Source organism: Athene cunicularia (assembly GCF_003259725.1).
Source record: "Athene cunicularia isolate RWA chromosome 5 unlocalized genomic scaffold, athCun1 chr5_part1, whole genome shotgun sequence".
Lineage (NCBI taxonomy): Eukaryota > Metazoa > Chordata > Aves > Strigiformes > Strigidae > Athene > Athene cunicularia.
The window spans coordinates 5,538,127-5,643,638 of record NW_020799101.1 but is presented as its reverse complement, the minus strand read 5'-3'; the positions used below and the strand labels follow the sequence as shown (position 1 = coordinate 5,643,638).

Sequence of the window (105,512 nt, the reverse complement as noted above, 5' to 3'; positions counted from 1 at the left end):
AAGAGACAGCCCCTGGGGTGGGGGGAGTGTGTGTGTGTGTAGGGGGACGACCGGCCCTCCCCGAGCCGAATTTCCGCTGTGTTTATTCATTCCTATTTAATTTTTTTGGTGGTTGTTGGTAAGGATGCTCGGCTGCCCGCGGGGCAGCGCATCCTCGGCGCGGCTCTTTGTTCCCGGCGAGGGGGTTGGTCCCTGCAGCCCCGGGGGGATGGGGAGGGACGGGTGGGGGTCCCGGTGGACCCTCTCAGAAAATCCTTGCGGGGGTGTGTATGTGTGTGTTGGTTTCTTCTCCCGGCGGGGGGTGTGTGTGTGTGACCACCGCTGTCCCTCTGTCCTGCTGCGGGCCCGGGCTGGAGAGATCCCCGGGAGGTTGGTTACACTTGATCCGTTGGCGTGGTGGGCGGCTGCGGGGGAAGGATGCACTTCTGGGGTTTTAAGCTCACCTGTAAATACGACTAAGGAGGACAGGAGGATGGATCTGTGCCCCGCAAGCGGGCGTGCTGCGTGTAATCAAGGCTTGAGCCATCCCCAGTCCCATCCCCTTACCAGCAAGCAGATTCTACCCAAGCTGAAAGGGCCTGTCCAGGTGTTTTTAGTCCGATCTTAAATCTTCACCTGCAGGGACTTATGATCCTCCAGGAGATCTACTGTGTGCTGTTGCTGTCTGTGTTAGGCGAGGCGGTGAAATTTCCGAGTGTTTCTTATTGATTGGAATCTGAATGCTACCCCTCTGCTCCCAGTCAGGCTGGAGAGCAGCATTTCCACCCTTCTGGTGTTTGAAAACTGCACACTTTGGCCTTATTCTTACACCCCCACCCAATCCTTTTAATCCCTCAGGAATTTGGTAGACCTCCAATTTCTGTGGTGCTGTGGACCTGGCATGGGTCAGAAGCCACAAAAAAACCTGTGCAGCTCTTACTTGAAAATCTGGGTAGGGATTTCCATAGGTGGTCTGTGCTGTTCTGAACAAAGCAAGCGATCACTTAATGGTTGGGGGAATAATGCCTAAAACATGTCATGTCTCTGGCTTCTCAAAGAACTACTGCTGGAACACCAGTGCTGGAAGTGGAGGTGATGTATTATGTATTAAGGTGCCTCACTAGGACTGGTAGGAAACTGTCCTTACGGAATATTAATAATCTCATTTGTTTGCTTGTAAGGATCAGTCCTCAAAGGTAGAGGAGGATGTGCCCCTCTGATGTGCTGTTGTGTCTACATAATTTTGCTCATCCGACTTGGGCTGTCTTGGTGGCTGGTGTAGAGTTGTGTCACCGTTGGGATTTCGCTGAGAGCTGTTGGAGATAAACAGACCTCAACCAGTTAAGCTCTCTGAAGTCTGTGCTATAAGAACATCAGCTCTACAGTTCACTTGATTGAACTGTGCAAGGACACAATGTAAGATGAAATGAAGGCATTTCTCAGCCTGTGTGCGAAAGTAGGAGTTGGAGCTCTGCAGTGTATTATCTGCTGGCTTTTGTATTCAGCACGAGTAATAAGGCTTGGATAGCATACATTAGCACTCTGGTAACATAGCATTTGATTGCTGGCAGTTGCTTGACTTGTATGTTTTGGCTAAATCTTCACATAAAAAGATTTGCAGCGTTTTTGTCCTTTTCCCTTATCAATCAGCAGATGAATTGCGGAGCCAAGCACATCCAGGACTGTTCATCCAGTCAAAGCTGGCATAATCAAGGTTGTACTTGGAGGTGCGAAAAGCTGTGTTCTGCAAAGGCTAGACAGTGATTTGTCTGAAGCTGACCTGTTAATCTGTGTTCTCTGCTATATGATGCATGCAGCTACTTCAGTTTTGGAGTATAAGTGTCTGCTCTGTGTGGGAGAGGGATTGTTAGAACAGGGTTATTAATTCAAGTAAGTTAAACTTGATGTTTTTTTCTGTTTCAGCAATTTGGGAAAAACACAGCCAGAACTTGCTAAAGTTCTGCCAAAGGTGGAAAATAACACCAAAGGGTTTTCCTGGGAGTTTTCTGTAAATAAATTGGCAGAGTGAACCTTATAAAAGCCATCCTGGGGAGTAGCTGCATACAACTGGGGCAGAGTTTCATCCCTTGCAGCATGCGTCCACAGATGGCTGGTCCATGTAAGGAACAGATATTGAACGAGAGAAATCTGGTCTGCTCTGTGTTTGTCCCCTTCAAGCCTGCCCTGTTGAAGTGACCAAAACCGGCTGGGGTTCCTTCTGAGCTGGCTTTTGTCAGACTTTCCAGGAGATGACACTTCAGGTCTCAAATTTGCGGAGGGGTTTAATGGTTTAATAACTTGTGCTAATGGTATGGAGCAAGGAAAGAGCCTAGTTTGGAAAGATCCAGCTGAGTCTGAGAGACTGCTTCAGGTGGTGACCAATTTGTCTTTATTGCCCCTCAGCCTGGAGACTTGTCCACAGTAGTAGATGGTTCTTATTCTGATGGGCATCTTCTGGAGATGCCTGGTTTTGGCACTTGCTTTTTGCCTAGTGGTCTTTTGTGCTTCTTTCCAGCCTACCAGGTGTTAAAAGAGAACTTATGGGGTTTTTTCCATGCTAAAGATAAAGCTCCTTGGTTGTCTGTGGTTGTGCTGCCTTTGTAGCTTCGAGAACTGCATCTCTTGGGGTTTGTTGTTATTAAGTGCAGGGGAAGGAGCTGGTGTTGTCTCTCGCCCTCTGTGTGTGCTTCCTATTTGAAGCAAGGATTAATTATCCACTGAGAGCTTGGCCAGTGCTCCGCAGCTGTCCTCCAGGGCTTCAGCTTGGAGAATGCCAGGTGGAATCTGGGGACAAGGAGCTTCTGTGGCATGAAATGCTGAGTCTACAGCTCCAAGCTACTAACGAAAGAGTTTAAGCTCACTACAGAGGAGGTGCTTGGTCAGAGCAGCATGTTCCAGTGTGCTTTTATCACTTGGCTAAGGCTGTAGAGCAGACTGACTGTAAAAATAACCAGATGGGAGGATAAATGTATAGCCCAATGCAGCTTGAGTAACAAACTGCTCTGCAGCCAGCTACCTGCTAAAACCTGTATCACTTTTGCATTAAGTGGAAGTGCTACAGCAAGGTGTTAAACTCTGTTTTAAGAAGGTAGCCAGGTCACTGCTGTTCATACACTGTCTAATCCAGCTTCTTCCTAAAGCTAAGTAGATCTTAAGCTCTGACTAATCTTCTTTGAAGCATGAGCTGGTACCATTATCCTGCAGCAAGCTCCATGCCACTATCTCCAGCTTTCACTGAATGTAGAGGTCTAGGTTAGCTTAGATCTAGTTGTTGTGGATTTCCTGAGCAAATAACTCCAACATTTTCACACTTTATGAATGTAGGACTGTGGCCAACAGTGCTTCTCAGACTGGAGGACACAGTATGAGGCTGCCTGAAGTACCCTGGGAACTCCTGTATTGGGCTAGTACTGACTGCCCATGTTATCTACTAGCCAGAAGGAGGAAATAATTTTTTTAATGTTTTAATTAAGGGATATCTGAAAGCCAGAATTGCAGGGAGCAGCTTTGCCTCTTATTCACTGTCATTCCTGATCCTAGTAAAAACTGAATAAGCTTGTTGGGAAGGAAGAGATTAATGTTTTGGTACTTCTTCTAACCACCTCTTGAATGTCTTAGGCTCTTTTGAGAACCTAGAGCTAGAAACCTATGAATGTACATACATATGTGCAGATACATATGCATAATGTATATGACTGCAAGAGAAATTCTATGGCTGTCTTTCAAGTGCAGCTGGAGTTCTGTTTAGGTTTAACCACTGCTAAAGCTACTTGCAGAGCCTAAAAAGACTCCTGACTTACAGAGAAACTGTATTTGGATCCAAACTGTTCTTTAGTTAAAAAAAAAAACCAAAAACAAACCCTTGATGTTTCAGTATGTCTGATCTTAAGTGGCACTGCTAAAGGGGTTTGAGGTGACCATAATTTATATTCATCAGCATGGCAAGGCAGCTGTGTGTCATTGGGCACTAACAATTAACTTGCATAATATACTCTTAGTGTTTAATTACAAAAGTGCATAAAAGATTAGCCTGGAAAATTAGCTGAATACTGTCAGTTTTCAACTGTTTCTTTGGCAGAGAAGGTAGATGAGTGGCCACCCATCCTGCAGAGGAAGAAGATGCTTAAAAAATAAAGTGGAAGGTATCTCTGCTGTTGCTAGCGAACAGCTTCTTGGTGGCTTCTGTTTGTCCCTGAGCACCTGGTACATGTGTGTGGCCTGTGATGGGGATTTATTCCAGCAGCTCAAGTGGCTGAGGGCCAGGACTGCAGGGAGAGCGGAAAAAGTGACTTGGTGTGTCCTGAAGGCTCAGCCAGATAATGGAGCATGTGGTAGTTGCCTCTGAGCTGTGTGTCTCTAAGCTGGTAATGCTGAGGTGGTCTTCTATGCTACAGCCAGCCCTGCAGATCATAAAGGTCTTCAACAAGAGAAGTTTTTTTCTGTGTAGCTTAAGAGGTATGGTTTTTTTCAATGGAAATAAACATAGCTCTGTGTGACCAGACCAGATACAATGAACCTTTCTGTCTTGGTTGTGTTTAGCTGACTGGACACATACAATAATGATTTTTCAAAAGGAGACAAGCATACATAATCAGCAGGACACAGAGGGCCTTTGAGTTAGACGGACAAGTACAAATGTGGTCTTACCAAAATCCCTCTCTCCATAGCAGCAGTTACCTCTTGCTCAGCATCACCTGGGCGCATGAGAAGGGATGAAGGAGTGATACACCCTTGTGTAACAAAGCAGTGCCAGGCAGCTTGCTGCTGCACTGTGTGTGTATAAATCAAGTAATATTTATCTACATACTGTTTGGATGGGGAAATGAGTCTAGCAAGCTGGTGATGACTCCTAATGCTCAGGAGCAAGGCTGCACAGGGTGATCTTTGCTCTTCTTTGGAAGACTGAGGGGTGGTTCTCATAACCCCAACCTCTTTCCTTACATTCATTAGTCCTGTGCCTTGGAGGTAAGAGCAGCCCACTTGTGAAACTGGGAACATTCCAGTGAAAGCATGTGAAGCTGTTGATGGTTGGAGGCTTCTTGCAGTAGGGTTTGACACTGTCAGTGACAAGCTGCCTCCTGTAACTTGGGGGAGGACCTTGCCAGAGCTGTGTGATGAAGAGCTGTTGGCTGTGTGCATGGGACTTGTGTGACCAGCTGTCCTGCATGTGATGAGTGGGGCCTTGGATGGGATAGTCTGCTGTGGAGTGATGGTGCAGCGAGCCCAGGACTGGGAGACACCTGCCTGGAGGGAGGTGGCTGGGAGCAGGCTGCTCTGAGGTCCTCCATCTGTCCAGCAGCCTGGGCTGTGTTACTGGAGGCAGCGGAGCCTGCCAAGAGCAGGCTGTCAGCATCACTGACGGGCTCCTGGTTCAGCGCTCTCTTGGAAACTCGAAGTACACAGTGATTATACACATGAAACTTTCTGGAAGTGCCTCCATGGTGCAGCAGCATAAACACCATGCTGATGCAGCAGTGCTGCTGTCTGTCCCCCCAGAAAGGCCACAGCCCAAGGAGCTCGGAGGACATGACACTAGTGCAGCCCTAAAGCCTGCTGTGTTGCACTCTGCAGACCCACCTGGTTCTCTGTGCAAGTTCTTTGGTTTCCTTTTCTGTCAGTGCACAGAACAGGGCTTGCCATAACAGGCCTGAGCCTTCAGACTGGCCCTGACAAGCATCAGTCCTGGGCTTGGTAAAGGGCAAACAGGTTGATCCTCACCATATGCTTGCAAGTCTGATGCCTGCTAGGGAGAGCATATCACTCTACCAGTGGAGTGAGAGCTGGGTAAGGTTTGTCTTGGGCTTCAGATCAAGGTTTGGTTTTGTCTGGTGTTAGACTTCAGATTGAGTAGGCTAGGAACAGTAAAGTAGGTGAAGGGATACACCCCAAGCAGTGTAAGGGAGGGATCTGCTCAGAACTGGCTGTAGGTTAGCATCCCTGGAACTTGTCACCCACTTATCTATTGACCCAAGGCCTTAAATGTGTATGGGTATGTGTAATCTTGGTTCCCTTTTTCCCTTTCTAGGTTTTGCACTCTGGACTTGTCAGCCTTGCAGGCTTCTGGGCACATCAAATCTCAGCTATGAGTAGATCAGTGAGATTTAACATCTGTGTGGTCACTTGCAGCATCCTGCTCTTGTCCTCCAATCTACCATGCCTTGCATCTCAGCCACAGGAGGAGAGTGACATGACAAAGGTCCAGCATGGCACCTGGGCAGGGAATGATGTGGAAGATGAAAGGACAAGCATGATGAACTTAAATAACCTGGGCCCTTCTGAGCAGATGGTCTCTGAAGAGCCATGTGGAGTGTCAGCCAAGCCATCTGAGATGTCCTTAAATGAAGCTTTCACTGCAGAAGGAGAAACGCTGCCTGTGAGCCCAAGCCATGTCATCCCAGACAGCCAGGGCCTGGGTGCTCACACCTCTGCTGTGGCAGTGGCTGCTGGAGAGGAGGATGAGCTTGGTCCCAGGCCGTCGGAGCTGGATGAGGAGGATGAGTTCAAGGCCATGCTGACCACAGCTGTGACCACGCTGAACCCTGCTGTCCAGGAGGAGTCTGTTGGTGGCCCCGTTGGTGAGACCACCACAGAGGGTGGTGTTGAAGTAGAGCACAGCTCTTCCAGCCTGTCAACAAGCCCCCTTTTTGGGACAACTGAGGAGGAGGAGGAGGCAGGGAGCAACCCGCACCCCTCAGCTGCACCCCAGCTCACACTGTACCCCAGCTCTCCCAGCTGGGAAACAGCAAGTGACCATCTTGTCATCCCAACTCCCCAGGCTCTTGGCATGACCTCTGAGGTGGGAACACCAAGAGCCCGCACAGGGAGCCCTCTGAAGCTCCTGGCTGTGCGAGCATCTGTGGCTCCAAAACATCCCCCCGTAGTGACCGAGGCCTCCCCCCACCTAGAAGCAGGGACGAGTGTTGGGCAAGGAGAGCTGCCTGCCACAGCTGGCACTGTCACCATCCACCCTGTGGACACTGTGCCACCTGACTGGGATGACACAAAACAGGGGGACATGAGTCAAGGGGGAAGCACATCTCATGAGGAGGTAACAGAGGACCTGAGGGCAACAGAACCATCCCAGACCCCACCGGGAGGTATGGGGGAGGAGGATGTAACAAGAGTGCCACCATCCCCAGTGTCCCCTCCACCAACTCCTGAGCTTGCCAAGGAGACCAACTGCACAGCACCAGTGCAAGAGGAGGAGTTGCCAGCAGCTTCCACAGGCAGCAGTGATGCTCCCCACACTGCGAACCTGATGGATGTAGACATGGCTGATCTCAACTCGCTGGAAAATGTAAATGCAGTCACAGCAGAGGAGGGGAAAAGCATCCTGCTGTCACAGCCAGAGGCTGCTGTGGTGACAGATACACAGTCTGATCTCTCTCCTACTTTGGAAAGCTCATGGAAAGGTAAAACTTGCCTGTTACAGACACTTGCCTCTAAGTGTAGGTTTAAGGGGGATGCTCTTGAGAATCTGTGCTTCCTGTCAGGGAGATAAAGTGGAGAAAGGTGTGATCTTGATACCTGCAATAGAGGTAGGACACCTTTTCACAGCCTGCCCACCCTCCTGGAAATGCTTTAGACCTCGGGGGGGGCAAGAGCCAAAGCAGGTAATTCTCATCTGTAGAGTACTGCTTGGCCTTGGCTGTCCTGGACACAATGTTCCTGCATACAGGCAGGCACAGCCTGGAGTGTGGTACCCTGTCCTGACTGTAGGTGAAACAGCTGTATTGAGCTGCCTCTTCTGTTCCTCAGGCTGAGAAAGGGTGACTGTAATAGCCAACAGGAAAGCTGAGACTGGGAAAACTATGGCAGCTGAGCCTGGGATTGGTGGGTGTACTTGAGGATGGAGATCTCTGTAGAGGATTGAGTCTCAGCAGCAGAGACTTGCTGCTGCACTGTGTGTGTACAAATGCAAGTAATATTTGTCTACATACTGTTTGGATGGGGAAATGAGGAGTCTAGCAAGCTAGGATGATTCCTGATGCCCAGAAACAAGGCTGCACAGGGTGATCTTTGCTCTTTGCAAGACTGTTAAAAAAAAAAACCAAAAACAACCCAACCTTCTTTTGTTAATGTTCTGTGTGGTGTACTACCAAAGCAGGGGCTTCAGTTTTGGCACTCACATATGCAGTTGTGGGCAACAGCTGTAGTCTGGTTGTAGGCATCTTGCCTTGAGACCTGTGTAAATCTGCTTTGAATAACTCTGTCCTGTGTCTCTCCTGGGACTAGGGAAGGAGTCCAGCCTCTGACCCACTGGATAAACACTTTCCCCCAAGTGTCCCTTTGATATGGAGCACCTTTGGGTCCTTGCACTAGCTTGCTCTGAAGCCCTGCAAAATGGGGTAATAATTCCAGGGGGGTTTAATTAGCATCTAGAATCACTTGGCTCTCAGCTGCTGGCTGTGGACACTTGTAGTCAGTGCAGAAGATGCAGAGGCAGTGAGTGCCTGAATGCTTCTTAAATCTAGGAATAGGTGAGCTGTACTGGTAGCTTGTGAGTAATAACATTTGTGACTCTGAGGATGTTCAGATTAAAATTTCTGTCCAGAGCTCTGTGCTGTCCTTGAACAAAAGCTCCTGGTGCTGTCTCCCCCCCCCTAGAATGAAGCTGTGGCCAGGCTCTGCCCAGTGTTTGTGTTAACTCTGTTACCAGCAGGTGCAAATCTTCCTCCCAGACAGCCTGCCACAGGCTGGTGGTGTCACCCTGTACTGTACTTACCTGCAGAGATGTCACCTTCAGCCTAGTGACAGTGTTTCTGCTCAGTGTTTAAAATGCAGGGAGAATGCTAAAAAAGTTTGGTCAGGTATTGGGCAATGACATGTTCCTAGGCTGATGAGGAACAGGAGCAGGGGTTTAGGACTCTGGTTTAATTGCTGGGCATCTTTGATCTTCCTTCTTAGGCTACAGAGGCAAAAGGACAACTTTCCTTCGCTGCATCCAAAAGATGCAGCTTTTGCTGTAAAAGAAAAGCTAATTGCATGCTGGTGCTGAAACCTGATTAATTTCTACATGAATTTATAAGCACTTGACTTGTCAGCAGGTTCCCTTTCTGCTGCTTCCCGGATGTTGGGGAAACACTATCAGTAAAACTTGTGCAACAAAAATAAACCCTTCCCTAAAGCTCAAGTCTTGTAGCCATGAGAGCTGGCTACTAACAGCACTGCTCTAGCAGCCTCACTTGTTTTGAATGGTATTTCCCACTGTGGGCCTGCAGTGCTGTGTTCCCATGGCATTGCTCCCCAGTGGGCCCTTGTGTCCCTGAAGGGGCAATTAGGGAGATGAGGACTGATCCTGCTGCTTTCATTCCTGTTATGCATGCTCTTACATCTGCACTGCCCTGATGATACTTGGCTGGCCTTGCGCTGTGGCTCTGAAGGAAATGCATGGAGCTGTATTTCTTCAAATATCTGCTCTGTTGCTGTCAGCTGTCCCGTGAGTTGGTACTGACACATGTTCTTGCTGTAGGTGTTATTCAGGAGGTGACTACAGTTGTCCAGGAGGCTGATGCTGCTCTGACAGTTGTGACACCGGTGCCTGGTGCTACCCAGGGAACAGGAGCTGTGAGCCTTCCGCAGGAAAACAGTGGGGAGGACACCCGGATGCCAACTGCTCCTAGTGCCACGCAGATGCTGGTGGCAGCTGGTGCTTCCTCTATGGCGAGTGCTCCAGATGTAGAAGGTAGGGTTCTGCTTCAAGGACTGGGTTCTGCTCTGCATGAGATGGTGCATCTGAAACCAGTACCAGTGCTTGGACACCCAAGTCTTAGTGCACAGCATCCATATTCTAACTGACCTTTCTTCTAGCCTTCTGCAGGCTGCCCCTAGCCCGGGGCTGCCACTGCTTTCTGCCCATGTTACCAGACCCACAATGTTGAAATATGGCAGAATATGTTTTTGCCTCAAATAACAGTGGAGTAGAGACTTTAAAAAACATCACCCCCAAACAAACAATCCTCATGTCTGTCCTTGCTAGCAAGCTGACTTTTAATCTTAGACATTTAAGCCAGTTTTCACTTGTGGAGGGAGAGCTCTTCTGGAGCCCAAGGCAGTGGCAGATTGCTGATGCTCAGTCTGAAGGCTGAAAATGTTTTATCAGGCTAACATGGGAGCAGTTAGCAGGAGGGTAGACACCCTCTTGCAAGAGTCTGGGGAGCCCTTGTGTGGAAGCCTGCATTGATAGTTACTTCCATGGAGGAATGGTGGATTCTTAGGTTGATGTGGCTCACATGGAAATGCTGTACAGCTGCTGGCTTGCTGTCACTGTAGCAGGGATGTGTAGGAGCCTGTTTTCTTGACAGGAGTGTAGCAAGGTTTCCCTTAGCAGAACACTGGCTTTTAGCTTGAGTATGTTTGTAGTAGTAGGTAGCACTGTAATGAAACTGCTGCTGGGCAGCTTTTCTGGTAATTCTTGTATTGCCAGGCATCAAAAGGAAAAACCTATTTGTACCTCTTAGATTAAGGTCCCTTTGTAGGGGAGGGAAGGCTCTTTGGGCAGTTTCCACTAATTTGCTTCTGGGATTTAATTATAAATTCAACTAGTTTTTAACTTTGCAATAAACAATTAGATCTGTCACTTGGTTCAGATCTAAACCAGTGTCTCGGTGCTCTGATCTTGCCATGGGGTGGTGACTAGCAGTTCTCAAAGCAGTGGAAGTAAAACCTAGCTGAGTTCTTATGAAGAGGAACTTCTGTGCTGGCTGTCCTGGAGGAGAAGCTTTCATTACAGCAGGCCCACATCTTGAAAGAGACAAGAGTTTAACTATTTCCACTCAGTGAAGTTTTCATTAAGGAGTTTGTTCTTAAAGGGTGGATTTTTTAAAATATTATTGTGCCAATCTACTGCTGCTTCTTGTTTTCTGTAGATCTCTCAGATGTGGTCCTGGTCACCAGTGAGAAGGCTGTTCCAGCTCCTGGTGGGATGTCTGCTACCCAGTCTGGACAGACAGAGGAACCATCCAGCAGAACTGTGGTTCTAGTAACTCCAGCATCAGTGGCATCTTCTGTCAGGAGGACAGCTCTTCCATCTGTGAGGAGGATCAGTACAGCTGTGACCTACGGGCTGGACCGCCTGGAGTCAGAAGGTACTGCTGATACCAAGGATAAGAGGCGGGCAGTTCCATGTGGAGTGGCATGCTTGCCTTGATGCTGAGTTTGGCACACAGTTATGTGCATATGTTATTGTTCCTAATAAAGTTGTTGAACAACCTGTCCCCCCCTGGGAGGTACAGGCAGCAAGCAGTGAGCAGTGTTGTGGAGGATGCTTGAAATTCAAGTGGCTGTGGTGGAAGGGATAGGGTTTTCCCTTGGAGAGGGAGCAGCAGTGGTATTGCTGTTGCAGTGGAGTCTGGCACTGCACACCTGTAACTGCTGGTGTGGGCATCCACTGCAGAGCCTCTGTACCAGGTAACACTTGTGAGAACATGCTCAGACGGCTGGAGAGCCTTTGGCACCCTACTGCTGAAATCCTCACCACGTGCAGAGCTCAGCATGGGATGGGCACCTCAATGCCCAGCTGGCTGAAACCTCGCCAGCACAAGGGATGCTCTATTTACACTCCCTGTGTGACACTTCTGGGAGAAGTGAAGGCTGCATCCCCTGTGAGATGCTCTTCCAACACAAAGCTACCTGCTAAGCTGCCATTCCATTGTGTTTTTTCCTCCAGTCTTCTCTTAAACGGCTTTTGCCCACTGCTAGGCCTGGGGTCTCTGCGACCTGACTGTCTTCAGACAGTTGGAACCCAGTGATGCAAATTCTGCCTGGTCAAGCAGCCATCGAGAGGGGGGATGTAGGTGAAGATCCTGCTCTGGAGTTGGTCTGCACCTCAGATGTGTTATCTTCAGCTCATCTGTGGTTTTTCCTGCAGTGAACTGTTTCACTTCTGCTTCTTACTCTTCCCTGCTTGCTCATCTATCCAGTTTTGTACTCCAGTGTCTGGACTGACACCACCTGGCAGGGATTAATCTTTCTGCCTGTTTTGCTCCCCTTCCTTTATACTGACCTTCTCTTGCATTTGTATTTTACTGCAAAGGTTGGCAGCCCTCCAGGGGTGGTATGCCAGATGGTATTTTTCTTCTGATTAGAGGTGGGGAGCCATAGACAACAGCTAATCAGCATCTTTTCTCTGCATGAAGCAATAACTCTCACTCCTATTTAGAGGGCAGCAGAAGCTTGGGAGCCCTTCCCACTGCATGTGTGAGGTGCTGCAGTTCCTGCCCTGTCAGACTTGCTGCTTGCTTTGAAGCCTTCCATCAGCTCTCTGGGCCTCCAGCTACAGCGCTTGCCCCTTGCCATCATGAGTCTTGCATGTATCTGGCAAGGATGTGGTGCTGATGATGGCAGAGTGGCAACGGGGGGAAGAAGGGCATGTGTGGAGAGAGAACCTGATCCTTCAGGCTGGGAAATAAGGTCTCTGCTTAGCAAGAGCAGTGTGATTCAGGAGGCTAAACTGTTTCTGAGCCCTCTGGGATCTCCTTTAGAAGCCTGGCTTTCTGCACAGGAAGATAAGAGGGATTTCTGTTTCAGCTGAGCATTGATCTCTCCCTATTTAATTGAGACTTTCTACATAGGCATTTAAAAAAAATCTTTCTGCTCTGACACAGGACTGCAGCAACTTTCCTGGGTTCCTACTGAGCTCTTATGCAACCACAGAACTGTTTTCTGTGCTCTTGAATATGCTCTGAGCTCCTCTAAGGGCAAATGTGGCCTGTAGCTAGGGCCAGCTTTACTAAATGATGACAACTCAACTAGAAGGCTGTGGGTTTCTTGGCTCGAGTATGGCAGTGCAGGTACCTGTCATCCAAGGGACATGGTGCTCTGTGCCGTGTGGTTTTGACAACTGTCACAGCTTTTGTGGTCTAAATTTCTTCTGATCAACCTAAACCTTAATGCAGTGAGCCAGATGTTTTCCTGAGGTTAGGGATCACCAATCCACATTTTGTAAAATGGGACAAATACCACTTGGGGATAGGCTTTCTGCCTGGGGATGTCACTGTCCCAGTTAAGCACAAAGAAAACTTTTGAGCTGTGACTCTTTTCTAGTATCTTTTTTTGTGTAATGGCAATTAGGGGGTACCACATCCTCATGGTGGAGTGGCATTTGGAAGCTTGGTTTCTGTTCCCCCCCTTAAAACTACAGTTCCTAGTGCTTACTCTCAGGCTGTACAGATGGTGCCAGATACAGGAGATTTGGGAGTGCTTTCCTGTGAAGCTACACCGAGCTCCAGCCCAGGGTGCTCAGGCTCTTGGGGGAGGCAAGGTCAGACATCACTGCTGTTGCAGGCACATGCTGGAGTCCCTCAGGAAGGATCCTGGCCCTTTGCAGGGAGACTGTATCTTGCTCACCAGTGGAAAGAGCTGAGGGAGCTTGGCTTGTCTCCGCTGCCTTCAGTGGGGTCTTGCTGACTTGCCTCACTGAGGGCATGGCTCATTAAATACAAACCCCTGCTGTTCAGCTAGCTCTGTTTCTTGGGGACCATATGTGCCAAACTGCTTTCAGTTAATTGCATCAGTATATTCACCTACCTGGCTTGGATGCAGAACTGTTTTTTTCTTTAAAAAAAAAAAATCAAATTGCACAGACAAACATGAGGTGCTTTGAATATGTCTCTAGATGAGTTTATCCTCCTCTGTAGTGGACTCTGGAGAGATTAGCTGGGTAACAAATATCCTCCTACCTTGACTCTGGTGATAGTGATTCTTCTTGCCCTTCCTAGCTGGAGAAATCCTGTAAAGGGATTATAGGATATGGGGACAGGACACAGCAGAGGATGAGCCTTACTTGTCTGGGAGACTTAATTATAGATTTTTGTCCCTGTGCCCAGAATTTGGCTAGCTCTATAGCAAGCTAAACCCTGCAGCTTTCTCTGTGGGGCTTCTAGGGTCCAAAGAGATAATCTAGTTCAGCTTGCCTGCTCAGCACCACTGTGTAAGGCTCCCAACACATTTTTAAAAGTAGCTCATCTTTTAAAAGAAACCATGTTCCTTTTTAGACTAGATTCCTTTGCTATAACATCTGCCCTGGTAGGTATGGGCAGGGATGGCTGCACTCCTTCAGCATGGCAGCATTTGGCAGGTAGAACTTGCCAAAGTGTCAGGTAGCCTGCCACATTCCCTCCTCTGCAAGATCCTTGCAGTGTTTAATTGAAACCTGGTGGACAGAGCACAACAGCAGCTGGTTCCTCTTGGCTGTTCCTTAAGCAGCTCCTGCCACTGCTCCATATGGGATGTGATCCAGGGATGCACTGAGACTAGGCAGGAGGTGGCTTAATGCACTTCCTATGAGGATCTTGAAGGTCATGTCATCTTTACGTGATAATCCTAAACCAGCAGTTAGTACAGAACTAGCCTGCTGCTAAGAGCAATGCCTCGCCCATCACTACCTGGGTCAGAAGCCGGTTTGGTGGGAGCAGCTTACAGCACCATTGCTGTGGCTGTTGGTGAGGGTGGGTCTGTGCCTGTCACTGCAGGCTCAAGATTTAGTTTTCTTGTGTGCCCCCCACCCTGCCTGCACAGCAAAAATACAGCTGGAATAGCTGGAGAGTAGTGATTGTGGAGCAAGGCACATGGGACAGAATGGGAAGATGTCTCAGCACTCATCAAACCATGCAAAGATTAATCTTTTCTGACAGGTAGGGCAGATGTCACTGTGTTACCTTCCAAGGCTGCCCAGATGCAGTGGGAACAGCTGCCTCTTGATGGACTGGTGTGGCCCTCACTGCATCCAAGCTCATCAGGAAAACAGTTTAAGCTCACTGTTGCCTGCTCCCTGCAGCTCAGTAAGCTCTAGCTTGGCCCACTTCAGCATTGACTCGGGATTTAGAGATTGTTTACCTGTGATTTTTGAGGTGAAAGGAAGAACAAATAACCTGGCTCTTGCTACTCTCCAGTAGGTGATTTGAAGAGAACTAAACCCAGTGCTGTACATTGGGGTTTCTGATGTATCTATCCTATTTTTTGCATACCCCTTGCCCCCTCCCCAAATCCAAAACTACTCTGCAACAGTGTGTAAACCCTAAGGCTGGTTCCTGTTCAGTTGTCTAGGCTTGCTTCAAGCTGTTGTTGCTGGGGGTGAGCTGCTTAAACAGTTGAGCTGTTGCGTAGGCTGCTGGATGTGGAGAGTGCTTAGAGCTTTTATAAAAGCAGGAGATGCTCTACCTGTTGTACAGTGTCAGGGACAGTCGATAGCTCTGTGAAAATGGGCAACTTAATCTCAGTTGCTCTAGAGGGAGTTCTTAACCATGTAGCTCTTGAATTTGAAGTGTTCCTGATTAATCAGCCTCTCAACATGCAGCTGGCAGAATCCTGGTCATTAGGGTGGAGGAGTAATCCAGGGCTGAGAGGTGTCTGCCTAGGAGAGCATGGTGCTTTTTCCAGTACTCCGCCTGGTTAACTGGTGTGTCCCCACCTAATGCAGCATTTGGCTGTGGAGGAGCCCCGGGATGGACAAACACAGCTGGCACTGTCCTTGGGATCAGCAAACCCAGGGTCCTGCAGTCATGGGGGACCTCCTCTCTGAGCCTTGGCTGTGGGGTTTACCGTGTTTGCTTTGTCTGCTGTGTTAAAGGCTGTTCCAGAACAGTGCCTCTATGAAGCCTTGGACTTTCTGACCTAAACATGAAGGATATTTCAATAATATCCACTTGTCTTTGGATTGAAATGGTTCCTATTCCTCTGTCCTCTGTGCTCAAGTTTACCCTTCCAAGGAAACCGCAGCTTAACTACTTTCAGTAAGAAGAGCTCCCTTAGTCCTCTGTTCTCTGCTTCTTTCCCCTGCATCTTGTTCTTGTACAGAGTCACCTAAGCTGCATGTCATACTTCAGAACTGAAGGCAGTAGTTGCCTTTTTTCAGAAAATACTTCAGAACTTGTAACCGTTTACATAACTTTATAAAAGACCCTTCAAATTCTCCTGACCCTTTTCTTCTGAGCTGTGTCACAGTACAAAGAGTCATCTTTTTGATGCAGGGAGTATTTTTTCTGAAAATCAAGGATCTGTCTGGGATTGCTATTTGTACCCTGACTGTATGGATTAAGGCCTGCCTCATTAAATCTCTGCAACCCCATTAAAAATTTAAATGAGGTTGCAGGGGTGTAAATAAGACCAGCACTTATCCCAGCATGGTTAACTAGCCTGATACTGTAATTCCTCACCAGCTCTTTGGATATCAGCTAAATTGACAGGGAACAGAAGATTTAAAACAAAGCACATGCACAATGAATTATTAAATGTTCTTGGTACACACTTTTGTCTTGTTTCTAGCTTATTGCTGCCACTGAAAGAGAACTGCCATCCCTCTGGTACAGGTTGACCTCCCTGTTCTTCACAGTAGATGGTAGTTCATCCCTCATTCTCCTCCTTTGTAACAGAAAGCTGTAAAAAGGAGGAAAAAAAAGTGTGACAATTTTGCCACAAAATCAAGCTTTTTTTTCTTTATTTTTCCTGCAAGTTTTTGACCAAAAACAAGGTGTCTGGTGCTAAATCTGGTGGTGACTTGTTTTGTTTCATTAAATCCCTCTGAGTTGAGGAAGGAGGGGTGTGGAGGGTGATCAAGCCCTTAATGAGTTGGGAGCTCATGGGCGAACAGCTAAGGGGGTGTCAGGCTAGTTAAAGGCTCACTGAGAAGAGGGGTGCTGAGCTCAGCTTTGTCAGCACCTCCCTGTGAAGGGGGGGCATGTTGCGGTCCAGGATGGGTGCCCTGACACCTCTAACAAAACTAGAACCACACCATCTCTCAAGGGGCTGACTATGCTAAACGAGGGGGTTTTCTCTCTCAAATACCATACCTGTTGTGCTTTATGGTCCCCAACAGCAATTCCTCCAAGAATCTCAAGGAATGGTTTAAAGCATCCTTGCATTGTCTTTCCCAGATGTCTGGGAAGGGGCTTGTACCTGCCTGGCTGCTCTCCAGGTGGAGATAAGCTGCACAGCAGTTTTACTCTTGCTTTGTAAAAGAGGAATGAAACTTCTCTAAGTAACTTTATTCTAGCCCTGTTTTGCCTCCAGCAGGTTAGATAACATTTCTTAGTCTGACCTAGCATTGTTGCTGTTCTGGCCAGGCTGTGCTTGAATTTTTAACTGTATCCAACTTCTCATTCGACCTAAAAATTAAGAGTTCACTTAAATATCACTTTAATGTTGCAGCTTTCCCATGCTTATCTTAAGTCTTAAACAAAACCAACAGAAACCCCCTACAGTTGCTATTGAAATGTAACTGGACTGGAAGGAGGAAAGTTTTTAATGAGTTTTTCTTTGTTTTAATCTGGGGTTTAAGCAGTTCACCCTTGCAGCTCTAGGGAGGTGGATCCAGATCAGCAGGTGTGTGGCAGTTTCTTCTGAAGTCTCTGCAAGGAGCGTTTTCCTCTGGAGCTGATGGCTGAGGTCCTTTAGTGTGTGTGGGATAGTGTTGCCTTCTCTGGGGAGCTTTGAGCATTGGGATGAGGGCAAACCACCCTGCAAATTGGTTTAGCTCTTTCATTTCTGCTTCCCGCCCTGTGCAGGTGGGGTGCTGTCCCTCTTGTTGATCTGAAACGGGATGCAGTGATGAAAGCACTGGCTTACCTTGTCTTCTGGGAAGAGTCATAGGCTCTCTTTTTTTTTTTTTAAAAAAAAAATGTTAACTAGCTGTCTTTAAAAAGCAGGGGGAGATCTCATGGTATGTTTCCTCCTGTCTGACATCAACACTTCAGGCCACATGGGTGCAAGGACTGGTCAGCAGTGTTATTCTGAACCCCTTCACGAAAATACCCTGAGGAGAAGCACTGCCCTTGACAAAGACCAGTGAAGGCAGCAGGGGGATGGTCAAGGACTTAAAAGCATGAGCTCTGACTAGAAGTGAGCTGAGCGGGCTCCAGTCATCTTCCCTTCTGATAGAACTTGAGCTAAAACCTTGATACCCTGGAGACAGTTGCCCGTAATAACAGATCCACCCCCTAATCTACATCATCTGTGATGGGTTTATCTAGAAAATGAAGCTTAAATGTTTTCTTGGGCTGTTGGTTGTTCCTTTCCCAGGCAGTGTGGTTGGATTGGATACTTCTGAAGAGACAGCATCAAACAGCCTTTTGCAAGAGAAAATGGAATTAACATTTCTGCTGGGGCTTATATTTTTGTGATTGGAAAAAGTACCACGCCCACATTCCTTTTCCATGTGAAGGCATTTTGTTGAGAGAAGTAAACTCTGTATCTGCCGTCATCTGTCTTGGTCTGCCCTGTCCAATTACAGGTCACGGTCATTAAATCTGGACTGATTTGAATGCCCTCAATAAATCACCTTTCTTGTCTTGATTTTTGTACTGGTTAGTTCAAAACCTGCATACCTTGGGTTAGAAGAGCTGTTCTGCAGCAAACTAGGAGGTGAACTTGTTACAGTCTGTAATGTGTATTCTGCAGCGTTCTGTTTTTTTTCCCTTTAAAATAGCCTCGTGTTGCTAAATCAACTCTCTAGCCTGGCTCAGTGTGAAAGCAATTTTGTGATGAATGCTGCTGCAAATGCAGCTCTTAGGAGTGATTGTTTCTGATCTTAATACAGAAGCAGACCCGTGGTCCCTGTTGGAATATCTTTTGCCTTTTTTTTTTCCTTTTTTTTTTCCCCCTTTTTTTTTTTTGTTTTTTAAATTCCAAAGCTCTTCAGTGCCCTGGATCCCCTGTGAGGAGCAATGAGCCAGGACTGGAAAAGCAACTGCGAATCCCCTCAGATTTGGGGGGTGAGGGGGAAGTAGGTTAGGATCAGAATCCAAATCTCTCCTTGTGCTGTCTTTGCAATGTCAAAGAGCCCTCTGCTGGGAAGTGGCTTCTGCAGTGTTTGGGCTTTGGCAAGAAGAGGCTCCTCAAGAAGCACCAGCTCAGCTCTGCTGCCAGGGTTATGTTCCCTCTCCAAGATTTAGCAAGGATTTTCTGCCATTACAGAAAAGCTTTGGATGTGTAATTTCCTCTTCTCTTGAAACTTATGTGGTCAGGTGATCCTGCTCTGTGTGGTAGGGTCCCACCCAACGGATACGTTCTTCCCGACGGTCCCTTTCCTTGGCTCTGTGCAACGGGCCCGATGCTGATGCTTCCCATGAGAGGCCATGCTTGATTTGGGTCCCCTTCCAGAGCAAAGCATTTAAGACTGCGTCCATGCAACACGGTCTGCAGATACCCCAGGTAGCTTTGCAGTGAACGTGGCTGGGTTTAACTGAACCCATCAGTATGGGGGGTTTTACCCTGATGAATTTGCATAGCTTCTGTGCTCACTGCTTGCTTGAGTATCTCGACCCTGGTAAAGTACTCTGCCCAGAGAGCTGTCTGCACATGATGAGAGCCCATCTACGTTCCTACCAGCCACCTCCTTCCAGGCTGTCACAAGTGATTGTTCTTGGCAGCATTTTGAAGACATCCGATGGTGACATTATTACTGATCACATGAAAGCAGCAGATTAATAATAAATGAGAGTTGTCCTAGAAAGGCTTTCTTGCCTTGATGGTCAGCTGTGACCGTAAAAGCAGTGCAGAAAATGAATGTCACTGGAAGAAAGCATTTGGCACAGACGCCTTTTCTTTCTGTTCTGGCAAGAGAAGGTATTCACAGACCCCCATCCCTAATCTTCTTGTTGTTTACACTCCTCTGCTTCCTGTCCTTGTGTGTGCATGTGGGCTGCTGTGCAGCTGTGAAGTGGATGGGAGTAGAAGCAATGGGGTGTGTGTTGGGTGAGACACTTCACTCTGTCCCTGCTGTTCCCCTGTGAGCTGCTCTAGTACACACAGGAGGGGAAAAAATTTCTTGGAAGACTAGAATTTTGCTCAAGGGTATGTGTCACAGCGCAGGTGGGAGTCACTGTGCTCCGTAGCTTGCTCTCCTTTCCTTCAGGGGCATGTTATGCCGGTGGGTGCTAGATCTGTGCTCTCTGCAGCCATCGCTCAGCTCGCAGGAGAGGTCTTGGCATGCTCTACCTCCCTGAAGGCATACGAAGCCACTCTTCATATGACTTGCCACTGGAAACCAATTAGCGTCAGCTGCTGGTTAATCAACTTACTTGGCACTCATCGGGTGCTCCTAGGCATTCAGACACTACAGTGCTGGGTACCGTATAAAACGACAGCTTAGATATCATAAAGCGTAACAGTGCTCTGTGTTACTGCCTAGACATCATTGTCTTCTGAGTTTGGTGTGAGCGAGGCTGAGACAGGAAAGGACAGAGAAAATGAGACCTCCAGGTTTTGTCCTGCAAACCTCCTTTTTATTTCTTTTATTTTTTTCCCCCCACTTTGAATTCAGTTTGTGACTTTGAGTGAATCTGTCACCTTCTAATGAGAGACCCTTGCAGCTCAGGGCACAGCAAGCTATTTCTCTTGTGTGCTAAACCTGACAAATGATGGTTTCTTGAATCTTCTGAGGAGTACAAGCGTTTGCAAACATTAATGGAAAATATCTAAAGATAGAAACATCTCACTTCAGGGAAGGTTTCTTCAGCTGAAAACAGAGGCCCTTGATCTAACTTGGTTGCCATCAGCAAGGTTATAACCACAGTGGTTTCAGCTCCGGCTTGTTACATGCCATTGTACCAAACCCACTTCGCTGCTGTCTCAGCCCGTCTGGAGCACGTTCGTGATGGTGGTGTTAGCACCCAGCGCTGCACTGAGTGCCTGGCTGGTGCCGCTTCCCCGCGGCATGGGCTTACAGCTGCTGCCCTGTGCTGATATAGCAGCACTGCAAGTAATTTGGGTTTCCTCCTGCTCAGGAGGAACGTGGCTCTCTGCAGCTGTGTGGCTCCTATAGAGAGGCGTGACGCCTCACTGAAGCCATCTTTGAGGAATGGGTTGTTGGCACTTGAGTTGCCAGGAGGAGGAGCTGGTCCTGTTGTCTTCATCTGTGCAGCATGGGATGGTTTGGAGGGGCCAAGGTCCCTCTTTGTAGCTGATTTGTGAGGGCCCTCCTGCCATCGTGGGCTGAGGCTTTCTGTTTAACTGCTTCAGACTCTGTGGGTTCCTGCTGGGGCAGGCAAATGATGCGTGAGGTGGTCTCATCTCTCTGCTGAGTCAGATAAGTACAGCTTTGTAGTGAAAAACCTTTTTTTGAAGCAAGCATAGGGAGCTTTTGCCACCCTGAAATAGCAACTCCCACCCTGTGGATTATCACCAACATTGCTAATGGATCAGTATGGAGTCCTGTGATAAAGCTCAACCATTGCCACTTCTGGTGATGACTATTAATAAAGCTGGGAACCCCCAAAAACTCTGCTAAAAATTTGTTATTTTGTCTCAGACTTGTTTTCTTGGTGGTCTCCTATAGCTCCTGCAAACCTGAAAATTTGAATGCCTCTTACAAGGTTGTCAAGTCCTTCAAATCTAAAATCTTTGACGTGTGAAGTGGGAATCTCATTTTCCTGAAGATTCCTGCTGCTTGCATCTTTCTTAGATTGTACTGTTGTCACAGCAGGGAAGTGTTATGTTTCTTGGGTTTTTTGCTTTCCAGTTTCAATGAAGGCAAAGCAGAGCCTACTTTACAGAATACAGTGCTTATTTAGTCCGTCAAAGAGTGACGGATTTTGGATTTCTTCACTCTTGGAGATGAGACTTTACCTGCCCTAGATTACTCTTGCGTTACCTGAACTGTACAGAAAATACAAACGTCTGCTTGGACTATTAAGTATTTCAGTGCTGAAGTCTCAGTGCTACCAGGAGAGGAGACAGGATACCGCCCCTCCCCGATAGGTCTGTGTGGCACACCACAAACAACAGCGAGGATTCCGTGGGTGCAAACAGAATGACAGGATCGGCTTATCTGTAACAAACATAGGAAGATCTGTAGAACAAGGATGGCTCACAGCAGAAGCTCCTATAGGTGCTGTGTACCCGTCTGCTTCAGCGAGCAAGGGGCACTTCTGGCCACTGTCAGACGTTCAGAAGTGTTCCTACAGCTGGGCTCTAGGTGAATGCCTGATTTGGATTCTGTGGCTAAGAAAACTTTATACTTGCTTTTTTTTTTTTTTTTTTTTTTGGTTGGAGACTAGTGCCTTGACCATAAGGCACTAGCATTTCATCATATGTTTTTCTCTTTTTTTTGTAAGATGAACCTTAGCCCAGACTGAAGGAGTATGCAGTTTGAGGGAACTGGGGTTGTTTATTATCCTGGAGAAAAGGATGCTCAAGGGAAACCTTATCACTCTCTACAGCTACCTGAAAGGAGGTTGTGGTGAGGTGGGGGTCAGTCTCTTCTCCTAAGTAACGACATAGGATGGGGGGAAAACAGCCTTAAGTTGCACTAGGGGAGGTTTAGGTTGGATATGAGGAAAAATTTGTCTAGCATTGTAACAGGCTGCCAAGGGAAGTGGTGGAGTCCCTGTCCCTGGAGGTATTTAAAAGATGCATAGATGTGGTGCTTAGGGACATGGTTTAGTGGTGGAGTTGGTAGTGCGAGGTTAACGGTTGGACCTTAAATCTCTTTTCCAACCTAAATGATTCAATGATACCTAAAGTAGTTCTCAGTGGTCTGCAAATGCACGTGAAAATCTGAATGCCTTCCGAATCTGCTGGCCTTTCTGCTTTCAGTTTCTTCTGTTTCTTTTCTTTCAAGCTGCTGCTAAGGCCTCTGAAAGGCCAAAAAGTGCCTTTTTAGGAGGGAAAAAGTGATTTTTATAGAAGGTTCTTGTGTGAAGCACAGATCTCCAGCTTGAGCTGTGTGATGCTGGCTTCCATTTTCCCTCTTATGCGACTATCAGGCATTACTCACAGCCTGCTCACAGCTGCCAGGCTCCTGGTGCTCCTCTGCTTCTGTAATCCACTATTTATGAAGTCTGTGATTTTTTTTTTTTTTTTTTAGAAGTGTAGCTTCCTCCTTGTGACCACGAAGTGGTGCTCTGCGCTGCATCTTGCAGCAAGGCAAGCTGTTGGCATTTTGGGATGGGGGGTTAAAAAGCTTTTCTCAGAAGTAGGAATGTGCTAGAGGAGGAGGGAAACAAGTTAAGAGCCTTTTCTTTTCCCCTTGCAGCGGTTTTGCTACAAGGGCTACATTATTCACATCCTTATGCTGTGGCTGTGTGATGATTGATGTAGCTTGGTGATGATCAGATGTGATAAGTAGTCTTGGCACTTTCAATTTGGGTGTTCAGCTTGGCTGCCTGCTAGACTTTGAAGGTACAGAGATGGCTATCTGCTGCTTCAAAACTAGGTCCTGGCAGGTGTCTTTGATTTGGCTTGCTCAAATCACAAGAAGCTTCTAAAAACCTTGTCCCCTACTAGTTTTTCAGAGATAAAAATCTGATCCCTGTTTCCTCTCGGCTGCTTTTTCACCCAGTCCATCTAGGAAAAAACCCTCTGTTGTTCATGTTTCTCTTCTCTGGTGTGCTAGCTCTTTAGTGGCTTTTCTGTTAAAATTTGGAAATGTTTATAGCTGTGTTGCTCTCAGCAGAGGCAAAAGACCTACATTAACTTGTCTTTGCAGGTTTCCTGCAAGCACTCTCCAGGTGCCACTCTCAGGTTTACAGAAGCTCCGTATTTTGTATGAAAACATGCAGTTTGATAGAGAAAATTCTTATGTTGATTTGAAACGACGGGCACATTATAAGACAGAAACCGCCTGTAAAATGTAATGGGAATTTAAGGGGCTAACTACATCCCTGTAAGCTCCATTAGATGCTCTGCATGGTCTAGCTGCAGGAGTGATCGTTCCTTTCCAGGTACTGAAAGCCATGCTAGAGTAGGATGATGCAGCTAAATTCAAACAGCAGCTCATTTGTATGAAACACAGGGCTAGAATTGAAAGGTGGCAAGCGGGATTGTCTTGTCTGGTGAGCTGGAAAAAAAACCATGCAGTGTTTTAAAGTAAATCCTTGAATTAGAAGGAAAGGATATGTCATGTAACAGCGCAGTGAATGCCATGGTTTTGTAATGTACACTGATTCCTCTAGGTATTCCAGTCTGTGAAGTAGAAGCCAGAGGAAGGAGGCCAGCTCCCCCCAGTTAATTCAGGTGGGATAGACACTAACTAAAGAGCTTCCCCAAAGTTCCCCAGTTTGTTTCTTGGGTGTTTTGTGGACCAGCTTTGCTGGAGTGCCATTGCATCCCACAGCAGAAAGGAGAAGCGTGAAGCATCACCTGCTTTATTTATAGCAGGTGTGACATGTGCAGCCCCTCAGGTGTCCTACCTTAGCTGTTCCATGTTATTGCAATGCCTGTAACCTGTGTGAGGTACAACTCCGAGGGAAATAAAGGGATATCTCGATAACAAATGTTAATTTTGCTGGATCATTGGTTTTTAACATGGTCTTAGACCCCCGGCTAAACCAGCTGTTCAGATGCAGGGTGATGGGTTCTCCTAGTCTGAGTACATCAGGAGGGAGATTTTCTACAGGGCTGAGCAGAGTATCATGTAAATTAGATAAAGTGCATAAATACTGTGGTTTAGTTTTCAGCTTTGAAAAACTAACCATGAGAAATGCAAAGCATGTCATTATTCCAGATACTATCTTTTTATGGTGGGTAGCTCAGTTAGTAACTATTAAATAGCTTGGATGCAAATTCTGGCTCAGGAAGTTCTTGAGTCTTTGATAACTAAAATCTGGGAAGAGAGACTGTGGGAAGACTGGCTCTGGGTGTGCCCTGCTTTAGTCTTCCTTCGGCATCTGGGGCTAGATGTGGTCAGAAATAGGATGTGGGCAGAAAGGGCCTTTGGTGTGATCCAGTGTGGTCATTCTTGTGTTGCCATTTTAGATTCTAGCAATGAAATATACCTTAAATATTTATTTCTCCATATGTCAACAGTACAGTCAGCTTTGGAGTAAGACGGGTATCTGTTCTAGTAGAGAAGCCACAGGGATTTTCTTGGTGTCACATTTTTCTGCTCTCACACGAAGTGCTGGCTGTGCTGCCTTCTTTCTGATTCTGAATTAAGTCTTCCTTGGTCATACCGCTGTCTGGTGTAAATCCATTGTGACAGGAGTGCCGGTATAAAACTGCTGAGGATCCTGCTGAGGTTCATTACCATCACCCCTGTTCTCCTGCACCCAAGAGCTGATCTGCCAGCGCTCATCAAAGCGAGATGCTTTTTCTGGAGGAGGGGCCGTATCGGTCTAATTGGGCTGGAAAGTGGTGTCCTTTGCAGAGCTGTGAAAGGCTTAGTAAAAGTTAAAAATAGAATCAACTTATTTCTGCCTCCGAGATTGGAAATCAGGGAAATGGTTCTCACTTGAGCTGAAATTAGTTGAGCGGAGAGCACCATAGTTATATGTACTCAGGTATTTGTACACTTGCACGTGTGTGTTTGTACTCTCCTATTAGGAAGCCAAATAACAGTATTTCCCACTAATGCCTTTGACAGTCTAAGACAACATCTCATTGTTACTTAGCAACTTCAGACGGTGCTGAGCTCTGCCAAATTAACCCCTTTGGGTGTGTTTCCTGTTAGAAAACAGGCACAAGTTCATTCAGCTGATCTTCCTTTGGAGAACTGGTATCAGCTGGCTGTCCTGGTGCTCACCTGTAGAGATGTATGAACCTTCCTTAGGGATCTGGTGTAGCTGGGAACTGTCAATGTGAGGTTAATGGTTGGACTGGATGATCTTCAAGGTCTTTTCCAACTTAGACGATTCTGTGATTCTGTCTTGTGGGATCTTCCTGATTGTTGCTTTTGTGTCTCCTTGGCCAGAGGGTGAGGAGGAGGAAGAGGATGAAGAGGAGGAGGAAGAAGAAGAGGAGGAAGAGGAAGATGAGGAGGACAAAGACATAGATTTGATGGATGAAAGCATGGAGGGTGACACGGAGCTGCCAGGTTTCACGCTTCCAGGCGATACCTCCCAGGAGCCCATAGCTGGCCTGGAAAACCCTGTGGCCCAGCTGGCCGGGGTGTCCTACCAGGTTCCTGACACCATCGAGTGGGAGCAGCAGAATCAGGGTCTGGGTAAGAGAAAAAGCCCTTTCTTCCTTTACCCTTGCAGAGGACATGTCTCCTCCTTTTCACTTTGCATGGGACAGTCCCTTGTGCTAGAAAGTCTCACAGGTTGGCTCTCAAGCTAAACACAGAGCAGTCTCATTTCTGAGGAAACTCCGTCCACCAGTGACAACTGGTTGAACTGGGATGGGTCCCAGGCAGCGTGACCTGAGTTTTCATTTTGGGGAGAGCTGCTCTGAATGCTCCACATCTGCTCCTTCATTCCCAGAGCTTAGTGTTGTCATGCTCCAAGGGTGGACAAATAAATAACTTCTCAAGTGAGATTCCTGGGGAAATTTCAGTTCCCTTTGCCCAAGATGGGTTGGTGTGAGGATATATTTGCTGTGAGGACAAAGCAAATAGGGTAGCTGGGTAAGTGTTCATCAGCCTATTTGCTACTTCAGCATCATTTTTGTGAGTGCCACTTTTCTGGCATTTTTAAGGGCTGTATGGTCCAGCCGTGGGGCCCTGTACTGGCAGTGTTAAGCCAGAGAAACCTGTAGAGACTCTATAAAGCTTTATAAAGTTTATTCCCATTGTGCATATAGGCCCTGTGTTTAATCACTGGACTAATATATTCCACCTGCAAATAGCTTATCAGTGTTTATATGTGTCCATCTGATGCGAGTCAAAGCTGGTGTGGGACAAGGACAAGTTTAGGAGGGAACCTGCCCAGCTTGCCTAAGGGCACTGGTATCATTTCCCAGCATACTCAGTTTCCAAGCCAAGCTCCAATCAAAACCAGTGGGAACCATTCAGGTGAATTGGTGGGAGATAAACCACATCTATACAGAAGGTCTATTAGAGAAGTAGCTGTTTTGAGAAGCTCATCAAATAAAGGAACCCCCCAACTCTTTTGTACCTTGTTTTATAACAGCTATCACTTCCCCTGGATGTTTAATTCTGATTTAAGCTGGCAGTATTTCCTCTGTAATGCTGTCTCTAGCCTGCTTTAGCATTGTTAGCGTCCTCTGAACTCAGTCAAAGAGCATATGTCAAGAACTATGTGGGAGGGTTGCTCTTTGAGGGCATATTGAGTTTGCATTAGGTCTGATATCTCCCCGTCCCACTAACTCCTGCTTGAAAAACATGGGGTTGGATGGATGCCATGTCAGATCTGTTTCATGTGCCCTGTTATCCCATCAGGCTGGACAGGAGCTGTGGCGGGGGGAATAATTCTAAAGTTTTTAAGGCTTACTGGTTGGCTTTGGCAAGCTGGATTAAAGAGGTGGCGGTGCTCAGAGGAAGTTTAAGAAACACGGGGTTATGATGGGAGTCGCATCAGCAGCTTTGTGTCCTTATCTTACTCATTTCCTTGGGGCAGGATCTTTGTGGTGCCTTGAGAGAAAATGTGAGAGGAGGAGGATATTTTCTGCACTCAGGGGTGCAGTGGGCTGCCTTGGTGAGCTCTGTATGACTGCTAGCAATAGCGAGAAGGTGGCATTAGGCTGTTATCTAAAGCTGTTTGCCTCCTTCAGGATCGTAAGTAGCAGGATGGATGGCTTGGCAGAGCTTTGCCTCTGCGTCAGTCAGTCCTGGCTGAGGGTGCCAGTGCTTTGTAATGTGAGAGAGGCAGCGTTTTGCGAACCCTCAGGTGTATCCCCACACACCAGACATCACATTGTGCAGCGTGGAGGAAGATGGCACTGATAACTCCTCAGGGATCTTAGTACATTTAACCACCCCAGCTAGGGTGGCTGATGCAGTGTCCTCTGGTTTTGGTCCCTGGAGGGATCTGACAGGAGTCCTGTTCCCAGGGGAGTGTGCAGGGCAATGGTTAGTTTGTCCGGAAGGATGTCTAGAGACTGCTCAAGATGCTGTTGTATATGACATAGGCTGTTGCCATGAACTTTGGGCCTACAGAGGAGGTTGTTCTGCACAAGTTATCAGGCACAGCTCTGTTCGTAGCTGATGCAGACTGAACTGGAGTCATGGCTGCGTTTCCACCCCGTCACCTTTGCTACTGAAGGAAGAGGCTCCGGGTAGGAGATGCCTATCAGATGTATTGGTAAATGAGGCAGATGAGAAAGCAGTGACCAGAGGGTGAAGTGATCCTTGGCGTGTAGTAAACCCCTCTGACTGGAGAGGCTGCAATACTCATGCACAAAAACCAAGCAGGCCTGGACTGTGAAACAATACATAGCCTTAACATTCCTTGTGTAATAGCATCTGTTGTGAGGGGGCCTTGCCCTAGCACAGAGCCGTTCTGGAGAATGCAATCTGCAATATCTCTTCAGGAGATCTGCCTCAGAACATACGGGTCCTGTTCAGTTTCTGATGTTTAATATTGTGTCATCCTGCAGCCTTCATTCTCTCTTTCTTAGACCTTGGAAAGGCTATCTTTCAAAAACATTTCAGACATGGAATAAATTGACTGTGCGGCAAAAGGTAGGATTTTTCTCCCTAACTTATGTTTTATTGACTCTGATGAAAATTGGAGAAGCTCCCTGCGAAGTCTGTCAGGTTGGGTCAGCTGCAGAGCAGACACCTGAAGGACTGGGTAGATGTTGAATTTCTGCATTCTCTGGAAGTGCCTGGCTGGGTTATGTGTCACCAGATCCGACTGGTTTGGATTGCCTTTTATTTTTAAGCTGTTGGAGTCTGCACAGACAGCCATGAGGGGCAGGATGAAGCTGTGGCTGAGCTGAGTTCATCTTTAGGAGTTAGATGGGACTTGCGTGCAGTGGTGTTTTAGGTGAGAAAAGAGAGGATGCGGTGGGATCGGTCTCTCTATTTGTGACTCACCACTCTTATTCCACCAGGCAAACACTTACATAAAGAGCCATTTATTCTTTTTCTGTCTAGATGACCTTAATGGCTCTTTGACATTGCTTCCTTCCCCATCTACAGTGTGCTGATGATGCCCACAGTGCTCCTAAGAGGAAGGGAAATTATTTATGTTTTAGAGGCATAAAAGAAACCAGGGACTTGCATGACCTCACACTGAAAATCTGGGGCCAAGCAAGGACCTGAACCCAGGTGTTTGAAGGGCTCATTTGCTGGGAGTGCCTGCGGAATGGGAGATGCTATTGCATCTCCATGGTGGTGCTGGGCTCCTTTTCCCTGAGATGCTGCTGCAGTAGTGTAGCCCTTCCCCTCTTCCCAGTTTGTGCCAGGTGGGAGTTTCTGCCCTGGTTCCCTGGCCCTGGGTGTGTGGGCACACGCTGGGCTACTGCTGTGTCCAGACCCATGTCTGTACCTGGTCCTGGTTACGTGTTTGTTTATGGGGTGTATTAAGGAGAAAAGGAAGGGTGGGAAAAGTCTCTAGCTTGTGTCAGCAGGAATGGGATTGTTAAGAACAGGAGAAATCCCCCAAACCTGGCAGGAGGCCAGAAGAACTGCCCCCATTGTTCTGCTGGAGTGCCTGGAGAAACCAGACTCACTGTGAAGGGCTTGTAAAGCTTTAGATCTGCTGGACATGTGCATGGACTATTTATCTTTGAAACTCTTTTTTTCCAAGTGCCTTTCATCTAAAGCTACCTCTTTGAAATCCATTTCCTTTAAGTGATTTTCTTCTAAAGCTAAAATTAACTTGACTTTAATTTTAAGACAGCTTTGTAACCTCTGGGCGTCCCCAGACACAGCCCCTTGGAGCAGGGAGCTGCAGTTCTTCTGAATGCACCTGGGGCAGGGGCACTGTGCTCCTGCCTGCCCCAGCCCACAGCGTGCATCTCTCTGCATCCTGGGGAAGATCTCAGCCAAATAGTGCTGAGACATGAAGAATTTTCCAGAAATATGATTTAGAAGGGGAAGTTGTTCTGCTTGACCTGCGATACGGCGTAGCAAAGGAAGACCTGAAGAAAGATAATGGTGCCCAGCAGAGTATGAGATGAGGGTACACCATCTAAGCACCAAACATTTACAGTTGGCATTTTCCATTTCCTTCTCCTGAGGATGCATCTGTCCTCTGGCCTTCAGAATTTTGACATTTAACGCTAGACTCTATAGTACAGAAGAGCCCAGAAGTATTGGAGGAGCTATTCTCAGGTCAGTTATTATTGAGTTTGCTTGGCCTGATGGCTCACACACTGCAGATCCCTAGAGAACAAGTCAGTTGATCTGCAAACAGTTTGGCAGAGCAAGAGATAGTGTGGACTTCTGTAGTGGTCAGTGAGAAAGTGCTGGAGAAACAGAATCATTAAAAATGTCAATTCTGGGAAGTCAGATGGTCCTACATTAACTCCAGCTGAGCAAAAGCAATTTATAAATGCTGGTAATGAGGCCGTCAGTTTTACAGTCCATCAGCTGACTCTTTAACCAGCAATATTTAGGCAGAAAAGTAAAGCAGAAAGTGATATCATCTGTGTCTTTATAAAATAGAATTTGATTCCCCAAAAGCTGTTCCGATGGCCTGCAGCTCTGGAGAAGGAAGATCTGAATATGCTTTGGGATCTGTTTTGGTGTCCTGTTCGGATGCTTTGTCTTCAGAGGTTGCCAGTGAAGGACGTGGCAGTACTTTGGGACCTCTCTGCGTTGTGTGTGAGATAACTTTGAGCCTTCTCTACTTTTTTCTTGCGTTGTATGTAGGTGGTGGTGTATGTAGGTGGTAGGCGAACACTGTTCAGAGAGCATGAGAGGAGCAGGAAACTTGGGCTTTCTGGGAATGAGTAAAAACACATCATTTTTTCTCTACTACCTCTTTTGTGATTAAGCATTACAAGAACTGCAGTTGGTTTAGATGGGTTCAAACCTAGTGAACAGTTTCTGGGTTCTTTATTGTACACTTCCATGGATAACAAGGCCCTCTGCTTCTCTGTTGGTGGTGGCTACTGTGACTGTGCTCTTCTCCCACTTCTGAAGAGTATTTATTCTCGCAGTGTTTCTGAGAATCCTTGTTTTACAAACCATGAGCCAGTACACAGTAACTTAGCTCAAACTGGTCTGGGAACTTTGTGATAGAGCATGAAAACATCCCCAATCTCCCAATCTATTTGTTAATGCCATAGTACTTGCCTGTATTTCATGTATTTTTGTGCGTAGGATCTTAGTTCTTATACTAATGGAAGGTCATATAACTCTCTCACTTAGGTAATGACATGGGAATTGCATAATAAAAACACACTTTTGGAATGTGAGGTTTTTTTGATGGGTAAAAAATATTTGCAGCTCTGAGTAGTTACTTACAGAGAAAATAGCTCTCACTGTATTGCAGATCTATGGTCACAAATTATACTGCATAAACCATGTAACGGATGCCACTGGTTAATGACAGTGAGGCAGAGTAGTGGAAGATGATGAATATTTGAAATGCCGTTTTTACAGGAAGATAGGATGAATGCTTTTATGGGCAAAAATAACCAGCATTAGGAAGGCAGGAGCTAAGACTCAGGAGTTAGTAGTATGTTCTTTAATTGCTGCCCAAAATGGATCTATTTTAAGTACTTTTACAGCAGGCGTTATTGGAACACCAGAGTGCCTTTTAATCCTTAATGCATTTATCTTCTTAATTACCCTGGAAAGGGTATCCATGTTTTACAGGTGGTAAGCAAAACCACCGAGAGGCCAAGTGACCCCACTGGTTTCATGAGGGAGCCTTTAGCAGAGTAGGGATTTTAACGAGGGGAATTAAATTAGTGCTTGAGCATTTGCTTTCTCTTGCTGGAGGAAGGACATGTGCACTTCTCCCTGGCAAGGGAGCAAAGGATCACACAAGAAGTCACCATCACAACAGAAAGGACTGAGTCTGTAGAAATCCCAGGTGAGAGAGCCAGGATCAGGAGCAGGGCAAATTTTTCTTCCCGATGTGTTCGAAGTGCAGCTGCCTGCAAGCAGTTCTGCCCTCTGTGACTTTGCCCTGTACATGCTTATGGGAGTTTTGTTGCGCAAAGCATTGACCACACGAGATCTGTGTTCCAGACGGCTGCACACTGAAATGAGCAGTCTCAGAAATATAGATTACTATTTTTCCTGTCTTCCTGGGTGCTCCAAATAATTTATACAGTTCCATATGTTCCTTGCTAGCTCCCTTTCCCTCTCCCAAGCAATAATGAAGCTCCCATCATCAATCTGTGCATAAGTCAAGTTTCTGTTCCTTGTGAGGGATGTGTACTCCGTTTGGAATGACTTTTTTTTTAAACTGTTTTAAGAGATTGTTCGTAGCTGCGTCTTAATCCTGGAGCAGACTCATATTTAATCAGGTTTGCCTTGTCAAAGGAAATTTTGCATCCACGTACCTGTAAACAGCAACGATCCTCTCTGCCAGCTCGGTGTGATGTATGCTCTTGTAATGACAGAGCAGTTCCCAGGAGGGAACAGTTCACATCGGAGATAGCTTTTTCTTTTCATCAAATTTTATCTCAAGGTGGTTTGGGGACTGTCTCTTTTTTTTCCCTTTTAAATTGCTTCTTTCTTTGACCTGTATTGCTCCTACTTCTGCTCTGAAGCCAGCTGAGATAATGAGCCTTGCAGACCAGCCCTGCGCACGCGCTGCAGGGTGGTGCGGTGAGAACCAGCCCTGCGCCTCGCACCGGGACCTTCCAGGAGACACTAAACTTGGGCAAGTCTGAGCCCTGCGGTCCTGACCTACCACCCTGCTCTTCCCTTTTTCCATCCAGCACAAGACCGCTGTGCCCTCGCGAATGAGGCCTGTGCATTTGAAATGGAAGAAGCTGACAGTGTGTCTGTTGTGCTGTGAATTGGGATGAGGAGTTTCCAGCCACAGAGCATGAACCATTAGTGGGTTGGAGCCACGTCCTTCCTCTTGAAACACCTCAGCTCTTATCCTTGAAGCAGAAATCAAGACAAAGAGAAGGGAATAGAGATGAGTAAAACAGAAGATTGGAGGGTGTTTTGGTGATTTCCAGTTCTGAAGGCAAGCAGCTATCAGAAATAGGTGAAATAAAACTGTTGCCGGCAATAAAAAAAGGTGTGTGCTTCAAATTCATCATAAGGATGGGGAAGACAGCAGGAGCCTTTCTACGTGGAAACCTCCGGCAGGAAACTTAGGCTAGTATTTTAACCTGATGGTTTTTGTGGACTGTATAGAGGAACAGCAGCACTATAACATCCTCAGATACATTGCTTTGAAATATTAGCCCTTCCGCAAGGTTTATGCATCTACTTAAACCTGTGTCAGAGGAAGACTGGCTAAGCCCAGTTGTTACCAGCCCCTAAGTGCTGCCTCCAGGAGCTGGGGGTGGATTTAGAGGTGTTTGCTCAGGTTTGGCTCTGCCTTCCCTCTCCCTGCCCACAAAGAAGGTGGTGTCACATCAGACAAGACGTTACGCCGGGGTTACTGGCTGTTGCTGGTGGGAATGAAGAGGTCCTGTCCATCTGCTGCATTTCTGCCTCTTTTTCTGCAGTTTGGAGTGAGGTGGTGTGAAGCCATAGAGAAATCACCTGCTGGTTTGTAGGAGGAGAGAGAGGACGTTGGTCACCATGGCTGATGCGGTTGGTATGAGAGGTCCCAGCTGAGGTCTGGCTGAGTGGGGGATGTTTCTAGTGGATGGTGGGAAACGTGGATTAACCCGAGCCTGAGGGCTGCTGTTGCTCCTGTATGCCCCAGTCCTCGCTACCCTGACATGCAAAAATCTCCTGAAATACCCACAAGGAGGGAGCGATGGCTTCTGTAGTGAAAATGCCTGCCTCCCCACATTGGGAAGCCTTGGATGATGTCTATGTGTGGAGAGCATTAGGGAAGCTTTGCTGAAGGGAACTGAAGTCTGGGCTACTGGTTGCCTACAATTTGCCTGACAGACCAAAGCTGAGCAAATTCACCCTTCTTGGCTTGCCAGGGAGCATGGAAAGGCAGCCTGCAGCAGCACCAAGCTCCTGGGCTTTTCCAGCAGAAGAGGACTCCTAACAGGCTTTCTGCCTCCTGTTGGGCCAAGAAAGCAAAGTTGGAAAACTTAAGCATGTGGCTGAGCGCTTTTGATCTTCTCTGGCTGTCTGGCTCTCCCCATCCATTTGCCACAGCCTTTAGAGTTAGGATGTGTCTACCTTGGAGCACGGCTTGGCATTTGCTGCTCCAAGTAATATATCTTTTTATTTTTGCCTGGATTAAAGGATAGGGTCCATTAGCCTGCGCAGAGCTCCGTGCTGTGAAGGCTGGACTGCATCTGCTAACCAAGCACCATCTGGGTTTCTGCACGGCGTGGCGAGGCAGGCATCCTTCTAGACTGTCAGCTGGCTTATCACTGTCTGTCTGTCCCCTTGTCTGTCAGCCCCACCGTAATGTAAATCATAGTGTCTTTGCTGTCTTTTTAATCTGCAGTAAATCTTTTTTCCCTCATGTCTGCAATTTCAGCGTATGCTTGTATCGCATCTCAGTGTGGTTTGCATCTTCTATCCTTCAGTTTATATGTGTCGGAAAATAGCTCCATTTAGACAGAGGAGATGGTTTTCAGCCCTCTCTCCCTTTGGATTTCAGTAATCACTTAGCTTGATTGAAGAACACAGACAGGGCACTAGCTTTCCCTGGGTGAGAGTTATTAATTTTTCCTTTATGTGCTAGTCTGGGTGGCCTTTGCCTTGTGAAAGAGACTTGTCCTTGTGTTGGAGAAATCGCATTTATTTTCTAATAGTGATCTGTACTACAGTGCAAAAGACCTGTCTATTTTCACGGCATTTCAGCCCTCAAAAAAAAAAAAAAGAAAGGGGAAATGCGAAGGTTCATCAGCCTGGAATTGCCTCTTTCCTTCTGGGGATTTGCGTCAGAGGCTGAACTTTTGGCTTAAAATGTTGGCTCCATTGCAGAGCAGATAAGGGAAAATTAGAGGAAAAGAGCTCATTGCAACGAGTAGCAAGGAGAGAGAGGGTAATTTATCAAGAAGATAGTTTTAAAATATTCCTTTCTAATGAGAATGTAAATATGCTTTCTCTCTGCTTGGGCAGTGCAAACCACAAATGACTGATGCTCAACCTACCTCCCCTCTGGTGTTTGCTCAAATTAAGACCACTTGAGCATCAAAGGAGATCCAGGTTCTTCCTGGAAGGATGCTCTCTTGATATATATACAAGTCTTGCTCTGCCTGAGAGTGAGTTAGGAACATATATTGGAAATAAGTAAATTGCTCAGATTTTGACTGACAATAAAATAATTACCTCAAACCTCCAGCAATTGTTGTTTTGCAAAAATGCTGAGTATCGGCATTAATCACAGAGAGGGGTCGATATAGTGAGAATTACTAAAGACTTTTTGCCTTTTTTTTTTTTTTTCCTTGTTTTTGAATAACTCTAATCACAGCCTCATCCAAGCCTGGGATGTAATAAAGGGTTTCGGCAAGGCTGTTCCCTGCTAGCCTATCATTTATTTTAATATACCGTCAACACCATCTGTGCTTGAGGCTTTATTAATATGAAGTGAGGCCAAGAGTTTCTTCAGTTTTATTCCTTTTCTAGCTTGCTTTCCCCTCATCCTCCCTGTTCCCCTCTGACTGCTCAGGCTGACTTTCTCACTGATACTTTTACAGAATCACAGAATCATCTCAGTTGGAAAAGACCTTGAAGGTCATCCAGTCCAACCATTAACCCAGCACTGACAGTTCCCAACTACACCATGTCCCTCAGCACTAAATCACCCGACTCTTCAACCCCTCCAGGGATGGGGACTCCACCACCTCTCTGGGCAGCCCATTCCAACGCCCAACAGCCCCTTCTGTAAGGAAATACTTTCTGGTATCCAGTCTAAACCTTCCCTGGCGAAACTTGAGGCCATTCCCTCTTGTCCAATCGCTTGTTACTTGGTTAAAGAGACTCATCCCCCCTCTCTGCACCCTCCTTTCAGGGAGCTGTAGAGGGTGATGAGGTCTCTGTGTTTTTGCACAGCCCGGTTTTGCAGGAGTGGATGCTCAGCCTCCTGCTTGTTTTTAGCAAGGGGCTCGATGCAGTCACTGGGACTGAACTCTGTCCCATCCGTTCTGCAGCCACAGCGAGTGGTTTTGCTTGGCAGTGTCATGTGCTGTGCTCCTGTCTCTGTCCCCATAAGCTGGACATGCTGTTGGTTCCATCATACCTGCTGTGGATGCCCACGCTGAGGGGATCCATGTGCTCCTCTGAGGTCCCCGTGAGGAGCCCAGCCGTGGCACACAAGGCATTGTGATGGCCTTTCTGTGCTTTTGCCATGTGTGCGAGTTACGTTGGCACTCTTGAGGACAGGTCTGACGTCAGTGGAGGATTTCACAGGCCCCTTGATGGCTTCTCCATACCACCCTGTTGACCTGGCATGGGACTTCCCCCACCTTGAGTCGCCCTGGTTTTGTTCCCTTTCAACACAACTGTCCCAAAACCCAGACTGGAGTGCATGCTTTGGTTTAGGATTGAGGAGAGATTTTGGCGCTTGCCCTTCCAGTCCAGGCAGTTGTTTCTTCCTGTGAGTAAAGGGGGTTGCTTTGCCCTGCTCAGTTCTGGCTTTCCTTGCAACTGTCCACAAGCAAGTTCTGGAAATTGATAAGGTAGGATTCAGTATAAATATCTCACTGGGTTTTATTGTCTTCTCGTATCTCTAAGAACTGGTTAAATACAGTCTCCTTCTATTTTTTGGTTGTAGGGAGTGTTGGGTAGAGGGTCGAATATAACATTAGACCAAATGAATAGCCTCAGTGAAGTAATGCTTTCTGGTTATATGTGCTCTCCTGGAGTCAGAACGTTCCTGTGAGTACTGTTTATGAAGGCTAGATTTTACTGAGTGCAGATAATATGCTGTTGATTTAGAAGATGTTTGGGGTTTAGCAGGCAAGGATATAGCCCTCCAGTAGATATCTGCTGCCTGTGAGTGTGTATCATGGTGTAATACCTAGGCTGGAGGTGGGTTTCTTTGCCAGACAAAATGTAGCTGCATACTTCTCCACCCTTTGCTGTCTTTATTGTAGCCAGCAAATGCATTTGTGATGCAGCCTTCCCGGGAGAGTCGTGTGGTCTTGTGCTGCAGGCTTATGTCAAGTTACGGAGTGTCAGCCAAAGCTCAGTAGCTGCTTGTGCACGTGGGCACAGTCTGCAGCGACCTCAAGGTGATGTGCCATCGCCTGGCCGTAGGGAGATGAGCTGAGCCGGGTCAGAGCACCTTACGTTACCTGTCAGTTGGGAATGCACCTGTGGCTGCTCTGTGTGGCTCAGGTGTTTTGTGATGGCCGAGTCACAGTTTGCAGTGACTCTGTGGTGAGTCAACCCTGTTCAGCCACACGTTGCATGCTCCGGTAAAACTTCAGGCATGGAGCTGCAGAGGCAGAGTTAAACTTCTACTAGACCAGGGGCAAGCCAGGAGCATTTTTTCGCTAAGGTGCATGTCTTAATGGAGCAGATAAAGTCAGAATCTCAGCTAGCAAAACTGAGCATCCTTCTGGTGACTGATCTGGTGGAGGCTCTGGTCTGTCACGTCCCGCTCAGATGGGGGAGACAAGTGACTCAGTTTTGTAAGTCCCCAGCGGAGTGGACAACAGTGAGACAAGTCTCAAAGTGCAAACATTTATTAACTTCCCACAGTGTACTCATTGGACACATGATAACTGCCTAAGTATATAATGAGTTGTGGCAGGCAATACAGTATAATTTGCGTTTCTTAATGGTAGTGAAGGAAAAATGGGAAAAAGGAAAGGAGTGAGACAGAGGGAATAGAGATCACTGGTCTGCATTTCTGCGTTGATCCTGCCAACGAGGGTTCCAGGAGGCATCTATCTGCTTTGCTTTCTTCACTCTCGAGGGCCCCCCCCCCCCTTATTTTATACCCATTTTCCTTGGGTCTGTCCCCTAGATCAACCCACATACCTTAGCTTGGAGGGCCTCAGCTTTTATCTCTTTCTCAGGCTGTTTTTCTCAGTCTATGTTTCTCACAGGCCTGTTCTTACAAGTCGTCTCTCGCAGGTCCCGTAGCCTTGGAGCTGCTCTGAGGTCTGTGAAGACCCTTCTCCGGGGCTGTGTACTATTTTGCTTCATGTGTAGCAGGGCTGTGTCACTGGCCCCTCATGTTTGAATTCAAACTCTGCATCCTGACAAGCTCAGAGCAAAAGCCGTGGTGGTTAAGTTAAACCCAGGTTTAATGTCTCTAACCGTGCTAGATCACCTCTGTCCAAGAGGAGGCACTGGCCAGGCTGCAGGTGGGCTCTGACAGCACCGAGCACAGAGAAATGCCTTCAGGAGCAGCACAGGGCTTGGGGTGCAGCTGAGTGGCTCCTTCCTAGGATGCTGCAGGGGAGCCTGTCCTGGGGGATGTCTCCGGGAGCCGTCACTGCAGCCGTTAGGAGCTCCTGGGACTGTGCATGAACATGGACCAGCACAGGTGCTGCAACACCATCCCCGTGAACCAGAGCTGGCGTCCCTGAATCGGAGTCATCTGCTGTAGGGAAAGCACTCTTCAACAGTACTAATTGACAGCAGCAATGATTAGTTATTAAGGTTGCATTAGTCACTACTGTGTGGGCTCTGAACCATACATCTGAAGATGAATATGAGGGTTTAAAAGACACTGTGACTCTTAATGCTTAATATATTCTGAATCTGCTTCAAGTTCCTGCCAACTGTGACTCTGGATATGCTACACAGCATGAGTGGACACGAGAGTCCCCTTGTCCTCATCTCCCTGGGATGAACCCGGAGAGGTCTGCAGCTGCCCAGCGTGCTGCTGAGGGTGCTGGAGTCCCCTCCTCATCGCCTGCCAGCTCAGTTGCTTCTTTCCTCTGCTCTGCACTGCATAAAACCAGACTTTATTAATAGGGTTCCCAGATGATGAGTACTGGACCCATCCTGCCTTGCCCCAGGTAGTGATGCAGAGATTTTTCCCACAGTCACTCTAAGCTCAGGATGGGTGGGTGTTAATGCTCAGAGTAAATATCCCTGCTGAGTCATGGAAGAAAATAGGATTTATTTATGCCTGGGTGAATAGGAAAGCGTAGATAAAGTTTCTGAAAGAGATCCTGGAGAGAATTCTAGGAACAGTCAAGTTCTAGAGGGAAATTTAGGCTGAGAGTTATTTTTATTGTTGTTCATATCACCACAAGAGACTGAGGTTGGATGGTCAACTGGGGACTCCTGGTGAAGAGTGGAAATTAAAGCAAATCCTCTGCTTCAGATCCTGATGAGAGAAAGGGGAGGATGATACAGTAGGAACACTGACCTGGTGGGACATGGGGGAAGAGAGAGAAAATGAACAGCAGTATCAAATTGCCACAAGATAGAGAGTGAGGCAAGAAACTATGAACTATGTGTTTGCCCTGCATTTAGGCTTTTCTGTAAGCATCTGCTTTTACAGGTGCGATGCGGAGCTAAGCTGATTCAGTACAGCCACTCTTTCATTCTCTTCCATTGGTACAAGCTTCCCCCCTGTTGCATTTAGGGTGAGAATAAATTTGGTAAGAGATGAATCCCCTTGTGTTCTAGCCAGTCTTCAGAGATCAGAGGGGCTAGGGGTGGCTGGATTTATCCCTTAATAGAGATGTCAGTTGAGACCATGACTATAGGTCTGACCCAGCCCAAACAGCCCATACACTGTAAGTCTGGTTGCGTTCAGGAGAAACCGTCAGATTCATGAATAGGACGGTTTATTTTCATTCAACATCTACAGATTCTTTAAGATTGCCTGTGATAAATGCACAAACTGCAGGTTAGCTATAAAGCACTATATAAAACCGAAGCAAAAACGATTGCAATCACACACACAGAGTTCCTGGGGATACACTTGGCGTAGATGAGGGAATCTTACCAAAAGGCATCCCTTCTGGGGGGGGGACAAGAGCACAAACCCATCGATCTGTCCCTCCAGTTTGGTGTTGGATTATTGTCCCTCCAAATTAGGTACAAACTTGGGGTACTTTTTATTGTAGTAGGTATGGTGGGTGGGTGGGACTGTAGTCAAATCATTATTTTATCATTAATACATAATTAGTTTCATGGTGCCAAGAGGTACAGCTGGTTTTTTTGGGGGAAAAAACCCCATAGAGGACAGGAAGTAAGGTCGATTTGGGATGATAGGTGCAGCTGGATTGTGTAGGAAGGAAGGGAGGATGAAGCACGGAGTTGGCAGGTTGCTACAAAAAAAATCTTATTTCAAGGGAATCAAGCAGAACAGGAGATAAGTCTGTCCTTGAAGGGAAAGAATGGGACTGTGTGGCCTGCACCCCGCTTCACATTCTTCCTTGGTGCCACATCAGACACAAACCCCTGGACCACCATCTGGTGCTGTGTTTGTTCTGGGCACTCAGTGTCAAGGGAAACGTATGCTTTACAGACTTCCCACTGTTTTGCTCTTTTGCAAAACACCGACACCCAATTTTCCAACACACCTCATTTCCAATACCTAACACCCCTGCAGCCCTTCACCACGTGCCAGGGACAGAAACCCCAGAAACTGTCCAGTTCTGTGCACCAGCAGGGAGATGTGACTCAGTAAAGGTACCTTCCAAGGCGCTTATCTGTGCAGCATCTTTCAGATTCACCAGGCTCCACGTAAAACAGTCTTATACTGAAATCAGAGATGTGACTTTGCTGATAATTAATTCAGAGAGCAAAGACATGCAGCTGAGTACAGACATCAGTAAGCCTAAGTCATCCCCTTCCCTTGCTGAGGACTCTGCACGTTTTCTATTGCAGCAGCTCTGCCCTGCAGTTGTCGTTGTTGGACTTGCAGGCCAGGCGGGATCTTATCTCGGGTCTCCAGTGCAGAAAATCAGGTGCAATAGCATAGACATAATGGCATCACCAGCAAGGCAATACATAGGTTTGCTTTGCTCTGTTTTGTAGGGTCTTTGGTACTCGCAGATACTGGAATAGAATTTTTCTTGTGTGCACAGATTGGCTGTGGATTCCCAAAGCTGCCTGGGCTGTGGGTCTGACAGCTCATATGGAAATGGGTGGTTTGTTGCTCCTTTGGCTTTGGATGATCTGTTTGTTATCTCTTAGAAATGGGCTTTGGAAATGAAACTTAAGCTCCCGTATCCCTTTGGAGTTCAAGCAATGTGGACAAATAGCGTTTCTCAGTCAAGGGATTGATTTATAAATCAGGATGTTGTGATGAATTATTTTGAGTCAGCGGTTCTGGTCTGTCAATGAAACTCCTAATTAGGCTTGATCAGTAATTGCCTAAATCTGTCAACTGATTCACAACATTATAGGATAAGGACAGTTTTTTTATCTTTCATGTTTAGGACTGAATTTCGGAAGTGCTCTGCAGTTTGGTTGCTTTCTGTACTTAGAAAGAATTACAAATTTTAGGCAGCCTGTAAAGATTTTGTTTGTCCTGTGGAAAGGCAGCCTTTCCCCTGGGAATTCCCTGTGTGGAATATTTGCAGTTATAAACCCAAACATTGCAGTTTATTCAGGCACGGTGCTCTACTGACGGGTGCACTGTGATACTTTCAAAACAGCTCAAAGAAACTTCTGGTTCCCAGCCTTTTCTTGGCTTTGTGTGTTTCTGAAATACGCTGTTGGATAACAATTTCCTTCTCAGAGAAGGGCATTAACATTGTCTTCGAGATTAGAGCTTGCTCACTGACTTGTTTGCAGGGTTTTGCAAGACCTGTTGGAAGATAAGCAACCAGCCCCCTGCTTGGAGTCTGATGAGATGCCTGTGTCTTTCTCCAGGCTGATTACTTTTAGCATGTAACATGGAGATTTATCTGCGCACTGGGAGATATAAAATCCTAGCAAAGGTCTCTAAATATTTCATTGTGCCTTCTCCTGCTGTTTCTTGTCTTTTTTGACCTTTGTTGCATCCTCTTACCTTGTGAGTGATGCCATGTCCTACAAACCTTCCAGACTGGAGGTGTGAGAGTCACCTGCAGTGAGTTAGGATTAAGATCTCCCATCTCCTCATTTGCTTGGGGTGCAAGTGAGTCTCTGCGTGATGGAGCACGTAGCCTGACACATCCCATCACGCGACAAGAACCTGGAGGGCTCAGGAGAAGTGGCTGCCCCACAGCTGGGTATGGACTTTGAAGGAGGCTCCCTTAGAGCTCTGACCCTGTTGCACGTCTCACCTGGTGGGCACAAAGCAGCTGGTCAGTGTGGGGTGAATGACTCCTGCCTGGGGTCACAGAGGAGGAGAGAGCCTGTAACATTGCTCTGCTGACATGTGAGGGTCAAGTCAAACTGGGAAGGTGGTCATCAAGAAGAAATCAGGTTGTGTATGGTTGGAAAGCCTGTATATGTGAATTTAGTTCTTTAGTGTATTTACTGAAACCACAGTGCAGTCTGGCCACTACAAAAATGAGTTTAAAAAGGGTCCTCTGCTTATTCCTTCCTTGGGGCTCGTCAGTGCCTCCTTTATATGTCTGTCTCTGCAGAGTTTGTCTTCCTAGAGGACATGACACAACACTTGCCAAGTCAACAGACAACTTTCTGGCCCATTTCGTGGGCTTTGGAAGCTGAGCCGTACAGAGTGGCCATCAGCATCTAGATAACAAACGTTTGCTGGTACTGTGAAAGTGGATTATGCTCTGAAGCTTTATCCAGATAATTTTGTGAAGGTTCTCTCGCATCAAATCATTTCTTCATTATTTGAACAGATGATGGCAGCAAAATCAGGAGTTCATTCAGAGATACTCATATTCCAAAATGCCTTCTTAGAGCCACAACATACCCCTATCCTAATCAGAGAGTGGTCCCTGACCAGTTCCAATCAGGGTAGTGCCCTTTCAGTGTAAGTGAATTGTTACAGATTATCTTAATCTGCTTGGAGAAACTCTGGATCCATTCAATTCTGAGTGTAAGGATTGGGGTGAAGAATGCCACCATGCCAGGTGCGGGTGCTTGGGGGGAGCAGCAAACCCCACGGAGACTGAGGTCATGCAGACATTAATCTGGCCTTCTCGGCTGAGCAGGGACACTGCTCTGTGCCCTAGGTAAAATAAATATAAAATGCAGATAACGGGTGACTGGTGGTAAACTATCCCTTTCACCTGCATCGCCATGCAAGGCTGTCTGGGAGGTAATGATGATTTTACAAGGTTCAGTGGGGGGCAACAAACTTCAACAAGATTTTGGGGTAGCCGGTTGTCTGCAGAGTCTCACCCATGACTGTTAATAGGTGCTGCAAAGGGAGGTTTTGCTTCTCTGCAGCCCCTGGAATAGCCACTCCACAGCAATTAAACTTAATATCTGAGGACTTACATTGAAGGTACGAGGCCAGAGGGATGTGGAGGGTAGGGCTGGTGCTTGATTTGGAGTTTAGTCTCTCAAGCTAAGGCACCTCTCCAGGGCATGGGTAAAATCTGGGGAGTTGCAGGGTCCTGGTGATGTCCAGACACTGTACCACTTTGCTGCTCAGTGCTGAGTCCCACCAGGATGGTTTTACACCATCAGCCCCATGGAAGGAACCAGATCTGCTTGTCAGGGAATTGAATTTGACCTCATGCCGAGCAAAAAAAGCCAGGTCCTACCATGATGCATACTGTGAGGCTGCCAGTCTAGCCAGTAACCAAAAATCTTCCTTCAAAGCATTTCCCTTCAGAGACTTTTCAGTGTTAAAGTGTTTGAGATCAGCCCTTTCCCGCTATGCAAGCTACAAAGGGAGCTGCCTTCTCCACCTTTTGTCTACCAAATATATCCATGGCTCTTTCGTTTGGACAGCCCAGCATCAGGCTGTCATGTTCTGCCTCCTAGGAGAGTTTTTGTCTGTCAAACTCCCTTTGTCCTCAGACAGTACAGACTCAGTGAAACCATTTTGGTTTGATTGCCATCAGGTGCCTGAGTCATTATTAGTGAGAAATACCCACTGGCTTTGAACGCTCATTGCCTCATGGCCCTTAACTTTTGTTAAGAAGCTTTGCTATTAACTGAATGGGAGGTGTCATTGAGATAATTCTTGTTATGACAGTAAAATAGGACTTTGGGTGAGGTTGGCAGAAGAACTCAGCGCTGGTCTGAACCTCTTTGTGATGAAATGCAAATTCCTCCACTCAGCTGGAACAGAATTATATCTGTGCTGAAGATATTTGCAGATTTGTCCCTGCTTTCTTCACTGGCTTTGGGTCTTCCTGCCTCCATTTGGCTGTAAATACATCTTGTTGGTGCTTTCAGGTTTGGATTCCCGGTCCATAGATGAAGATGACACTGCTTACTTGTATTAGAGAACTGTTGTGAGTGCAATTAATAAAGTTGAGAAGCTGAAAAGTAGTGGAAGAGCTAAATATCATTGCATAATGAGACCTCATTCACAGTAAATGATGTAAAAAATGAATTCTTGCAAAGAATAACAAATAGCTACGGCTTTTTAGCCTAATTGTAGACATTTGATTCTAATTTGTTATTTGTCATTTCCATGTTAATGAAGAGTTTTAGGTATAATTACCACATTTATGCCAAACAACACATCATAATTTTCCAATGCTTGTGAAGCACAGGCTTCTTTAGAAATAGAAGAGTTGAATAATTATCCTCATTGTGCAGTGCTGGGCAGGGCTCCACAAATTAATAGCGTCCAGCTCCCTCTGCAGAACAGGTCTTGTGCAAGATGCTTCTCAAAGGTGGCTGATCTCACTAACCCTCTTCTGCATTTGGGGAGCGAAGACTCAGAGACATGAAGTAACTTCCCCAGGGCACTCTGCAGTGCTCCTGGTGCCTGATCCTTTCTGGACAACATCTTCTCTTCATCACTCTCACAAGGCAACAGATGTCCAGAGCCACCATTTTGGTTGGCACTAAGTTTCCTGGTTTGTCTTAGTTAGCATAGTCAGGGAGCTGATCCTCAAGCCCCATTCACTGGCATATTGCAGACGTTTTGCTTGATCAAGGCTGGGTTTGAGTCCCATTGGTGGTGATGGGAGGGTTTCATGGGTTTCTAAGAGTGTCTCATCTAAGGTCTGGAAAGTCCTGGTGTGATAGGAAGCCCATAACTGCTGTTTTGGAACAAAGCAGTGTAGTATTTGTGAGGTCCCCTGCCCACTGTGATTGTGGATTTCCACGGCACTGGTAGATGTGATAGTTCCTGATCCTGCATTTTAGCTACATCCCTTCTTGTTGTCCTGCCGTGCCCAATGACAGGGGCAGCCCCACATGGGCTTCTCTCCTTGGGGTAGCAAAAGGCAATTTTGAGCAGCTTTGATATACAGCAGTCCGAGGGAGAGGTCCTAGCACGTTGACTTGAGATGCTGGTGAACATTTTGCTTCTCTGTGGTGGGCAGCTGCACCGTACCATCCGCTTCCACTGGCAAGCTCCATCTCAGAGCTACTTGAGGTTTGGCCGATGTTATGAGAGGAACCTTGTTGCTCTGATAATGAGAAACCTTTGGCTTTCCAGTCTCAAGTGTCTGTGGTCCCTTTGTCCCTGAAACATGCTTATTTAGCTTAACTACGTCCTCTTTGTAGCTCTTATTCCTGTCCTGATGCTTGCACGTTAGGATTTACTTACAGACTGCAATGCTTCTCCCTTTCAGTCTTTATTGTAGCTGAATGAGCCAAGTGTCTTTCACTTTTCCTTTAAAGATAGTTTCTGCTTTTGCATCCTAGCACTGAGACAGTCTGAGCACGTCTGTTACGAACATGTCCGATATGTGTCTTTTCATTACCAGTTAGGGAAGGTGAATGCAACTCAGAGAAAGATGTTGGGACACCAGCAACAGGGAAGCACTTTATAGATATCTTAAGGGTCTGGTAAGTAGTGTGGGCCAGAGGCATGTGCTAAGCTTGGGGATGTTCCAGTGCCAAGTATGAGACTATGATCATCTGTATCATGAACAGGGGATTTGCCTCCCTCCAATCTCTCAAAAAGGGGCAAACTTTTTTTTTTTTTCCCCACTCCTCTCCATATTCCCAGTTCCTCCTTCGACAGACCAGGCTCGGGGCTCAGGAGATGGCACGTAATGTGTTTGAAGTGGAATAAATCAGTAGGCACCATTTTCAATTAGCCCAATTCAAGCTTGTTCTCTGCATAAGGCAGCCTGTGAAGTGTATGGCAGGACTGACAAGGCATGAGTGCTGCCAGAGCATTTATGTTAATCTGCAGACAGACATCAGCACAGTGCCTGCCATAAGCAGCAGTCCCTGCCTGCGCTATCTGTGACAGCTCCATCTACCCTCATCTGAGGAGGCTGAGCGCAGAGGAGGGAGCCGGAGGACAGCACTGAAGTGCACTTCTGCTGGCACGCCATTGTTGAAATCCTCGAGCAGCTTTTGCAGCTAATGCTTAGAGCCACTTCGGTCTTCTCAGTCAAACATGAGATGTCCTGGGCTGCTAGTTTCAAGCTGGCAAAATTGAAAGCATTGCCACTCATCTCAGTGCGGTGAGAAAAACACTGACCAGTTGTAGTAACGCCATTACTGAGGCTCACGAACACAAAATGGGACAGAGGATCTAGCTCCTGCCCTGTGTGGTTGGTGGCTGTGAGTTAGTCACATCTCCATGGGCGTCCCTGTCTGTCTTGCAGACACAGATACCCAAGGGAGGATTGATCACGGCAACCTGGGTGTAGGGTCGGCCAGTGGAAAGCAATTGGCACTCGCCAAACCTTGGGCAGAGCTGTGTTTGTTAACACAGGCTCTTGGAGGAAGAGGGCTGAGAATAGACTTCTGTGCCATGAAAGGGTCCCTAAGAGCTTGGCACGAGCTTCAGCGTGACTTTGTGACAGCAGTAGAGAAGAAGGTTCTCTCTGTGTTGTGTTCCTACAGACACATTCTCCTGTCACCCAGTTGTGAGTCTCCGGCTACTTGTAATGAAATCGTCAGGAGAGAATGGCCCACGGAGGTGAAGGACTGAAGCGGGAGGGACTTGGTTAACTTGAGCCTGTCTCAGATGTTTCCTTTGGTATGAGATGGGAATAAATTGCTACCATTCAAAAGATGCGGTGATTTCTGCTCAGTTTATATTGGTATGAGCGAGCTTGTATTGGTGTAAGTGCACATTTGTGGTGCCCGAACAATTGCAACTTGTCTCAGAAATGAGCTTAGAAAGACTGTGTTTAGGGCTTATCAGCTTTTCAGTTTTCCTGGGACTGGATCTTTCTTTATATCCACCTAGCATTGGATGGGAACGTCTCTAAGTGTCTTGGTGGACTTAACCATGAGGAGACCTGTCCTATGGCCAGCCCAGCCTGGAAGAGAATGGGAAGAAGCCTTCTCCATTTTTACTCTTTGGCAGTGTGGTAGGACCTAGGAACCAGCTGAGAGTGAGACCTCACTGTACAAATGCTTGGGGACAATCAGAGCAGCCTCTACCCTCTCTGCGCCATGTCCCCATAGACCCCCGTGCTGTCACTGATGGCTTTTTCTGCCCATTGCAGGTTCTTTTTTCCTTACTGCATCATCCTCTTGGTACAATTGTGAGTTTGCATTCACCAGCAAACCACAGCATGGCCAAGAGCCTTTGCCAGCTTTTCTTTGTGCTCGCTCCACTGCTGGCCGTGGCTTGTGCAGGCCGGAGAAACAGGAGGGAAGTGCAGATTCCTCAACCTCTAGTGATGCAGTGTGTCGGTATTATGTTTTTAAGCACTCTGTCAAAGGGAAACAATAAAAATATAGTGCAGAAAAAGCAAAGCTAGACACTGCCACGTCTGAAACACCACCGCACAGCATGCCATTGCTTCTCTGTTCCGGGACTGTTTGGCTGGTAGGATCAGCCAAACAGCTTGCAAGCTTCCTGCTGAGGAGTGGGAGGTGTACCTGCTGCTTGTTCAGAGCTTGTAGATCTGAGGGGAAAGTGGGTGATGGATCAAATCAGGATTTGCTATCATTTCATTACAAATCCCTTATATTTAACTCCTGCCTCACGATGTGGATGACAAATGTGATCCATCGTAACTGACTGGGTGTCTTGAGCTAAGATTTGGATCAGGGTGCTGGGAAGCAGAAGTGCTTTAGTTGCAGCGGGTGACTTATACTGGATGTGTGTTGGGGCTCGCTGAACATGTGCATGCCCAGAGGGACTGTCCATCCCGAGGCTGCCTGAGGTCTGGTGGGGTGGAGCATCTCGCCAGGCACGCCGTGGCGTGCCCAGGGTGGCTCCTCAAGAGTGTGGTGTCTGCAGCTCTCCTCTGGCCCAAAGACAGCATCTACAGGGGAGATGGTGGTACAGCGTGAACGATTCAAGCATTTTTTGTTCTGAATGAGCCTGCTAAAGTTGGCTCTAATGAAAGCTCAGCCAGCTTTCAGCATTGTCTCATGGTCCTGTTCTGTGTCTTGGCCCATTGGAGCAGCGATGTGATTTCTGCTATAATGTGGTGGCACTTTATGAAGGTATCTCACTGCTGCTAAGTACAAACTCTCCAAGTCAAGTCTCTGCTGCCCCAGGAGCCGCCTTTTCCCTTGCATTATGTCCAAGGTCTGGAGTTATAAATCATAAGACAGAGGATTTTCACCAGGGAAGGCTGCACAGTATGTGATCTAACATCACAGCACTGGCACAGATGAGGCCGCATTCATGTGAAGGCCATGTTATGACAAAAACCCAGTGGTCACATCTCATGGAGACAGCAGTCACCAGTCAGAAAAGAGCTACAAGATGTCACAATGTCAAAAAAAAAAAAAAAAAAAGGGGACTTGAAGTGCTGACCTTCATCCTGTCCCAGGCACTCTGCTTCTCCATCGTTCAGGCTGCTGCAAGGTTGGGCACAGCATACAATGAAGCAGAAAGCCTTTGCCTGGGAGGTGACATCGCCTCAAAATGTTCCTTAACGTGAGTTCCTTCTTCTGGGAAGTCAGTTTAAGAGAGCTGCCAGACTCTGTGTGGGGCTTGCCAGCAGTGGGGAGCGGAGCATGCTCCCACCGGAGGGGCTGATTGCTGCTGCGAATGGGTCACCCTGGTTCCTGTGGATGGATGTTGCCCACGGTCGCTCTGGTTCCTGTAGCTATCAAACCAACAAACAGAAAAGAATTACGTTTCTGATTTATATTTCATTTTAGTCAGTGCTGTAGTAACACTTTCTCATGCATCAGATCCTGTTGCTTGGCTTCTAGTTTAGCCTGTCTGACGTGACTTCACGGGATGTATACAGAGGACTTCCCTCCCCCACTTCATATGCTGCGAGTTCAGGGTGGCGGTGTTCATTCACAATGCATTACAGCAAGTAGAAGGCATCATTCACGCTGCCTTGGCGTGATGCTTCGTGTCATTACCTCTCTGTCTGCCTCACTTCCAGGCATGAATTATTTTGGTGCCATCGCTTTCCTGGAGCTTGGCATCTAATCAGCAGTCTCCTGGTACCCGGCTCTCCTGTGACCTTCTCAGTGACCTGCTCTCCAAAGAGTACTATAATTTCTGGAGTTTTCCTGGTTTTCAGGCGATAAAATCTGCCAGTGACAGAGGCCATTTGGAAACAGCAGGAATAAATCACTGGAAAGTGTAAGCACAATGGAAAACTACTGTATTACTAGCAAGATTCTACCATTTCCACGTTCTCTCCCCACTGTTTTGCTTTGCCCTTTGCTCAGTCCGTTTCCCCTCTTTGTGATTTCCCTAGGGCCTACTCCCATAGGTCTACTGGGAGCATTACAGGTAGCTGGGAGAGGTTTTGGGAAAATCCATTCATTTTCTTCACCTGCCTAATGAAACTATTTCATTTTTCTTCTCTTATTCCCTGGCTGAATAAGGATGCTTTACTCCACAGATTTTCAGCCTTCGCAGTTGTGAATTTTACCATAAGTGGAGATGGGTATTGACCATTCTGGGCTTGATATACCGTGTGTCTGAGTCTTTGGTCAGGTTCATGTTGACGTTAGTGGACAGTAGGTAAGGCCTTATTAAATGAAAGAGCATCTTTTCATGGACCCTTCATGAGCACTGAGAATGAAGTCCAGGCAGGCTCAGGTTTATGAGTAGCGGTTGGGTATCAGCTCTTCCCTGGAGCCGGGCTTCTCCTGGCACCAAGCACAATTTTCCTTAGGTTATGGAAGATACCAGTGGATGCTACAGGCATATAATTTGGCAGCCTACCTGGGCAGAGTGTGTCCTCGGGTGGAAGTGGTGCAACTCTGCTGAAGTTAGTGCAGTTTCACCACGTAGGCAAAGGCTGAGTTTGATCCATTGTTCTTGTTCCTTCCTAGAGCAGGAGTAAGATCAGGTCCAATTTTTGTCACAAATACATGCTCAGAGCAGCTTTCTGAGCAGCAGGATTCTCTCCTCTTTGGTCTTATGTTTATTTGACAATTTGCTTCTCTTTGCAAAAGTTTGTTAAAGACTTTTCTGCGTGTTCTGTCTTCGAGAATAGGTAATACAGTCTGAGTGGATGCTAATGAGGGTAGGGAAAGGAGAATATATTTGGTTTTCCTTAGCACCCTAGATACTTTGATATTTAAAATAATGGCCTCCTAAAGAACATTTGTTTCTGAATAAGACCATTTTATGGTGATCTGATATTTGTACTGCATTAGCTTCTAGAACATCCCATCCAGGTGGAGCTGTTACAGTAGGGGCTGTTAAAACATATAGGAGGAGGCTCTGACACAAGCAACTTGGCAACAGAAACAAGAAAGACCTGCTAAATATTATGTATTATACCCTTAATATTCCCATGGTAAGGATGGGAAATGGAATAACAGAGATTAATTTACTTGCCTGTGGTTGCACAAGAAGTCAGTTGCAAGGCTATTGAACAAGTGTCAGGAACCTTAAGTTCCCCATTTGGTGTTTCATCACAAGAGCATCGAATCACAGTGGGAATCGATGTTCAGTTCTTGGTGCAAGAGGAATGTGGGATCAGACTTATTCTGTTCGCAAATACAAGCAAGTGCATTTTCCTTTTGCAACTAATACTGGACAGTGCTTATGTTCCTAAGTATTTGCATGAAAATGAGTCTCTGAGATAATCAGATTTTATTCCTAGAATCTAATCGATGCTTAGGGCTTTGTGGTTTAATTACTAGAATAATTGTTTGCTGAAAACACAGCTCAATATATTTTTTTTTTCTTTAAAGGTCAACTCCATCATTTTCATTTCCAACCATTTAGTACTTTATTGATCTTTCTGTCATTTCATGAAGAATGCTGCATCTTGCCAGCCAAAATAAAAGCCAAAACTTGAAATGAGAAAAATACATTCTTAAATACAAAAATGGAAAATACCCTATTTCAGCCTTGCTTGCTGCAGGCAAATCCTTCATACAGCATCCCCGGGAAAAATGATTCTGAAAATTACATTTGCTCTTTATGGAAGGAAAAAAGCAAACCAAGAATCTTTTCTGAACCTGATTAATGTCAGACATAAACTGAAGTACAGAAAGAAATTTTGCGTTTAGCTGCTGATCCTTTGAAGTAGATAAGGATACAGGTTCTGTCAGGAGGACAGGAAAGTCTCGTTTAGAGAGGGCTGAATGAGTTGGTTGAGTAGCCGCCTGGAGAAATGCCCTCTCCTCCCTCTAGAGGGGAAAATCATGTGGCTTCAGCTGAAGATTTGGAAGGTATTTTGTCAAATAACAGCGACTTGTTTCGCTGCCGTCCTGCAGCAGAAATGCGATGCTGTTAGACCAGAGGGATGCGTGAAGTGTTTTCCATCTGCAGCCTCTGGCTTTTTCACTCCCCCCATCACAGTAACTTGACATTTAGTTTTAATTTGCAAAAATGTATCTGTCTTTCCCAGATTATGGGAAAGGGTGCTGGGTTATGGAGCGTAAAATAGGCTTGTTGAAAAATGGGCATAAAAAGCTAGCAAGGGACTGACTTCCATTTCATGTTCTTTTTCTACACATATACGGGGTCAAATCCTACAGTCGTAGCTCGGGCAAAACCACCGGCGATTTCAGGGGGACTTGGGGCCAGAAAGAGCTAAAAGATTGGCTTAATGTAAGTACAGAGATCCTCAAACCATTTTGGCAGCTTGGCTCTTGGCATCGGTGGCTTCAGATGGCAGAGCTTCCCAACTGCCACAGAGCGGCTCTGCGCTGTTATTTATTGCAAGTTTTCTTCTTTAATCCCCAAGATGACTGGGGCAGATTGCAAACACAACACAGAGCCTGTTGATGGTAGGAGGGATTTATGTTCTAGGGCCACATCCTCAGCTGCTGTAAATCAGGAAATGGCCAATTGAGAATCTCGACATACCTTAAAGCTTTTTTTAAAAAAAATTCTATCCTTAAGGTCGAGATGCACTTACCATGGAAAGATAATGATTCCCTCATTAGGCATTGCCCTGTAAATCTGCACATGCCTGTGGCAATAACAGCCATGCCAGTCATTAAATTTGTTGGATTTGTCTTCTGTCATATTGTAGTTCTTGATAACTTTACCAAATTTTAACTGTTTGGACCAAAATTTTTCCATGGTGCTTGCCCCAGATTTTTAAAGAAAATTTTAGCTGAAGGAGTTCACCTGCTCCTATGTATGAAGAGAGTTGAAATATAAACCATCGATTATTTTTTTACTGGAGATTTCTGAGAAAAAAATTATGGGCAATTAGAAGCAGTATCCTGCTGAACATACAAAACTGGTTGTTTCTTTACTCATGAGCCTTGGCTTCTCAGCTTTAATAACCTTTTGAAGATTGCTTTTGCGTGATGTTTATTTACATACCGCTATCCAAATATTGCTGCATAAAAGCAGCAACTGAAGAGCCGTGTGTCCTATGAAAGAAAACCTTCATGGGCTTTTTCAGGGCACTAATAGATCTCTTCCAGAGTTTGTGCTAATCCCTGCACTCTGAATTCTTGTGAAATTTTGCTGTACGGATGTTTTATTTACTCTGCCACTCAGCTGAAGTCACTCCCCCAGCCCACATCACGCAAGTGCCCCCATTGCTCACTGCAAGAACTGGGTGAGTGGTATGAACCCAGTCTCCCGTAACCCAGAGAATGGATTAGAAGTCTCTAAAGAGCAACAAGATGAACCCAAAACTGTCGTGACGGCACTACCCCGCTTTGTGCATGCTGCTTCCCTTGGAGAGGAGCTGAAGAAGAAATGCAGCGTGAAGACCTTCTGGCAGGCTTGGAAGCCCTTGAGACCCAAATCAGGGTTTGCTGTCTGTCGTGTCTCAGCCAAGGGAACCCAGGAGTCAGAGTTTTGAATGGAGATTTTCACCATTGCCCATGAGACCACATGGTATTTGCTTTTAGCTTCAGAATATTAGATCTTGCAGTTGTGGCACATTTTTGTTGTAGAGTGGCTGTTGTTGCATTTTAGATCTTTTTAGGAGTTTTTAAGGTATTTCTCTTTCCTTGGTTTAGTAAGACTAATGGTACGGAGGCTGGGCTGCAGAGGGCAGGACAGAAAATATCACAGTCAGAGCTGGAATCAGGCAGCTTCTGTGTGTAATAAATCACAATATGTGTCAATAATAGTATCGTGTGTGCCCTGTTCCAGGTCCTCTGGCTTCACTGCCTTCGTGCTTTCTCCTTTGCCCTCACCCATCTTGTCTCTATGCTTCGCACTTCTCCCGAGTGAAACTTTCTGTTTGAAAACATCCAGGCAATTTGGTGCAAGAGCCTCCCATCAGAGTTGCTCAGATTTCTGAATCCAGCAGAAGAGAAGGGCTTCTGCAGCGGAAAAATAAGACCTGGAATGGGGTGGATGACACTGTGCGGGCGTCAGTCTCTCTCTCTCGATGACTCTGGGAGTTGAAGGTAGATAGACTTCTGATTTGGGCATGTCAGATAAGTGCCTGAAATTTGATGGGATATATCTTAAGTCTTGCAAACTTTTTTTCCCTTTCAGGTAGGCAGTGATAACATGTATTTTTACAGAGGAGGAGGGCTAGCTGCAAGTGGCAGAACTGGTTAGCAGCTAAGGCATCCCAATTCAATTTTTAGGAATGCTTTATATTCCCAATATGGACACTGTGACTATGTCATGAATGAAAGCTGGTGGATGTGAACATTTTCACTACACAAGAAAACCCATTAGCTAAAGCAGGGTGGATTCTTGCTGCTGCTGAGTTCATGTGCTGCTCTGGGATCCGTGCTGGGGCAGAGCAGTGGGGAGCCTGGTCCAGCATGTGCTCTTGGCGGGGGCATTGCCATTGCCAGAAGCAAGGTTTGCATTTCCTCTACCAGAGTGCATGCAGCTTTTGGACACGGTACAATCCGGTAAATGTTTAATCCCGCAACAAATTGTGATAGCCAATTCACAGCAACATCCTGCTGATGCCTTTTGCTCTTAGGATACCAAGAGGTTTTCTGCCTTGGCTTTGTTTTAACATCTTGCGCCTGTCTGTAATCACTTGGGGAGAAACAAATAGTTTGTCTATGCCAACAAATGTTTTCAAGGCACTGCAGAAGAACTGAGTTTACAGAGAAACGCAAAGGCAGAAGGGCGATGCCTTTGCCAGTCTCAGCACGTGGCTACTCGGTGCAGGCAGGTCAAAGTGGAAAACAACTTAAAAAGTGGAAGGAAAAAAGAAAAAGAGAAACCTGACCTAATGCCATAGGGAAGGCAGTGTCAGAAGGATTGATAAGGTCAGGGAAGGAGTTAACTCCTTCCGTTTTAGCTTTGCTTTCTGGGTGAGTGTGATGAGTTGTCCTCCTCATCTCCCTTTCTCTCTAAAGAGTTTCGGGTAGGTCGTTGCAGGCAACAGTGTGCAGCCAGGCTTGGGCTGTAGCTGGGCAGACAGGGAAAAGGTTGTAGTCGGTACAGTTAACAAACCAGACAGTTGCATGGTAACTATTAAAGGTCACTTTGTTAATTCAGAGTTCACCCAACCAACTTTTTTTTTTTTCTCAAAACTAAATGGGAACTGTCAATTTGATGTTTGTTTGATTATCTGGCCATTCAGGTCCTCCTGAGCTGGGCGTGCGGGGAAATGCGTTCATCAAAATTCTCATCAAGTAGCTTTTCTTCTGGAATTAAAATGTGCTGCCTTCCCGCCAAACACCATTTTCTGTATTATTTATTTGTGCTAGTAAGTAAATTGGCAATTGTGTTTTTTAAGGAAAAGGAGCCAATTCAGCTTTGTGCCATTAACTTGTCAGACCTGAGCAGATGAAGCATGGAGCATTTCTGCGAAATTGTTCTCACTAGTCTCATTTAAAAGAAAATTTCACCTGCAAGAGAAGGGGATGAATCTGTAAGGTAATAGGAGAGATTACATGGTGTATATAGACTGATTTAAAGTAATCGATCTTTTCTTTATTTTTTACGCTTTAACCAGCTTTGCCTTGCTGGAATGAGGAATACAGCTTGGAAATTGTGCGTGTAAGTGAGGGAAGAGGAGAACTAACTATAGCAAATAACTTGCTCTAATGTAGGTAACAGAGACTGAACGGGTGCTTTGGAGGATGCTAACGTCCCGTTTTCTCACTGCAGGGGCTCACACGCTCCAGCAGCGGGGTCTCTACCAAAGTCTAAACATCAAGGACAAAGTTTATTCCTCCCAACTACCACCAGTTGTTAGCCCCAACGTGAAGCAATGCCAAATGCCAGCCGTTTCATGTCGGGGAACGGGAGGAGCAGGGTAGCATGCAGGCGTGGAAGAGGTGACTGAATTTGTCCTGGGGAAAAAGGCAGCGGCAAAGCTGCAGGTTACCTTTGCAGTTACCTTTGACTGTACAGTGACCTACACAAAAGCCTCCTCGCTACATATTTACAATCTCCGCACTCTTGCAAATATGCCAAACCAGCCTTTTCTTGCCTTACAGCAGTTGTAGCTTGTTCTGGGTTTGTCCAGGGCGGAGGAAGGCAGAGCAAACCCAACATCCACAGGAGGCACTGGCAGTGCTCAAAAAGAGCTGCTTTCTCTGCTCCTTGGCTCCATCCACCCCTGCCTCCTGCACTGTGCCTGAGGCACAGAGCACTCGCGGTGGGGACTGTCATCTGCTGCGGTGGGTCCTTGTCCTTAAACAGCTTCTCTGGTTCCTGAGATAGGCATGGCTCTGATTTCAGACAGACATGAAAGCAATTAACAGTAGCTGTTAGATTAAAATCTTTTCATGCCCTGAGCGTATTGGGGTGACTGATATTTTTTGTTTTCTCAGAATGAAGCTTGGTGCAGCTTTCTAAGCCTCTTGCATTTAAGGAATTGCGGATGTAATAGTCAGGTCAGGTTACCTGAGCTCCAGGTTAGTTCTTAACCATAAAACCATCCTTCAGTCATTTTCTTTGCCCTTTGCAGAGTGTATAGGAGCTTGGGTGCCACATTTTCACCACTGGTCTGGTGGACACAGTGGAGAATTATTAAAAGAGCAGCTGCTGGATGTGCCTTCATCAGTATCAAGATGAAGTTCTGGAATGAAGATGTAAATGTTGGATTTGAAAATACAGTGAGATGCACAGGGCAGAGGGGTAATGTGCCAGTTTTGCGGTGGAAAACCAGAATCGCTTTAGATGATAATTAAAAAAAGGGAATATGATTAAAACAAGCTGATAAGATGAAACTAGAGTGACAAGATAAAGCAGCAGGGCATCCAAGAGAGGAAGGGGGAGATGAAACTGATAGCAGGAGTGCATGAATTATTGATTGAAATCTCCACCAGAAGGTAAAGTCTTTGCATTTTCTTATCGGGAAGGGACAGAATAAATGAGAAGTGAACAGAATTATTAAGCAGTTTTATCACTGCATTGGAGTGGATAATTAGGCAATTAAGATTACTAAAAGTTGGCAAAGCATGAAACCCAGAGGACTTGTGCTCCTGATTTCAGATGGGGTTGGTGAGAGAAGCAGGGAAAAGCCTTTGGCAAGAGATTTGATGCTGTGTTATGGTGAGGCTTAAAGGCAGAGCCTGGCTCTGGCACCAGTACCCTGCAGCTTCCAGAGCAAAAGAGGGTTCAAGAGAACTGACTAATAAAAAAGCGCTAATAAAAAAAGTGAGATCATGAGTGAAGGCCACCGATAAGGGTTCAGGGAAGGAGAGCACAGGGAGCTGGACTTAGGGCCCCCTTCCAACTGGAGTATTCTATATTTTATGATTCTGGTAATGGTACATGTGAACTGCCTGTTCTCCGGGGGGGTGGGGTGGGGGGTGTTCAGTAGCTGTGGGACATTCTGTATAGTAAATATTTTGTGTGCTTTTTCCATATATTTGCCCTCAGTTACATCCCCTCTTCTTTCAGGTGAGTTGTTTGTAGTGAGACTTTCCAGGGCTGTAGGCTGAGAGGGTGCAGCGAGATCCTGAGCAGAGCACTAAGAGGTCAGACTCTTCCCTAGGAGGGCAACGTCGGACTGTGTTTTAGACCTGCGGTGAATATGGTCTGTCCTGCTACCTTCATTTCGTTTCCTTTGGTCAGAAGTGACAAATACTGGATTTGCCCCTGATGTAAATCATGCTTCATTGTCAGAGAATCTTTCCAGATGAACTTGAAGGCAGTTTCCAAACCTCTTCCACTTCAATTCTCCCTTGTAAATTATATCTGATCATTCCCTTTATAAAAAGGAGCTCTGCAAAAAGCAAATGAGCAGCTTGGGTAAGCTGGCTGAATCTATTCTTGTAGGGGATGCAAAGCTGTAATACACAGTGGAAAGGAGAGGGATGGGAGCACGAGAGCTGTCTCCCACGAGGATTAGTTTGCATTTATAGCATTGAAGTGTTTGACGGTGAAAGAAGATGTTGCCATATACCACAGACCCACCCTCAGATGTCACCTATTGCCCTGAGCCTTCAGCTTGCATCTGTCAAAACCTGAACTTTCAGAAGGGTTTTGCTCATGGGGCTTTTTGGCTGTCCCTTTGGACCAGATTCCTCCAAGGAAGGGCCACGCGGGCACCACAGGCTGCTGCTTACCTCCGCAAATTAGCCTGACTTCTTTAGTTGGCACCATGGATTCTTAATAGCTGGCTGCACATTTTGAAGGGGAAAGCTTGGTAAAAAGGACTAAAAATAGTACGGTGCATCTGTAAGTGTCTGAATTCATCCTGGGCTGCTCTGACAGCTATGCCAGACAACCATGCCCTGTGCTCCTGACCTGCTTAATCTTAAGCTATAGGTTATTTAAAATTAATTTGAAGAGATACAGACATTATGTAAATCACTGAGGAAATGTCAGATTATGTATGTAATTTTCAGAAGTGCTCCACACTCATCTAATTTATCTCCCCATGAAACCGAAGGATCGAAATTAAGCCGAAGCAGAGAGTTTGGACTAGTCACCATCCTTAAAATGCCACAGAAGACGAGCCAGCACGGCAGAACACTTGTTAGTAATCTCACACACAGGGACTGTTGTCATTTGTTCAGGACATTCAGTGATCAGGGAAGGAAAGAAAGGGGATGATGAAAAATACATGGACTAAAGTATTTGTTACTAATTATTTGCTGCCCTCATTGGCAAGTCACCTAGTGTTCTCACAGAGCATTGCATTTTTATGAGAAGGCGCCATCCACTATGTTCCTCTTCCAAGACCAAGCTCAGAATATTAATTATGGATAATGATGCATAATTAGAGTCTGAAGTTTGGAATTAATTGATGGTAGCCATTTAGCACAGATATCAATTCTAACTTGAAAAAGTGCTTTATCTCCTACCCATAGCCCATAGTGTCTGCATATGGGTAAATAGTTGGAGCAGTAAGCGCTCGGCTTTAATGACACAGTGGCTTGTCATTTCCTCAAAGGTGTTAAAATAGTTTTTGTGCCTTACTGACTTTAAAAGTGTTTGTAACTCATGGTAATCCAGTGCTCTTTGACTTGTCACGGCCTCAGCCTGACCAGCTGCAGAGCTGGGGGGCCCGGGACTGTGGCTGTGGCTGCTCCTCACTCTCTGCTCCTGCCCAGGAGAGCTGGACCTGCTCTGCTGCACACCAGTGCGGTCCTTCCTGGATGTTGAGGGGCCAGCCAGGTTTTTGACCTCCCGATGCTTTTACCTTCTGAATTTGGGGCCATGATTTTCCTCTAGCACAGGTCAGAGGCTGACACCCAGCCGGGCAGCTGGCGGTTGCGTTAGAGCATCTCCCAGTCTGGAAGGAATCGCATTGTGTTGTTTTTCCTGTGGCTTTGGTTGATTCACAGAGGTATCTGACGTGTGCTCTACATGGCTGAAAACAAGGTTGGTTTTAATAATAAGCAATTGTATAAACAACAAACAAAATTTGTACTGTAGAGTCCGTGGGTCCCAACGGACATGCTGCTGTTGTTTTGTGGAGCGGAGGGGAACGAAGCCAGAATTTGTGTTCATTGAAAATAGATAGTAGAACATTATTAGATCATCCCCTGCCTCTGACTTGTCAGAAATACACCAGAATTAATTGCTGCTTTAGGGGCACTGTTGTTCAGCTGCAAGAAAGTGGGTCGACTATTGACGAGATCACTGATCCCATACAATTATTGTGAAAGACATATAAAAATAGGCTTTGTGCTTAGCTTGAGTTAGGGCCAACTGAGCATCACAGCGCCGTTATCCGGCTGCGTGCACGCACCGTGTGTACACGTGTAGCTGTCTGGATGCGCACGGAGGGCATCACTTCAAAGCTTCAAAATGCTTGCTGTGGTTTTGAAGCTGTGGCTGTTACTGTGTGACTGTGAGTCACTGTCACGGCTCCTCCTGGCAGCCTGGAGTAAGACAACGGTAGCGTCGTTAAACGCGAGACTCATGAGAATGCTCTTTGGCAAGAATTTTGGGATGAATTCCTTTGTTTTGCAATATTTGTGTTTTTAAGTAGAATTTTCTCAGCATTTGGTCTCTCTCGTGCCTGTCAGCAGTGTAGGGGCTCTCCTTGCAAGTCTGAGTGACATTTACAGCCAGTGTTTGTTTTAGTGTTGCACCTAGAAACCCGGCTGATAAACCTAGCCCAGGGGAACCGTGTGTTTCCTTCCTCTCTTATTCCACCGAGAGTAACATTCATGGCATGCAGGCTTGGACTGGCAGAGGATGATTATGATGGCATCTTCATAAATTAATTTAACTATGGCTTAGTCCATGCAGGTCAGGACTAATGGTGGGAAGACTTGATAAAAGGAGACCTCTTGTCCTCTTCTAGTGCTGTGGCTGTCTGTCTCCTGGATAACTCTTTTTTTTTTTTTTTTTTTCTCAGCTACCTGTCAGAGATAAGTGAGTTTGCGTGCCTGTTTCACACTTTTTCATCTCTAGGTAATTTGGAATCGTTCTGTTTGGGAAGTGTTATGTTGCGAATGGTTAAAAAAGGAGTATTCAGATCACTTTGAACTTGCTAAAATGGTGTGGTTTAATTCAGTGATGCTGATATCTGGGCTGTATTTTGTTAATTCCTAGCTGCTGTGCTTCTCCGTATTGTATCTGAGACATAAAAACGCCATTTACTGACGGCCCTAGTGCTGCACCCTCCCCACTCACACAAAGGTTCTCATTTCCAGAGGATGGTTGCCCTGAATCACAGAACCATCTAGGTTGGGAAAGACCTTGAAGATCACCTAGTCCAACCATTCAGTGTGCATGTGCAGACTCTAATACTGCTAATGCAAGCTTTGAAGGGACCTTCTGTAAGAAAGCAGGCTTGGAAATAGGGTCTCACTCCACAGATGTTGTGTCATTTGGGACTTAATGCATCCTGGGAGAAACGTCATCTCTCAGAAGGACATCGGTGCATCCAAGAGTCCCCTTCTGCTGCCTGTAGCGTTGTTCTCCTGGAAAAATGGGGATCCTTGACCAGGGCTTAAAACACAGTTGCTGAACACTGAAAAAACCCACAACATTTAACTTACCTTTGAGGAGGAATTAATTAAAATATTAGTGGATCTCTCTAAGGCTGAGCATTTTGTCTTCAGTGCAGGGCAGCCAGATCCAGCAGACTGTGGAGTTAATGAGTCGTGCACCCGCTGCTAAGCGCTTGCAGTTCTTTGAGATTTGCTGAGTATTTTATCCCAAAGTACGTGCCGTTAAAGACTTAATTCTTAGGTATCGTATTTCATGGGACTTACAGTAACCGCTAGGAAATGAAACTCTCTGTGATGGCAGTGTGAATTTACTTGGTTTAGTAATTAAGCACCTCCAGTGCTATCCCAGTCCTCTGGTGACTTCCCAGAGCAGGCAGTGGCTTCTTCCAGAAAAGCAGGGGTATAAAAGACAGGGAATAAAACTTTTTTTAGTCATCGTTACAGGCTATGGCAAATAGAGGGAAGAATATCTGTGTGGAGGAGGCCAGTGGAAGGGGGATAGCCACGCTGTAAGGTTTTCTCCTTGTCAGACATCCCAGTGCGCATATGAGAAGCGCTGGTTAAAAACCCACTAACTGAAATACGGGGTTTCATCTTCCTTTTTTAATCACTCTGAAGATGTGAATTGCACAGGCAAAAGCAAGCTTCTTGCCTGCCAACTGACTTGAAGAGTTTCTAATGTTGATTTGCTGCATTTGTTCTTTTTCATGAATGAGAAGAGGAAATCTAATGAAAAGTGTTACCAGCTTGTCAAGTTATTAGTGTCTATTTTAATACTATCATTATCATTTCTGTACTAATTAATATAACATAAGTAACATGATTACAGCTTTTTTGTCTTGTTTTTCAGTGAGAAGCTGGATGGAGAAGCTGAAAGATAAGGTAGGAGGCTCAGTGTTTCAATGACTTTAAAAGCAAAAATATTTTTACTTGCAGAAATAAATAAACTCTTGTCAGCGCAGTTCTTTATCTCTATAAAGACAATTAAGAAAGTGTTTAACATTTTCCCTTGGAGGCAAATTAACCAGATGCTGCTGTTGTACATCCCTGATGGGTAGTAACTAAAGGCAGAAGGAGGGACAGGGGTATTTGATAGACTTTTCTGCACTAGAGAATGACCTTGTCTTCAGACTACCCGAATTACTTTTTTTATTGCCTTCTAACTTACTTCCACCCCTTTTCTCCAAGTCCTAAGCTTGCTTCTGGATCTAAATAAAGAGGATCTGGTGATCCTCTCTGGTGAGAGGCTGCATGCTGTACCACCACCTCTGGATGAGACTTTTCCTGCCTCCATGTGCAAGAAGATCTTCAAATTCCTGGGAGGAAAAAGAGCAAACACAGGAAAGCTGAAAAGATAACAGACCCTGATCTTTTCTCCCTGGCATTACAGGGTGGTGGTACATGGAATCAAGAGTTGTGCCAGCCACAAGCAGTGATGGCTTTTTAGGCTTTGCTGCCCTGGAGCAAATATTAACATTTTGAAATGGTTATGAAGCCTTCCAAATGTTGTGTTGCTACAGCAAAGCTATGAAGCTAGAAACGAGGTGGCAGTAGTGTTTTAAGACAAGAACATTTTGTGTTTCAACAGGGCCTGGAAATTCTTGAATAAGATCAGAGTCGATAGACAAAAAAAAAAAACACCTCAGGGAATAATTCACTAGGAAGCTCCAACCCCTGAAAATACATCTCTAAGCTTAAGCAGATTGTGACCCAGTGAGCTCAGCCTTCCCATGTTCTCCCCACCAAATTTCAGCAGGGCCTTACCCTCAAGCCTGAACGGAGAGACGGGGTGTGGGTATCTGTTTTCCAGGAGTGGGGAGTGGAAGGGTTTAAGGAGTGTTCCTGCCCAGCCGTTGTTGAGTTGCTTTTCTGCCTGCAATAGGAAGGAGGCATGCCTAGTATGATCTGTGCTCACAGCAGAGCACCTTGGCCTGGGATTCAGCCAGAGCGAATGCTGAAAGGACAGAGAATGGTTTTCCCAACAAAGGTAAAAAGCAGACACCAAGACTGGTTGAGTGCCTGGAGTGAATGTAGCATGCATGGGTCACCTGCTCATGCCCTTCCTGCCCCAGTCAGCACAACACAAGCTCGGGGGCATCAGGTATCTTCCCACTGAAGCCGTAGCTTTCACTTCTTTCCTCTTAGGACCTTGTTGGCTACCTCTGTCCCTCCCCATTGCAGGGAGGGGGTGCACATTCCACTCTCCAGCAGAGTTGCTCTGTAGAGTCTGAACCTCTTGCAAGGTAGACGTTGGACTGCATGGCAGTGCCCAGCACAAGCGTTGGTGTAACTGAGGATCTGCCACTGTCCACTTAAAAGAGAGACTTGGCCCTAAGCCATCTCCCTCCTTTGGGGAATGGCAGATGTGTGGAGGCAGATCTTTCACCTTGCTCACATTTTCCCTTAGAAAAGCCCAACAAAAAACACTTCCCCACCCAAATGCTGGTGTAGCAAATCACTTGCAAATAAACCTGCTCACCCCATTTTCTCCTCTTCCTTGTTGAGTTTTTCAGCACCAGTCATTTGTGCCCCTCTCATTTGCTGTTGGCAGAGCCCTGTCCTCTCTATTTTACAATCCCTCCATCCAGAAGAGGATTCTGACACATGACGGCCGTGTCCCTGAGAGATGTGTCCTCCTGTGTCCATCAGGGCTGCCCTGCTGGGAGAGGGAAGGGTGTGGGGAGCGTGGGACCAGGAGCACGGGTCTGTGACGGATTTGTTGGTCTCCTGCAAACGCTGTTCAGATTTTGCATTTGGTATGCCAAATAATGGACATGAGGTTCCTCTGAAGTCCTCTGTTGCTGTTATCTCAAAGTCCAGCAGAGCCAGGAAGGTTGTGGTCATGGATTGGGTACATTAAAAGCATCCCCAGGATCTGTAAGAAGCTGTATCATTCCCATGGGCAGGGGTCAAAAATGTGGCTTCAGAGCTGCCTGGGAAATGGAGTTTTCTGTCAAGCAAGTGGAGAAGCCCTCACAAGTTCTGGTGAAGGGTCTGGAGCACATGTCATATGAGGAGCAGCTGAGGGAACTGGGGGGGTTCAGTCTGGAGAAGAGGAGGCTGAGGGGAGACCTCCTGGCCCTCTACAGCTCCCTGACAGGAGGGGGCAGAGATCTGGGGATGAGTCTCTTTAACCAAGTAATAAGCGATAGGACAAGAGGGAATGGCCTCAAGCTGCCCAGGGCAGGGTCAGGCTGGCTCTGAGGAAGGATTTCTGTGCAGAAGGGGCTGTTGGGCGTTGGAATGGGCTGCCCAGGGCAGGGGGGGAGTCCCCATCCCTGGAGGGGTTGAAGAGTCGGGTTGGCCCAGCGCTGAGGGATCTGGTGGAGTGCTGGGTTAATGGTTGGACTGGAGGAGATTCAAGGTCTTTTCCAACCGAGATGATTCTGTGATTCTGTGAGTTGGGCTGCATGAGACAGAAGGGCTGGGAGAACAGGTCCTGGATCTGCTTCACATTGCAGGCTTTTGGGGTAGAAATCGTTCTTCTGGCTGTTGGGGGAAGCGTATAAAAAGGCATGAGATGGCCAGGCATGATAAAGGCTTGTGGACAGGGTAGGGAGTTCATCTTATTAAAACTAGTGATTTCTGATATGGAAGCTCAACTGGGCAGCAGCTAAAAAGCCATTTCCAGACTCCTCTCACCGCCTGCGCCAGCAGCAAAGTTCCAGAAATAGAAAAACCCATGCTGCACTAATTAGGTCACCCTGTTAAGGCACTTTAATTGCCTTGCAGAGAGACAGTCTTTTAGGTATGTTGTCACCAACCTCATTTTTCAGGAACGGGTGCAGGCACGCAGCCCCCTCCAAGCACATGTGCTGAGTGGGGCTGGGCGTTCTGGGAGGGCGTTCAGGGAACCTGCACAGTGCAGCTGAACATCCCTCCGGCCTTGGGACCCAGGCACAAAGATATTACTATTTAAAGCACTGAGCAGGATCTGGAGGGGTTTAGGAGAGCAAACCAGTCCTTGTTAGCATTGTATCTGCCCTAGATGAAAGCAGTTATTTTCATTGTTCAGGTAAGTGTACAAAGCCAGGGCAGTGTGTGCTGAATAGCTTTTTTTCTCCCCCCGCCAGTGGATTATGGAAGAAAAGCAATTACAGTGTAAGCATGTGTTGTTAAGCTGTGATGCAGTTTGGGAATTGCAGATGAAGATGAGTAGTTGTAAGCAATGGACTGAGGCTTGCTGAGAGCTGTCTCATAGTCCTCTGAATTGTGCCTGTGTCCCTTGGCAGGTGTGGGGTCTGTTTTGGGGGGTGTAGATGGCAAAGGGTAAAGCTGTAGTGCCACAGCAGAGGACTCTTGCTGCAACGTGAACAAAGTCACTGCTGATGAGGGAGGGAGCCAGGATGTACCTGCCTCCCTTACTCCATGAAGCCCCCCAGCCTGAATTAGGTGAGGATGCTGAAGCAATACGGCACTTTAAAACTTGGGTTATTTTTCATTTAAAATAATAAAATATAAAATACCAAGTACTTGGGAATATTTTCCAAAGGATTTTATATGTTTAAATGTGTCATTTTAAATTAGTCGTGCTACCTATATCTTTTTGTAATGGCCAATGAAAACATATGGATTGCAGCAACTGAATTAGAGCTGTTTTACATTTGCTGTGCTTCCCTTAAGGTCAGCTAAAGGTGTGTGTGCTTGCCCTCTACATCATCATCCTGCTCACGCAGGTGGCCCCTGCCCATGCAAAGTAAAAGCATTTGGTTCAAAGATTTTGAGTATGAAGCCAAGGAGGCTGCACTGGGCAGGGAGAGGGCAAACTGATGCTTCTTCCTGCACAAAGTGAGCACAGCAGAGCCTGGCTTTGCGCTTCAGCTCCTTCAGAGACCCAGCTGTGGGTGCTGGGAGCAACATCTGCCAGCCCCATGCTGAGATTAGTGTCCAGGGACACTTGCCTTCCCATGCCACCATGTCGGTGGGACGCATGGGAGCTGTGTAATACTCTTTACTGGAGGTATATTTAGCAGTTTGGCCATGGTGAGACACTGGCCAGGAGGGTGTTGGGTCCCTTTCCCATCCACCTCCCACAGCAGAGGTCAGTGTCCCTGCTTCATGGCGCAGCCTTTCCCTGAGAACAGCTCCTTGCCCGTTCTGCCCGCTCCCCTGGTGCCTTGCCATCTCACCCTGTGGCTCTTACACACCGGCTCTTCTGCCTGCAGCATCCTCTCTGCCTGCTCCTGCTGCCCGAGGGCTGGGATGCGGAGGGCTGAGGGCAGTGGGGTGCTGACGCACTGGTCGCTGCCATGCTGCTACTCCGGATTTATGCCAAGAAGTGTAACAGCAGCTCTCAGCTCTCCGGATTGAGCTCTGTTGAACATGGCCAGGGCTTGATTTATGCTGGGGAGCATAAATACCTGGGCTTGATTTATGCTGGGGAGCTTGGAGCAGCTCAGCCTGCTTTACTCAGCATGGAGTGGAGCTGTTTTGGTGGTCACACAGGCCTTTGTTGTGGCTCGAGATTGCCTGCCCTTGGTGGTCGAGGTTTTCCTTCACACGTGCACCCATATTAACAGACACTTCACCCCAGCACTTGCAGCTCTGCACCGGAATTGTTTCCTGAAGGCAGGTAAGCGCTGCAGTGTCTCAGCTATCACAAGGAAGTGTCTGTTAGCAAAAGGATGGTGAGTGAGCCGTGGTGGTTACCAGCTCGGTCCTGGAGTGGGGCTGGTTGGAGGCTTGTTTAGGAATCTGGAAGCAGGGCTCATCCTGTGCAGGCGTGGGATAGGGACTCAAATACAATAAACTTTGACTAAAGCAGCATAGGGATATATCACAGTCCTAGACTGGTGAAAAATTACTCTGAAAAGATGGTCTTGTGAACGCTGTGCTGCTTCTCTCTTTTCCACATAGGCAGGATACATGTCGGGGATGCTGGTTCCTGTAGGAGTTGGAATAGCCGGAGCCCTCTTTATCCTAGGAGCGCTCTACAGCATTAAGATTATGAATCGCCGAAGGAGAAATGGCTCAAAGAGACATAAAAGAAAGGTATGACAACTGCAGAGGAAAACCCCAGACCCACCCACTCTCCCGTTAACCAATTTGGCTGTAAAGCGAGTGCAGCCTGGTTATGGGTATGGTTTGGCTGGGTTGAAGTGTCCGGGACCTCTTGGTTAGATTATGGGGGGATCCAGATGCTCTTTGTTTCCTTTATGCATGTGGAGCTCTTCCATGTTTCTTTTCTTCCCCTAGCAGAGGGAATTTAACAGCATGCAAGACCGAGTCATGCTCTTAGCTGACAGCTCTGAAGATGAATTTTGAATCGAACTGCAGTGCCCTTGTGACAGCCTGTGACTTTTAAAAAGAGGGAGGGGGGAGAAAAAGAACAAGCAACTTTCTGCTGCATCGCTGCTCTCCGCCGCCCCGAGCCACCGAGCAGTGGTCGGTACCACCCCGGCGAAACGGCATGCTATGCTCTACATGTACCACGCAGTGATGTTTGTTTTGATACAGTAGTGAGATTTCACATTCGCACCCGGCGCCTCATTCAGATCCACAGCGCGTCTTGTTACAGCTGGAGCTGATCCATATGGATGATTATTTTCCAATTACCCTGGTGTACTGTTTTGGTCCTGGCTGGCAGTAATCTAATCATAACAATAGCTCTCACCTAACCCAGGAATGGAAATCTTTACTGTGAATGACTTCTGTCCAATTAATTTTAAATGTTACATTACCTGAGCTAGAGTTCATTAGTGCTAAGATTAGCTGCTCTGCTTAATTAATGAGTTATACACTTGAACTGTATCCCTCGCCACCTGAGAAGTGCCCACATACAGTGTTGTTGGTACAGTTTGAAGCACATTTCTGCACTCGGTTCCCTGACTCTGACCCCTTCTTTCTTCAGCTCTGCTCCACGCTTCTTGGAGACACAAAGGAACGGCCTCAACACTTGATTCAGAACAAAACCCTGTCCATTTTCAAGCAGCACTGTCTGTTACAGCACAATAAATACCAGCGCTCACCTACTGACGGATAGTTTTGCATGGATCTCTTAGCTTTTGTTCAGTGTGCAAGTAGGTAAGAGAAGAGGCAGATCAGGGGGTTCTTCAGCTTCTGACTCCTGTTTGAAGGTCATTAGTTATTAGTTCATCTCTCTCACAAGGCTGCATTCACATAGAGATGAAAGCAGAGAATCTGTCTCCTTTACCCACTGGAAATTTCATTTTCAGGCCTTGAAAGCTGCATGAACAGCAGCACCTTTGGGGGATCTGGATGGGTCTTGTCCCCAGACCACCGAATGCAGGAAGGCACCAGAGGTTGTGGAGTGGGTAACTGTCGGTGTTGAGGGATTTGTGGCTAATAGTTGGAAAACAGCAGCAGCCACAGCTGGAGAGATGTCTGCTGTGGGGGGGTGAAATGGTCCTACTGGGAACCCTTGGCTGTGGGGGAAAAGGTGAAGCTGTAGGACAGACGGCTGCAGAGGGCTGTGGAGGTGAAACCCCACGGGTGGGACGGGGTGCTAGCACCGGGTTGCGTAGGGAGACAGCCAGTGTCTGGGATGTTACGGGAACCAAGCAGGGAAAAACTAATGTTGCTTTGCACAGAAATGCTGTCAAAATGGCTAGAAAAAGGGCTGCATTGCTTTATCTCTGCTTTGGGTTGTGGAATGACTTCAATCTGACATTGATCCAAAACATCCATGTTTCTGAGGTGGGAATCACTGTTCTGTGGGGAATCATCCCTCATACAAGGAACAGCGACTGTTGCCAGAGGAGGCCTGATTAGACAAACAAGGACAGACTGTCCATCTAGTGAGATTAAATCCCACTGAGCCTTCAAAGAAGTGGAAGTGGGGAGAGTTTGAGGAGGGGTGGATGCAGGATTTCATTGCTTGTAAAAGAAAAGGCCTGTCGGATTGTGAAGGGTAGATGTTGATGATGGTAAGCAAATGTCTTGTGGGCATGTGAGTGGGTTTGCAAGGTAGAGAGGACATTTGGAAGACCCTGCTGAAGCTCAGCTCTCTCTTGAGAGGGTCAGGGCCTCCTCTGGACAATAAGTCATGAGACGTGATGTTCTTCCACATACAAGCAGTGCTCTTCAGAGCACAAGTACTTCCCTGTAGGCCTTACCTACATATCTACTGAGTCACCTGGATAAGGACAGGGAGGACAACCCGGTTTAAAGATGCTGCTGCTATTGCTAGTCTTCCAGTCAAAGGGCTGTGTGTGATCCCTCACACGTTCACCCCACTGTGCGTGGGAAGCAGGTTGGGGGAGGCACAGTAAAACCTGGTCCCTCAACATGTTGGGGAGCCTTCATACCCTGATCCTTCTAGGACAGGCTTTCCCAGCCAGGGCTCTGCAGGGCTTGCGTCTCTCCCTTCTCATCCCTGAAACTTTGACCAGGAGAATTTTACCTTGCTAAAAGCAGCCCCACGTCTTTAACAGGCACTGACTGGGAGCCCACTGTTAAGTCCAGGTGTCCCTACACAAAATTAAAGCTTTTTTCTTCCATAGTAAGTGATCAGTCCAAGCTAAGAAGTTTTCCTTCCAGACTGATGGCTCCCTGTTTCCTTCTCATTCCTGAGTCTCTTGGAGCTTGGAGGTGGCTGAGTGTTGGTGACTATTCTGCAGTTTTGGGACTCAGGAAATGTTGTCTCTTGGGCTCTTTGCTGATTTGTTCCTGGCAAGGTGTGATGGGGGTTGCAAGGTGGAATGACTTCTCCATTCCAGTTTGCTGGAGATCATCTCCAGGAAGGCTTGTCTTTTAGGTACAGCACCAGGCAGGCTAAGACTACACAAGATGTTCTTGAAATGCTTTGCCCTGGTCCAGCCAGGGATGCATGGGGAATAAGCAGTGGCAAAAGACATTGGCCTCTCTGCGAGAGTCTGTCGTGGGAGCAGAAAGGATGGTAGGTGGGCTGGCTGAGTCCTTTGCATGCAGCTGTAGCCTAAAAGAGAGACCAGAAATCACAGTGGAAAAGAGGAGCTGCCAGGAATGCTGCAGAACAGAGCAGATGTACCAGCAAGATCCAAGCAGCTGGAGATCAGCGGGGTTTTGTGCAATAACAGACTGTGGAGGACGGTCTCCTCTTGCTTCCCAGTTAATGGTACTGTGCCTGCGCAGTGTGTGGTAACGGCACAAGTTGTGTTAAGTTACAGATAAAACGCAGAACTCCTGGGCCAGTCAGGAGGAGGCAGGACGGCTGAGTGAGGCTGCTGGTCTCACTCAGTACCCCAGCTCTGGAAGCTCAGTATGAGCTTTATGGATGGATTGTCAGTTTGATGGATTGGGAAGGCTGGTGTGGAGGTGTGGTGGCCTTTTGTGGTGCTAATAAATCCTCAGTTTGGGAAACACTGACTTTCTATAGTGGCAATCAGTTTCACTGTCTCCCTTCTTCTCCCTCCCCAACATAATGAACTTAAGGAATTAAAGGCAATGCTGCCGGTCAGAATAACGAAGGTGGTGTTTTAGTGCATTGTCTGGTTGCCCTGGTGTCCTCAAGAGCTTGGCTTGACTTGGTGAGGATATGGAGTGGGTGGCTGGGATGCTGGAAATCAGTGGTGCCTCAAGTGGGGACAAAAAATGGTTGCAAATACCAGAGTGGTTCTATGGCAAATATGGTGGGACAAACTGGGCAAGCAGGAGAGTTGTAGCCATAAGGGAGGTCCAGCTGAATACACAGTTCAGTGTTGGCTCTCTGGTCTGTGTTGGAGCCAGCCTTGTGGGATGGAAGAGCTGCCCAAAGATTTTTTTTTGTTTTTGTGGTCCAGCTTCACTCCCAGGCCTGCCTCTGGCTCTGAACATCACCATCCTGTGTTTGGAAGCTGCTGGCTGGCAGAAGACTACTGTTGGCCAACTTTCGCAGCCACTTGGCGGTGCAGAGAAATCCCAACCGATGTCTATTTTGAAGTGGAGGTGTTTGTTGAATGGTTGGTTTTGGCTAGGCACCTGCCCCAGAGCCGGGAGGCTCCCCATGTCCTCCCTCAGCTTAGTTCTTCGTGGTGTAAAGGCAAGAGGGACAGTCAGAACCAGCCTTGGGTCCCAGCGGAGCTTGTAGGAGCCTTTGGAGCACAGACAGGGTTTTCTGCAGTACCCTTGATGTCAGTGGAATTTCTGCAGGTCCTTAAAGCACAAGCGTCATTCAGCTCCTTCCCTTCTCATCCAAGGCTGGTATAGTAGACTTTGGATTGGGCTCTTAAAAATATTGTCTATTCAACTTCTGGAGTTTGATTCCTTTGCTTGAAATTATCAGCTGGCAGGCAGGATCAGAGGAGAGTTAGAGGTGGAGGGTGAAGCCTCCAGTCCCTTAATGCTCTACTGACTTAATCTATACCTCTGCGTTGCCAAACAAGCAGATGCTTTTGAAAGAGACAGGACAAGAAAAACAGCCAAGACAGACCCTCCTCATCCTCCTTGCTGGGTGAACCGCAAGCCCCTGGATGTAGAGGTTGGTCACGACACTGTTAACACAACCCTAGCCCCATGCAAAGGCACGGCTGCAACAACAGTGACTTTGCTGCAGCAATAAAAACCTCTCAGCTGGGCACAAGACAAGTCACTTGCTTCAGTTTTGGGTTTTCCTGATAGCACAAGCCAGAATTTATTGTAGACGTCACACAACTGCTTTGGCATCTACAGCCCCATTTCCGAGAGGAGGAACCAGCCTGCCTGATGTGCAGCTCTGGCCCTGATGAAATGCACCTGCACTATACAGCTGCTGATTTTTTAAGGTGTCTCCTATGCCAGATGTTCACCCTAGGTGAGGTTTCTCTGGACTGCACTGCTTCCATAGAGTGATACTAGCAGTCCTCGTGCTTTCTTGTGGTTTTCTATTTCAGACAAGAACAACTCCTCATACTGTAACTATGGAATGTAGCACTTTGTTAAATTAAAACGTTGGAAAATAAAAAGCTGTCCATCATATCTGACTTTAAGTGCCTCTTCTCTTTGGTCTGTGGTTCATGACGTCCGTCGTCTCTCAGGTAAAGCTGTGAAGTGGTTACCTGGAAGACTCGAGTTTGCATTTCTTTCTCCATGCTGCATGGCTGGTGCAAGGACTCTGGCTGGGCTTGCCGGGGTGATGCAAGCAGTGGGGAGCCTCAGCCTGGGACTTTCTGGGTAGGATTTACCTAGAGGTAGGTGTCAGCCATAGGCTGTGATGAGTAGCACCCCACATTCCCTCAGCTGGCTTTCTAGTAGCTGTAATGAACCCAAACACTGACATGTTTACACCATTTATTTTTACACATATCCAGGTGTCTTCATGCTTACCAGGATGTTTGTCCTTCCTGGACCTGAGAGCAAAGGTTGGTACACTAATCTTTGAAGACCCCAGTAATGGGGCACCGGTGAGCCTTGAGTCTCACTTGTAGATGCTGCAAATGTGTCATGGAAGAGCAGCCTTGATACCGGTGGATATTACCCCACACATCTTGGCGGACCTGCAATCCAAGCAGAAGATTCAGAAAGACTTGAGAGTGAGTACGAGGTGTGTGAGCCGGGTTTATAATTGCCTTCCTGGGCCTGTTTGCAGATGTCCTTGCAGGCGTCGTGTTCCTGCGTGCAAATACGTGGGCTGGGTACGTGTCCTTCTGCTCTGCTGTGCATAGGTGGAGGTCCTGGCGTGGGGGTGTGAGCCCAGAGGGCACACGGCAGGCCCATGGCAGTGCCTGCCTGCCCCTCGCCAGGCTTCCTCTCATCAGAAGACCCAGCAAGAACTGTTTGTCCAGGTGTGTGTGTTTCCTCTAATGAAAAATGGCTTGTTCCAAACAAGAAATTTCCAGGGAAATAGCCATTTGGGGATTGCATGAACACATTCTTTGCTAATTGGTAGTTGCCAGAAACAATCTGTATATTCATGAAGCTGTTTGCTGCATTGCTGACTTTTTCCAATGGAAAAACAAAACCTGCTGAGAGAAGATAAACAATGACAGTGGGTTTTTTCCACAGGTTTAAGGAAGTGTGATCACGCTGCCTTGCTTGCGAGTCTCTGCCCATCAGCCGGTCCCCTCCTAACGTCCCTGACTCTGCCAGCCAAGACATGGGTTTATGAAAACAGGGAAGAGGAGGGAGATCATTTTAAAACCCCCACAAGAAAAGGATGTGTGAAACCACTCTGAGGCTGCAGAAAACCTGTGTAAGCAAAGGTTATATGTGCCCTGACAGAGGGGATGAGCTGGATACCCCAGACACCCATTGGGGTTGCTGCCCTCTGTGGGTTCCCTGGGGCTGAGCAAAGCAGGAGGTCACTCCGGCACAAGGCTCAGTCTAATTTAATTTCAAGCAGGCGATCAGCCATGAGGCACCATTCCGTGCAGAGCAGCGCTGACAGCCCGGCTTGGGGCTGTTTTCATCAATGTATTTTGGAAGGACAAACCAAAAGGCATTCCCTGATTGCTTTGGTGGTGAAGCCACCCATGAGTGGTCATTGCTGCTGTCCCTGAGTCCACCAGGGTCAGTGCTTGGGTTGAGGGCCTGGGGCCAGACACGAATATCTCCTTTACTTTGGGGCAAGTTTCATCCTTCACCTGTAAGCGCTGTAAGGTCGGACCTTAATGGGCAAATATTTAGTGCACAAGAACGTTGACTCTCGGCTTACTCAAGGCTCGCAGCGATGCCCACAGTGGTTTTCCCCAGCTTTTCCCCAGTGGTGATGTTCTCCCAAGGGCTCAGGAGAAGGACAGCCCCCACCTGCAAGAAAAGGGCTTGGGTCTGAGCCAGCAATGGGAAGTTGGCAGAGTTGATGGTGGCATGTCCCAGTGGAAATGTTCTCACCAGTGAGTCCCTTCTTAATGTTTGGGCACTCTCTGCTCCGCTGTACTGATGACCGAATGAACACACTGCATTATTGGCATGCATATATGCTAAGATGCATGTACACATAGAAGTTTAACCAGTGGGTTATAAATATATATACACAGAACCACATGGTATTTGCAACACAAATTTTCCACCTGCCAGGCACAGTGTTTCTTTTTCTGATTTACTCTTAAGTGTGTTTGACTCCTGCCTTTTCTCAGTCTGATTTTCTGCAGATTTACCCCGTGTCTAACGTAAGGCTTAGTGCCTACAGGAATCTGCTGAGGGAGACCCAAGAGGGTTCCAAAAGAGGAATTGACTGAACTTTGCGATTGGAGGCAAAGCGGAGGTGCTGGTGGGGAAGGGGAGGCTGTGACTGCAGCCCTGGCTCTTGACAGGGCTCTGGGGGCAAAGTCTCCAAAGCAGAATCTAAAGGTAGGGTGGTAAACATGTAAAATATCTTCCTGGATTGGTGGAAGTGGAAAAATATCTTCCTGGAGTGGTGGACTCTCTTTCGGTCCAGGAAAAGGCTTTTTAGTATCCAGACGGTGGGGAAAGTCTCCCCAGGCTCCTTGTAGGAATAGGCTGAGTTACAGTTCTGGTGTCCCCGCATTTACCATCAGTGCAGTAAGAGGAGCACACAAACCCTCTTGGCAGATCAGCCATGACAGCTAAGCCATACCTGCCCGCATCGCTTGTAGGACGCTTTAGCGCTGCCTTCACCTATGGAGCTATGAGGCTTCCCCGCAGCATGGAGCCCGGCTCCTGCCTGGAGGGAGGGGGCCAGCAGCACGGTGTGGGAGGTGGGGGAGTTACGGCTCCTGGGCTGGTTAGTCCTCGGTGGGGACAGCCCTGGGAGAGACAAGGTGTGAGACCAGCTCCACGTCTCAGTAGGAGTTGGGCTGCCCCCTCCCTGGAAGGGTTCAAGGCCAAGTTGGACGGGGCTTTGGGCAACCTGGGCTAGTGGAAGGTGTCCCTGCCCATGGCAGGGGGGGTGGACTAGATGATCTTTAAGGTCCCTTCCAACCCAAACCATTCAGTGACTCTACGATTCTATGAGTTTGTGGACCCAGGTGCTGCCTTCAGCTGACATCTGCAGTTTCATTCCAGGGCTGAAAGGCCACATTCAGCAAAGCCTTGATGTCCAGGCAGAAATATTCATGGTGAGGTCCATACCTTGTGTTGGCAAAGTGCATTTTGGCCACATCCATGCCTTGATGAAATGGTTCTGACACTAAAAGGTTGCCAGAGACCTAAGCAACCACTGGCATTGCCCAGCTGCTGATGCAGCTTCCACACAGGAGTCTGTGGAGGGACGTGGATGGAGTTGAACAGCAGCTTTTGAGTGTCCCTTTTCAAAAATGTCACCAGAAAGATCCTGGGCCTTGCATATTGTACAAGAAAAGTGTTAACCAATGTGTTGGGACCGGCATTCAGGAGTAGAGGGTTACTCACCCTTCCTGGAGGTTTCCAGGGCTCCTGGCAATCTATTTATTTCAGTATGATGGATAATGAAGGCACTGGAGGGAAAGCAAGAAAAGTTTTGCTCCAAATTCAGTGCTTAGGGGCGAAACCTGACTCTTGGGGAAGGATGCCATGTCCAGCCTGGTGTGACAAACTCCATTGCATGAATGTTTCCAGCTCTTGCTTGCAGCATCCTTGTCATGAAGCCCATGGGTTTGGCCAGAAATAAACCTCCAGCGGTGAGTGCATCACCCAGACAAGCAGGAGTTTGCTCAAGCAAGATGAATTTTTTCAAATCTTACATACAAAATGACCCTAAGGCTAAACTGCAGTCACTGAGACTCTTCACTAATGAATTCATTTCATCTGTAGCAGAGGAAATGGAACTGGGCGATGAGAAAAAGCCTGTTAACAGAGGTTCATTGCACTTCAGTTTTAATTTTTTTTTTCTTTAATGGAGAACAAAATAGTAATGTGATAAAAAAGAGAAAATTCCTGCAAAAATGTGTCCTTATTCATATAAAAGAATATTCAGAAATAAATCAAGACTTTTGCAGTACAATTAAAACCCCTGCATTACGCAAGCAAAGTCTAGATAATAAAATAATTTGCCAGCATCAGGCTGTAATTTGACCTGGGATTTTGCAGTCAAATATTTAAATCACTTGGTTTAATCATACTTTATATCAGGAAGCTGAAAATACTTACTATAAATAATTGACTAGTTATTTTTTCATTTTTAGATGGTTTCCCAAGGTTCATTCTTGTTGGTCAATATGCTCTTTAAAATTTACTGATTTTCCTCTGAAAATTGTCTGCCCATGGAGTTGTGTTTTTCTCTTGCCATAAGTTACTCTGCACTTATGTGCACTTATTTAAGCAATTTCAGGTCTTCTGATATATTTTTTTTCCCAGATAATTTACATTTTGAAATTTAATATTAAAAAATAGCAAATAGCATCCTTCCGTTTCACTGGCTGATTGGTTTTGCATTACACTCCGGTCTGGCTAAATCTCCCGTGGATACAGACTGAAATTCAACTGAAATACGCAGAAATTGGATTTTTGTTGCGAGAGTAGAAGCGGGGCCGCTGCGGGTGGGAGCTGCTCTGCTGTGCAAACGTTTGGGAGCGGTTTGTGGTGACATACCCTTGCCCACGGGCACAAGGGATGAGGGGTTTCCTGGTGGGGTTGTGGTTTGTGAGACTAAATAACACCCCAGCAACCTCGATCTCTGCATCCCAGGGGAGATCAGAGCTGCCACGGCTTCAGCACAGTTGGGCATGGGGAGCTAACTAGAGAGAAGATCGATATTATATTCAAGGCACAACTGTGGCCAAGGAGACCTACATAAAAAAATACTCTGATCTTGGGTTTAAAATGAAAAGGAGGGAGGTAGTAAAACGCATCATTGAATCAGGGCTGGAATGAGAAAAAGTTGTGCTGTGCGTTAGTGCTGAGTACGCGACAGTTATTTATGGCAGGAGGGTGACAGGTCTCCAGCTCCTCTGAACCGTGCCTGTAGATGGATTGCTTCAAAAACAGTGGTGGGGGTTTGTCGGGGTGTTTTGTTCCTGCTATAAGTGATGGAAAGGGTTTCCAAAACTACTGTCACTTACAGGATCTGGCCATTAGGCAGGAGGTCTCTGCCATGGGGCTGGAGGAGGGGGATGCTGCACACCCCTTCCTCAGAGACCTGCCCCCAGCTGTGGGGGTTCCTCCGTGCCAGCTCTGCCTCCGCTCACCACCCCAGGGCCGAGGTTAGCAGTTGGGTCTGCTCACCTCGATCTCATGGTCTTCACTGCTGCTTCGGTGGCCATTTGTGTCTATGTGGAAGACAAAACTCTTCGGAAGAGACAAGAGAAGCTTTGCTGATGGATTTCTCCTCTAATATCTGATGCTGCCGAGTATCGTGGTCTGATTGGGAAGCACCTGTCCCGTCATGTGCAACAGATCACACAAAGCAGCCTGTGCTGGGAAATACTGTGGTATTTAGTACCAGGCTCAGCAAACATTAAGTAGGTGCCCATGGGATCTTGTCCCACCAGAGCGCTGGATCCATGCACCCATGAGCACAGGGAGATGAAGCCTCCGGCTGGTTGCAGTGCCCGTCACTCACCAAATGCCCTGCTCAGTTTTATCAGCTCTGTGTCAGTGCAGGACAAAAGCACTTTTTAACCTGTAGTGCCAAAAGTAATTGTTTTTAACGTCAAACTTAATCCAGAGGATGACATTTAATCTCCTCCAGAGGGGGTAATATACTTAGGTGCTAAATGAGTTCCTGGACATGGCTCCAGGGTGCTGTAAGTGAGAAAAAATTACAGGGATGACACATCCATATGTTTTCATGTCAGACATTTCTGTACGTTGATGAAAGAGCTCTGCTCTCCACATAACGCTGGGGTGATGCACTGACTACCTGATCTTGGCACAGGGACCTTTGGGCTGAGCTCATGGGGCAGAGCAGACAGCTGGATCCATCCATGGCGATGCCCTGGGAGGGGTCATCGCATGAGTGTCACCTTCACCATCCCTGTAAGCTTCATAAAATTGGCAGTGAAGCATCAGTGAGGTCTTCAAGTGTGGGGCCTGGCAGTGGCCCTGATGCTGCATGGGTGGAGGCTGGCTCATGGGTGGAGACCACATCTTCTCAGCAGCACAGAGGTTGCTGTGCTTTTAACTTCTGCAGATGGTTTGACAAAAAAATAACTCTGGAATGTGCAGGGGTGATTTTGCATGTCTAGCTCTAAGTCAAAGGTGACTTTTATAATTTATAATTAAATTTGTCTTAAAAAAAAAAAAAAAAAAAAAGCCAACAGAGATAACCTAAGTTCATCCTTATTTCCAGCAAAGCAGGGGAGAGGGCAGTGAATTGTTAAAGGCTCAATAGCAGTGGATGAGCCGGTGAGCACGTGCTAAAGGCATTCCTCTAAAATTGAGACTGAAGAATGTGGTGTAATAGCATTAAAAACAAAAGGCTAATAAAGGGATTTGGCTGCGTGCAAGCTGTACAGCATCTATTAAAAATGAGTATTTAATTGTATATTTGTTTTACAGTCAGCCTACTGGGCTTAAAAATACATGCTATTGCCCTGAAACATTTAGAGAATCACACTTGGACGTAGAAAGGAGAGGAGACTGTGGAAGCATTAAGACAGAAGATACATGGGGTTTTTTGCATGACAGAGTACAGATTTGAGGAGACAGGAAACAAGACAAACATTTTATTATTTAACATTTACCTTATAACAAAGCAAAGTGCTCTGAGTCACGCTGCGGCTTGCGGGGCTGGAGAACCTCCACAGGCACGCGATGGCTCGGGCCACTTAAAGCACAGGGTGAAATATGATTATGTGCCACGGTCCAGAGAGAGCTTTAAGCATGTGTGGTTTGGGATATTCTTATGGGTCAATCATTATTAGGGCCTGAGAGTCTGCACTCTTCTAGATATCCAAGTCTGACAGAAATCTGGAGCAAAAAGAGTGAATTGCTTGTGAGCTCCACCGCCATAGCAAACCCCGAGCCCTTATGCTGGTGCTCACAGAGCTGCACATGGGAAAAAACACAGTTTTGGAATTTTCTACAGGAGAGGGATCTCAGCTGATACTATGGACATAAAATGCTAGCGCTGTCTTATGGGCTGAATGTTGGATCTGAAGAACCGTGAAGGCTCCTGCTTGCCTGACCGTTCTTGAGGTGACACACCTATGGCCACTGCTTGTAAGGCAAACTTGAAGCAATATACGTAATCTTGGATCTAGTCAACAGTAAAAAAAGTATATACATAATCAAGAATTGGTAGAGTGGAGAAGGGAAGTTGTGCAGTAGACAGCCTAGATTTTGCAAGTGAACTTAAGCACTGGAAATGCTGCCAATTCCACTGATTAAGTCTGCATCCAGCAAAAAGCATCATAATGGAGCTAGCTGGGCCTGCAGCATTTTAGGCAGTGATGGAAACATTTGCATGACCATGTAACTACAAGGGGCACTACAAGGGCAGAGTCCTTGAAGCCCAACACAATGAAGCTGACTGCTATTGCGTGACCACCTACGCGTGTGGTGGAGCTAACACTTGGCTTGGGCCAAGCCAGCTGGTGCCCAAATTCATTGTATGTTGATTTAATAGATGGGGAGGACACGTCCTTGATAGTACAAGTGCCTGACAGTGATTTGCTTCATGGCTGAGCATCCTGGCAGGTCTTGCGCTGCATGGGAGGAGGGAAACCCATTTCAGGATGGAGAGTTGGCAAAGGGATGTCTCTGCTTCTCGGAGAGCAGCAGAGTGTGACAGACGGAGCCCTGGCTGGGATGCCAGAGGCTGAAGCTGACATACCACAAGGTTGCTGGGTGATCCACTAGAAAATTCCTTTCATCAGCCTTGGTTTCCCCTTTTTAAGAGGGCAAATGGCTCCGCTGAAATGCACATGGCCATCTGCCGATGACAGTCGCTGTTGCAGGGGCAGGTGTTTTTCCTAAGTGAAAGTGCAGTCTTGACAGACAAAAAAGTTTTTCTCTGCTGTCTGATTCTTCCTCTCTGATATACTGAAGTGTCCAATGAACGAACTGAGCACAGATTAATTTTTTTTTTCCCCCTAAAGCTAATAACCAGCTCATCGCAGAGAGTGAGGTGCAGAAAGCAGCACCTTCCATCCCACACCTTCTGTACTGTGCTTCCTCTGGAAGGAGCTAAAGAAATAGATGAGACCTGGGCATTGTAGAACCCATCATAATTTCTCCAAGTCCCTTTGCCCATCTGGCCCCGCTCTGTGGATCATTTAGCATGAAGAAAACAATTTTTTGCCTTTGATACTGAAAGCAGCGAAGAGGGTAATTGGAGCCTGGAAGGCACGGTAGCTATTGAGCAATCTCAGCCTTCACAGACCTCTGATGTACTGTAAAACTGAAAGGGGAGTTACAACTACTACCCATTGCCCTGAATGATGATTTATCTTGTAGCCACATGAAAGCAAAATCTCTCTGATCTGTTTTTTTCCCCCTCCTGTACCTGATCAGGATGTGTCATATTTCAGATTAAAGGGACTTCTCAAATGCTGAAAGGAAAACCTGTGCGTGACATTGGATTATCCTGCCCTTTAAAATAGTATCCTCGATGAGAAGGGGGTTGTTGCGGTGCTGGTGTCCTGAGAAATTGGATGCTGAAGTGGAAACTTGGAATATCTTATAAAGGACCACAAAGCAAATAGTTTAGTCGATCTTTTTAAAGCTCCTTTTGAGGAGGGATGATGATTCAGTAGCTGAGGAGTGACCTGGGATGCAGGACATGAGGCTTCAGTTCTTCATGTTGCTGCAGGTGCAGCAGAAAAATGAGAGGTTCAATAAAGAACAAATTCAGTAGCCTGGGAGGTGGCTCGGGTTGCAGTAAAGCCCTGGGAGGCACCACCCAGGGAGGGTGCTGCATGCATGACAGCTCGATGATCAAAGGCACCTACCCAAGAAATGGCACCGTGCAGGCAGTGTGAGCGAGCGGGAAGCTGCTGTCAGGGTGCTTCTGCTGAAAGGGCTTCCCAGGGTTTCAGTGGGAGCTGCCCGGTGGCGTATTGCATTTGGGATGCTGGAGTGTGGGAGCCGTCACAGAGCCCTTCACCATCCCCTCCAGGTCCATACAGCCCGAGGTGTGCCCTGGTGAAGGACGGGCACTTCATGGTGAGATCTGGGGAGACCTGGTGGACAAAATGAGCCAAATGAGGAGCTTCTGCCTTAGTCTGGGATCAGGTTTTCTTTTGGCACAGATGCCTCCTCAGAGAGCTGGCTCCTGAACTGCTGCTTGGGAGCAGGCAGCAGTCTCTGCTGCATGTCATCTCAGAGCCATAATAGCATGAATTCTCTGGAAATAGCCAAGCCATTCTACACTTGACATTCTCCCTTCTTTGCATAAAATATAATAGCACATCACAGGCATAGGCTGCATGAGAAATCCTCCTGGCAAGCAGCGGTTCCACTGATGGGAAGGATTGTGCTTTTGATGTCTCTTTGTCTGATGCTCCGCTCCTCTCTATTAACAGACGCTTTTCAAGAGAAAAAGAGAGGCTGTATATAACCCAAACTCCCACAGCTTCAAGGCAAGCTAGGCCCCTTTCTTTGCTCAGCAGCACTGTGGTGGACGGACCCTGGCTGGATGCCAGGTGCCCACCAAAGCCGCTCTATCACTCCTCCTCCTCAGCAGGACAGGAGAGAGAAAAGATAATGAAAGGGTCGTGGGTTGAGATAAGGACAGGGAGAGATCACTCAGCAATTACTGTCATGGGGAAAACAGACTCGACTTGTGGAAATTAGTTTAATTTATTACCAATCAAATCAGAGAAGGATAATGAGAAATAAACACAGATCTTAAAACACCTCCCCCCCACCCCTCCCTTCTTCCCAGGCCCAACTTCACTCCCGATTTCTCTGTCTCCTCCCCTGAGCGGTGCAGGGGGACGGGCAATGGGGCTGTGGTCAGTTCATCCCGTTGTCTCTGCTGCTCCTTCCTCCTCAGGGGGAGGACTCCTCACACCCCTCCCCTGCCCCAGCGTGGGTCCCCTGTGGGGTCACAAGTCCTGCCAGCAAACCTGCCCCAGCGTGGGCTCCTCTCTCCATGGGGCCGCAGCTCCTGCCAGGAGCCTGCTCCAGCGTGGGCTTCCCAGGGGGTCACATCCCCCTGCTCTGGCGTGGGGTCCCCCCGGGCTGCAGGTGGAATCTGCTCCCCCGTGGGCTCCCTGGGTGCAGGCACAGCTGCCTCCCCATGGGCTGCCCCAGGGCTGCAGGGGAACCTCTGCGCCGGGCCTGGAGCATCTCCTGCCCTCCTCCTGCACGGCCCTGGGTGTCTGCAGAGCTGCTGCTCTCACATATTCTCACTCCTCTCTCCAGCTGCTGTTGCTGTTGTGCAGCGACTTTTTCTCTTCTTAAATACGTTATCCCAGAGGCGCCACCACCATCACTGATGGGCTCAGCCTTGGCCAGCGGTGGGTCCATCTTGGAGCCACCTGGCTTTGGCTCCATCAGACATGGGGGAACCTTCTAGCAGCTTCTCACAGAAGCCACCCCTGTAACCCCCCTGCCACCAAAACCTTGCCAGGCAAACCCAATACAAGTGCATTGGAAGCGCAAGTCACTTGAAACTTGCCTAGTCTCAAGTACAGAGCAGGGAGAGCAGATCTGCCTCTCACTTCTCCACCTGGGTCATTGGGCATCCCCCATTCTGCTGCAGATGCAGCCGACCTGGGATCCACTGCAATGTCGAGGCAGTGGGAAGGTTGTGGCCACAGGTACTTCATGGGTTCCCTTCATGAAACGGCTTTGGGTGGTGACATGTTATTATCCAGGGCACATTGCAGAGGAGCAGAAACTGCAGCGATCTTGGCTGAATGCGGGTGAAAGCCATATAGATACGTGCAGGAGAGCTGAGCACTCACACGACCAATGTGATCGAGCAATGCCTGTTTATTACAACTAATTCAGCCCTTTTATAACGTTCTCCCGCACACGTGAGTAACATGCACTACAAGTCCTCAAGACTGGACAGTTAACTTAGCCCGCGCTTTAAACCTTCTTATGATTGAATAAAAGGTGCCACATCAGCCGTGCCAGGCTTCCTGCCGTGTGTAACTGCCTCTTCTGTCCCAACCCCTTCCGGGGGTTGTTTGTCTCGTCGAGTTTCTCCCCCCTCATTCAGGGTCACATCCTTATCGCATTCTTGCTCGGCTCTTATCAGTCTTGTTCTCACACAGGATTGCTCACATGTCCATTCTCTTGCAGAAAGCCCCCTAGAATCCCAACATATACAGGGGTAAATTGGTGGCTATATCCACCAGACTCAGTGAATAAATTGAGCCTCAGCTGGCTCAGCTCCACCATTCAGCTGCAGCCCATCAGATGCCACCCATTTTGCTGGTAACCAGCATCCAACTGGGAGACACCCCTGAAATTGAGTCCTTTGTCCAGCAAGTGTGGGAGCTGGTCAGTCAATTGATTTCCGTCTTCCTTCAAGAGCCTTTTTGGGCCAAAAACTACTGAGGGACAAGCTACCCAGGCCAGCACCTGCTGCAGTTATTGGCCTTCCACCAAAGGAGGATGGGGGCCATAGTCACGCTGACATAATCAAGTGATGATCATAACTAGAAAGAGATGGTCTCTGTTGAGACATGCTGAGATGATCTGGTGGGATGTAAGGAAGGGGAAAGCTGACAGGAAAAAAGTAAGGGGATTGGCCCGTTCTGGGGTTTCTGTGCTGTCACAGGATAGCTTCAGATGTGGACCTGGAGACTTTTGGTGCTATCAAGTGGTGGATCCTGGCTGTTCATGTTTCAGGGTGCAGAAAACACCCTGGTTCTGAACATAGATCAGAAAACGCTGCTAAGGAGCTGAGGGTAGGTTGTCTCAATCAGAAATGCTCTGTTGCTCTCCCAGAGAGGCTCTCATCTGGGATGGGGACACTGCAGCAGGATGTCACCAAACGATGTTGTGGCTCTGGGCAACCACAGACCCTGTTCACACTGTCCTCACAGCACATCTGGCCATTTGTGGTGGCTCTTGATGGGGCTGGAGCCTGAATCATTATTTAATGGTTTATTTAAAAGAACAGATTCCTTTAAAAAAAAAAAAAAAAGGCTGCAAGTGCAATAATCTGCTTGATACAGACAAAAAGAGGCATAAAGAACATGATGTCCCCTAAAGAACATGATGTCCACCAGTAGCTTTAGCATCTATAGATCAAATGCTGCTGTGACCTGCTCTGCTCTGACGACTGAACATTTCACTGAGAGCACACTTATTAATTGAAAAAAAATAAATGGTTGTGCCTTCTCTGAAGGCAACTAGATTTTTGCCTTGGTTTTGACAGATGTAAGATGTTCTCTGCCAGTAACTTCTTGCAGGAAGTGTGTAACCCTTGAGGTGCCTGTGGGTGGCAGGGATGATGCACTGGGCAGAACTGGCTGCAGCACTAAGCTGAGCCTGAGACAGGGCTGTATGTTGCCTGCAGTCTGGGTGGGATGAAGGATAATTTGCACATTAGCTGTTTTTTTCCATGGTCCATGAATATGATGCCATTTATTCAGCAGTCCTGGACTTGACTCCATAATTTGCAAGTGCTGGGCTGTCATTGGTGTTCCCTCTGATTCCTGGCCTCACAGGTTCAGCAGGGGGAGATGCTGATGACAACCCAGCCAGAAGCAGACGTGGATTTCCCCTGGTACCCTGCGTCTACCCATTGCCACTTCCCAAGAGAGCACTCACAGCAGTGTCAGTGCACAGCCTTTTCACATACCCTCAGGTGGTTTCATCTGACTCCGAAAAGTCAAGTGAAGACCAGCTGATAGCTGCTTTGGTACCTTCCAACACACACACCCTCCCAGCTGCATCTGGGACCCAATCCCAGAGGCCTCCTCCCCTAGAGAAAAACCCAAAGTTCACCACAACTAAGACTTCCTGATACCTTCACACCTTATTAATCAGCACAACTTCATCAGCTGTGATGCAGCTGACCCAATTCACACTAGCAAAGATTCAGGTGGGCATTATCATCCCAACTGACTTATGGGCAGATTGTTCTGACTTCAATGCCAGCAAGCCCACTACCTTCTGAGTCATCTATTTGCTTTCAGCTTGGCTATTAGTGCAGGAATGGGGTAACTGGGGCTGGTTAGAGGGGTACGGATTGGCCTGTATACTGCCACAGGTCTCTTGCCACTGATGGGTTCATGGATGATGAAAGCTTCCATGAAAAAGAGTCTCAGCAGTGCTTGATTAAGAGAGAGGATGCTTGAAGAAGTGCGTGACTTCCCAGCTAACACAGCCAGTGCGTGTTCTTCCATGAAGAGGAGTTATAGCTGAACTCTAAGTTTCCAGACAAAATAGAGGGGTTTTTTTATTAAGTCTCGTTTGTAAGACTGTGGTAAGCTCTTCACAAACCAATTTATTTATCTCAACTCTGTCAAAGAATAAGCTCAGCTCTGTTTCATCTTGGTTACATAGCAGGGCTAGAATTGAAGGGGAAAAAAACCTTTTAAAAAGATGTAATGGCAACTGTTTTCTGAGAGGGCAGCTGGCCTAGAGCTGACTGCACCCTGGGAGAAGGATGGGCTGTAATGGGAGCTTGCCTTTGTATTTAAAATGTAAATGCTATCTCACAAAAGCGGAGAGCCTGGAGATGCTCCATGCATGTGCTGTATGTGTGAACCCTCTGCACCTCTGGATCTGCACCCTGGCAGAGCAGCACGGGGCAAAGGAGGCTGCTCTGCCCAGCTCGCACAATGACCACACGTGAGTAAGTGATGGTCGTGCTTTGGGATTCGCTCAAGCTCTGTTGATAAATTCAGGAGATGATCGTCATCTTTTAATTTTATTTTGAGCTTGTCCTCACTCCTGTCATGAGTTCAAGCTCTTCCAGCAAACACAAGAAACATCTCTGAGAAGACATGGAAACCAGATGAAGTTCTCAGGACTGTAGGAGCTGCTGCTTTCAGAAACCTGCTGGGTATCAGGAGAGTGACCACAATGCTGTGAGCAGCAGTGCAAGCTTTCTCTGGAGCCAGTGAGTAGCAGTGTTTCATGACTTTATTTAGCTGTATCTATGAAACATCTTTGTGCCAAAGAGGATCCACACATAATTTTCAGGGAATTTTTGGGCAGCCTCTAGAGGATACATGGGAGAAATATTGAAGGCAGCAATTGTTGGGCTATGAAAGGACTGTCCGGCATAGTATCATTTTTAATGAGAAGCTTTCCCCCTTCCTTTTAATTTTCTTTTTAGTATAGGACTAGGAATTTTGCACTAGGCACATACAAACTTGCCAGCAATGAGCAATGAAAAGAGCCGTAACATGTGAGAGGGCAAGGAGCTGTTGGTCTTGGCTACTTTCATACTTAAAGTCTGTGGCTGTCGCTCCCCAGGCTGCCAGCACTGCTCTGCGATGAGACGAATAGTTCATCGAACATGCAGTCCAGTTCCTAATCTGAGAGGTTATTGGTGGTAGCTGGTGAGATGTTTCTGGGGTAGATGGGGCACGGCAGCACTGCTAAATATTACAGCTGGCACTCCATCAATGAAGCTGCAGCTCCACACCAAAAATTAATACCTTTCTCGTAAGCTGTCAAGATCCACGCATGCATGTGCTGGCAGTGATTTAATAAAATAGCTAGCTTAACTAGGTGTATTTAGGGGATGATCCAAAGCGCATTGGAATCAGCGTAACCCCTTCTCTCACGTGCACACGAATCATCTCCGCTAGCACTTCCAAGTGGCCGTTGGCTCAAACATTTATGACTGGCAGTAAGAGGAAGGTTATCCATAAATCTCTGTAGCTGGGTACAACGCTTGGTTAATGCAGTTTAAATCAGAATGTCTTGTGTGCAAGGCCCAGGGGCACCTCAGTGATTAAGATACTATTTCTATTAAACATTAAAAGCTGCTCTGCTTAAAGATTTCACCTGAGCTGCACTCTGAAGAATGGTCCCAAGGGACAAACTGCTGTTTCACTCTGTGTAAGCTTGCTCTGCCTTATTAGCCGTTCTCTTGCCGTTACTGTGCTTGGCAAATGTGCCAATCCACCCCGCCTGCCCCCTTGAATAAGTGCTGCATAGGGTGGGCAGCAAAATGAAGTTGATTCCCTGTTTTCTGAAGTTAATAATGTCTTTCATATAGACCTGCCTTGGCTGTGAGCAACTCCCTAGTGAACATCTCTGTGCCCATCACTGGGATCAAGGAGGGTCTGTCATGCCTGGGAATGCTTCAATTTACTTTGGGCCAGGTTTTACATTGTTTGCACAGCTTCCATGGTCTGATTTTTATTTTTTTTTTCCCCAAGGAGCATCTCCAACACTGCCAGCTAACAATTGTCTGTTGGAACACTCCAAATGGAGTCCATGGGCCCTCCACTGCTGTGCATTTGAATTAGGGAATTATCTGGGTAAGAAATAAGCCATCAGCCAACCTGAGAGAGCTGAGCTTGTAGATTTTTTTTTTCCCTTGAATCTATTGCTAATCCTTGGATTGAGTGTTGGGGATGGCAGGAGGAAAGGGGGTAAAAAAAAAAAAAAAAAAAAGGAAGGTAGAGTTTGATTCTACTAAGGGAAACAAGCTCTTGCCACCTTGCGCAGTATAAATGGAGAGAGAGATAAAAGGTGAAGGTCTGCTGAAGCCCTTAGAGTGATTCAACAGAACAATTCAGGTGAATAAGGACTACTCTGGCCTGTGCCGAAGGATGCTCTGTATTACCTCAGTTGGCGCAGTGTCCTGTGGATTGTAAATTCTTGATTCTTGTTCAACATCTGTGCCTTCCCCTATAGCTCTCACCACTGGTCTCTGCCATGCTTCTGCTTCTGGAAGTACTTGCTGGAGGGCCACCCATTGCCCCTGTGCTCACCGTGTGCCCTGGTTTGGGGCACGAGCAGCCCCTGGTGTCTCTGGGTGAAACGATAGCTCTGTTGGGCACAGAGAGCTCAGTCAACATGTGTGGTTTCCAAATGCATGGGCATGGAGACTAGAAATAGTTGGTTCATCTCTCTAGAAAAACAACTGGTGCAGACTTTTTCCCTAAATGAGGATTCATAATATGAATGGTTAGTGGGCTCTGGAGATTTTTTTTTTTTTAATTTTTTTTTTTTGTCTGGATGATTGCTGAATAGATCGAGAGAGGAAGCTGTGAGGAGGAAGACATTTGATCAAAATTTCCAAAGAAAATGCAGTGCTGGAATCAAAATGTTTCGAGCAAACACTTTCATTCCAGCTCCTCAAATTCCCATCACACAGTTCTCAAAGGTTACCCTGTCTGCTCGGTGATTAACAGCTCCTCTCTGTAATTGCCTTGGGTGGAGACTGTCTGAGTTTAAAATGCTCCTACTGTGGGAATTTGCGCTTTAGTACTTTCCCTGATTTGTGAATGGAGATGGGGACAAAAAGAAGTCCAAACCTGCTCTCTCAGACTACAGCTGCCTGGCAGGGCTGGCTGTGCAGCAAGGATTCATCCCGGCCCTCGCCAGCCCTGTCCTGAGTGTAGCAAAAGGCTGCTGCATCCTTGTCCTCGGCCTCCAAAGGCTGCTGCATCCTTGTCCTCAGCCTCCTCTTGGTCCGCATTGGACAGATCGTTGCTCCCTGTGGCAGAGATGCGTCTTGTGGTGAGGACCTGGGAAGCTGCCAGAGAAATGGCAGTGTTGGCCTCAGCACACCTGCCCATAACAAGAGCTGTTGCTTGTCTACCTTTCACGGGGAACAATAAGCTATATCACAGATGACACAGTCCTTGCCCACCCTTGCTGCATCCACCAGCACTGATTTCACACCCACTGGAGGTAGCATTCCTTTTTTTGGGAGAGGCAGGAAGTGAAAACTTTTCAGAGTGGGCTTGCACCGAATGTTTCACCGCCTGGTTATTTTAAACCAACGTTCCTCTGCTTTCAAGTGCATGCTTGTGCTTTCTGCAGTTTTGGAGGTCCTGGTTCATAACAAGTCTCCCCACTCTTGTGTGAATTCCCAGGAACTGGTTTCTTTGAGGCAAAGGAACCAGCACACACGAGGGCTTTGGAGGTACGAGACAATCTTACAAATGGTCACCAGCGTCTGGGTAAATTTTGGTAACATACTTGAGATTTCCACTTAAAGACACTTCTAAATACCTGGGATAAAGTGATCTTGAATGGAAAGAAGAAAGGAGGATTACATTTCCCAGGGGAACTTACAGAAAAACTCAGTTTAGCCAGGGCTGGGAATGACTGGGCTGGCAGGAGTACCAGAGCACTCATGTACCAGCACTCTCGTCAGCCTTGAGCTTCATCCAGGGTGAGAGAAGCAAACTGGTCCGTGGCTGTGAGGGCAGTTAAACTACCTGAACTGTATTTTGAGGTTTCCTGTAAGTCTTGGAGGTGTGCTGGGAGCGAGGCCCTCTTTGTGGGGCTGAGGCAGGGCATGTTTTTCTGTCCCTGTGATGGAGAAGGGAGTCTGTGAAGAATGACAAGTTGTTGAGTGAACATGTTGTAATTTCAGATCACCAATCTGGAGCCTAAACTTGATTATCATAGTAAGACCGAGCAGACAGCAATTTTTTATGAAGGATTGTTTTCTGTAAGCTGCAGTAATATTCTTGATGTATTTTTCTTCAGAATATTTGGAGATGCAGTCTTCTCTTGTGCTGGAATTTTACCAGAACTGCTTCACCAAGTTTGTGGCGTTACTCATGATTACTTTAGGTTAGGTAAAAGGAGAGTTGGCTGCAGCACTACCAACACATTTTCATTAAGCAGCCTTAGGCGTCCAGTCAATTCATAATGGAAAATAAAGTCATTATCCACATTTCATAGATGCAGAAAGTGAGTCACATTTTGCTGAAAATCTTGTCAAAGAGCATTTGGCAGAGGTGGAACTGGTCCAGCGGTCTAGCTGCAACACTACAAGAGCTAATATGTGCGTAACGATCGAGAATATGAAAATGATAGACTAGTGTGAAGTAGTATTTCAGGACGGAAATTCAAGGAGCCATAGCAGTTAAAATCAAAGATCAGCTTTATTCACATAGTAACTGGCACAGACATAAAATTACAAACAGGTTTTTAGAAACGTTGTCTGGGGTAGTTAACGTGCTGTGATGATTGATGGATTGAATTCTTAATACTCCCTTTGGGTTTACTATAAGCTGCTCACACTTTTTCTAGATCTACTATATTTAATTTTGTTACCGAGTTAATTGTATTTTCCCTAAGAGCTCCAGCAGCCTGCTGTGTATTACAGTGTCTTTGCCAATGAACTGCTCCACTTATTGGCTAATAACTGACTGTAAGAATTTCCTTTATAAATGCAGTCTCCTTAAACGTTTCTGACGACATGGTCTGCATAAGTATTCTTCTGGCTTCTCTTTCAGTTTGCCTTACTCCAAGCACAGCAATATTTTGAGTTACTTAGAGGTTTAGTGCCCTTTTGTCATATTTATTATCAGTATCTGAACTGTAAATATAAAAATTACTAGTTTGTGAAAGCCACTGTAATTGCTCTCAAATCTCCCTCAGCGCAAGCGAATCTTGAAACGAAGGTTTAGAAAGACTGGCTTTGTCGAACTGTGCCAGGTAGCTAGGGAATAAGTCTGAGACTTCTTTAATTTTTTTTTTTTAATTTATTTTTAGACATCTTGTTAGACTTTCAGTAAGGGTTTTTTTGACATTTCAGAACATCTGAGCATATTATTCACAACTTCAATGTAGTACTTATACCAGGCACTCCTGATATAGAAAGCACAAACAGTACGTGTGCTGCGACTGACTAGGTGGATATGATGAAGACGTAGCTACAACACATCCTGGCGAAGCAAGGAGTGCACAATTGCTGGTAAGAAGAGCGTGTTGGGGTCCCATTCGAGGTGTCCAGCCTGTTGTCTTAAGTACCTCATTCAACTGTGACTAATGTTTTCAGTGTAGGGTCATTTTCTTGTGCTAGTAGAAATTTTGATGTTGATTGCAGAGAGACTCACAAACTCCCTCCATGTGCTTTGCTGTAATATAGCTCTTTCCTTTCTTATTATTTATGTTTTCCATCATTCCCCAAACAGTGCTGGGATTTTTTTCTTTTTTCATTTATACGCTAAATTCTTTAACTCTGCACAGTCTCTGTGGTGGATTTCATTTGGCACAGTCACTGTTGGAGGAGTAAGAGGAGCAATAAACTGGTGCTGACCACCCTCTATATGGAATTGCTCTTCACAGCTCTTAAAAGTCGTTGTCATTTTTATGTCTCTTCACAAACAATTTCTAGATGAAGTATTTTAGCTCAGATCAGAAACACATCAAAGTTGGGGTCCAGTAAACATTTAATAATTTGTAGAGAGGAGCTCCAAGAGAAGAGACTGGCCAAGAGTCATATCACTGTCCTGGTGGTCAGGATGCTCTGCTTTGGACCCGAGAGATGGAAGTGCAAGTCCCCACACCGCATCAGGGAGATGATTTCCATGTCCAAGCCCAATTAACTAGCTTGTTGCCTACTCTTGGCGTGGAGTTTGTTCTCTGTTAGGAGCAACGGATTAATCCCAGGCAGGGAAAGGTCATGTCCTACATGGATTGTGGTTTATCTTTGACCAGGCCTGTTGCTTAATTCTTTTAATTCAACCCATTCTTTTTCCCTTCTGACTGATGGAGGTCCTTTGATGCAAAGGCATTAGCTGAAGCTTGTTCAGACACTGGATGCAGCCATATGATAAATTGGGCTAATTAGGCTGAGCAAAGCACTAAACTAATGTGTCTGTTCTGCTTCCAAGACGCAAGCTTGCTCAGTTTCTGCACAGCCTCACATCATACCTCCGGTTCTGAGCATCCCATCTCTTGGCATCAGCTCTCCCTTGTGTGCTGTGTAGTGACCCTTGGAGCTCCCCACCATAATGAGGATTTTGTGTGGTGACAACATGGTGAGGAGTGAGGTACTGATGCGTCTTTGAGGATCCAGTCCCCGACGCTCAGTCCAGGGAGCTGCTGGAGCAGCAGAGACTCGCTGACTGGTTGTGTCACAGGTGTCTGGGTGCCATTTTCTGGTATGATCGTGTGATCTTCCCTCTTCTTGTCATGCCATCTTTCAGATAAGAAGCACAGCCCCACATCCATGCCTTACTGCCTGTGTATCACTTGATGCAGACAAAAGAGACAAAAGAGAGAGCACCTCCTGCTCTCTGTGTGACAAGGAACCTTCCATCACTCTGACAAAATCAAGGTTGAAATGGACCTCAAAAGCCCCTTCTCCTCCATTTGCGCAGAGATACTTCACCAGGGCTGTGGCTGCCTGGCAGTTGAGGCTGTTGTGCCTTTGGCTGCTGGTTTTGATCACCTTATGCTGCTGTTCATCTACTGCTCGCGGGACACATCCTGTGGCTAGCAGACTGCACCTGGCAGTCTCTGGCTGCTGGTGCTGCTTTGTGGATCGGCTGCTAGGGGCCTCGGTGGTGGCTGGCACAAGCAAATTTCTTCTTGGGCAATATGAAGTGTCAGCCTGACATGGATCCTCCCTGGAGCTGGCCTGAAGATCTAGTGGTCTCTTCTGCCTTCACATCCCCTGTTCATGGAGCATCACCCTTTGCTGTCCAGGTTACTGGAGTAGGTAGCTTACTCCTTGTAGATCTGACATGAAAACCTATAATGAATGTAAATCAGTCTCTGCCCATGCTGCTGGCAAGCTCTGCCTTCATATAGCCCCCACTAAATGCTTCTGAACGTATTGGAGTGGAGCGGCTGCCTTTATTGTAGGATTGAGCTATGAATGGAGGGTTCACAAATGGTGGGATACCTCTTGAAGAGGCTCTGGATAAAAAATACTGGACATATTTCTAGAAGAAATGTGGAATTATTTACTTTATTTTTTACAGGGAGCTAGCAGTGATGCTTAGTACTTGGAGATCAGGCTGGAGGGAGTATTTGCCTAAAGAAAAGCTGATTAACCTTTGCTGTGCCATGCATCAGACAATTTAAAAGGATCTACAGACCTACAAGCTACTAATGAAGGAGAATAAACTTTTAAGGGAGTTTATAAACTGAGGATTTATAGAAAGATTTTTTTTTTTTTCACATGGTGAGAAAACTGTCTATTTGGTCAAGTCATTTTGGTATTCTCCATCAGGAGAAATCTCAGGGAAACCGGCTGTTGTCCTAAGAACATGTAGGAGCTCTTGCAGCCTGTGAGGCTAAAGGTGGAAATGCCTGGGGAAAGTTTTCTGGCCTCTGCCACGCACTGTAAATGCATCTTTGTTTTACAGCTGAGGAAGCCTGAGGCAAAAGGAGCTGAAATTTGGCCTAAAGTCACACTGGCAGCCAGATGTTTCCCCAGAGTCACAAGTCATGGAAATTATTGTGTTGCTTTCAGAGGGTTTTTAAAATTTTGTTTAATCTTCCTTCAAGTACCTATTAGGATATGATCTTAAGAGGTAGTACCTGCTAAGGGTGTTGTCAAGGCTCCTTCTCTTCAGGGTGGTAAAAATGCAGAGCTAGTGCAAATGGTAAATAAAGGATCTTTGGATACCAATGAGGTAGTAAAATGTTAGATGACATTCAAAGGTAGAAAATGCAGAGGACGATATTGTTACAAAACATTCATAAGGAGAAGCTTTAAATTAGCTGTTACCATCCGGAAAGGAGATCTTCAAACTGTGGCAACATCTTTGAAAACACTTCCAGACTCAGCAGTGCTCAAAAAGGAAAACAGCATGGGAGGGATTATTAGGTAGGAATAAATAACAAATCAGAAACTATCACTTGGCTTTTTCTTCAGATCCACAGTGTATCTGCAGTTACATTGTGTGCAGCCCCACTCCCTCATCTCAAAGAGGACAGGCAGAACTAGAGAAAGACACAGTGAAGGACATCAGAGATGGCCAAAGATATGGAACAACCGCTGTACGAGGAAAAGTGAACTAAATAAGACCCTTCAGCCTGGAACAGAAGTTAACAGGGAGAGAATAGGATGGAGTTTTGTAAAAGCAGCAGCAGCATGGTGAAGATTTAAGGGAGCAGTTAAACATTGTTTCTCGTAATGGAGAGAAAGGGGCACTAACAAATGGTCAGGTGAGAGATTTTAAAGTAACAAAACAGATTTCCTTTCACAATACACATTTTAATGCGAGGAACTTGTTGTACCACATTTTTTTTTTTTACAGAGAAACCTACAGACAATCCAAAAAAACAGGGATGAAAAGTCTGTTTAGATACAGCTTAGCAATCACATGGAAAAATGTCATGCCGCTTGTTTGAGGTGTTTGGACTAGGATGGGATGAAGCACCCTCTGGAACTGGTTGTCTTTCTCTGTTGATTACAGCAGGAATGTAAAGGTTCAGCTTAGATTGGATGTGTACATGTTGGACAGCTAAAGGAAGGTGTGATAATTCTTCTCACCCTTTCTGACAAGTTCTCCTTGGAGCTGACTTGCACAAGGCTTGTAGGAAGATAAATTCTTTCAGGTACAAGGCGACGAGCCCAACTTGTGATCAAGTCAGCAAAAGGCAGGATTCTCTGGCTCAGTGTTGGAAAAGCACAGGAACAGCAGTCAGTGTCCTGAAAAGATAAGAACCAGATCCAGAAGGGAGGGGAGCAAGATAGGGTGGCTCAGAGTGGAGAAGGGACAGGAGGAGAGATGGTCCAGACCTTGGTACACAACTGCCATCAATCATTGCTTACACTGAAAGGGAATTAAAAGTGCTGAAAGCCGTGAGTGTTCCCTCAGCTGCCGTAATAACTCTGCCGATTACAGAATCAGCTGGGTTTGTTTTGATGATTTTGTAATCTCTTAAGTCGCATTTCGAGGCTACTTTCCAAAGTGGTTGCTTGTATTTTTGGTTTGCTTGTGGTTTTTGTGTTGGTTTGTTTGGGTTTTTTTTGTGTGTGTGGCTTTTTTTTTTTTTTTTTTAAACACAGTCATGATGTATCTTTGTAGCATATCATTTTGCCTCTGGTTTTTCCTCCTGTGTCTCACTGAGCAGTGCTGCCTCAGGTGAACAGGACAGTACGTGCAGTAAGCAGAGGGCTGCACTTCTGTTAACGAGAGTGAGATTTGCTTGAAGAAATCAAACCTTTGTTAGTGGTTCATTGCCAAACGTGCCATGGCAAGGCAACCAAAGCAGGAGGAGGAACGAGGGACAAGTTTCTTATCCTACATTTTCCCATGTGGTTAGTGATTATCAGAGATTTATGTTGTGAGGTCCACTCCAACACCTGCTGGGCCTGATCTGTGGATGTCTTGAGCTCTCCAAGCTGCAACTGAAGTCATTGGGAACTGCGCTTTGAACATCTACAGTACTAAACCACAGTTAAATATCTTTTTTAGTTAAATAAAAAATGGGTGTCTTTGTCTCTGCACCTACTTCCCTGCGTGTAAAATGAGGGCAGCGGGGCCTTTTGACGTTAGCAGCGTGTTGTGAAGATGAAGTCAAAAAAGTGACTTTTGCACTTTGTTTGCAAAACTCCCAGTTTCTCCTGTGATGAGTGTCCCAGAAAAGTCCCACAGGGAATTATTCATGTTCTATTCAGTGCAGAGGTTTGGTGCTGTGCAGAAAATAGGGGTTCAGCTCTCACACAGACTGAGGAGTGTGGAAAAATAGTGACTTGGTGTCTTGTCCTCACTGTGTTAGCATCTCCAGGAGGTAAGAGACTTGCAGGAAAAAATAATATGCAGCCGTTTCATGGAATATGGGCTTGACTTCAGGGGTGTAAGTAAAAGCTAGCTTTGAGGTTGTGCTACTTACGTCCTAGAGGTATGAGAGGGAATGTGTGTGGTAGGAAGAATGGGGATGTCTCTGCGTCCAAGTCAAGGGGTAAGGAGAGGAGGAGGAGGAAGAGCCATCCTTTGAACTAGGCATAAATAACAGAGCTTTTGGAAGTGGGGCAGCTGCAGAGGGAAGGGAGACTAGCCAGAGCCATTTCCTAACAGCTGGTTTGGGTACGGGGCATGATTTCAATAGGTGGTTAAAACCCATCCAACACAGTCCTGATGGCACAGACAACTTTTAATTTGGTGCTTCCGTATCTTTTAGTGCTTGACTTTGTAACCTTGACAGTAATGGTCTCTGGTTTCAATGTAAGACATTGAGAGGTAGCAACAGAATTTCAGATACACATGACATCTCCTTGAAACGGAAACATTTGATTTATACCACAGTCAAATAGCTAGCAGGGAGGTAATTTATTACAAACAAAGGAAAGTGACTGGAAGGCTTTATTCTTCACACCAAATGATAGCAAGTGCTTATTACTGCTCTAAATTTCAATAATATAACAGTCACAGCCCTGAAATTAGTGAATTTATTTATTTTGGAGATTATGCTAGCAAATGTGTCACTTCCATGTTACACTTCAAAGAGAAACCCAGCACCACCCTGGCTGGGACAGAAGTTTTCCTGCCCTGTAACATGACTTCTGCTAAATACCATTGGGTACCATATTAAAAAAAAAACAAAAAACAAAAACCAAAAAACAAACAACAAAACACAAAACCTGAACAAAAAAACAACCAACCAAAAAAAGCGTCCTTCTACAGAGCCAGTGCTCTGTAGCACTTTCAAGTAGATCTCAGTGCCACCTCAAGTACCATTTTTGTCATTGAAAACTGATGCTGCCAGCAGTGTTTGGTATGAATTGAGCATTTCTTCTTTTCGAGTAAAGAAAAATACTGTGTTCTTATAAAGTTAAAGATTCAAATAGTGCAAGAGGGAGCAGCAGAAAATTAATCACCACCAGACACTGAAAACATTGTTCGTAGCAAGTTGCAGCACTTTGGAAAACAGAAAAAAGTACTACAATTTTAAAGTAATATATATAGCTAAAGACATTAACAGCTGGCCCTGTTCCTGATGAAACATTTAATAATTTATGTGATGAAGAGCAAATAGTTTTGATGTTATCTGGGTCAGTATTTCAATATGACAGCTTGTTCTAGCTGCAGAATATGTTGGTCTGTGCTGATATCTGGCAAGCCCCGTTAGATACATGAGCCAAACAGTGATCGTGTAAACACCAAAGACCATATTTAAATTACTTTGATGCAATATGTGGGGTTGTTAAAGGAAGAACCATATTGTCATTTTTCCTTCTGGCCCTATAGGTCACATTTGATTATATCTCACATAACAGAACTGAAGTAACTACAATTGGAATGGGCTGTTGTGGTAAAGAGGGAGAAAGGAAATGATTTTTTAACAGCACAGCATCTATGACTGATTCCCCGGTGCTCTGGGTTGAATAGACTTGCTGTTGTGGGAGTATTTTTAGGTACAGAGGGGCTATATGTAGCGTTGGTTGTCCCACCCATGAGGAAGACTGGGCTACAATGCTGTTTTAAGTGCAGCTGTCCATGTTTTTATGATCCCTGAGGCTCTTGAGGATGGGTGTAATTCTCTGGCACACTAGTATCTGGAGATGCACACTTGGTCCAGATCTCTGGAAGAAACATCAAGCAATGTACATCATTTTCTACCTGATTTTAAACAGATGTGTGGCATTTGACAAACATGGGTTAAGAGGCTTTATTTTACATAAGAATGTAATTCTGAAAGGATTTCCCAGTTCTTGTTAGCAGTCTGGAACGTTCTTTAAATACAACATCAATGAGAAGGAGAGAATGAGATGTGTACGCTGGGATCCTACCTTTAATGGCTGAAGCACTGAAATGAAACAAGCAGCAGGGTAGGTCATCTTGAAGGAAGAGATGTGGATGATACATGTGATTTTTGAACTTATGGAAGCAGAAAAAAATACCAGCAGAAAATTTGGGGAAGCAGCAGGTATCTCTATGGACACAGACATAAATCTCCAAATAGCAGAGCTCAAGCAGAAAGTTCAGAAGCAGTCATAAAATATGCAGTGACATCTGGAAGCAACCTGAATTTAATCAGAAAACTGTTTGCAAAAGAGATCTGCTGTCCCTCCCAAGCTTTCTCCTTGGACACTGAGATAGGCTCCAAACAGCAGAGCCAGGTTAGGTGTTGGAAAACAAGAGTACCTGAACAGCTTTGCCTTCGGTACAAAGTAATGTCTGAAAAATCGTACCAGCAGAGGGAGCGGGACACCAGTTTTCTTTTTCCTACATATGTATCTTACCCAAGGAATTTCCAGAGAGAAACCAGATGTTAAAAACCAGACTTCACTCACTGATCCTTTAGAGAAGGTGTTAGCTGATGTAACTTTTCTCCCATGGCTATGAAGCAGCTGCAAAGGCAGAAAAAGACTACAAATACTACGGAGCAAATGTTACGGAAAAAGCTCACAGTGTTTTTAGGGTACTCGTCAGACCCTTCCAGTTTTCTTTGTAACATGCTGTCATGAGAGACCCTGGATTTGAGGCATATGACAGAAACAGGACTGAATGCTCTGGGTATTGGGGCTGCAATGTGTGATGGGACCTGGATAAAGGAGCCTGGGTCAAAATCGTTGTGTTCTTTGGGAGAAGGTGGCTGGGCTCCCTTGGCAGGCTCTCTGGGTGTGACGCAGTGCTGCTGCAGGAACACAGCATCAGCAGCAGATCGTGAGTCTGATGCATCTACTTGTGGGGCAGAAGAGAGTTCACATTGCTGGGCTACAAACATGGCAAGTATGAGCTCGAAGAGGAGGGTGTGTGGAGCTCCAGCCAGATCTGTCACATGCTAAAGGTACAGAAACATAAGAAACCTGACTGGAGAAAATCCAGGGAACCTGAATTCATGAGGCTCTTCTGGAGAGGGGTCAGGGATGTCAACGCTGCTTGGCGATACGACAAAGTCAGCATGCTGAGGCTGGGCAGTGAAGACCGATTGCAATCTGCTTGACTTAGCCCAGCATGGTAAACAGATGGAAAGAAAAGGATAAAAATCAACCTCACCTTCACAGACAGTTCACACCATAAAAACCTCATTCCCCAAAGCAAAAAGGCTCCACTTGCAGTTGTACCTCTCCAAAGGGCGATGTACGCAGCCTCCCGAGGCTAGCAGGGAAAGCAGAGCACAGCTAAAGGTACTGTCTCAAGCCTGGGAGGCCTTGCTTTCTCCACATAATTCATCTTTCTGACTGGCCAGCATGTTTTCAAGGGAGACGTGCACATGCGCACATGAATGCTAACTCAGCTAATCTGTTCACCGTTGGTCCCTGTTGAGTTGTGCTGCCCTACACCCTCCTAGGTGCAATTTGGGTACTTCAGAGCTTGCAGCCAGCAAAGTCGTCAACCTTGGGACAATGCAACAGCCTGCCCTTCTGCCTCCTGGAAGCATATGTGACTCAGGATGAAGCATCCCTGTCTTTAGAAGCATCAGGATGACTTTTTTTTTTTTCCCCAAGTCACATAGTTATTTAGTGGCAATGCTAAGGGCTTGATTCGCACAAAACTTCAGAGCCATTTGGGATGTGCTATGAAACACCTGAGGGCCTCCAGCTGCCAGCGCAGAAACAGACCATCTCCTTCGATCCTCTGCTCTACCTGCCAGTGCTCTGCAGTTTTCTCAGATGCCCCGTGGCATCTTAAATGACACCACATGTTGCTGATGTTCAGGTCAATGAATTGAGCCCTGACTCACCTTAGGAAGTGGAGAGGACTCACATGAAGAAGCCCTGTGGAGTGAAAGTGCAACTTGTGTGACGGGAGACTGGGCGCAAAGGGTCCTTGGCAAGTAGCTGCGAGCTCTTCTCTTGAGAGCTGAGACTTGAGAGTCCCAAGGGGACACATGGCCATATCATCCAGCTGCTCATTCCTGAGCAGGAGATGATCGGTAAGGCTACTCCACTCCTTAGGCACCAGGTATCAATTCAGTTTAGGACATCAGAAGGAGCCAAACCTCCCTCCTTCTATAGCATATTGATCTGAAGGACCTGTGAAGGACAAGAGACAGGACTAATTTTATTGCTAGGGCTAAATCATGTGCTTGTTTTAATCTCCGTGCTTTTGGGAGTGAGTTCTGAGAGGAGACCACTTTCTCCAACAAGCATGGGACATGTCAAAAGGAAGGAGGTAGGGAATGAGATCTTTCATTTTGATTTAACTGGCCAGAACATGGAGCAGCCTAAAGGAACTGATTTGATGTAGGCAGGGAGAAATGTGGGAAGGAAAGCTGAGGATAGACTGGACAGCTGCTGCTCAGGTAATACCTTATGTATCACTGGGAGCTTTAAGGGGTTATAGAACTGATTTGAAGACACCGAAATCTTGAGAGTGATGTCAGATGATCAGGCCTCATTCCATCAGCAGCTTTTCTGTGTACACAGAGAGCAAATCTCTGCCACCAGGAGGTAGTAGAGATTTTTGAGTTTTTCATGCCACATTTCACGAACTCAGCTCCTCAAAACACCATCTGGGAAACTTCATAGGTGCAGACGTATTGAAAGAGCCAGGACTTTATTACCCGCGAGAAAACTGCTTTGTAAAACTGCCCAGGATGTCAGATGTCTTGTGTGTGTTACACAAAGTGTCGCTCATTGTGGGTCCTGCTGTGCTTCTCGCTGATGTCAAAAGCAATTGAAAAACTGACATAGACGATTACAGGGCAGAGGAGATTTCTGATACTGCATCATGAGCTCAGTACTGTCCTGATTGCCAGCCACCCGGACACTTCCATGTCAGTGCATCAGCCCGTTCACTTTCGAATGACACCAGCCTCCAAATCCAGGGACAGGGAGAAGTACACAAAATCTTACCAGACACTCAAGGAATCAGTGTGGGTCTCATCACAGCTGAGTCCTGAGTCACAATGTAGAACTCTAATTCCTCCATGCTTCCTGAATGCTGAAGACTGCCCAGAGATTAAATCCTGGTTTGAATGTGAAGGACAAGCATCAGTAGGAAAGTGATTCGTTGGAAAGAGCATCATAGATTTATTCCAAAAAATAACTTATTTTCTCTGCAACTAACAATTTTCTTTCCCTACCCTTATAACTGCAGGCATACTGGAATCTGAAAGTCCAGCCAGGTTTTGTGCACCCCAATTCTCACGGCTCCCAAGAAAGATCTGCTGCTAGACATGGTCACAATGCTACTGAAAACAGCGTAAGAACCTAGCTGTGGCCATTCATCCTTCTCAGACCTTGCTGAAGAGGTCAGAGTTGAAGAACCAGAGGCATGGGTATAACCCAGGATATCAGCTGAACTCTAGCCATCAGAGAAGGAGGGCAAAAGGCATGGTCGGTACTTTGCAAAAACCAGGTCTCAGCCCATCTTAAGTGATGCAGAACACAGTAGCTGTGTGCCCTTTGCATTTGTATGGAGTTCTGTAACTGTTATTCTTTTTTTTTTTGTCACTGAGACTGAGCAGAGGTGCCTTGGATGACCCTTGGGGAGCACATACCTGCAATAACCAGTTGCAATTTGGACTGAGTCTCTGTCTGTTTCCCCTCTCTTTGAAACGGGCATCAATAAATTGGCAGTGCGACTGCTAAATAAATATTTCCAGGAAATGTTTGCGAGTATGGGCTCAGAGGAATAACTACCTCCCTTTGCTATTGAAAACAAAAATGATGAGTGCCCTGAAAGCTCCTTTCTTGCCAGCTTTAGTTAGACTAAATGTACAGAGCTAGGGGGCAAATGCTAACTACCACTCTGTTTCCTAGTGTCCCAAGTGGATCAGAACACGAACATGTTCATACAAATTGCTCTGTAGCACGGGGACTCTTTAAAGCTGTGCTGCTGCCTGGACTACAGGTGCACAGTAAGAAACAAAATGTGCATAAGCCGTTTTTTCAGGCACTGCCGACAGAATGGGTGTGTTCAGGCCTGGCAGTGTCTCCTCTTGCTCCCTCTCCTGAGCTGAGCTCTAAGGGCTGGGTGTAAGCTGTTCCTTGTCCAGGAGGTAGAACCACAGCCTGGTTTGGGATTAGGAAGGCTTTTTTTTCTAGCTCAGATTGCCACCGTTCTGATGTCTGCATGGACACATCTTGCTTGACAGCCTCCTCTTTTTTCAAGATTTCTGTTTCTGTCTGTCCTTTTCCCACCCATTCCCATTTCTCTTCCTTATTCTTCAACATTCCTTTTGTTATTTTTATGGCAGCTTTCTCCTCCATCCTTTATACCATCTCTGTATTCAGAAAGAATTGATTGTTTCTTGTTCTGCCTCCCTTCAATGAAATCAACCGGCATTAGAAAAGCTGCCTAGCTCATTGCCAAATCAAAACCTTTTAATATCTGGTGATGCTCTGAAACATTTTGGAACTGGACTTCAAATTTTGTTCCAAGCTGGAATCTCCCCAGTTTTCAAACAGAGGGGAAAAGCTCTTAAAACCAATCTGCCAGCTTCAGGCATCTTTACACTAAATGGTTTCATATTGTCAATGAGTCCTTTTTGACCTTGATGTCACCGGAGAGACTAGTCCATGCTTCATCACCGGCGTGTGTGAGGCAGAGTGCGCAGGAGCTGGCTATGCCTTAGTGACTTTCATGGGTGCCACTTAAGAGGACAATTAGAGAAACTTTAAATGCTACAGGCTTCCTTTTCCCTCTCTGTGGGTCCAGCTTCTTCATGTTAATGCGACTTTTACGCCAGCATGACTTGTCTGAGGGAACTGGGCCCAAAACATACAAAATAAATTTCTCCAAATGACATGAGAGAAGTCCTATTTGCCATGACTTTTAAAAGATTCTTGCTAAATTGCAGTTCAATCCAAAGTGACACATTCTTGTTAAAAAAAAAAAAAAAAAGATGTAGTGTATTGGAGTGAAAACAGTTAATTTGGAATGATCAACTTGTAATTGATTTTTCACTTAAAAGAGTTGCTTGGCATTAAACATTCCTTGATGTGGCAGGTTGGGTTTGTTTTTTTGGTTTTTTGTTTTTTTTTTTTTTTCACATGTTTATAGGCTCATAGGTAAGCTGCATTCCGAAAGTAACGGGCACTGACAGACCAAAGCTGCCTGTGTTTTTTATAGCACACTCTTGATAATAGCTTAGGTCAGAACCTCCTCAAAGAGATGAGATGGCAGGATTGGCAGTAACCTCTGCTCATGGACAGAAATCGCCTCTTTTCTCACCTCAGGCGGACTGGGGAGGTATGTGGAGGAAGGTGAAGTAGTGAAGTTGAGGACAGGGGACTGGCGTGGGAAACGGGAGAACTGGGTTGTATTCCTCAAAGCCTGTGGTTGATCTGCTTTAGGCTCTCAGGCAATTGCTTCAACTCTAAGCATTTTTGCTACCACTCTTGCCTTGTGCCTTTCCCTAAATCCTTTGGGCCATTTTTCTGATGTGGGGACCTACTGAGCTATCACCGTTGGATCTTTAGGGTACCCTGCAACATAAATAAGGAACTCAAAAGGAGGAAATGATGCCTCAAGGAGAAAGAACCAGAGCCGATGTGGTCAGAAAGGCAGGTAAGGAACGGTCTGCTGCTTCAGGCTCTACTCACGTGAAGATACTCACTGTTTCATGACAGCCCCATCCAGTGGGATTTGAAAGGCAGCTGTGAAATACACCCGGACTCTTGTTCTTTTCTATTTGAGGCTGTCTGGGAAAGCTGTGAGCAGCAAAAAAGACACTGGGACTGTCTGTCTGCAGAATCAGCAAGATGATCAGGAGACATTTAGATTGTTCTCTGACTTGAGAGGTTATTTTTGCAAACATATGGCCTGAAGTGAAATACATTTTTTTTAAAAAACTGCGGCCAAATTCTGTGGCCATTAATGGTGTATGTCTCTTTCTTTCTCTAGAGAAAGATAGCCATTTTGCAGAGTCTAGGGGAAATTCAACCTGTACAACAAGCTCCAGGTTGAATTGATGCTTTTGAAGCTCTTTTCTGGATCAACCCTTAGATTTTACCCACAGAATGGTAAATACACAAATCTCTCTGAAAAATCACTTTTGCATATTTATGAAACAAGTAGCTTTGATGGGCCTGTTAACTTGAAAAGAGGAAACAAATAAGTCCCCATGTGCCCCTAATAATATGCCCTTTTCTTGGTAATAAATGGTAGTTCATACATCTTACTCAGCTAGGCTTGCTCTGCACTCCTTTAACCGTGAGTTGCAAAAAGCCTAATTGCAGAAAAAGCAATCATCTGCTTGATTTTTCTTATAAGAAAAAAAATGTCAGCAGAGTCAGAATTCAGAAACAAAATGAAGCTACAATTCATTATAGGCTTTCAAAGAGACAGAGGGTGCAACTGTGCATCTATTGCATAGAGCGATATTGGAAGAGAACCACAGTCAGGAGCAATTTCAAGAATGGCTTTGCTTACATTATCATCTAGTGATGTTTAAACATGCACAGCATGTCCCTGAAAGCCTAGGGATAAAAGGAAGAGAAGAGATGAAAAATTAAGCCAGAACTAAGGTGTTTGGAAAGAATTTGAAGCTTAGAGTTGTTTCTGGGCACATTAGTTTAACCTTCAAATGAACCAGTCATTTCTTTCTTTCTCTTCAAAGTAACACTTTTAAGTCCTGAAATTTGACTTTGAAGCTGAGATCAATGCTGGTAACATTCTCATAACACCAACTCCCACTGGAGGTGAAATTGGGAAGGGGGGGACTTGTGGTTTATTCAGAGATTCCACACAGCACACCAGGCAAGTGATCTTTGCATCAACTATGCTTCCCTAACTAGGACAGAGAATTTTAATCTTGCAGAAAGGGTTAGAGCCTTATCAGCTTCTACTGACCCAGCACCTATCAAAGCGAACTAATACATAGTCTGGCTCTCAGCCGCTTCTGTCCCATGGTCCGTAAAATCCTGGAGGGGTGTGGGCTGCTTGTAACACTCCACAGATCAGAAGTAAAAAGAAAAATGTCTGTTGTCGGTGCAAATTCATCGTTCAGGTTTCTGTGCTTCTGCTGGACAAATAGAAAAAAATCCATATATTGAAAAACATGAAAAGTCACTAATCTTGTTTCATAGCTAGCCTAAAAGGGGATGAAGAAATGAGCTATGCCTTAAATTCTTGAGTTATAGGTGGTTGATTTATCACTGATTTGTAACTGCCCTTAGTATTACCTATCAGCATGTCAGGAGACAAGAAATCAGGATCAAAAGAGTATTTAATATCTTAAGTGCATTTATTATATCTGCATTCATACATCAGAAAACATTGATCTTCAAAGACTGTACGAACACTAACCAGCTAATGACTCCCCATGCAGAGCCACAGCAATGGCTATTTTTAACACATCTATCATTTGTTTGTGCTTATAAAAGGCTGTTTTGTGCCATGAGCTTATTTAGCCAAGCACAGAAGGGAGAAGAATGAGTGTGAACAGAGGAGGAAGCGAGAGATATGAAATAGCTTGACCAGGTTCCCCACGCACCAGTTAATGGAAATGGCTGGATGAAAAAGGAGTAGGTGAAGATAAGGTAGGACAGAGCCACAAAACAATGAAAGGGCTGGAAAAAAAAGTGAGTTAATGACTAGATAGAAATACATCTTGGAGGAAGAAAGGCTCGTTACTAATGGTCTTTTCTGTCTAGCACAGAGAAGCGTAACAGGGACCAGTAGCAGGAAAGTTGAGTAATTCAAAGCCTAATTGTTACTAAAAAGAGAATTAGCCTTTGGAAGGAGTTACAAAGCTGAACGGTGAAATTCTCAGCTCTTTTTTTCGAATGCGGGCAGGGATTTAGAGGACGGCCTATGGACAGAGCTGAGTGGGAGCAGGTGTACAGCCTGTCTGGGGGGTGAGGGCAGGACTCCCTTCTCCCCCTCGGAACTCTCCCGCGGTGTGGGGCAGCTCGGCTCCCACTGCTGAGGCGACGGGACTCCCAGTGCCACGCAGGGAGAGCCCCGGGCTCCTCTGGAGGGACACGGACAGCATCGAGAGGGGAAACCTTCCCCCGCCAAGAGCCCACCGAGGCCAAATTTGGCCTCTAATCCTTTCTCCACCACTGGCGGGCAGCCCCTGTGCGGGGGAACACACAGATCCGAGGAGCTGGACCTGCAGGCCTGTGTTGGCAGGTGCCATTTCAGGCCCCTCCTCACCCATGTCAAGCCCACAGCTACCCACGCGTGGGGGAGCAACAACCATCCCGCCAGCTGGAGTAACCCCACTTCGGCCTCACAGGGCTGGGGAAGGGCCCAGAGAACAGATCCTGTGAGGAGCCATTGGAGCTGGAGCGTTCAGTGTGAGGAGGAGGAGGCTGAGGGGAGCCCTCATTCCTCTCTGCAGCTCCTGACAGGACATTGCAGAGAGGCTGGGGCTGGGCTCTGCTCACAGGGAATTAGCGATGGAACAGGGGGGAACGGCTTGAAACGGCAACAGGGGAGGGTCAGACTGGACATTAGGAAAAAATTTTTCACAGAGAGAGTGGTCAGAGAGTGGAATAGGCTGCCCAGGGAGGGGGGAGTCCCCATCCCCGGGTGTGTTTAAGGGTCGTTTGGATGAGCTGTGGGGGATGTGGGGTAGGGGAGAGCTTTGTAGAGCCGGGCTGAGGGTTGGACTCGATGATCCCGAGGGGCTTTTCCAACCTGAAGGATTCCATGTGATTCTGAGTCCACAGGCGACCGTGTCCCTTGGGCGGCCACCGGCCTGGGGAGGATTTTGGTGGGGCTTAGCACGAGCAGTTTCCATACACAGCTGCCTGAGCGGGGCTCACTGCTCTGAGGGGAAACTCCCCTCACAGCCCCTCTTCCCGCGCCCCCCCCCCATGCCTTTAAATAAGGACTGAACCGCCGCCCGCACTCCCCCCGCATCGCCGCTCCTCGCC

At 46.6% G+C, this 105,512-nt stretch overlaps 1 protein-coding gene across 4 annotated transcripts; it reads left to right on the top strand.

Annotated features, from left to right (window-relative positions):
• Positions 1–6,008: 6,008 nt before the first annotated feature.
• On the top strand, positions 6,009–67,683 carry ARMH4 (armadillo-like helical domain containing 4). Of its 4 annotated transcripts, none has more exons than XM_026849732.1 (8): positions 6,009–7,391; positions 9,452–9,664; positions 10,848–11,066; positions 25,604–25,855; positions 61,074–61,105; positions 62,106–62,210; positions 66,080–66,214; positions 66,422–67,683. In XM_026849732.1, the coding sequence occupies exons 1-8, from the start codon at positions 6,062–6,064 to the stop codon at positions 66,485–66,487; spliced, it is 2,352 nt and encodes a 783-aa protein (XP_026705533.1). In that variant the 5' UTR covers positions 6,009–6,061; the 3' UTR covers positions 66,488–67,683. The 4 variants fall into 4 exon arrangements, with proteins under 4 accessions (XP_026705533.1, XP_026705532.1, XP_026705535.1 ...); XM_026849731.1 differs by having other exon boundaries at positions 66,419–67,683; XM_026849734.1 differs by lacking the exon at positions 9,452–9,664 and having other exon boundaries at positions 66,419–67,683.
• The last annotated feature ends 37,829 nt before the right edge of the window (positions 67,684–105,512 follow it).

Excerpts from the sequence above, each read along its gene's own strand:
- ARMH4 (XM_026849731.1), top strand. The coding sequence starts at position 6,062 with ATGAGTAGATCAGTGAGATTTAACATCTGTGTGGTCACTTGCAGCATC. Across the intron at positions 9,665-10,847 it reads GAGTGCTCCAGATGTAGAAG|ATCTCTCAGATGTGGTCCTG; the intron begins GTAGGGTTCTGC and ends TGTTTTCTGTAG. Across the intron at positions 66,215-66,418 it reads CAAAGAGACATAAAAGAAAG|CAGAGGGAATTTAACAGCAT; the intron begins GTATGACAACTG and ends TTCTTCCCCTAG.